Raw genomic sequence first — 131,585 nt, 5'->3', positions numbered from 1 at the left:
AAAAGAGATCCGCAACACAAGCCATACACACACACACACATACATCTCAAATTTCCAACCCCCTGCCCCCTGGCCACTGGTTCACCACCACTACCACTATTTTTGGCTTGGACTGCGTGGTTCTTCTGGTGGTGGACAGCACTGACGTTACACTGATCAGCTCCTAATTGGGCGTGAACGAACACTCGCCCCGAGAGAGACGGAAAGACACTGACAGATAGGAAGCAGATCCAGGTGTTAGACTCAGACCTGAGAGACTGCTGACCCTGGTTTACAGCCTGGAGGTGAGGTGTCTGGAACAGGCTCAGTCTCTGGATAGTGCAGCACACTTGAACTATCTTGCTGGCTTACTTTGCTTTTTTTTTTTTCTTTCTTAAAAAGCAGAGCTGCTCTTTCTTGTGTCCAAGTGTGCTGATGGACAATAGGATAATGGGACACATGCTGTCACTGTGTGGACCATCCTGTCACGCTTATACATTTTCCGGGTACGATTATTGTCAGAGAAATAATCACGGTGTTACGATTATCGCAATTATTATGCATTAATTAATGGTAACACTTTACTTGAATAGGTATTCATAAGATTGACATAAAACTGTCATAACCATGACATAACAGCTGTCATAAACATCAATGAATACTTATGACAGCTGTTGTTAAGTGTCATTCGGTAAGTTATGTCACTTTTGATGCAAAGTTGACATTATTTGAGATGTCCTTGTTATGAGAACTTGACATAATTTTTTAAAGTTTGGCAATTAGGTCTGCTATGACAGGTTAAATTGTCTTTATGTCAAGTTGTCAGAACAAAAACATCTCAAACAATGTCAACTTTGCATTAAAAGTGACATAACTTACCGATTCAATGTTACATTAGGTAAATGGATCAGTATCAGTGCATTTACCTTTATTTTTGCACACATCTGCCGATATGGTTTCGACATAATCTTTTTTGGAAAGTAACAGTATTTACTGTAGGAATCTTTATGATTAATTAATTGTGGCGTTTAATACCATGATTAATTGTGAAAACAAGTAATCGTGACATCCCTACTGTCAACTATCTACTATATACATTCCCCGAGCAGAAATTTGGAATTTTGATAGTGTTGCCTTGACTGCTGTTTGTGTTGTCCTCCTGTTTTCAATAAGAGTTAAATTGTCCAGCCACTAATGTCGTGCCTACTTCCTCTTTAGCCTCAGACTAATAGCTGGAATTCAATACTTTTCTATCCAGTGCATATAAAACTACTTAGTTGGATTTTCCTAAATGCATAATTAAAAGCGAGTAATGTTTTTCTACCAGCCGGTTAAGTATAATTTCTAAATTTGGTATTAACTGCAGTTTCACCTATTTAAATTAAAGTGTCTGGACCAAACTTGTAACTCTGCATGAGCAACATAGGACTTTAACTTTAACTGTCTTTTAGCCTTGAGTAAATACAAATTAGGCATCAGCACTGCGCCTAAGAGTAGTCACATTATCAAGCTACACTTTATGTGAAGAGATTGAGCAAAAACATTCACTTAAGTGTTTTATTGTAGCTTTGTGTTTAATAAAATTTCAAAGTTTGGCCGTGGAGTTTGTTTTACAATGCACAGGATGTGTGATTCTCCTCTCCAGAGTATAAACCCTAAATACGTTACAGATGGTGACTAAACTTCATGTGTGTTAACTATTAACTCTGAAAGTGTTGTGATATGTATAGAATAGGAAAGGACAGAAAAAAAATGTGTAAAAAATGTCATGGCAGCATTTCTTCAGTTAGAAGACGCTGCATGTGTCTCTGTTTTCTCTCCTGTGCAACCATTCTCCTGCTCCTACCGATTGTATACTGTACCATCAGCATTTTCCATTGTTTTACATTTCTCTGTACAATTCCCTTTAAGCCTGTATTTAAATATCGGCCTCACCGCGTCACTGAAATCCAGACTCATGTGCAGTGTGCAATGCATTCATGTGTTTTTTATCAATGACTCCTCCGGTCATAAACCAGTCATACTTCTACTTTGGGGAAATGTTCCCAAGCACTATGTAACCCGGTGTTGTAAGACTGGAAAAGCTATTTACATTAGGTAGCATTTAACCTTTCTGATGTCAGTTACTGTTACATCCTTGGGGCATAATTTAATAGTGAGCGGAAAAAAAGCATTTGAAACAACAAAGTGCTGACTATGCAGCTTACTGCCGTTTACAGAAATTAAATACAAATGTGAGGAACCTCATCACTGCAGTAAACACGGTCCTCCTGCTGGATTATATTGGTTTCACATTTGTGTATGATTTCTTTGCTCAGACAATCTCTCATTCAGTATTTAAAGGCAGACAGGAGTAGATTTCTTCCACAGTGGATTCATTTCCCTCCTTAACAGAGAGGAAGTGTCTAAATGGCTCCTCTCCTGACACGGTGAGAATGTACAACTGGCTCAATGAGACAAAGTTCCTGGCAGAAGATATTGGACAAGCACGACGTGGACAAATTCATTTCGTAACATCCAAGATTAAGCCAGACTGAGGGACCGGTCCCACATTTGACGAGTTAATCCCTTCAAGAGATTTTTTGATCAAAGAAAATGTGACTAAATATCAGCTCTCCTGCGTCACATGTTTTACTGAACTGGCGTTATTCAATTGTTTATACTCTCCTTTCTTTTTCCTCTTCCCAAATCACAACTCTCTGACTTTGTGGCTAAGTGGTGAGTGATGCTCTTCCCCCGGGGGGGTTAGGGAAGCTGAGCTGCTGTTCAATGGTGAGTGTGTTTAGTGACTCATGGGCCCTGTCCAAACCCACGGTGTTGGTGCAGTGATTAGTTCTCTTTCCATCTCTAATCCGCAGCAGGTGGAGGAGCACCAATCATAAAAATGTCAGGGGGAAAATGTTACTACCATATTGAAATGGTAACCAATCAATGGATTTTAAAGCTGCTCACGCCACATGGGAGAGATCATGGAAAGTGGGTTTATGTTGGAAATGTTTCACAGATGATTTTTTTTTTTTTTTTTTTTGTGGTGCTCAATGAATCAGCGTGTTGAGAGACTTGTGTGGTTGTTTACCAGGTCAATAGTCACATGCCAAGAGCAAACTGCTAATTAACAAACTGTATTAGTCATCCTCTTAGAGCGACTTAAAGGACAATTCCAGGCAAATTCTACTCTGGGCTGTATTTTCCTATCATTTTAGGTCTAAAAGAAAGAATCTGAAGATTTTCAGTTTAATTGCTCCTGTTTTGCGGTAGTTGTGTCTGTCCCCGCATCGCCACGGCACGATGAATATAGGAGTGGATTGAAGTTCCGCTGCTTAGGCTGTTTACATCCCTCAAAGCCGCAATTTTTTTCCACAGACAGCGTCAGATGGCTACTCAAACATTTATTTTTTTATTTAACCTTTATTTAGGTGAACATATTCTTATTTACAAATGAAGCCTGAACCAAAGAGCAAAGGCTGCAACATGCACCGAGCAGTTTATTTACTTCAAGCAAGTCAAGAGTTGATATTCCTGTGTTTATGACACAAATGGGATCTTCTGACTGCACGTAAACACACCGAGCGTCAACTTGGGTCTCGCGTGAGACTTTGAATTAGATCTAGTTTTACAAACATGTCGGCTTGCTTGAAGTAAATAAACTACTCGGTGCATGTTTGAGTAGTAGACTACCGCAAAACAGGAGCAATTAAACTGAACATCTTCAGATTCCTTCTTTTAGGCCTAAAATGTTAGGAAAATACAGCCCTGAGTTGAATTTGCCCGGAATTGTCCTTTAACAGGGGAGTTAACCAAAACAAGGTCACACAGATATGAGCAAGTGAAGAAAGAGTGGTGAGCTTGTGTCAAAGACGGTTCAGTACAGGATTTTAAATTCAACGTTTAAGTGTTTCAAATGTTGAAATGTGAAAAAAAGACCAATGAATCCTGCAAATCATAATCTGTCCTCATGTCCACGTTGTTCGTTATGACAGCTGTGGACAAACAAAGTGCTGCAGTGTCCTTCTGAGGAGGAAACACCACTGGGTGCAAAACAAATTTAACAGTTTGAGAAAATAGAGGCGCTGCAGAGTGACAGATACCAAAGTCTTTTTTTTTTCCATGACCTAATGTTTCGGCAACAATCTGCCTCTTTTTAAAGGCGAAAGGAAAAGCATGAAATCATAGTTTTTATCGCTTTTGAGCTGGATGCATGAAGTCTTCTGTATAAATCAAAAACAATTTTATAAAATATTTATGTTAAAGCAAGCCCATATTTTATATCCTTTAAATTTGCAAGGTGAACTTCTGGAATGAATTTTCAATGTGAACAACTTAAAGTTGGATTAACCACATACTGCATACTGAACTGCTGTGGAATAAATTTCACCCTCAGCAGCTTCAGAGCTGATCTAAACAGGTTTCACTTGAGTAGTGACTGATCACAGGTCCTAAAAACATATTTAGAGCAGATGTTTTGTCTCAGTAGAGTGAATAATAAGAAAGCCAGTATATTATGACTTGATTAACTGGTTTGGGGCACAGCTCTCTGTTGAGGACCCATTACCTTAATAACACACACAGTGCAGTACAGACAGCAGCGTTATTATGTTTCCCCAAGATAATAGAAACCAACCAGCACTCCTATATTAGGATATGCTGCACCACCCGACCTTTGATTCTCTCAGTACAGTAGGTTTGTGGTGATTTGATGAAACACAACTTCGAGTTAAGAAAAAGCTCCAAGTTTGACAATAATATTAGAATAACATTTTGACTAAGGGGCCCTCTAGAAGACTGGGTCACAAGACAATCAAAACACAAGACTCAACAATGTGCTTAATATTGTACTTTAGTGCGAATTCCCAAACAAATTTGCAGATGTGAAATGACCCTGGGGCCTACTCTGCTTGGTTAGGAATGCAGAAATGCTCCCACCTCTTTATAAGGGTAAGATTGCTTAGGGCAGTTATATTGGAGGCAAAATCTTTGATTTAAAATTATAATGCCCTGGGGTTTGAATAAAAATCATCTGTCATTAGTGTAGAGCTACCATTAAGGGAACAGTGACGGATGCTATTTTAATGACTTAAAATCATGAATGGACAGAGCACAGACTTGATTGTTTTCATAGGAAAATTGGATTTATTTCCTTTACTCCCTGACTGTTATTGAAAAAAAGAAAAGAAACTGCAGCTCCACAGGTGTCCAGTGTCAAATGTTTCTGGACTGGCAACATTTCTTAAAAAGCAAATACGCCAAAAAAAAAAAAAGCTGCTGCGTTAAGAGACACGGAGGCAGTCACTTCCAGCCGTGGTTGACATTGACACAAACATGTTGTCTCGCTGGCTGTACAGTTGAAAATGAAACAACCCAGATCCCATTAGTTCATAGTCCAGTATTGACTTTCAATTTGTGTTTGCAATATTTCAGTTAATCCCTGTATGTTTATTTGAATGAATGGGAGCAGGTCTAAAGGGGTTGTGTTTTGGCTGTCAGTGTATGTGTCTAATATGAGTGGCTTACTGTGTGAGGCCACCACTGCGACCTTTGTTTAAACACGGGTATGTTCAAGGCCAGCATGTCTCCCTGTCTGCCAGCCATGATGGATGGTTCTCTGGTGACCTGTGTCGACCCTGTCACCCCTGGCCTACTGTTTCCTCATGTTTGTTGTCCATGTTTGATTGACAGGCTTATTATAATAGCGATATTAGACCTTTTTGCCATGTTATGTCAGTGCGGCTACATTATGAATCAATTGGTACCGTAATAAATTTATCAGAATAGAAATATTAATACTTTCCTCTGTGATGTGGCATGGAAAGAGCGTGCTTAATTATTCCATGGCCGTTCTGTGTGGGACTCAGTGTGCCTGGTGGCTAGACCTACAAGGACTGTTCTGTTGGGAGGAAAATTTTGAGTTTTATGATCGGGGTGGAAAGAATGGGACTGGCTCAGGATTTTGTCAAGCTCACCCCAACTGTTGCAGAAACCACCAAATGAGACCAGTAAATATGGAATGTGTGAGAATTCAGACTAACAGGATTTCATTCAGACTTCATTAGTCGTATGTTGAAAGCATGAGCAACCTGTGTGGCCTTGGTCTGAAATCCACGCACCATAACTCGTGCGGTGATTTTGACAATACAAAGCTGAAGCTGGAAATAACAGCAGGCAGCAATGTGACCAACTTTTATTTGTGCGGGTTCAAATAGTTCCGAAGTTACCAAATTCCCATGTTGTTTACTCTTGTAGCGTGCTCCCTAACAAGCTTTAAACCCTGAACCGCCTCAGCATGCGCCGTATATTACTTTTGACATCATGCCTTGTAGCACGGAATTTAAAGATCAAGGTTTCAATACCTATTTGTCACGAGTTCTGGAGATTGAGCGTATGGTTTCCAGACACGTTTTACAGCAGGGCCGTCTTTACATCATTTGGAAAGAATCCAGATGAGCCCGCTCTGCAGATACAGACTCTTTTAACAGGTGCTGTGATTCTTGGATCCGTGGAAGCAGCAGAGAGCAACAAATAAAGTCCTGTGCCACGTCAGATCAACTCATAACTCGAATTAATTACGTGTGACCTAATGTGCTTTGGGAAGACAACACACACTTCTATGTGGTGGTAGAAGACATGGGTAGAGTTCAACCTGACGGCCCGTCAGAGACTCAGGAGGAAAGAGTTGTAACTTTGGAGAGCGGTGAGGTTTTCATGGTAAACACATACAGCTCTATCGTCAGGGGAGGCTGTCAGAGGTTGAGTTCAGGTTTCACAAAGCTCAGCTCTGTGAAGTTTGTGACTCTGCGTGGATTATGTCAGCAGCATAGTTGACCTACTTTCTTTTGGCCAGATGACCACTGCTCGCGCAAATACAACGGTCGTAGTGTAAAAGATACAGCATGATACAACAACAGATACTCTCCGCTAAGTCGCTGATGTTGTTGATGCACTTTACTGACAGGCATATACATACCGGTATGTAATTAACAGGTCGTGCTTTGCAGGGAGGGTTAGCATCTTGAAGTCGCACACGAATCTTGGATCTCAGTTATGTTGTTCTGGTCGTCCTGCATATTTAAGTGACAGTTTCTTTTATAGCAGGAGTGGTCACTCTTTAAATGTCATCTTCTTGGCTCTCTCGGATCTTATTGGACATTTATTAGCCAACAATTTCATCCTTTTGAACAAGCCAGCCTCCCAAGCCAGGTGACATGCGAGCACAGGAATTGTAGCACCGCTCCTCTTCGGGTCCGGCCTTGGCCTGTTAGTGGAGAACAAGGTGTAATCTCTAGCTGTGTATTTAGGTTCAGGTCTGCTAGTTTTAATCACCGATGTCCTGGGTAAAGAATGGCCAGGGGAATGATTGGAACGTCTTCCTGGCTCAAGGTAAACCATAACTCATTTCCCTACTGTTTATGGAATTACTGATGGCAGCAGGGACACCCACAAACCCCCGACTCTGCCTGACTTTAAACGATACCATACAGCTATCCTCCAGCGTCTGGCACTGAATGAAGAAGCAGTGAAGAAGCATTATGTGGAAGAAATCATGATTTCACCGAGATATGGATAACAGGCGCAAATGATTTCATGATTGAATGTGTGTTTGTTGTTCATCCAGCATGTTGGGCCTTATCACGTCCTGTGTGAGGAAACAAAAAGAAAGTAAATCGATGGCAAAATAATACTTACAATAATGATCCTTATGCCATGGACTGGTGAAGGACACATAGTGGACTTTGGTATCATCTTTTGTTAAGTTAAAGGTACATTGTGTAGGAATTACTCCCATCTAGCGTTGTGGTTGTATATCACAAGCAACTCAATCGTATTTTTCATGCTGCATTCACCTGAAATTGGGCAGACGGCAGACGGACGACAGCTGCTGCACGTAACGGCATAAACAAGCCTCTATGTAAACAAGTGGTCCGTCAGCACGAGGCAAAACAATACACGTGACAATAATGTTGTCATGGCGATGTGGTATTGTTTTACCGGCTTTCTCTGGACTTCTGTGACTAAAATAACATCTGGTTTGTTACCGACGGCCGTCTGCCCAACTGCAGGTGAATGCAGCATCAGTGTAACGCTCCATTCCGCCTCACTGCGTTACCGCGGTGACTTTCCACAGACGCCACCTCGACCTGAGCCGACAGCTCCGGTGTCTCCGCTGAGTTTCCGTGGTTTCCTACCGTCACGCTGCCACTGAACGTAAAAACATGGCGACACCACATGGCAGCCAGCACCGAGCTTACCCACTCCATGTAGATATGAGAATGATATGAACGGCTAATTCAGAGCTGAAAGGAACACTTCAGTTTGTTGATGGGGGGATTACTGATTAATGAAAAACATACTTTTGAACCAAATAATTGATTTTCGTGAATAGATAACAGGAGAGTTAGTATAGTTACACAATGTCCCTTTAAATAACATACATTCTTGATGAGCTTTACCTACATTAAAAAAAAAAACTCTACATGTGCCTCGATATGTTAAATCAGTGCATAGAGCAAATTTGATACTGAAACTCAGCTTTTTCTTAAACCTAACACAACTGTCAGGTTTTGTACACAAAATGCAGATGTTGGCATGATATGGCGATGAGGTTGTATGGGTCAGCACAATATGTCATGTTGTTGTGACCTCTGCCAAGGTTAATGTTTCAACCGTGTCCGTTTGTTTGGTTGTGTCTAAGCAGGATTATGCAAAGTACTGAACTGATTTGCACCAAACCAGATAGGTGGGGTGTGGACAGATCCGTGATTGTTCATATTTTTTATGACATATTGAATATTATGGGACAATGCATTTTTGACTATTTAGTCCTTGATGTTAAAATTCAACATCAATGACTGAGGAAGCTGTTCGACTTGGTGCAGATCCAGATAATGTCTATATCTATTTTATCAATGGCTATTTCTGGATAATAATCTGATCTGACAGACATGTGTAGCATTGTTTGGCCTTGGCAGCATACCTATACTGAGTGCCATTCTAGTCATTGGGGGAGTGCTTGATGTTTGACTGGAGAGTAGGTTTGGTAGCTCGGTCGATTGGAAGTTCCACAACATTGGTGAAAAGCATTTACAAGTAGTTTGGAAAATTACAGTCACTTGAAAATGAAGCATTGAAGTGCAGCCAAGCTTAAATTACATCTTACAACACAAAGTGTAAACCTTATTATATCTTATTACACCTTAATGCAATAAAAATACCCTGCAAATTGTAGGCAGTTGTGAGTATCCCCTACTAAAAATTGAATCAGTCTCACATCATATATTACAGGTCAGGACCCTGTTTTGACCTGAAATTTTCGCACCCCAGTCATTATGATTCTTAATGAACAGCATGGTGTGAGGAATCTTCTGTGTTGCCCTCACTAGACTCTGATTACTGACATCTTCGTGCATTTTACGTATTTAACAAGCAAAACATAAATCAAATCTGATTCATTAATTGCGTCTTTTGTTCTCAATTTTATCCATCTTTGCATTTTATTAAAAACAATTTCACTTAATGAGCAGGATTCCAAGTGAAAGCCATTGACCTGAAACTCCCAGGGAGTACTCGCTCCAGTTTATGTGACCAAATTCAGTCAAGTGTGGCCTTTTCCATCCCTGTGTTTCAAACAAAGCATGTGTGTTTGCTTCGCTCTGCTTTAAACACTCAACCTGCTGTGAATATTAAATTCTTTCCAATTTTGCCTAATAAGTTATTCTGCTAATGAGCTCCAAACCATGTGAAATCATTATTACAGCATACCCTTTTATGTTCCCTTTCATTCCCCGGCATTTTTAGTGTGTTGACATCAGGTGCCTAATTAAAGGGAAAATCCAGAAAAATGCTTTAGTAATGTTGTGCCACATCACACAGCTCATCTATTTCGCAAACTACACATATGCAAAGCCTTCAGAGAGGTGCAAACTATCACCTGAAGCACAAATAAAAAGGCCAACAAAGAATTTACCAGCAGCTTATTGTGTGTTCCTACCCCCTCAGAGACCAGGACCAGTGTTGCACTTAGTTTGCCTTGACAATCGTGAAATCAGAATTTCCCATACTGACCCTGGATAGTTTGCCTCAAACATCTGGTAGAATGCTAAATACCAGAGGTAACTGTGGGCAAATTCCATTATACCCAACTTAATATAATACTATGAAAACAGTAATTATATAAAAAGAAAAATAATGTAACTGCATGTTTGGTGATTAACACCATGTCCATGCTTTTAGTGGGTTTTATGCATGTCATCCATCATTTACACCTTGCCATGATCTTCTATCTGTTTAGCAGTGATGGCTGACCACCTGAATGCAAAGCCCTGGCACATACAACATGGCTACTTGATATTTCCAGGTTTAACAAGTCGAATAGGGTCACATAAACGCACCAGTAAAGAAGTAAAAGGCACACTGTGGTTTCTTTACAATAATACTTTTTTGGTAAGTTACGGTTTTCTCCGATTCCCATTCCCTGTGATCTCAGTAATGGCTGTAATATTAGTGTTCGGGCTCAGTGTCCCTGCAACAAGTTAGGGAAGCCAGAAAAGTTCAGTTCATCTCCTCCTACTGTAGCCACAGTGGAAAGATGTTGTGGAATCTATAGTGTAGTTGCAGCAGTAATAAGTGGCATGTTTGTTGACTTGCTGGCCTTTGTATGGAGTGTACAGTAGGAGCTTATATGAGAACATATAGCTGGAAATGGACCACACAGTCAGCAAAGCTATACTTTGAAGCTGTAGACTGTTTGTCTTGGATCAGTCCAGGTCAAATAAGCAGTGGATGTTGTGTTTTAGGCCTTTGCTGCCACCTTTCAGTGTATAGTAGCTTCTCATAACAGGGCTGCTTTAACCAAACCAAGCAGAATGTCAGCACTCCCTTCACATATCATCTCTGTCAAATAATGCTAAGTACAGTAGCACGTCCAAAAAATGTCCCAACTCAGTCATTCTATCTCAGGGCGTCAGGCAGAGTTTTTGTTTGGTTGTGAGTTATTTTATACTTCATCTTTTCTTTCTCTCAGTGGCCTTACCTTTTATGAGGTATTTTCCACAATTCATCCCAGCAGGAAGAAAATGTAGATTAGATTTTCCGTTTACTGTCCCTGTGGTGATTTTTTGTTAGACAACAGCTTACAAATCATTTGTTATGGTTTCCTCTGTGAAAACAGTAGTTAATCAGTCGCCGGAAGGCTTCGCCTGCCTCAATGTCAAAAACAGAAGGGAATCATTCTGCTTTGAAGGAAGACCTACTTGCTCCATTTGCCTCCATGTTTTGATTGCTTCTCCATGTGTGAAGAGGAAGAGTCCTTGACTGAACACAAGAAGCTCTCCACACAGGGTACCAAGACCTCATAACACACCCGGCTCATCTATTATAGCTCTCCTGGCAGGAGGATGGTACAGTACAGTCGCCTGAAAGCCCAAGGCCTGGATGAGCATTCGTCTTTTAAATGACCTAGAGCAATCAAAGCATGACTTATTGTCATGCAAACTAACTCTGTTACCTGAGGGATTTGTGCTCCTCCTGAGCTTCTCTCCAGCCATTCTGTCTTCACGGGCCAAGACAAAAGCCCACTTTAAAGGGAGGTGGAAAAAGAGTAGCGAAGGACAGGGGCCAAGCGGGTAGTTGTGGCGAGGAAAGCATATTTCCAAATCACGGAGCCCAGAGATGGAAGTGGAATCCTCCTTGTGTTATTGTTTCCCATGTTCTCCCAACCCCCCTGTAATATTTTCCAGATTAAAATATATGATCTTTGCCCTTAGTCTGAAGACAGACCCCAATTTCACAGGAGACAACCGAAGAAACCACAGAGCGGGGGGCTCGCTTTTTCCACTGTGGATGAGATAATGTGTTGCAAACTGTGTTGCTCCTGCGTTCTGCTGCCAGACGAGAGCATTGTTTTAACAGCTCGGTTATCAAAAGAAGCAATGTATATAAAAAAGAGACGTAAATAAAAGCACGGCATCATAAAGCTCACAGAAACGTGCAACTTATGGACAAATGCTTATACGCCTTCTGGCTCCAACTGTTACGTAATACAGTTTTACAGCTAATAATGTATAGGCCTACATGCAGACGGAAAGATTTTATAAGGGTTTTATACCATGAGTCTTATGGCATGAAGAAATCTGCCTACAAAATGTTTACTGCTCTAACCTAAACATGGCTTAAGCAGAGCAGCGAGGCATTTCCTGGACCACATCAGTAAGGAGACAGGCTTAATAACCCCACACTTCTGCACAAACACATGCATACACTTAGTATCGTCTGAGCGCAGGCTGCTTTCAGGGGCCAGTGTTGAGCTCATAATTTGGCTGAGCGTCTGCAGGCTCTTTGTACTGTACGGTCAGACTACAACACAAGACCAGGCCAGCGCTCCAACTTTGGACATCAGCAATCTTTGTGTGTTTGGTTTGGAAATTTACCTTGGAAACATTTCTCAACATGTACTGTAAGCCGGAGTCCATTTGGTTCCTCCAGCTCTTTGATTGCAGCTGTGATTATAAAGCAGATGACCCTCAGGGTTTATTTTGGTTTAGAGCTGTTGAGCTCAACAGACAGGATGCACGGGCAAAACTTTGTGTCATTCCTGTTTACTACAACAGTAACTAATCCCTGGGTTTACGGAAGCGTATAGCATTCACTGGAGTAATTTATTTTTTGGTTTGTTTTTCGGGGTAATTAGGCCTATTTCTGTTTTTCTGACTAATTTTTTCCTGTTTTTCTGATGTTTTTCTGTTTTCTGTTCCGCGAGAATCTCCCACCTGCAAGTAACGTTTAACCGCTGCAGTCAAGCCTCCATCACGGATCTATTACATCTTAGATCCATGAGATACATTGTTAAGGATTTTTATTCAAACTCCACTTTGGTTCAGGTTCCACCATTGCTTTATTTTCCAGACTGACGGTTCGAGCCTCGAACACAAGCATCAACAAACCTTTCCCGGGACAAGCTACACACGTCACATCAGGGAGCGTCTAACATACATCCTTCAAAATAGAAGTACTACTCATCACAATGAGTAAAGGCGCTTTCTTTTACATTGCTTAACATACATCCATGGATATGCTCCACATAAAATACAGACTTATTTTCACTGTGTTCCAAGTGAATTCAGATTTATACTGAAAAGAAACGGAAAGGTCACTCAGAACAGTCTGATGCAGCACCTTTATTTTGAAATTAGTCGTTACATTACTCGCAGGTGGGAGCTTCTCACGGGATTTTGAAATCTCGAAGCTAAGTCAGAAAAAAATTACCCCGGAAATAGAAAATAATTAAACAGGGGTAAGAATTAGTCAAAAAAAACAAACCAAAAAATAAATTACCCAGAAAAACAGACCAAAAAAATTAATTACTCAGAAAAACCAGACTTTTTTTTTAAATTCAAGTGTACTACCGGGTTACTTGAATCAACCCTTGGAAAACTTATCCTGATAGCCCCCCCCCCCACCTCCCACCCTCTTCCCCCTTCTGTATGGAGGCAACCACACATCCACAGAGCAGGACATAATGTGAAAGTCAGGGCATTTGTGAAGTGTGCTCTGTTCACTGGTGAAACGCTACCCCGGTGCCACCGGCTCCCTGCAGATTAATGTGTGCACTGCTACACTTTAGAGTGTCAAGTGTTTAATTTCCTCCAAGTGTCAGAGCACATAGTCACAATTATTGTCCTTTTGACAGATCGTTGCAAATGTCACATGTCGTTGCTGAGGACCTGACGTTACATTTGTCCGGCGAAAAGCAATCAAATGAAACCTTTTTATTAGTTTCCCATTTGCAAAACTGGCAGCCGGTTGCTCTTTGGAACAATAGGCTGCCTGTCGATTGAACTGTCTCATAAGTAAAACTTTCTAACATTAGCTGTTCAGAGCGGCCTCCAGAGCAATGCAGCAGATTTCTCCTCCAACAGCCCTGTTCCTGTGCCCCTGCCCGGATCATCTTAAGGTAGCAATTTGCCGCGCGTTCACTCAAAAGCTTTATTGTTCCACACAAGTTCAGAGTGTTGCTCTAGTCAGACACTTAATCAAACCTAAGCTCTCATTTGCACGGCTATTTATGGTAGATGCCATACTTGATTACAGTCCTATTTGTTGAAAAGAAGAATAAAGTATATTAATTAGTGCATTACTCAGTTTACAGAAAAAATAGCCAGTGACCTTTTGCCTTAAAGATTACTTTAAATGCTGAGCATTATGCTTGTATAATGTTACCTCTCCGTCTAAATACCTTAAATTGAAAGAGAAGAACCACAGTTACCTAATGTTTGTCAGTCATAGCTTCCATGTACTTGGAGCCAATATTTAGTCTTGAGAATTTTGCCAATATTTAGTTAGCTATTTCCACTGGCCAGGCAAAGCATTGCCATTAAAAGGCCAGACAGACATTATTACACTGGTCTGTCTGTCCAGACAACATGCCCAGATGATGTAAACGCTGTGTGTTACAGTTCTGAGTGTTGTGTCAACAGTGTAACCTTGAATGTTTACACCAGTTTTATCATCAGCGTGATTCGACTCGGGGTGAGTTTCCTACTGACTCTGGATGAAACCCAGTCTGCATCCCCTCTATATTACACACATCATTTTGGACACGTGCCATCAAACCTTGAGGTCCTACACTGACTCAGTATCCCTGCTGTGACATAAATAGGAATCACCATCATATTATCCACTGTGACTATTATAGCTGCTTCACAAAACCACGGTCATTGTAGTTACAGACATTTAAAGAAAACATTATTTCTAGCTCTCTGCAGAGACATGATTTATTTAATGTTCTACCACCCAGTTTCCCTTTTGTTTCCACTAAGGTAAGCACTCATACAAAACCGAGCCGACAGTCAAGCCTCACTTTGCAGACCAGCGTTTGTAGCTTTTGCAGTGTTTCAGAATGACCACTGTCACTGTTTAACCAATGCAGCATGTGGAGCTGGAGTCAGAGGGGGTCACAGAGGAAGCTGCGTGGAAGGCAGTTCAGCCAAGTTATTCTGTGATTTCACCCACGTACTGTAGCTGAAATTTTCCTTATTTCATGCCTATGGCTGTTCTCTTCTTCCTCCACAACCAGAACACAATGTGGTGACAACAACACCTGTGCAAAACAGAGTAAACCTCAGAGAGGAAGCTTTACAGAAACTGTGCAAAATGCTGCACAGACTAGGAAGAAAATAACTTTCCCCATGCTCTATGTTTAAAACAAACAAACAAAAAAACATTGATCATATGTATTAGCCTGTCTGACACCAGAACTCATCTCAATGTAGATTGAGATTCGGTCTGGGAACCACCCGTTCGTTGTTTCATATTTGAGGCATGGCTTACGAAAGCCCAGAGCTGTTTATTGGGCGCTACGAATGTCTATCAAATGTGTCTGTACGTAGCTTATAGCAAATCGTATCAATCATACCCGATGATGTATGTAGAGCGACAAAAATCCAATGAGGAAAAAAACACTAAACATATTTTTTCAAAATAAACTTGCGGTCTAAACTACTTAACGCTGCATCGAACGGTAAAGCGTCTACCGCCATGTTGGATCGATAAGCTATCAACAGTCATCCTCTTGCTGCCCCCTCCCCTGTTCTGTGATTGGCTCCCTCGTTGAGGGAAAAATTGGATCCATGGTTTCCAGGCTGACTTGCAGAGCGAATAAAATTGCGCGCAAGGTAGCATGGTTATACCAGGCTACATGGAAACACACTGATATTTATTAAAGCCCCAGTATGTAACTTATTTGGCTTTTTATTAGCAAAAATCAAATATGTCTTTCATAAATACGTATTTCACTGAAGTGGAATCACACCCGCATACAAATGAAAGCTTTCTACCTTAGAATGAGTTGTTACAAGTCGTTACAAATACATAAGTGGGCGACGCACCGAACTGAGGCGGCCATGTTGCATCACCATTTTTTACGTTGAGTGGCAGCGTGACCGTAGGTAACCACGGAAACTCAGCGGAGCTGTCGGCTCGGGGAGAAAGTTTTCCAGGTAGCGCCTGTTAAAACTGTCACCACTGTGTAGTGTGAGGAAGGACGGAGGCACTGATGTTGCATTCAGGTGCAGTCAGGCAGACGGCCATCGGCAAACCAACCAGATGTCAAAGACGGTAAAAAACAATACCACATCACCATGACAACATATTGTCTCGCCTGTATTGTTTTGCCTCGTGCTGGCGGACCACTTGTTTACATAGACGCTTGTTTATCTTGTTACATGCAGCGTCTGTTGTCTGTCTGACGTCTGCCCGATTTCACGTGAATGCAACATCAAGAATACGTTCCGATATGCAACCGCACCGCTAGATGGGGGGGAATTCCTACATATTATACCTTCAAGTTACAAATAAAATACAACAAAATACAGTTGCAGAGCTAATTTGTTTTAACCAACACTGTTGTTGTTATTATTGCACATTTTTACATATTAGATACATTTAAAATAATTGTATATAAATGTTGATGTTTTCCATGACAATAGTGAACTAAAAACTCAGTAGGTCATATGTGGTTGAATTGTTGTTGTTCAGCTCATGTACTTTTGACAGAGAAAAGCCTCCATCTGCTTATCTGCTCACTTTTGCTTTGCACCAAAAACGCTTGGCGTTCGGTAGCTAAGGTTTAGCCACCAAAGGTTGTAAAGTTAGCCCTTGGTGACTATAACGTTGTAAGGATGTAACTTATGAGAGTTTCTACCTGAATAGTACAAGTTGTTACAGTCTATTCCCCGTTTACTTCAGGTTGCCAGAGGGGGTCTCAGGCTGCAAGGTTGGATCTAGACCCTGAACAACGAAGGCGGGGAGCTGATGGAAAAGCCATCTCCACTGAGACAGAGTTTATTGCTTTCCAGGCCTGCTGTCCCCCATGAGGTCACTTTGCAGGAATGTCCCAAAGAGTAAAGTAAAAGTCAGGTCAGAGTACTTGACCTGTTTGTTTTGAGTCTTACACCTCAAACTTTCCATTTCTTTAAACATACAGAAAAGCAGCTTGGATTTCTTCACTCTCTGGAGCCGGGACTCAGCACTAACCAGCATGAAGCTTGTAAAAGAACAAGACTTGAGTCAGCACCCATGGTGTGTATTAAATGACTGTAGAAGACCCAGTTTCGGGGAGGCCCTCATCGCTAAACGTGAAAAGCAATAATGGTTATAAAATTGATTCACTGACTTGTAGGAGGATGTATCATGAGCCTTGGCTTCAACAGTTTTGTATCAGGTTTTACAGACTCATCTGAGTCTGAAGTTTGATGATTCTCTGTGATATATAACTTCGTGCTAAGCTTTGTGATAATGTGCTTGGCCTCTGATGCCATTTAGTTTATGATTTTGTTCTCAGCCATGAGTGAAATAGGGAAACATTGTTTCTAGGGGGCTTTAAACCTGCCCTCATAAGAGACATAAACTTTGCTGAACTGGCTGTGCAAAGAGAGGTTTGAATCAGAGTTTGAATCCGATTTTCAAAATGGGACGATAAGATGAAGAGAAAAGTTGTTCCAAGGTTTTTTTTTTTCTTCAGATCATTAGTTTGTTACAAACTCAGAAACACAAGACATTCACCAAGAGGATAATGTAAATGGAAGAGGTTATACATCAACAATCTGTTTAGCTCTCTCTAAATAGCAATAGTGAAGAGCAGATATAAATTAGTGCAATTAGTGAAGCCAGATGTGATAGTTTATTGTGGTATACCTACTAAAGAGAGCACACACATTATTAGTTTTTTTTTTTTTAATGTTTGTATTGTTGGACATTCACAGCTTGCCGATGGATGACATCATCGCCTGAGGGAGACACACAGCTTTAGCTGAGGAGCTCTCACCTCTTTTTACCTCTGGAGGCTGCACAGTCCACGTCGCCTGAGATCCTTCGCTGAGACTCTGTCCATGTTTGTTGTGGTAGAAGAACATATAGGCTTTCTCATAGGCGCTGTGTGGTTGTCAGCTGTTGGACCTCCTGTTGTCATTGGTCCAGTGTGTTGTGTATTTTCTGTTTACGCTCCTTCCTGAATGTCAAACAGTGAAAATCAGTGCAAGTTGTTGGAGATCGTGCTCTCTGCAGGTGTTAGCAGATCTTTGGGTTCTTCCCAAGCTTAAAGAGGAGTGGAGGACATGTGATTGTAAGATGATTAGTAATTATTTTCTCACAGCAGTATTTACTTTACTTTAATCCTGACCAGGAGTTTATAATATAAGCCTGATGTCCACACAATGAGGTTGAGGCTAAGTGTTATTGACGATGATCACCTGTCTGATGCAGATGTCGGCCAGGAGACGAGGGTTATACATCTCTGCACGGAAGAAACAGCTTCGTCAATGGCGCAGTACAATGTGCTGCAATATAATACATACAAGGTTTACTGCATGTGTGATTTATGATCCCAACATTATTTTGTGTCAATACTGTTACAGAGCCGGGAGCTAACAGTCTGAAAATCATCTCACTGACTTTGTAAAGTGAGGAAGAAGCTTCTAGGCACAGATGTGGGAGGATTTCATCCTGTGTCTGCTGTGTGATCTTGGTTTTACTGTGTTTCCGGTTTGACTGTGTTGGTTTAACGATGTCGCGTAACCCACCACTGTGTTACTGTCTCAATGACGGACTCAGTCCTAAAGCTGCATGCTGCTCATTTGCGTTAATTGCTGTTTTGGAAAGACGCCACTGAGGCAGATATTAAAGTTTACCCTTTATGGATACATATGAATTGTCTGGTAGATTGAACACAGTCGATGCCAAATGTTCAGATATTGTTGTAAAAGTAACTCACTGAAGTGATTGGTGACATTGGAGCACAAGAAGAGATATGGTAGTCATGTGTAGGAGGAGAAATGTGTTGTGAGTATGGAGGCACACTTTACTGAAGAGTATGATGAATAAAAAATGAGAGGAGGAATATTTTTTTCATTAGGCACTTTGAGAATAAAGTTAAAATGTTGAGAAAAAAGTTGAAATACAGTGTTGAGAATCAAGCTGAAAAGTTGAAAAATTAAAATTTGAAAACATGTGATATGATATCAATTAAGTATGCAGTTGCATAACTTCATTGCATACATGCAATGGGCTTTATGCACAGCCCCACTACTTCCTGAATTTAAAGGGACAACGAGGAGTTTCTGTTTGGTTATAAAAACGTCTCACGTTAATGTGGATGAATCTCCGCTACCCACACTTGTTAATGGGCCCATTTTAGATAAATATATCGTTTTGTCTCTATCGTTATTTTGTTATTATTAGTGGTGGCAGAAACGCTGGTCGAGCCGACCAGCGTTTCCTTACTTTCAGTTTCGCAACGAGTCATGAGAATAACGCCGCCGAATCGCCGCTTATGGTCGGAACTACGACGGTATGTGAACCTCTTAGAACCTCTGACTCTAATTATTGATGAATAAAAACATGAGTCCGTCTTGCGCCGGTCAAAGAAATTCACGGTGCGCGCGGAGGCTCATAAATGTAGGGTGAAAACGCTTCGCTCTTCCAAAACTCCTCGCTGTCCCTTTAAGTATGCAGTTGCATAACATCATTGCATACATGCAATGGGCTCTATACACAGCTCCACTACTTCCTGAATTTAAGGCAGCTCCTTTATTTCCTGTCTTACATTATTGGACAAACTGATTCATCCAGGTGTGTCTATAGTCACAATGATCAGTCACACCTGGATTAATCAGTTTGTCCAATAATGTAAGACAGGAAATAAAGGAGCTGCCTTAAATTCAGGAAGTAGTGGAGCTGTGCATAAAGCCTATTGTCACTCCACTCCTAATTTGATGGACCAGAGAGGAAATTTTCACTTCACTCTTGACATTGTATTTCAACTTTATTCTCGACATTTTGACTTTATTCTCTAAGTGCATAATGAAAAACAAATTCCCTCCTCCTCCTCCTCCATTTATTTTTTCATGAGTGGCCCTAATACTCTTCTGTAACACGTTGTGCACCAGAGCGCTCCTGTTTTTAGGAGATATTCTGGTGCTTGCCACTGGTGAGCAGAGCTGACCTTGAAATACGATAGAGTCGATGAAAGGTTGGAGACATGAGCTATATTAACTGGTTCTTTAATAGTATAAAATTGCAACATCATTACTCGAGTGTCTTGATTTACTGTACCCTCACAGCTGACTTTAAAGTACGACTCTTATTCATTTGTTCATCTCTGTGGTCACTGTGTTTTATGTGCAACAACAAAGAAACAGCAAAGCAGTTGTTGCTTGTTGCCATGGGCCGTAGTATTTCATACATCAACCACAAACTAATATTATGGGCATTTGTTGGCCCTGCCAGTGTTGTAAAAATGCAGGGAGGACAAGCTAAATATAAGTGTGTATTGGATTTCAAGAAGCATGAAATGGTCAGTGCTGAGAGGAAAGCCAGAGAGCACATGAGCCTTGCTCCACAGCGTGTCCCAGGGCACCGGCCGTGATGGATGGCTGTCAGCCCCTCCAGTACCACCCCATTTCCTGGGGTCACACCCGCTGGAGGTCACGTCTCTCTGGAAGTCAACCACCAGAACTCTCATTCCAGGAAGAAAAACTCTGATCCGATACATCCCAGTCTTTCATAAACTGTCAAACGGAGCCAAAGCAGAAAATGTGAATGTTGGACTTGCGATAACTAAAATGATGAATCTGCCAAGACAAACAGTGTGGAAGCGTGGGACGCTGTCTTCTGGTTTCCACAAAGCCCTCTCTGCTTAAGAACTACACCACAGTGACTCAGTCTCAGAAGTGGTAGGATGTGTCTTTATTGGACACACCAGTTTCACTATAAAGGCTCATTCTTTTCATGTGAGGTAATTCTGTGTTCACAGTTATAAAGGAGGCTGGGGGGGCTGAAGGGGAGGCTGGGGGGGCTGAAGGGGGGCTGGGGGGGCTGGGGTGTGCCCAGTGATGTCACCCTGCAATTTACTCTGTGTTCACTTCACAGATTTGTTGTATCTGCCTTATCAGAAACTGGAAATAACCAGTTACAGCTACAACTGTTTCTGCTTAAGCTGAGATCTTTCTTGACGATTTCTTGGATCCCTTTTTTTAAGTAGTTCAGTGCACAAGTTCAATTGTTGTTGCTTTGCATGGGTTGTAACTTTTGGGAATAAACTGTCATCCCATAATTGATTTAGAGGCTTTGTTTGTAACATTAAAAATGTAGTTGCCTCCTAATAATGACAGTTTATTTTTCCTCCGAGTCAAATCATTATGCAGGTCATTCAGAACACAGCTACTCCACGGCCAGCGTGTGGGAGGATCAAGACAGTTGCAGGGCTGCTTTTGGCTTTCCCCTTTACCTCCGCATTGCAAAGCTATTTATGACTATGATATTTCCATCTCATCCCATTCCAGGGCTGTGAATGAGGTGCTAGGAGTGTTGTGCTCAGCCAGTTGCGACTTGCTGGTATTGATGTACCGGAGAAGGTATTTGTGTATTAAAAGCTAATCTCGTAGTTGAGAAACTCTCGTCTGGCACATCTCTGCAGATCGGAGAACAGCTGTCGAAAACACTTAAAATGAACAACTTGAACTTTAAAAAGTAATTTTACAACTGTGTGATTACAGACGGGAGCTACTGGGGCATCTGGTTGAAAACAGGGAACACAAGTGTGGTTTGCCGTCCCTGTTTTCAAGTTCAGAAGTCTCGCTCTGGTCCTGGTCCCATGGTCTCCACATGGTCTGAGGCCGCTCCTTTTAAGCAGTGTGTGTGTGTGTGTGTGTGTGTGTGTGTGTGTGTGTGTGTGTGTGTGTAGGAGACTGAGTTACAGAACTAAGTTTTTGCAGATACTTTTTGCACAGATACCTGCCAAGTGGCTGCTCTGTTACCAGTTTACCTACTATTGAACACGCTTTTATTTAAACATGGGCTATAGCCAATGGCCAGTTGCCACAGTGGTATTTTTGTAGATGCCCTCGGGTTGTTACCTTGTGGTTACTGCCTCTACAGTAGCACTGGCGTGAGAAAGTACTTCTTTATCACTAGTCTAACACAGCATGGGTTGTGTCTGAGAGTAATCACTGGAGCAGGATTGACAATTACCTGTCCAACGGGGCAGTAAATCTCAGCAGAGTGATTAGTGAACAACTGTGGGCCTGGAAAATGGAGGCTTTGGCTGCTCTAATGAAGCAGACGCAAAATATCCTGAGGGGGCAGCAGACGTGCTCGCTAGTCTTCCAAATGTTTAGTGTGGTGCCGCGGAGGGGGCTGATGCAATAGTCTTATTATCAGGAGCTTATTCATTTACGTAAAGCTGCGGTAACTGACTCCGTTTGGACACGTGAGGACAGTGGAAAAAAGTCTGCAAAGCGCGTGCTGCTCGGCGGTTAAAAGAAGGCAGTCATTTTTTAGTACCAGGAGGCTGCTGGTGAATGTGCTGATAAGAGCAGTGAGAGTGAACCGAGTCAAGACAATGTGCTGAAAGATCTGTACTGTAGAGATGAGAAGAATATGCAGAGTTTTTATAAATGTCTGTGGGCTTATCATCATGAGTGGATTTAATTGAATTAATTAAAAAAAAACTGACTCTAGTAGTTTTACATTTCTATATGGCAACACAACTTGATGTAATTCTGACTTTGCGTAGTAGTTTCTGAATGATGCATTCTTAATTCGGTGTAATTCAGTATTTCCAGTCGGCTGCTGCTACCGGTAGCTGTGCTCTGGTAAGGTTGTCTTGTTTTAATTAGCTTGGAGCTTTCCTGTTAAAGCTTATATAAGAGTTGCCGGTCGTTTTGAGTCTGGAAAGTCATTGTGCTCGGGAAAAATGTGCATGAGAAGAGGAACAAGGAAATCTGGCGTCTGCAGTTGCGCTGTAATGCCTGGGCTGATGTGAATGATATTAACCGTAGAACCAAACCCAAAACAGTAGCTTTTGAGTCTCTGTATGGAAAGCTACCAAAGAACTGTGTGGGTTCCCTCTTCTTTTTTTTCAGCATGTGGTGGTCTTCCTACCTCTTTCCATCCCTAGCTTCAAAATGTTAGGATTTGATACGAGTCCCTTTTTCCCCTCATCTGCCGTCCCAGGGAGTAATGGTAGGAAGCAGGGCTTGGCTGAGGGATTGGGAAGCAGGATGGATGGAACTACTGTGGTAAGCGTTGTGGCGATGAAGTCAGCGTCTGGCCCACATAAAAACTCAACCAGGCACATGCACTCACACAACAGCTACATTCCAGCCAACATGTTTAGAGCAGTTGAAAAGTGTTGTCCTAGATTTCGACAAGCTGCTGTCTTTTGTGTGTGTGTGTTTCCTGTAAACGCAAATGCTAGAATGAAGGAGCTTTGTGGGTGGTTGGCAGAGCGCGTTTTGTCCTGGTGATATCATCACTGGCTGTGTATTATACGGACAGCCATATGCAGTCTTATACAAGGCTGTAAAAGGTAAACACCGGCCCAACGCTCATTGATGTTTTTGGCAAACCGTTCCCTTACGTGTGCAGGAAATATTGTCAAGCTGGCTGAAAAAGAATGATGTCAAGGCGTGCACCACACAGTGAGGTTGTTTTTTACTACCCCACTGAGAGGGATGATAGCTTTGAGGGCAGCGCTTCATTTGAGCCGTATTTCATGTTGGTACGCAGCGTTTCCTCCAGGTTCACTTGCTTTGGGATGGGCGGGTGGTCCGATAGATGACGGCAAAACGCGGTGGAGACTCGCCCTGAGCTGACATGAAAGAGCAGAGGAGGAGGAGGAGGAGGAGGGGATGCACTGGCTACAGATGTGTGTTCAGCATATCCACATAAGCTCTGATACTTCTGGCCCAGGCATTAGCCTCTGTCAATGTTCAGGCTTTTGGGGTATTGGAAAAAAAAACAAAAAAAAATACTTAAAGGTATAATGTGTAGGAATTCCCCCCATCTAGCGGTGCGGTTGCATATCGGAACGTATTCTTGATGTTGCATTCACGTGAAATCGGGCAGACGTCAGACAGACAACAGACGCTGCATGTAACAGGATAAACAAGCCTCTATGTAAACAAGTGGTCCGCCAGCACGAGGCAAAACAATACACGTGACAATATGTTGTCATGGTGATGTCGTATTGTTTACCTGACCCATGTTTTACCGTCTTTCCCTGGTCGAGTAAAATGACATCCGGTTGATTTGCCGACAGCCGTCTGCCTGACTGCACCTGAATGCAACATCAGTGCCTCCGTCCTTCCTCACACTACACAGTGGTGACAGTTTTAACAGGCGCTACCTGGAAAACTTTCTCCCCGAGCCGACAGCTCCGCTGAGTTTCCGTGGTTACCTACGGTCACGCTGCCACTCAACATAAAAAATGGCGATGCAACATGGCCGCCTCGGTTCGGTGCGTAGCCCACTTGTAACGACTTGTAACAACTCATTCTAAGGTACGAGAAAGCTTTCATTTGTATGCGGGTGTGATTCGACTTCAGTGAAATACGTATATGAAAGCAATATTTGATTTTTGCTAATAAAAAGCCAAATAAGTTACACACTGGGGCTTTAAATCGCACAAATTCAGTGGTGCAACACAAAGCACAAAGGTAAAACTTCAGTGCCTATGCATTTATAACAACCTAACAGCTCTTCAACGCACAAATTACCTTCAAATCATCATTTATGTGCCATGCCTGTGTTATTCCACTCTCACCTTTTTTTTTCCTATGGCCTACTTTTTAGAGATTTTTTTTTTTTTTACACATGTATGTTTCACCGCTGCTATGGCAACAAGTAAATATTACCATTGCATCCTTTTCATCTGTGCACAAGTCATTTCCAGCAGGGCATAGGGTAATGCTCTGGGTAAGAATATATTGCAGCCGTATGTTGATTATCACATTTATTGGCCGAACAACCAGATGAAGAGAGAAACTTAATATGTCATCTGGAAAATATGCTTTCATAAATTTGTCTCCCCGCTTGACTGTGATGTTGACAAAGTGTGTGTTAGCAAATTCTATTAATGGTTTTAAAGCATGCTTTCAGCATCTTTCTATTCTTACACAATAACTGCAGTGTGCAGCCTGATTACATTTGCATTTTTGGCATTAGACGACCCCTCATCCTGCGTGAATTAATAAGCAGGCGGTGCACACACAGAGGGGACATCGGGCTGTTGAAGGCATTGGACCAGTCTACCCATTACTCAAAGCTTCAGTTTATGCCTCGATGCCAGAGGATCTGCTCTGAACTGGACACAGACTTTTCTCAGAATCTGCCGGAGTGGAGCTCTGACAAACGCACAGATGCGAACACACTATTTTGTGCAACGCGGTGTCCAAAAGTAGTTATGAGCTCGCTGATCAAGTCTGGAAATGCTCTCCACACCATCCTCTGCTCTTTCACCATTAGTTGCCACATCATAGTATTACTCAATCTCCCCACACTTAGTTACAGACAGTAGAGTTATGACTGTCTGAAGCTGGGGCATTACTCATGTTCATGACTGGTGTTGGATTCCAGTTGAAACAAAAAAAGAAGCGTTTGTGGTGTTCCTTCTCAATGACAGCTCTTTGTGCAGTGAAAAACGTCTGGGGGAGTCTGAGCCAACTCCCCAGATGAGCAAAAACTGAATTTGTGTTACTTAAAAAAAAAAAAAGAAGTTATATTTGAATTAGAAGATGGTGAAGAAGTGAATGTGCTTTTTCACAGCTTTGCAGATGAGTAATATTTAAAACACGCTCTACATCATGCTACAGTATCACTCATAAGTAAGATCAGCACTACACAACAAAAATGAAAGCTACATGAATGAATTGTGTGGTCGTTTGTGGGCAGAGCCAGATGTAAAATCACAACATTGCCAAGACTTAAACCATTGATCTTCATAAGGTGATGATGTGCCAGACAGTTGTCTCTATACACATTGAGCAGTTTGCAGCCAACGTTAACTAGAAGTCACTTTTAAACCACCTAACAAATGTAAAGCCATGTTCAGACATAGATAGATCATAGCAGTTAAAAAAGATAACAAATAAATCATTCACAGAATAATACAGATACATGAATAAATAGTGAACAGGTATGGTGCAGTGTAATGTAAAGTAATGTCAATGCATCATCATCTGTCAATGCAACTGCTTTCATTCAGATGTAATCCATGTTGAGAGCAAAACAGAAAAGTTGTAATGTCCAATCAAGTAAGACTGTCTGCCACTATGACTTGTAATGGAAATATGTGCTTGTCAGTATTAGTGCAGAACTTATTCCCCTTTAACTGGACTGGACTCGGTTTGTTTTGTTCCTCCTGAGGTGAATATCAGGTTGAATCTCTTCATTTACCAGCTCATTGCTCACTGTTGGCCAGGTTAGTGCTTTGTCTGGAAACAAGAGCAGTGGGTTAGTAACACTGAACCAGAAAATAAGAGGTGATTACTGTTAAATGTAGCAAAGAGCTGAAGGGGAACCTTATGTCTGCTGTGGCTCCATCACTTTTCATGTTAACACTACAAAGTTTTTTGGCATCTGACTGATCAGATGTATAAATGGACTTTGAGTCTCAGGCCGAATCTAGAACAAAGTGAAATGTTTGACAAGACCGTGACTTGGATTCTTTTGTTTGCAGGTTTAATTTGTTAATGATTGTTATGCTCTGAGCTCCATTGCTTATACTTACTAATAGGCAGCAGTGTTGTGCTCATTAGTGAGTACAGAGCACAGCGAGTCCCCATTTCTCCTGACATCCTGACTGTGTAAAGCAGTAGGGGATGGTACTGGTATCCATCGCTCAGCCTTAAGCATTCATTCCCGTTAATACTTTGTGTTTTATAGAAAAGCGGGAGAATGCCTCCGGTCTGCCTCACAGTGTATTACACATGTTGCAGGCAATTTGTGAAGCTTTATTAAACCTTAATGAATGACCGGCTTCCAGTTTGGAGAGCAGCCCTGCTGTTTTCTCAGCTTGTTAATTTTTCCTTTCTTTCTATTTAGTCTTATTCTTAATTATTTGTTACCACTGGTAACTCTATTTGCATCTGTCTGTTAAAGTGCTAATGTTAGAGCCGCTTTAGTTAATCCCCATCGTGCAGAAGTTGTAAAGATGCAGCACAGATTGTTTTAATTAACATTGCATGTGCCGTAGTCAAAAAGAATTACGTTTAATGGCTGTGTGTTTAAACACAGTTATCAGGAAGTGGCTTCGCAATTCGTGCTTTGCATTTCTGTGTTAGTTACTTAAACATAATTAGACACTGTAGGTATCTTCACACAGAAAATCATATTTGGACATTGATTGTGTGATTATAAAGTGTTTTATGGTGGAGATTTATTTATACGTGGTGGAGAGCACGTGGAGACAGCAGCAGGTTAGATAACTACGTAGTAACACCCGGTGATACCAACTGCTCTTTCACAACCTCTAATTCCTAATGACCACATCACACAAACAGCAAAAAGCTAAACATCTCCCGGCAACCGCTCCCCCCGCCCACACATACACACCGCCGCAGCATCAACAAACCATAGGTCAGCTCGCCTTGACCTCCACTTATTACTCATCGCAGGGAAATAGGATGCCAAACATTTTAAGATCCTCTGCAGTCACATCATGGCATCTCTGTCAGAAATGAACAAATCTCATATAATGGTGTTTACGGTCATCCGAAGCTTTCCAGCAGGCAGGTGTCTCTTTAGAAATTGGACAGGATGTTGAAATTCCCTCCTGTAGAGACAAAACCATTCAATGTGTTTTTCTCCCCATTAACACCCAGCGGCCGAACACATGGCAGCGATGATAGCACAGGAGACACAGGACCTGATCCAACAGTTAAGTTTAAAACCTGCTCCATCTACTGAGCAGCCGCGGTATTACTTGAGCTTTTAGTTATATACAGTACTGTATGTACCACGGTGGCTTCAAGTGCTAGTCAAGAAGATTCATAATTAAAGAGAGATTATGACCAACAATTTAGTGCTGTAAAGATTATTGCATTTTACCTCCTAAAAATAATACATTTGGAAAAAAAAATGTGTTCATCACCACAGATTTTATAGTCAGGGAGGATCAGTCAACCACTTCAAGTCAAAGTAAATCAGGACATTCATTAAAGGGACATTGTGTAACTTCTCCTGTTATCTATTCAAGAAAATCGATTATTTCGTTCAAAAGTCTGTTTTTCATTAACCAGTAATCCCCCCCATCAACAAACTGAAGTGTTCCTTTCAGCTCTGAATTAGCCGTTCATATCATTCATATCTACATGGAGCGGGTAAGCTCGGTGCTGGCTGCCATGTCGTGTCGCCATGTTTTTACGTTCAGTGGCAGCGTGACGGTAGGAAACCACAGAAACTCAGCGGAGACACAGGAGCTGTCGGCTCAGGTCGAGGTGGCGTCTGTGAAAAGTCACCGCGGTAACGCAGTGAGGAGGAATGGAGCGTTACACTGATGCTGCATTCACCTGTAGTCGGGCAGACGGCCGTCGGTAACAAACCAGATGTCATTTTAGTCACAGAAGTCCAGAGAAAGCCGGTAAAATGTGGGTCATGTAAACAATACGACATCGCCATGACAACATATTGTCACGTGTATTGTTTTGCCTCGTGCTGACGGACCACTTGTTTACATAGACGCTTGTTTATGCCGTTACCTGCAGCGGCTGTCGTCCGTCTTCCCAATTTCAGGTGAATGCAGCATGAAAAATATGATTAAGTTACTTGCTTGTGATATACAACCGCAACGCTAGATGGGAGGAATTCCTACACATTGTACCTTTAATGCTGTTGTTGCCCAATGGCTTTACCTGAGTTGCTGTGTGTTTAGATGGTAAATAATGGTTGTGTGATAATGATACAGACGGTGACAAAAGGGTTCATTTTATTCCTACAAATATTTGACACTCATTTACAGCAACAGAGAAATATTAGTTCAATCTGCAATAGTACGGCAAACATTTTACTGCGAGTTCTTCATGGTTTTCAGATATCGTCCCTTATTCTCAGATTTGAACGGTCCGGTTCGATCGCTGAACAGCAGCTATTCCCAATAGTGTGCAATAGCATCATGAATGCAGAAAAGACACGCCACTTTGTAGCTAAGGCCACGCTGCAGAAACTGTTAAGTGCAGTCCAACTCTGTAGTGTTTGGTAACAACTGTTGTGTGTTTTCTTGGTAACACCAGCACCAATCCAAACTCTTGAGTACATTCAGAATAGCACCTTAAAACTTTCACATGATAAAAAAAAAAAAAAAAAAAGTTATAAAAGAGTACAAAAACACATACAATAGATGACACACTGTTGCTAGCCGGACAGTTTACAAGCCACTGAGGGTTTGTCGTTACAATGCCAGTAGATTCTTATGAGCTTAAACCCTCTGTGTCAGGAGGACGTTTAAACCAGTGATGTGTTCAAATGACTTAAATAAATTAAAATAAAAGGGGAAACATTGTACAATTTCATAGCTGTGGAAATACTTTTGGGCAGCAAACACGTCCTCACAAGAGAATACATCTGTCCCAGAATGAGACAACATTTGAAACTAACATACAAAATGAGAGAGAGCAGAATCCTGATGGATAAATAACTTCAGTGCTTGGTTGATTTTACATTTGTTTGTGTTTGTTTGTTTAATCTGTACCTTTTTCAGGTACAGATTAAAAATAGAGCACATGGTAGATGAATGAACAACATATTTTACTCATCCTGCTTGTTTCAGATATCTACAGTGGAGTATGATCTGCTCTATAATTTATTCAACAGATCCCACTCAAGGCAAAAAGAAAGGTCTTTCTCTAGGACTTTTTCCATTGTGACAGGGGGGTACACATCTTCATGAAATCCACTTACTAACCATGCCCACATTATCTTTTATGTTTTGTGCATGGCTTACTGTGTCCAAGGCACTGTTTTTTTTTGTTTTGTTTTTTTGTGGGGGGGGGTTGCCTTGTGGGTGAGAGGCTTCAAGGGGCCACAGGGAGCAGAGTCATCTGTAAAGCAGCACAGAGGCTCAGTAGGGGTACGTTGAGATGGAGATGTAGATGATGAAGATGCTCTGGTAGGTAATTCGGCCCTGCAGCGAGATGGTGGTGGCCTGCACCTTGAGCCGCACCAGCCCCGGTCTATCCAGAGCCCTCAGGGTGAAGATGATCCCCCTGCCGGACTCATCTCTGATGCCGAACACACGGCCCATCATCGCACCCGTCTGCGACTCTTGCTCAAGTATGGTGAAAGACGTGCGGTCTTGCAGGATGCCTGACTCTGAGAAGGCCGACAGCCGTACCACGTTGTGATTGGCTGGAATGCCTGAGGGGAGGGTGAGCAGCTTGTATTGCAGGAGCAGAGGAGAGCCTCCTGCAGCACAGTCACGAGAGCAGGGTCTGTAGCAGGTCCTTTAAAAGGCAACAGGAAAGAGTGTCATTACAATATCTCACAGCTACAAAAATAAATAAATATGTAGAATATAAAAAAATCATAATTATAATATTTAATACTGCAAATTACCCAGGGCTGCGTCCACTCTGATAGGATGCAGGGCAGGGTGTATCCAGGCACTGGTATCCTCCTCTGGTGTTAAAACACATCTGATTGTGTCCACACTTGATGCCTTGTTCTACACACTCATCGATGTCTAATAGTAGAGAAAGTGGGTTAGAAGTTGGTTCTGTTCGTTTACAGGAGGGTGAAAGTTAACAAAAGTACAGTATGTATTAGGGATGCACCAGTACATCGGCTGAACATCATTATCAGCCGATATTCGCCTCATTGACTGCCATCGGCCACCGGAAAATACTGATGGCAGTGCCAATTTATCTGTTAGGTGGCATTGTGCTGACACCAGTTAAAGGGACAGTTCAACACTTTGGCAAATTGGCCCACTGCCATAATTCCTATAGTCATAGCAGTAGGTTCGTTACCTTTAATTGTCGGTGCAAGCTATTTTTAGAACGGCGGAGCAGAGCCGCCGAGCTGCTTAGAGCTACACTACAGAGGCTAATGGGATTTCTTGGTTTCCCTCATCAAACTCATCAAATTGGATTTGACATTTGGAGTTGTTGGATTGTGTATTTGATGCGGGAAACCAAGAAATCCCATTAGCCTCCGTAGCATAGCTCTGAGCAGCTCACGGCTCCGCTCCGCCGTTCTAAAAATAGCTTGCACTGACAATTAAAGGTAACAAACCTACTGCTATGACTATAGGGATTATGGCAATGGGCCAATTTGCCAAAATCTTGAACTATCCCTTTAAGTGAGTGAAAATGTCATTTTGGGGGGGAGTAATGAAGATGTATTTGTTTCCTTTACACAAAGGAGGGATAAACAAAAGAGAAAAAACATTGATACCAGAATCGGCCATTGGCCAAGTTGTTATTTTAAACATCAGTATCAGTATCGGCCCAGAATTTCACAATCGGTACATGCCTATATGAATGTTAGAGACCATTACCTTTACAGGTCCTGCCATTAGGTAAGAGCTGGTAACCTGGTGGACATGTGCACTGGAAACTGCCAACGGTGTTTCGGCACTCGTGTTGGCATGGCTTCCTGAGCAGACACTCATCCACATCTGTACAGAGCAAAAAAATGTGAGGATGGAAGTGTGAGACTCAAAATGCTGACAACACAGTCTGTAGTGGTCCTTTTTCTCTCTGTTCCTTAATGTTTGAAGTGCACTCTCACCGACACATGCTCCGTCTCTGTTGGTGTACCCCACAGGACAGCTCTGCCTGGTGATGCGAGATGATCCGTGAGAACGGGAGAGGATCGGCCTGCCGAGAGATGAGACGAGCTGTGGGCGGAGTCGGGCCCTGACTCTGGTCCCGTTAGTGAAGGTCTGGCCCCTCTCCAGCCCTGCACAGGAGCGCCCGTCGCCAAGCAGCACAGTACCAGGAGGACACTGGCACCTGAAGCTGCCAGGCACATTGCGGCACTGGTAGGCACAAGGGTTTGGAGTCTGCAGGCATTCATCAATGTCTGAAAGGTAAAACAAGACGCACATTAACACAAGACTCACATTAAACTAATGTGCGCTCCTAATTAGAGCAATTTTAAAAAATAAATAAATAAATAAGCAGTCACAGCAGATTCGTACCCAGACATGGGAGGCCTACGCCCTGGGATCGGTAACCTCTGGGACACACACAGCCATAACCTCCGATGGTGTTCTGACAGATCTGAGTGTAGCGACACATGTGACTTCCATCCTGGCACTCATCAATATCTGAAAAATGTCCAGTATACAAAAATATATGAGCCAAGCATGCATAAAACACAGTGTTACGTTTGCATTTCTTATAGTTTTTCTCCTCAACCTAATCAAAGTGAAAGTTAAAAAAAAAAAAAAATCAAGATGTAACTGTAACTATAACCAATGAAAGCAAAAATAAAAACAGCAATTGAAGAATTTGTTGAGGAAACTGGTTGCTTCCATCTTCAAGATCTGTACTTTCTTATATCCTGTTCTGAAGTGGATCTGTTACTTTAGTCAAAGGTTTTTTTTCTCTTAGTGACAATAACAGACTTTTCTTTCTGTGCCTGTGAAGGACATGATGTGACCTCTTGCTGTTTCGTGCCTTGAAGCAGTCCTATGAAATGTGACCTGGTGTTACGTAACATTAAATGCAGTTTGAGGTCGGTAGAAGCTGCCAGTCTTATCACCAACAGCTCTGTAGACTTTTACTGATCGTGCTGATGCAGACAGAACAGGTAATGTCAGGGACCCAAATCTATGAGCTCTTCAGGCTCACAGGCTGACTAAGATACTAATGTCCCACAACCAGCGTACTAATGTTTTATTGTGCGGTAAAACATTACGTTTGCTTCTGGGAAAACAAAGTGGATAAGAACTAAAGCCACTAACCCACGCAGGCTCCACTCTCTGCTTTGGTCATGCCAGCTGGACAGCTGTCGAAACACTGGTATCCTCCCTCTGTGTTGCGGCACTGCTGGTGAGCCGGGCATACGTTTCTCATGCACTCATTGATATCTGTAAAAGTGAAGCCGTCACATCTTAAATCACAAGCCTTGATTTGAAAGTTTAAAGGGATAGTTCACCCAAAATTGAAATTTGGACTAAGGGCTGGGAGAAGTTTCAGAGTCCTCCGCGGCTTCTCTGAGTTACAGGGGTTCTCAGCGTAGCAGTGCATGTCCATATAGCGGTTGCAAATGGATACCAACTGTCTTCGTAACAAAAAGACACACCAAAAAACATCCAAATACCTCCATGCTGCTCGTATGTAATGTCCGTCTTGTATTGAAGCCCCGAAATGCGAAATTGTCCCAAAAAAAATTAAATAAGTCTATTTTTCAAGCTTGTTTGTAGCGGAAGCTCCTCTTCCCGGTTCGTCAAATTTGGACGAACCAGGGTCTGTCCTCGAAGAGGAGCTTCGAGAAGCTTCCGCTACAAACAAGCTTGCAATATAGACTTATTAAATTTTTTCGGGACAATTTTGCATTTCGGGGGCTTCAATACAAGAGGGACATTACATACGAGCAGCATTGAGGTATTTGGATGTTTTTTGGTGTGTCTTTTTGTTACGAAGACAGTTGGTATCCATTTGCAACCGTTATATGGACATGCACTGCTATGCCGAGACCCCCTGTAACTCAGAGAAGCCACGGAGGACTCTGAAACTTCTCCCAGCCCTTAGTCGACATGAGGGTGAGTAGACAATGAGTTTGAAATTTGAAATTTGGGTGAACTATCCCTTTAAATGACATTTCCATTACTTTTGTAAGCTTGGTATAATCTGTGGAGATAGTAGCAGACTGACCGATGCAGCGGTGACCTGACAGCTGGTACCCGGGGTGGCAGATACAACGGTAAGAGCCCAGAGTGTTGAGGCACTGGTGCTGGCACGGGGAGAGAGCAGACTCCTGGCACTCGTCCACATCTGAAACATACAGTTGGCGCATCCGGCTTAATGAATCATCTGAAGTACGGTATGGTTATGTCGTTAAGCCTCCAGATGAAGGCGCTTTAACGGTGATTAGCAGGGACTTGCCTTCGCAGCTGGTTCCTGAGATGCTGGGCTTAAATCCTGGTCCACACTTGGCCTGGCAGCGATACGTGCCCACAGTGTTGACACACTGCTGGTTGTAGTGGCACATGTGTGAGCCCTGAGAGCACTCATCGATATCTGCACAGTATAGGGTGACAGGGGAGAGGAAGGCCGAATGTTGAGGCAGAGGATTAGAGGAAGATTTATTGTTTTATTGTTGTTTTTTCACCTTGCAGTACGTCACAGAAGCTCCAGCAGGTGTTGTGCTTTTTGTCTCTTACCTTGGCATGTGTTGGTCTCTGTAGAGATGCTGAAGCCAGAGGGACAGGCGCAGGAGAAGCCTCCCATGATGTTGTTACAGGAATGAGAGCAGGGAGACTGGAGCGCACACTCATCCTCATCTAACAAGAACACATTGTGTCACCATAATAAAACTGGTACAGGGACAAATGTTGCCAAAAGATAAATGAGGCATAACAAAAAAAAAGAAAGCAGCATACCAGCACAGTAGGAGGCTGTGTCAAGAATGAAACCTTTAGGGCATGTGTCTCCATAACCGTCTGCAAACAGAGAGTTCAATCACTGTTAGATGTTTCAACATCATAGAACCAGAATTTCACGAGATGCAGTGACGATAACGTTTTAAATAGTTGTCATTTCATCTCCCTGACCTGGTACGAGAAGGCTGGCAGTGATGTGGAAGTCCAAAGTGAGAGTAAACATGTTGTAGACGCTGTTCATCCCAGAGACCTTGAGCAGCTGGAGCAGAGGGCCCTCGCGCTCCTCCTGGCCCTCGTAAATAATGCTGTGATTACAGCGTAGGATCATGGGGTTTCCTCCTCTCTGGTGAGTCTGCGATGACCACGAGTACAGCTGCCCCTGGCCCGTCTGCAAGTATGACTCATCAAACTCCTGTGGGACACAAATCAAATCAAGTTAGAGAAATTGAGGAGTTTAAGTGCCAATGAGCTCTGTAGTCAGATATGTTTTAGGTCTTAAACAGTGTAATAAGAGCAATGTACAAACCTGTAGGCTCAGATGAGATGATGATAATGAGGGGGGAACAAATCCATTAATTACAATGTCAATGAGTAAAACTCCCTCAGAATCTAGACCCCTGGCCACGTGGGTCAAACGAAGGATCTCCCCTGTTTGGAGAGATTAAAAAAACAGACATCACTCATTCAAGTAATATTGTGCAGGTCAGTGTAAGTCAGTGGTGCCATCTGCTGGTAGTTTAGAAAACTACAAACAGTAGAAAACTCACCAGTCTCAAACTCCAGCTGAGACTCCTGTCTGAATTGGCCCTGAGTCAAGGAGAAGCCGTTTCTGGCCTCTGCGTTCTGCAGCACAGTGGTCCAGTAGATGGGAGCAAACACAGACACCAGCACCCGCAGCAGGGGACCTGCAATACAATAGCACTGTTACAGCACTGGAGCTATACATCACAGTCTAAACAACATTTGGATCTTCAATATAAGCTGCAACTACTTTTGTAAAATCCAGTACCTACAGTAATATGTAAAAACAAATAACTTAAAGGACAATTCCGGGCGAATTCAACTCGGGGGTGTATTTTCCTAACATTTTAGGTCTAAAAGAAGCAATCTGAAGATTTTCAGTTTAATTGCTCCTGTTTTGCGGTAGTTGTGTCTGTCCCCCGCATCGCCACGGCAGAAATGAATGGGAGCGGATGGAAGTTCTGCTGCTTAGGCTGTTTACAGCCCTCAAAGCCGCAATGTTTTTCCACAGACAGCGTCAGATGGCTACTCAAACATGCACGAGAAGTTTATTTACTTCAAGCAAGCCGACATGTTTGTAAAACTAGATCTAATTCAAAGTCCCGCGAGTCTCGCACAAGACCCAGTTGCAGTCCACGGTGTGTTCACATGCAGTCGGAAGCTCCCGTTTGTGTCATAAACACAGGAATATCAACTCTTGACTTGCTTCAAGTAAAAAAAACTTCTCGGCGCATGTTTGAGTAGCCACCTGACGCTGTCTGTGGAAAGAAATGTACACTTGAAGCAAGTCAAGAGTTGATATTCCTGTGTTTATGACACAAACAGCAGCTTTCCCACTGCATGTGAACACACCGTGGACTGCAACTGGGTCTCGCGCAAGACTCTGGGAGACTTTGGTAAATCGTAAATGGTCTTGTATTTATATAGCGCTTTACTATACCTGAAACGATACCCAAAGCGCTTTACAGTACATCACATTCACCCATTCACACACACATTCACACACTGATGGCGGTAGCTGCCATGCAAGGCGCTGACCACGACCCATCAGGAGCAAGGTGGGTAAGGTGTCTTGCCCAAGGACACTACGGCAGCAACCGGGACAGAGCGGGATTTGAACCGCCAACCCTCTGATCATTGGACGCTCTACCACCTGAGCCACTGCCCCGCACTTTGAATTTGATCTAGTTTTACAAACATGTCGGCTTGCTTGAAGTAAATAAACTTCTCGGTGCATGTTTGAGTAGCCATCTGACGCTGTCTGTGGAAAAAAATTGCGGCTTTGAGGGATGTAAACAGCCTAAACAGCGGAACTTGCATCCGCTCCCATTCATTCTGCTGTGGTGATGCGAGGAGAGACACAACTACCGCAAAACAGGAGCAATTAAACTGAAAATCTTCAGATTCCTTCTTTTAGACCTAAAATGTTAGGAAAATACACCACCGAGTTGAATTTGCCTGGAATTGTCCTTTAAGCAAAAGCAGAAACACCAAAATGTAGTCTAGCTTTTACCAAATATAAAGTAAAGAGGCAAATAAGACATGAAGTGTTTGACCGTTCTCCGACTGAAACTTTACAATGAAGGATTTAATGTGGGATTACTGACCCACACTAGGAGGGATGTTGTCCAGGCGTGCCTGCAGAGTGCTGCTCCCATCGTCCTCATTGTCTGTGATGTTGGCCTCCAGGTAGGACACTCCAAACTCCCTCTCGTTCACCATGCCAATCAAGCTGCCTCTGGTCTTTCGAGGAGTCTCTCCTTTCATCAACAAACACACCAAGCAGAAAAGTACGGTAGTCAGTTTACCTGATCTGTAATCCTTTGTCCTTCTTCAATTGAAGATTCTAAATGATACATATATTAAAATCACATCTCGTTACTTTAGTAATAACCTAGCTCGCACAAAGTTCTTTTGAAGTGTGTATACTATACTGTATGTTATGCAACATAATATTCTCCATAGACATACAGTGTGATAATGCATAAGCACTAGGGATGTCACGATTATAGATTTTCTTGGTACAATTATTGTCAGAGAAATAATCACGGTGTTATGATTATCACGATTATTATGCATCAATAAATTTCACAACACTATGAATGTGTAAAATCAAATATATTCAAAATATAAATATTACTAATCTCTTAATATAGGACCATCTATACCAAATGTTTAAGTTTATTTTATTCATTTCTTTACAATACAAATGACACACTAACATTTAACTTCCTACCAATTCAGTGTTACACTAGATAAATGGACCAGTATCTGTGCATGTACCTTTACTTTGGCGCAAATCCGCCGACATGTTTCCAACATAATCTTTTTCGGAAAGTGACGGTATTTAGGAATCTTTACGATCAATTGTGGCGTTTAATACCGCGATTAATTGTGAAAACAAGTAATCGTTACATCCCTAATAAGCACTGATCTAGACTTGGGTAAAGACCATAGACTGCAGCAGCAATGGCAATAATATATGTATAGCATAGGAAATCAAAGTTGCATTTCATGTAACAAAAAATGATTCCACACCTGGGCAGAGACCAACATGACATTTCCTAGAGTCAATACTGGGTCCGCTGCATGATCTGCCGCCATTGGCTGGTTCTGGGTTGTCGCACAGTCTGATTCGTTCTTGGAAGCCTTGTCCACAGGTGATGCTACACGGACCCCACTCCTGCCAGTTAGAGTAGCCTCCATTGACTGTGTAAGAGGGAGGATGAGCAGACAGGAGAGTCAGACTCTGTGAAACCTACTGACATGTGTGTGTAATGTACTTTCCTAATTCATGCACATGTTCATATGTTTGCAATCATGAGCCCAGAACTCACTCTGAACCTTGAGAGTAATGGTCCGCTCAGCTGTTCCAGCTTCACTCTCAGCCACACACTGATATTCTCCTTCATCTGCAGCCTGTAGATCAGTCAGGTAAAGGAGAATTTGGTTTAATCTGCACTCAGAGGAACACTTACCTCTGATAGAGGCACAAAGCTTCAGGATAAAACTCCCTTAGATCACCTTTAGTCTTATGGTAAAAGAAAGATGACATTATAGCAAAAAAAAATCAGACATTTTCTACTGGGCAGTTGAGACTTGATTTCTGTGTGTTATAATAGATATTATTGGACTGGGGAGAGGAAATTTCACATTAGAGTGCTCTGTGGGAAGGACAGTCATCTGTCTGTGAGAAAGTCTCAGCTGCAGGCTGTACAATTACAGCAGCAGTTAGAGACCTAACAAGGTTATAGGCAAAGGCAAGAGGGGCCGAGTCTGGGAACATCAGGCTTTCTGTTCATCTCCTCCCCCTGTTGCTAATGCTGTTAGCCTCTGTGACTGAACTGAATCTGATTTAGGTGGAAGCAGGACGCTGCAGGACAGTCACACACTGTTCCTTGGCCCAAGGGGACTGCAGATGAAGCTAGGATACGCTGACTACTGCCCGATTGTTCTCCAAGACATGAAACATTTATTGACGGAAGCAGCATGCAAAGCAGGGGGGGGGTTAATTATTCATATCTGAGTGACTTGGTTTAACAAAACTTGTCTAAAAAGGTCTGCTGTTATATATAAAAAGTAAAGTTTGTATTTACAGTGATGCTGTAAATGACCAAGGATCCGTTGTGCAGTGCTTGCATTCGGAGGGAGCGGTGCAAGGGTTTTCCATCCCGGAGCCAGCGGAGGACGGGGCTGGGGTCTCCTTTGACTGGACAGTCCAGGACAGCCGAGCCACCTTGGATAACGGTCTGAGACATGTGGGCTTCACCCTTCAACACCGGAGGCTCTGCAGACACAGGACAAAGTTTATAGTATGACATTTAATAAGCTGATATTATCTTATGGAGTAATCCTTGAAACAAAGCTCACCTCTGATGCGGACAAATGAGAGAGCTCGGATGGAGCCCACGCTGTTCTCTGCTATGCACACGTACGTCCCAGCATCACTCACAGTCACATTCTCAATGATGATGGAGCTCCGGCCGGCCTCGTCCACTGTGGCTCCTGGAACAGTTTCAATCAGTAGAGTCAGATGGGTCTGGGCTTTGCTCGGCTGATGTTGACATTTGAAATACTACAGCTTCACCCCTTAGTGCTGAATTAGATTGAGTGTCAAAAAACCAAGCGGAGTGAATATAAGGCTACATTCACACTGCAGATCTTAATGCACAATTCCGATTTATTGCTCAAATCCGATTTTTTGTTTGGCTGTTCACATTACGTCTTTTAAAGGGATAGTTCACCCAAAATTGAAATTGCACTCATTATCTACTCACCCTCATGTCGACTAAGGGCTGGGAGAAGTTTCAGAGTTATCCGTGGCTTCTCTGAGTTACAGGGGGTCTCGGCGTAGCAGTGCATGTCCATATAACGGTTGCAAATCGATACCAACTGTCTTCGTTACAAAAAGACACACCAAAAAATATCCAAATACCTCCATGCTGCTCGTATGTAATGTCCGTCTTGTATTGAAGCCCCATACGAGCAGCATGGAGGGATTTGGATGTTTTTTGGTGTGTCTTTTTGTTACGAAGACACTTATCTTATGGATACTTGCGTATCCATTTGCAACCGTTATATGGACATGCACTGCTACGCCGAGACCCCCTGTAACTCAGAGAAGCCACGGAGGACTCTGAAACTTCTCCCAGCCCTTAGTCCACATGAGGGTGAGTAGATAATGAGTGAAATTTCAATTTTGGGTGTGGCCTGTCTACTGATTGCTGTGCACGCCACAACGGTGTTTACGGAAGCGAACATGGCAACCGGTATTGTAGGACTTTATGGCTTAAATGCTAAAAAAAAATCATGTTGGATTTGAACCCTGGTCTCCTGCTTGCTAGAGTAGCGTCTCCCCCCACTACGCTATCAACCTTGATCTGATCTCCATGTTTTGATTCTATTCCTGGCTCCCGCCTGTGGCACACTTTTTTCAACATTATTTGTCATTCATTTAAAAAACAGTGCAGCGCGGGTCAGAATGACGTCAAAGTCGCATTAAATGCGACCTGGCTGTTCAGATTGCGGTCGCATTAAAAAAAATCTGATATGTATCCGATTCAGTACCACATTTAAAAGTGACCTAATTAGAAAATGTCAGATTCAATGCAACTTGTGCTGTTCACTCTGTCAAAAGCAAATCAGATATGGGTCACATATGAGTGAAAAAATCGGATTCAGGTATAACTGCAGTGTGAACGTACAGTAGCCTAAAAGGGATTTTAATGTATATCGCAAAAGAAGTAGTGCAGACAGTGTTGTGTAGCATCTGACTGAAAAAAAGTTCAACATTACCCGAGAAGGGACTGTTGTTGACAGTCCAGGAGATGACTGGAGCAGGTGTTCCCTGGGCATGGCAGGACAAGGCCAGACTCTGTCCTTTGTTCAGAGTCACGTCACCCGGCAGCTCCTTGAATGCAGGCCTCATGTTGATGGACAGGCGGACGTCTCGTCTCTCAGAGCCTGCTACGTTGGTGGCCACACATGTGAACACGCCAGCATCCCCCGGCTGTGTGGAGAAACGAGTCAATACGGGATCTCATCTTAGACTCGGACAGAGTTGTAGTTTGTAATGCGGTGAAGGAGATAAATCGTACCTCAGCTCGCTCAATTATCAGCTCTCCTGATCGCAGCACAGTGAATTTTCCAGGATGGCTGGCCACGGCGGCACCGTCCTTCTCCCACGACACTCTGGGTTCCGGTGAGCCCTGAGCAGCACATGGCAGCAGCGCCTGGAAGCCCTGGATCACTGAGAGCTCTGTCTGCGCAGGAGGAATCTTGGGTGGGACTGAAATACAATAACATTGTTAGTTTATGAACAAAACTTTTAAACATGGTAAGTCCAAATAATCATAAAGCCTTCTTTCACCTTGAATAACCAGTCTCATGTCCTGGCTGGCTCTGCCGGCGAGGTTTTTGGCAGTACATGTGTAGATGCCTGCGTCACTGCGCTGGGTCGAAGTAACTGCCAGAGTTCCATTGGCAAAGGTGCGTATGTGAGCGCTTTCCACCACAGGCCTCCTGTCCTTGTGCCAGGTAACTTCAGGTTGAGGCTGCCCATCAGCTACACACTCCAGACTGACTGAGTGGCCCAGCACTGCAAAGTACTCCACACGAGGCACGCTCAGCACCGGTGGAACTGGAGAAACATGGGGTGAGTCATGGTTAAGTCTTTTATAAAACGGTACTGTAACTGTAAGATACTTGTTTTCACAATTAATTGCGGTATTAAACGCCACAATTAATTGAACCTAAAGATTCCTAAATACCGTCACTTTCCAAAAAAGATTGTCGGAACCGTACCAGTAGGGGTGCGCCAAAGTAACTTTGATTTGAATTTAAATGCTAGAGTCACAGTGTCATTTGTAATAATAAAAAAAGATTAAAATTAACTTAAACATTTGGTATAGATGACAATTAATGACCTGAATATTTCAAACACTTCCCCTGGGGGATTAATAATTGGTCATATTTTAATAGATACTTTAAATATTTTGTGTAAATAATTAGTAATGTAATTATATTTTGACTAGATTTGATTTTACACATTTATAGTGTTGTGAGATTAATTAATGTATAATAATCATGATAATCGCAATACCGTGATTATTTCTCTGACAATAATCGTACCAAGAAAATCTATAATCGTGATTGTGTGACTGTGAGAAAGAAACATGAAGAAACCATCACTTTACCTAGAAGGACTAGTTTGGTCCTGCCCACAGCTAAACCAGCGTCATTCTTTGCCAGGCACTGGTAGCTCCCCGCATCACCCAGCGTGGCACGAGAGAACTTCAGGGCTCCGTTTGACAGCACAGCCAGTCTGTGACCTGAGGTTAGATAGAAAATAACAGTCACCTGTGCAGGACAGACAGGATTTACAGTGTGTTCAAAACCATGCTAACATGTCACATATTGCTACCTGCTGCAATGGGAACTCCCTCTCGTTGCCAGGTGATGGATGGTCTTGGGAGGCCTTGAACCTCACAGGGTAAAACGGTCCCATGATGCAACACCACCTGTACTTCCTCTGCCATTGGCCTGATCTCAGGAGGCTCTAAGCGCATAGAAGAACAGATACATCGTCAAATGGGATTATATGTTTTTATTATAAGCTTTCCAGCTGAATTTACACAGTGGCCTGCAGCCTGAGAGAGCTAACCTTGCACTGTGAGAGAGATGTGTTTGTGAGCCACTCCGGCCGGGTTGCGGGCTGAGCATGTGTATCTGCCGGCGTGACTCGGCACAGCAGCAGTGATCTCCAACACTCCTGCGAGGGAAACGAGCAGAGATTAATAATTAAATGTCACATTTGAGGAGACAAAATGATGCGCTCCATGCTGGGTGGCCTTATTGTTTTGTCGCGAATACAATGACTGCATTTTGTCTTTACCAGTGGGAAGGACACGATAACTTCCTCCTCTGACACCCAGCTTGCCACCACCCTTCGTCCATGTGATGGTGGGCTGAGGACGTCCTTTTACGTGACAAGGCAACACCACAGGAGACATCTTCACAGCTGTAACTGTTGTGACATCGTCTTCAATCGACGGTGGGACTAAAAGAGAAAATACAAAACGTGTCAATTAGGGATGTCACGATTACAATGTTTTCACAATTAATCGTGGTGATAACGCCACAATTAATTAATCGTAAAGATTCCTAAATACCATCACTTTCCAGAAAAGATTTTATTGGGACCACATCGGCAGATGAGCACCAAAGCAAAGGTAAATGCACAGTAACTGGGTTAAATTACGTAAATGTGAATTTACCTAACGTAACATTGAATTTGATTTGTCATAAAAAAACAAAAAAACAATTAAAATAAGCTCAAACACTTGGTATAGATGACAGTTAATGACTTGAATATTTCAAACATTTCCCCTGGGGGATTAATAACTGGTGCTATATTAATAGATATTAAATATTTTGTGTGTATAATTATATATTTTGACTAGATTTGATTTTACACATGCATAGTGTTGTGAAATTTATTAATGCATAATAATCGTGATAATCGTTATACCGTGATTATTTCTCTGACAATAATCGTACCAAGAAAATCTATGATTGTGACATCCCTAGTGTCAATCCATTCATCTGAAATGCCTCTCTACAATTTGCTTATTGATAAAAATTCACTATAATATCAATACCTTGTACCATGACCTCAATGACCCTGCGCTCCTCTCCTACATCATTAACGGCAGTGCACTCAAAGTAACCTTCGTCCTCACTGGATGGTGACAGAAGAACCAGAGACCCTGAGGCTAGTGTCCTGTACGGAGAAAACAACAGTGCATCAGTTTTCACGTTACTACTGCACAGCCATGTGAGTTGTAATCATACATGTTGTGTATTCACACAGAGTGCAGTCATTAGTCTGTACCTGTATGCTCCAGGCAGCTGACTGATGTCAAGTGGAGTGCCATTCCTCTTCCAGGACACTTTGGGTGGGGGTATACCTGAACTCTCACAGCTCAGCACAGCTCTAATCCCCGTGGTCACTGTCACATTGAATGAACCTGGACTGATTGAAGGGCCCACTGATAAGAGACAGGACAGTTTAGGTCAACGGTTGTGTTGTCTCTGCCTGTGGAATACTGTAAAATTACATAGACATCAAATAACTTCTGGATTTTCCTATTCTACATTATTTACCAAACACCCGCAGATCCATTCCCCGGTGATCTGAGCCGGCCTGGTTGGACACGGTGCAGTAGTATCGACCAGCATCACTCAGCTGAACCCCATGTACGTGCAGGGAGCCCTCTGATAACGTGTATCTGAAACAAAGAGGTAATTAAAAGATGAATTAGTGGATAGAAACACCAAAGTGCACAGCCGTGTCTGTTTGAAGTCTAGAAGTACAGATGTCAGGTCGCCCTTGTTGTTATCTGACGACGTACTTATTGTTGTCCTGAGACACGGGGAAGCCATCTTTTCTCCACGTGACTGTAGGTGAAGAGTCGCCTTCAACTTCACAAGGTAAAACTGCCTCCTGGCCCACGTGAGCAGTCACCACTGAACTGCTCTCCTTTATCACCGGGGGCACTGGAGGGTAAAAAGTGACATGTTAGGGATGTCCGATTATATCGTCCGACCGATAATATCGGCCGATATTAGCTTACAAATGTAATATCTGTCCATATCTTTATCGGTTTTTCTGCCGATAATGAAAACTCGATAACGTAATGCCTGGATTTCATGGTGAGATAAGTAGCGGTGGACCGTCGCTACTTAATTCGCTACTTAACTATTGCCGTCACTGATTCAGACGCACAATAATAGTCCACGTGTTCTTACTACAGCTGTTCGGTTGTAAACAAACATACATGGCGATGGTGCTGCAACCAAGCTACACAGCTGTTACATGATTGGCTGTTCGCCTGTCACTCGTAGCATCCAGTGATGAGATATAGGCTGTTTCAATGAGCCAGACAGAGACAGAGAGCACACGTGTCTGTTCACGCGTCACTCCCAGATTTCCTCATAATCCGTCTCTGCTCCGATCGTCGCCATCGCGCACGTTGTAGCAATGCAGCACCCCCATTCAAGTCAATCAGCGTGCGCCGTGGTACAACGCACGTGTGCAGTGGCTGATGGTTTGGTCCGTCAGTTTGTGTCTTTTCACGGATAAAAATCACAAAGTGCTTCACAATAAAATAAAATACAACAGTAAAAACATAAAAATGTAATGAATAAAACAATTTAACGCATTAACTAAAAGCCTGCTTAAATAAATAAAAGTGTTTGTGTCTGTGTGTCTGTATAAACAATGTTAATTTGTGGAATGCATCCAGTGGGGCATCACAAAAGATGTAGTCATACAGTAATGTGTTAATTCCTGACAGTAGGTATGTTGTTAATTAGTTTTTTGGGAAAAAGCCTGCATATCGGTATCGGTTATTATCGGAATCGGAAATTCTACTTCTGGACAAAATCGGCTATCGGATATCGGCAAATTTCCAATATGGGACATCCCTAGTACTATGTAGGTTTGACTTGAATTTGTGAAATGATTTTAAAGTGACAGGTAGACTTACAGAGAATCTCCACTGTGAAGAAGAGACTGTTACTCCCAGCCATGTTGGTGACCACACAGCTGTACTGGCCGCTGTCCTCGGGCCTGACTTCCTGTATCTCCAGGTACTGACCCCCCGCCAGCCGCTGGATACGACCACTGGGCTGATAGAACGAGAGGAGGCAGGAAAAGAGGCAAAGTGTGAGAGTCAGGAGAGATGGCTTCTAGGTCAGTTTGTCATCTGTTGTGTTTTGTTTTCCTGACTCTTTACCTGCAGTTTGGCCTCATCCTTGTACCACTCTATATTGGGAGGGGGGTCACTGTCAGCCAGACACTCCAAGGTCAGATGTCCATTAACTGGCACTGTCAATGTCCTCACGTCACCTGAGCCGAGCAGGGTCGGGGGGACTGAAACATATCCACTTGTTATGAAGAGGGGAACCGGGAGGTGAATTACAAAAAGTTTCCAGTACTAACATGCACAAACAATTATAGCTGACTTTAAACAAAGAGCAGAGGTATGTGAAACAGATAAACTGCAGAAATCATGTTTGCCATAAAACAGCATATGCTCAGTGTCTGTGCTCCCACACAGACAATGCACACAATTTAAATGCTGCATGAAAACCAGAGCGGGTCTGTTTTTACTTTAGTGCAAACACAGACTTTATGTATAGTAAAAATACCCCAAGCCCCAGGTGCAGGTAGAGGAGGGGGATAAGGGAGAACAGCTTCTGTCACCTTGGACTCGGACCCAGTGGTTTTTTCCATCTTCTCCAGCTGGGCTGCTGGCCAAGCAGGTGTACAGACCCGCATCCTCGACCTTTGAGGAGACAACATTAATCAGTCTAAGTGTTACCGTGCTGCCTGGACTGATGCCATTCGAACTTCAGTCCTCCATCTGTTTGAATGCCGATGCTTTTTTGCATTTTCAGATATTGTCAGTTTGCAATTTACCTGAACTTTGCTAATCCTGACGAAGTGTCCGTCCTCTTGAACTATATCGGTGCCTTCTAATGGGCGACCGTCTTTGAGCCAGCTGAGGGTGGGAGGTGGGACACCCACAGCAGCACACTCCAGCTGCAGCGCACTGTCCACCGCTATCGTCAGCTCCTCCGGAGAGCTGGAGCTGGATATCTTTGGGGGCTCTGGATTAGAAAGTAGGACGTTTCAGATCAGCTGCACAAGGGAGTTGTCACTGTGGCTAAAGAATTGTGAAACACATTAAATCCAGAATTTAAATCGACCGTTTAAAACAGAGGAAGTTATGGGATTACCAAGCACGGTGAGGTTGAAGCTCTTGGTGCTGCTTCCAGCCTGGTTGCTGGCCACACAGCTGTACAGGCCTGCATCTGTAGGAGCCACGTCAGGCAGCTGCAGCCGCGTCTCCTGTCCGTCCAGCAGCAGGTTGCGGTGAAGGGACAGCGGCTGACCGTCCTTCAGCCATGTCAGCGTGGGAGGGGGCACGCCACGCGCCTCACAGGTTAATGTCACCAAGGATCCCTGGACCACTGTAACTGGCTCCACTGGTTCCACGTGATCCACACCAGGGGGCACTGGAGATATACACACAAAAACCCTTCAACTCGTGCAAAACCGAGCTGCACGTCTGGTCTTAGGTTGCCCTTTTAGAACCTCAAAGGTATGCACACCAAGCTCCAGTGGCTGACTGTGAACAATAGGCTGTACTGCAATCTTCTTTCTTTTTTCCCACAAAGTTTTTACTTTAAATAAGCCCATATGTTTTTTTTTCTAGAATCCGTCATATTCAAGATGTTCATAACCATCACACAAGACTGGTTGCAAAAGGCTTATTTGTTGTGCCTTTTGTTAAATCACGCTCAATGCAAAAAACAGTCTTAAATAGAGCCATATCTTGTTGGAACAAGCTACCTGATAATGCTAGAAGCATAGATTCGGTTACTGTTATTAAAAAATATCTTAAAAGACAATGCCTTGACAGGCAGACAGGAGAGATTTTTTTTACATCTGCTTGATTTCCGGTCTGTCTAGGGTTATTTTAAAGTTTATGTCTTGTCATAACTGATTTTGTCATTGTTAATATTGTTTGTTGTTGTTGTTGGTATGTTACTGTTTTATTGATTTGGTATTGTTTTGTTTGAATTGTTACTATTATTATTATTATCATCTTTATAATTATTGTTGTACTATGCAGCTTTTCATATTATTTGGAAGTTTAGTTTCATTTCATGTGTGTTTGATTATTTGATGTGGCTTTTAATGGAGCCCAGGAAGAGTAGCTGTTACCAGGTGTAGCAGCTAATGGGAATCTTAATAAAATCAAAAATCAAAACCATGAGATCTGAGATGTCACACACAGTGTGAGATCCAAGGTAAATCAGTAGGTAGTGTGTTTTGACTGTACCTTGAACCTGGACATCATAGCTGAGCTCAGCAAGACCAGCGCGACTGCGTGCCACACATGTGTAAACTCCAGAGTCCGACAGCTGCACCGGAGAAATCCTGTTTCATGAAGAAAGAGAAGGATTAACATTGAATTACCTGTTAACACGTGATCTCCTTGCAAAATAAGGACATTTATATTCAGCTTTCTCTCTCCACTGCAAAAACTCTTCTCAAGAATATTTATCTTTCCAAGAATGTTTGTCTTATTTCTTGTCAAAATGTCTAATTTCTAGTCAAAACTAATCTCTTTCCACTTAAATACCACCTAAAAATGAACTTGTTTTTAGATAATTTTCACTTGTTTCAAACAAATTTTCACTTGAAATAAGTAGAAAAATCTGCCAGTGAGTGCCAGTGAGTTTTTTGTGCTTGTAATAAGAAAGAAAAACTTGCTCCACTATCAGATTTTTCTACTTATTTCAAGTGAAAATATGCTTGAAAGAAGTAAAAAGTGTCTAAAAACAAGTTACTTTTTATGTGATGAGTCTTATTTTAAGTATAATGAGATTTGTTTTGACTAGAAATTACATTTTGACTAGAAATAAGACAAATATTCTTGGTAAGATATTGAGTTTTTGCGGTGTCTACACTGACCTCAGCACAGAGTCAGCAGAGAGGAGGCGAGCCCGAGGAGAGAGGAGCAGGGGACGTCCGTCCTTCAGCCAGCTGATCTGAGGCGGAGGGTTTCCTGCTGCGTGACACTCCAGAGTCACAGCGCTGTCCTGTGTCACCTGCACCTCCTGAGGGACACTGGTCTCACCAGAGATGGACGGCGGCACTGTGACAGGTCAAATTGGATTATTGCAAATCTCTGTGAAAGCTCATACCCTTCACTAACACACCTGCCACAGTTCAATGATCCAACTGACCGAGTACAAAGAGGGTGTAGAATTTGCTCTCCTGTCCCGCTGGGCTGACGGCCAAACAAGTGTATGTCCCAGAATCCTCAGGACTCAGCCTCAGTAATGTGAGCGTGCTGCCATCAGGGGTCACACTGCCAGGTCACAAAGACAGTTCATGTTTTCACATTAACACCACTGTATTACAATTTTTCCATCCTTTCTGTCTCAACCAGCGTCAATTATTTGTCTTCTCAGAATTACTTTCCCATCATTGCTATCATCGCCGTCCCACGATTTTCTCACACACACATACACACACACACACAGAGACATTTGTTTTCTCTGGCTGATGTGGTTGTGATGACGATATAAGCTGCGGAACAGCTGTAAAACAGCTGCTCTTGCTGTTCCCAAAAATGAAATTAGGCCAGGGACTATAAACGACTCCATTTGTCTGTCCACACATCCACATGTCATGCACATAATCATTCATGATGATGATTAATATCATTATTTTTATTATTTCCTGAACCTTTGGCGAAGGGTATTGATTGATTCTTGTACTGATTAGAACACTACACACACTAGAATGCAACAGCTTTGAATGAGCAAATGCGCCGCAGAAAAATTGTTATTACAATTTTTTATTCACATTAATTGTGGGTGCATGTAAATGTCTGGCAGTGACTATGAATGACTTACGCGATGTGACGGGTGTCTGATCCCTCTAAAGTCACTCCATCCTTCAGCCAGCTGAGGCGGGGTGTTGGGTTTCCAGTTGCTCGGCACTCCAGGGTCAGTTCCTCTCCCATGGGAGCGCTCACATCAGAAGGATGGTCAGAGTCCAGGATGGTGGGTGAAACTGAGTACAACAAGGATTACGTAATGCCAGTTTAGTGAGATGTAAGATTTCCAAGGATGAATGTATTTCATTTTGCTGAAATTGCAAACTCTTTTACCCTGCACTGTGAGGGAGTAGTCTTTCTGTGTTCGGCCCTCACTGTTCTTGGCAACACAGGTGTAAGTCCCAGCATGAGACAGAGTGAGGGGCCCCAGCTCCAGTCGGTTCCCGCGAATGGACCACTGCCACTGCAGACTGCTCTCTGCACACAGCAAACACATTCACATGTACACCAGCTGTCGCTCACGATGAGTCCATACCATCACAGTGACCACTATATTCGCCCTCCTCTTACCAATGGGGCTTCCATCTTTGAGCCAGGTGATGCTTGGGACGGGGACTCCTGTGGCCTCACACAGCAGACTCACACGGGAGCCCATGGTGTGGTTCAGGGACTCCCAGGGAGGCCCAGCAAGGTCAGGAGGAACTGTGGAAATATATTTGTGGAATAAAAACCACTCACTTCTTTTGGATGTTCATTTGAGAATTGAGCAGAGGTATGCTCACCATGAACCGTCAGTCTGAACGTCCTGTCCACCTGTCCAGCCACATTAGACACTTTGCAAGTGTAGGTGCCACCATCTGCCATCTAGAAACCAAAGAAGGTCATTGTGAAGAGGGAGGCTTTGCTTCTGAGCGCAGGCAAAGAAAGGACACAGCTTCCGTCGACTGTGCTCACTGGTGCATGTGTTCTAATTCTCGTTAATTAACTTCCTAGTCTTTGTATTTTCTGGAGGGAATGTGTGGAAGTTAGTCCTTGTGTGTGTGTGTGAGTTTACAAATTAGGAATTGCTTGAGATCCTATCTGTGCAAAGCATTAGGGGACCCCAACATCACCGCAACAGCTGTTGTCACAAAACTGGTTCAGGCTTGGGGCGATGACTCCTTCGTGTTTTCTACACATAACACGACTACAGGCATTTTATTCCTTTTTATGCCAAAAAGAAGCGAGCAGGGAATATGTTTGCGGCTCTCTTACTTTAGTTCAGTATACTCATTTATTTCACTTTTTACCATTGAAAAGATTGTTGTATCATTTCCAGGCTTGTGCACAGAAATGACTCCGGTACCAAGTGAAATATTTGTACTTGAACATGTTAGCGTGTAAAGACTGGAAATCAAATGTGACCCCTCTCAAGTTCTGCAGACATTTTCCTGACCTGAACTCCTATGATCTCCAGCTGCTGACGATCCATCTTCAGTCCATTCCCTGCAGCCAGCTGCAGCCCATTCTTGTACCATGTGACCTCGGGCTCGGGAACACCCCGGGCTTCACATCTCAGGGTGACCGAGGAGCCGACCTGAGGGGTGACTGAGTCCGACTCATCATCTAGACGGGGCTTCAGCTTGGGCGGGACTGTTGGTTTGTACACACACAGAGGACGTGATCTCTGAGGTTATTCAGATTATTGGCCTGATCCGCTCCTGAACTTTATTTGGTCACAGCTGGCTTGAGGTAAACACATCTTTTACCTAAACAATCTTGTGAGATTTGATCATCTGTATATGCATAAGTAAAGTGAATTATGGAGGATATGTCACCACATGTTTGTTTACCATGAACACTGAGGAGAATCGTCTTCTGGTCCTGGCCTGCTGAGTTGGTGGCTGTGCAGACATACTGCCCTGCATCCTCCAGCCTTGCCCGGGACAACTGTAGCATCTGACCACCTATGAAATATATACAGTATGAAAAGAATTGTAATTGTCAGAATTAGATTACACAAAGGAAATGCTCCCTGAATAAGATACAGCTCTGGAAAAAATTAAGAGACCACTCCCAAAATGATCAGTTTCTCTGGTTTTACTATTTATAGGTATGTGTTTGAGTAAAATTCAATTACATTTTTTTTGTTTTATTCAATCAACTACCGACAACATTTCTCCCAAAATTGGAAAAAAAAAAATTGTAATAGAGCTTTTATTGGCTAATGACTAAACAAGTCTAGATAACAAAAATATCAAGTCTTTTCAGACCTTGAATAATAATAATGCAAAGAAAACAAGTTCATATTTATTCCTAAAGAACACAGCAAGAATATTTTAACTCAGGAAAAGAAAAGAATGATCATACATGTAGAGATGTTTTTAAGAAACATTTTGTGAAAGTGGTCTCTTATTTTTTTTCAGAATAAATTAGGAGACCACTCTTACAAATGTTTCTTAAAAGCATCTCTATATGTGTGACAGTCATTCTTTTCTTTTCTTTTTTAAATACCAACACAAACACAACTCATTCTACTTAATGAGACACTGATGAGGTCGTCACCTGGACCACATCTGGTTTTATAGGAAGATTATAAAAACCACTGCTGGGATTCAACATCGACATTATCCCACAAAGACTGATTTATAAACTCTTCCTGAGTTAAAATATTCTTGCTGTGTTCTTTAGGAATAAATATGAACATGTTTTCTTTGTATTATTATTATTATTCAAGGTCTGAAAAGACTTGATATTTTTGTTATTTAGACTAGTTTAGTCATTAGCCAATAAAAGCTCTAAATTACTTTTTTTTTTCAATTTTGGGAGAAATGTTGTCGGTAGTAGATAGAATAAAACAAACAAAAAAGAATTTTATTTTACTCAAACACATACCTATAAATAGTAAAACCAGAGAAACTGATCATTTTGGGAGTGGTCTCCTCATTTTTTCCAGAGCTGTATATTTCAGGTTTTGCGTGTGGCAGAGAGCTGACCTGGCAGGATGCTGATGCCGGTGCCGAACAAGTGGACCTGGCCGTCTCTGGTCCAGGTGATGTCTGGAGGAGGGTACGCCTGGACGTCACACAGCAACGACACCATGTGGCCCTCGATCACGCTAACCTCCTCTTCCTTGCTGCCAATTATTCTAGGAGGCACTGAAAGAAATACAACAGTTGTGTTGAGTGACAGTTGAGTCACATGAGTGCATGAGTCTGCAGCGTGAAGGAACATCTAATTCTATGCGTAATAAAAGAACAAAAAGACATTTTGTATATTGCTACTTCTGATTCCATGCAGAGTTAAATGTACAGTGTTTTTAGTTGTGAACTTTCCTTACCTTGCACTGTGAGACTGAACAGTTTCTCTACTGTTCCAACCTTGTTCTCAGCCACACACAGATAGCCAGCCATGTCAGAAACCTGCACACTGAGGAGCTGAAAGATAGAAGTGTTATTCTTTCATATGACACAGAGTTTACACACGGGGATTTGTCTGTGAGCCAGTTAATGACTAACTTGGAGTTGAGTCCCATCCTCGGTGATGTGGTGCTGTGCGTCTGTGTGAACCGGCTGGCCGTCTTTGAGCCAGGAGATGACTGGAGCGGGGTGTCCGCTCACGTCACAGTGGAGGACCACAGTGCTGTTGACCACTGCTCCCATTTCCTCCATAAACTCCTCTGATGCTCCCATAATCACAGGAGGGACTGAGAAAGAAAACAGACTTCCTCAGAAATGATGTTCATTTCCACCTGTGTGCATTTTAATTAGAAAGAAAATGGTGTTGTTGTTGTTCCAGTTACCCAGGATCTCCAGTTCAAAGTGCATGTGGTCCTCTCCGGCCTCATTGACCGCCTGACATGTATACCTTCCAGCATCTTCTTTCTGTACTCTGGGGATCTGTAGCACCTGCCCACCTGAGAGGACAAAGCCAGATATAGAACAGCAGATTTACGTATGAATATGAAGCTTCTTTCGTGCATAACGGCGACACTGCAGGTGAGTAGAGTTCCCCCTGACCTGGAAGTAGCACCACTCCATCTGCAGATGTGAGTTTTCTTCCATCTTTGTGCCAGCTGAGCTTTGGTGGGGGGATGGCATTACTCTCACAGGACAGACTGATTGGATGGCCCAGGACCACCTCCCGCTTATCTACCATGTCCTCATTGTTATTGTCCCCCTCATGTCCCAGACCCCAGGCTGCTTCTCTGTTAGTCACCCTGTGGAAGATGGGAGGAACTGGAAAGACAATAATATGTCACTCTTACATTTATAAGTTGTAAAAAATACAGATCAACACCAGATTTCAAAGTAGCTTAAAGGTACATTGTGTAGGAATTACTCCCATCTAGCGTTGTGGTTGTATATCACAAGCAACTCAATCGTATTTTTCATGCTGCATTCACCTGAAATTGGGCAGACGGCAGACGGACGACAGCCGCTGCACGTAACGGCATAAACAAGCCTCTATGTAAACAAGTGGTCTGTCAGCACGAGGCAAAACAATATACATGACAATATGTTGTCATGGCGATGTCGTATTGTTTACGCGACCCACGTTTTACCGGCTTTCTCTGGACTTCTGTGACTAAAATGACATCTGGTTTGTTACCGACGGCCATCTGCCCGACTGCAGGTGAATGCAGCATCAGTGTAACGCTCCATTCCTCCTCACTGCGTTACCGCGGTAACTTTTCACAGGCGCCACCTCCACCTGAGCCGACAGCTCCGGTGTCTCCGCTGAGTTTCCGTGGTTTCCTACCGTCACGCTGCCACTGAACGTAAAAACATGGCGACACCACATGGCAGCCAGCACCGAGCTTACCCGCTCCATGGAGATATGAATGATATAAACGGCTAATTCAGAGCTGAAAGGAACACTTCAGTTTGTTGATGGGGGGATTACTGATGAATGAAAAACAGACTTTTGAACCAAATAATAGATTTTCGTGAATAGATAACAGGAGAAGTTACACAATGTCCCTTTAAAATCCATATGTCTGCAGTGAGGAAAATCTCATGGCGATAAAAATACAGATTTTTTTTATCAAACTCACCCTGAATGGTGACATGAAAGTCTCTCTTGTCCTCTCCTGCAGTGTTGGTGACTACGCAGGTGTACTGGCCCTCGTGGGACAGCATGGCATTTTCTATGTGAAGGAAGTAGCCGCTCTCTTGAATGCCAGCATGAGAGTTTCCACTCAGCAACTAAAGACAATGAAAACAATCAGTCGACACAATATTAGGTGACATATGGCCTGTAGCAAACTCTTGTTTCTTCAAGAGACATTAACATCCCCTGTCTTAGTTCAAACATCGGTAAAGATGTCAGTGATGGGGTTGACAGGTTAGATAATCACTGCTACTGTGTCAACAAAACCTCTGGCAGGTGCTTCAGTGTTTGACTTCTAAAACACACGATTCCCAGCCTGTAGTGTGTTTTATAAGAGAATTTAAACAATAAAATAATACCCCGAGGCTCATTTAGACAAAAATCTAATCTTACATGAATCCACCTCATCAGCATTTTCTACTGCTCATTATAGGAGGCCCTGCAGAAGATGCAGAAAAGGCACGCAGAGAAAAAAAATGAAGGTGTCTGGGCTAATACTGGAGCTGAAGCAAAAACAAGAAATAGGACAAAACTGTTTTTACATCGTGATATTTAATCACCGGGTTCTTCTTCTGTAGCTCTGCTATAATTAAGAGGCTTACTCATCACACACAATCTGGAGAGTGGAGGTGGTTGGAGCAGAAGGATGTTCTGTTCAGATTGTTGTAATTTTTTCTAGTCGCCAGTAGAGGCCGATAGAGGGTAGCACTTGCTCCACTGAAGTAACCTTTGAAAGCACAAATAGACGGATGTAGTTTGACAGATGCAGAGCCTGTAAGGACGACACACCAACCTGTCCATCTTTGAACCATTTAACCTTGGGCTCAGGGAAACCTTTGGCCAGACAGGAGAGAGTTAAACTCCCATTGATCCGTACTTTCTCCCCCTGACCGCCAAACGTCAAAGATGTAGAGTCACCCTCTATCTGTGGTGGGACTGGTGAGAAGGGAAAAAGACAGAAAACTCTTCAACATTCTGCCTCAGCCGCTTAAATTCATGAGTGGTGCAGATGTCTCTTACCCAGAACACTGAGAGAATAGTGTTTGGTGGCCGTGCCGGCTGGATTTGTGGCTCTGCATGTGTAGAGGCCGGTGCTGTCTCCCCGGGCCGAGCCCAGTCTTAGGGCTTGTCCGCCACGGGTATAAGTCATCTGGGAACTGGACACTATGGGCTGGTTGTCCTTTAGCCAGGTGATGCTGGGCGTGGGCGAACCCTCCACATCACAAGGAAGGACTGTGGGGAAACCCAGCACCACTGACACCTCGGAGGTCTCACTGGGGCCCTTGATGGTGGGGGGAGCTGGAGAGAAACACCAACAATACATTTATGTTCGACAGCCAGTGTGATTTTTACTGGCTCAAAGCACAGAATGAATAGATCCACAGAGAATTGACCCGTTTTGTGCAGGAAAAACCTCTAAAACAGAAGTGCAGTGTTCAGTAGTTTGGGGAATTAGAGCACATGCTCTTAAGCGATACAGAAATCTCTACAGCCCTGCACAGGGGGAATTCAGTATGTGCTCTAAGCCAGCAGTGTGGTGTAAGTCACATTAACATGCTGTAAAGGCTGGGTGTTTACGTGACATAAATATGCTCAGGCATTTCTTGGAAGAATATCGCTACCACAGCACTTTTGGAAAAGAAATCAACTCGGTACTCTGAGAACTCTGCATTTTCTTGTCTCTGTGTCTTCGATGTTGTGTGTGCGGAGAGAAAATAAAAGAGCGAATAAGCTGAATTCAGGTCAGAGTGGCTGAGAGTGTGTGGCACATGTGTCAGATAGAGTCAGGAGTAAAGCAGAGACCTTGAACTGTCAGTCTGAACTGGCGCATCTGAGTTCCTGCGTTGTTACTGGCCAGACACTGGTAAAGCCCCTGGTCCCTCAGTCGCACCGACTTCACCTTCAGCACCTGGCCTTCCTCCAGAAACTCTACATGGGGGTCTCCGTCACGGGACAGAACCCTGCGGAGAGGAAGGAATGGAAGGATCAAATCAATGCCATGGGTAGTGCAACATCAATAGTCTGCTGGAGCGATGCTTACTCTCCATCACGGCTCCATTCCACTCTGGGCGGAGGCTGTCCGCTCACTCTGCACTGAAACTCCACCTCCTGGCCCAGCACCACTGTTTGCTCCTGTAGTCGGGACGTTCCTGAAATCACTGGTGGAGCTGGGAAACACACCAGAAATAGTTTCCATTGAGAAATATCTGACTACTCACAACGCTGAACGAGATCATGATTCATTCAGATTCTATGTCACTGTTGTGAGAAAAAAAAAACATCTAGATCACAGAGAGATATTATTTAGGTTATTAATAATCACATTGGCATTAATCTTAGTAGATTGGGAGGAATAACAGCGATCAGGAAATATACTTCATTGAGTTTAACTAAAGAATGAAGTCCTCTGGAAGCTTTAGATGGAAGTTTCAGGATTGTAAATCCAGCGATGACAAGAAAAATATCCTTTTTAATTCTCTACTTAAAGCAGAAGTAAGCGGAATGTTTGTGTTAATATAAGTCTTAAATTCGTAGTTATATCTTCCGACAGCAATCACTTAAAGCAGAAGTGAGTGATCCGGTCGTTTTCGCTAATGCTGCGTTCCAGGCAGGCTTTTGAAATCGTAAATTACAGCTTCAAGTCACAACTTACGACTTTGTAGCGTTCCAGGCAACCCACTCGTGTTTTTCCGACCTGTTTTACCGGTGAAAGTCACTATAACGGCCACTCGTAACTTCCGACCGGTGAACTCGTACCAGATCGAACTGGTACGACTTCACGGTCGGAAAAATACGAGTTTCCTTGAACGCACCATAACAGTCCTCGTCCCTACGTCACCACATTCACGGCGTTCCTTGGCTGCACACACAGCCCTGCATGCCGTTCTCTCTCCTCATTGGATAAAAACTGTAGGATACGATAAATGTTTTCTCCTCGGCTCAGAGCAGAGCAGAGTGACTGACAGACCCGTGTTTCAGTCCAAACACTCTATGTAAGTGATTGCTGTCGGAAGATATAACTATTTAAGACTTATATTAACACAAATATATCACTTACTTCTGCTTTAAATAGAGTGTCTGGTCCGAAACACGGGTCTGTCAGTCACTCTGCTCTGCTGTAAGCCGAGGAGAAAACTTCTTGTATACTTCCTTGTATCCTACAACCTTTATCCAATGAGGAGAGAGAACGGCATGAAGGGCTGTGTGTGCAGCCAAGGGATGCGCGTGAATGTGGTGACGTAGGGACGAGGACCAATAGATCCATGACGAGGGTGGGGGCTGCTAACTCCATCGGCTGACAAAAAGTTAGCCAAAACGACCGGATCGCTTACTTCTGCTTTAATCTAGAAGGTATTACATCTGTCTTTTCTTCCACTCTCTTCTTACTTCACTTAAATACCAGTTTGAAAGCTGCTTTCTTGAACTCACCTTGCACCACTATGTTATATTCTCTCCTGGCCTCTCCAGCTGAGTTTTGAGCTGTGCAGGCAAACTGTCCTGCATGGTCAGGCTGAACTCTGTAGATCCTGAGCAGCCGGTTCCCGTTCTGCAGGTACACCCCCGGACTGTTCACCTGGACACACACACAACTGTTCAGTGCATCCTCTGTGTCATATTGTAATTAATAGGATAGCCACTTGGTGGCATTGTACGCCTGGGGACAATATCAACAAGCCACACAGTAAAGGGATTGGGGGTGACAAAACTCACAGGATGACCATCTTTAGTCCAGGTGATTGTCGGTGAGGGGATCCCAAAGGCGTCACAGCCCAGAGTGAGAGGCTGCTTCAAGGTGACAGTGAGGTTCAGTGGCTGGTTGTCATCTTGGATCTCTGGAGGAACTGAAGTACAGAAAGAAAGGGATGATTAGTGTTGCCGTTATGCACTCTGCATTTTGTTAACGTAACGGAAAATAAAATTAAACTCTCACCATTAACTTTCAGCCTGGTCTTCCTCTCCACAGAGCCCGCCTCATTAGTTGCCATGCACTTGAAGTCGCCACTGTGGCTGGCAGACGCTGTGCTAATTACGAGAGCTCCATCCCTCGACACAGAAAACTCGGACTGCTCAGGGTGTACCTCCAGGCCGTTTTTGAACCAGCGTACCTTGGGGCGAGGTGAGCCTGCAGGTGCCGGGGACAAGAAAAAGTTTCTTAGCGAGTATACGGGGAACTTTATTGATCACGTCTGACAAAAAGAAAAGATACTTCCACGCCTCTGCTTCCCTACAGGAGAAGTTAATGGGCAGGCCGCCCGGACTAGAAAAAGCCAGCTCTACATTTATCTGTTGGACAGCAGGACAGCGGGGGAGACCATGCCAGAATGGTTAGAGTCCTTGTAGGCTGCGAGCTTAAGATTTCAAGGTCAGGGACGCATAAAAATGTAATACACTGTATGCTGGAGAGATGTAAGACGTAAGATTTAAAATACTACAATGAAGATTTATTACCAACACTGAGGTAAGAGTCTCCAGCAGTGAGAATAGGAGTGGTTGAACTAGCAGTTCAAAGGCACTCAGGAGCCTGAAACAGATGTGTTCTGTGGATTACTGGGTGTAAAAGAGCTGGAAATGGTCACGGTGAGGAAGGTGGAATGGAGGGGAAAAGAGGAGGTGGAGGATTTTGCACTTAACGCAACAGATTCTCAGGACAAGGACAGAGCAGCAGGTTGCAATGACAGAGCGGTGCAGCTGAGTGATCCAAATGCCACGGCGCTGACTGTCTATTTCCAGAGGTGTTACATACACAAACACCAAAGATGAGCTCGAGAAATCAATATGATACAGAAAATACCAAGCAGGAGGAGGCAAGGTGATGTTATCATCTGTTGCCTTTCTGAACACATGTTTACAGTTAAAGAGCTCTGAAGTAAATTCATTATCTCATTGCTAGGAGGAGGAAATGCGTACAGATGTTCTGTTTTAGATGTTAACAGATCTCATTAGCAGACTTTGATTTTATTTTACTGGGGCTGACGAAGTTGGGGGATTATCTCTTCCATGTGTTTCTCAAATAATTACCTCCATCAAATGCAATGCTCGCGCTTGTTGGTGAATTAATAATATCCTTCTGGCAGAGACTGCGCTTTATCTCCCTCATACAGACAGATCTCAAGAGAACAATGAGGAGGATCCTTGTTTCCTACAGCCAGCTGCCTCTCTGGGGTGTCAAGAGCATCAGGCATTTCTGTGTGAGCTCCCTCTCTGGGGTGTCAAGAGCTTCAGGCACTTCTGTGTGAGCACCTCTGAGGCCCCGGTACAGTCTGTCTCCCTGCCGGTGTGTGACTCCTGTGGAAAGAGAGGGCTAGTGTGGCTTCATCTTCCTCTTCCTGTGCTTCATGGTGCACCTCAGACATCTCTGTCCTTTATCTGCCAGCAGCAGCCTGTAATTAGGATTCCTCTCCCAGCAGGCCTTGATGCTGAGGAAAGCAGATGTGGCTCACTGAGGCAGCAGGCAGACTGATGTTCCAGCTGTTGCTCCACACATTACACAAAGTCCTCACCTTCTCTCACCGAGCTTGTTACCATGGCACAGCTCCACACAAACAATACCTGTTTGCATGGGCTTGTCAGAGGGTTAAGTATCCATCAGCGCAGTGGCGGATATACAGTATACACCAACACTCAGTGAGTGTTTTGATAAAAGAACAAGTTCTCCACATTCTTGCCTCCTTGTTTGCACTGTAATGTTAAAATATATAGACAACAGCGTGTCTCTGGGTGCTGTGATAAAAAGAAGCTGTACCTTTTTGAGATGGAAAAGATGTTTTCCCCTTCTTTGACGAGTAAGAATCTACAGTGACAGTGAAACTTCCCTTTGATGGTGCACAAATCCACAGATCTGTCCTACATTTAAACCTGAATTTTATTTCTCTATTTCATAAAAACAAACCTTAAAAAAAGACATCCACTTGAAAAAAAAAGTCAGTAAATCTAACCTTTTTCTGAACGCCACATCTTTCATAACCCCATTCTTTTTATATTTTCAATGGCTGAATCATCTAAATCTTTTCATACCTTCAGCAGGGCAAGGGATGACGACCTTGCTGTTGGCTACTTTTTCCATGATGGCATCTCCAGGTTCTGCGAAGGAGGGGGGCTCTGTGAGGACAGAAAAAAAACATGTTTAGTGCTGGATCAGAGTACAGGGGCAGTTGATGCAGTGGGTAGTAAACTGAATATGTGAAGACTGTTGGTCATACACAGTAGTTTAGTGAGGAAAAGCCCTCAGGGGATCCAAGCCTGGGCTGAGCATCAGTAAAACAGATCATCTCTGTGATCACGGAAATTATTCTTATTTCTGCTCACAAGACAAGACTCTTGGTTTCTCACTTCTGTGTCCTAAACCTCTGATTAATATTACACTCAGGATTGCTACAACCACCTCCTTGACCAGGAGGCAAGAGAGGAACTGAATCAGCATCTAATACCCATAGTCGCCTGATGAGTAACTATATTTCATCAGTTACAGTAGAGTCTTTGAGATCACAATCTCTGTTTCAGGGGAGACCTGAAAACAAACAACATTTATAGCTGGACACACACACACACAATCACCAAACAAACAGCAACAACAACACGTGTTAAACCAAACAACCAACAGTTGAGACAAGAATAGAAATAACAGAAGTAGTTACAAGCGTCGTAAAGAACATCAGATGGTAAAGATTTAAAATCTTCAAGGGTTATAAAAACTAATCAACCTTGAGTGCAGTGTTCAGTTCAACCCATGCACGTGACGTTACTCACATTTTAAGTCTATAATTATGTTGGAACATCAGGAAGGAAGGAGGAGGACTGAAGAAGGTCTGGTTTAGACTGGAACTAGGGGCTTATTAATCATTTGCATTAAAGTGGATACTGACATTCTGATTAGGAAGAATGTTATTTAGGTTGTAACATAAACAGTAATGGACCCATGATAGAGCCCTGCAGCACACCTATAGCAAGAAGGTTTGACCTGCGGTGGCTGTAACAGTCTAAACTCTCAACTTAAACAAGTTGTTTAGGTTTCAGGGACTGTTTAAGGAGCCAGTCAGCTCTAACATGACAGTCAAATAGCTGTGGACACCAAGTCCCCCCACAACTCTCTGAAGTCAGATTGGTGAGGCTGTGGCCAGGCCATTTTTTAGCTTTCAAAAACTCACAATCTGACATTCACTCTGAGTTTCCACTGTGGTTGACCATCTCCACTCTCCAGCTCTCCTTTTACATTCATGACAAAACTGTTTCTGACACGTATTCACTAACTGTGAACAACCCAGTGCAACACAATGAATGTCTTCTAGTGGAGTTGTGTGCAAATGTACACAGATATATTTGTCTGCTTCCTTTGTGACAGTTGGGCGACACTCTGCATCAACCTGTTCTTTTCTAGTATAAGTGGGTCATTCTCCCAGCAGCATGAAGCCACTGTGCCTCAAAAGAATGCAAAACTGGGAAACTGTCAGTGTATATAAATCATCATATGGGCAGAGGTACAAAATGTTTTTTTTTTTTAAACTGATCTTAGAAAGCGTTATATATAGACTAGATTCAGAGAGTTATATGACAATATTGCAGAGATTTGTTATGAGCATGAACAATCAAGATGTAAAGAACTGATTCACCAAGAATTTCCAGCTTGATCTCTAAGGTCTCCTGTCCAGCGCTGTTCCTGGCCACACACTGGTAGGTGCCCTGGTCAGCAAGGCTGACCTGCTGGATCCTGAAGGGTGAAGTGTTCTTGACCCCAACAGGAAGTCCATTATGAAACCAGCTGACCTCGGGGGTTGGCTCTCCCTGGACCACACACGGCAGAGTCACTGTCTGGCCGATCAGGGCTTTCAGGAGGGAGGGTGCTGTCTGAATTCTGGGCTTAGCTGAGAACAACAAAAAAATACACTAAATACATCTGTTACACAACTATTCATTTACATATCTTACATGTTTCACATAATGGTAGAAGCGACATATTCACAGCATTTTGAAACTGGAGCTGTAAGACTTCTAATGAGCTCAACTTCCTGGCGAAGCCCCACAGAATTACCTTGGATGTGTAAATTGTAGCCTATGGACACGTTGCCTGCTGGGTTCTCTGCAGTGCAGGTGTACAGTTTACTATCAATCAGGCGCACATCAGTGATCTTCAGAGAGCCTGAAGGCAAAACAGTGAACCTGGGGAGTGGTTAGGGGTCAAGGGCAAAGGGATGGAGAAAACACAACACTTCATGAGTCACTGGAGATATACAGCCGCTGTGTTTTGGCAGGTGTCCCTGTTTTGAAGCAATATTTTCCTCTAGTGCCCTGCTTTCATTTTGAGGCATGCATCTATATGAGCATATAAATAGTAAGATGTTTACAAAGGCTGCTCAGTGTTAATAGTATTGGGCAGCCAGTATTGCTGTATGCATATCTCTAATGTACATTTTGATATAAACCTTGATAGTTGTGTGTCTGTGAAGGACAACTTTCAAGATGCAGTTTTACTTCTGTTGCTATTTTTAATAGAAGCAGAGTGGATGAAAACATTTCCTGTGAACAGCTTCAGACTGTATATTCCCAGTACAGTTACTACCTCAGGGTTATTAATATGTAAAATAATCAGATCATTTGTGCACTGTTTTGTACTTTATGCTCTTAAAAAGTGGTTTGCCGAACCCTAAATACAAAACAAGCACTAGAAAATACAGAAATACCCCACACGGAAAGAACCTATAGGATTTAATATAGGTTTGAATATATGTGACATACATAAAATATATGAAACCTATATGCAGTTTATCTGTGCATATATGCACCATATATATATGCGTAAATATGAAAACGGCCAATTTTATGTATGTCACATATATTCAAACCTATATTAAAACCTATAGGTTCTTTCCGTGTGGTACAACAGTTGAAATGTAATGTGAAGCTGTTGATGGTGTCCTTGTGTCTGTATCATTTAATTGCAATGAAGACAAACGGATCTGTCATAGATGGAAGTTATCTTAACAGGCGCGTGCTAAGTGGAGTTTGGGCTTCAGCCAGGGCCTTGTAATCTCCCCAGTGAGTTGTTACTTTCACAATTACCATTGTCCAGGGTAATTATAGAGTAAAAGTGTAGCCAAAGTTTGACCTGGTGATGTCAACATGGGAAAGGTCATAGGCTAAAAAAAAATCAATGGATTTCTTCCTGCTGGGAACAATAATCTTTGCAGCAACTGTGGGTTTACAGATCCTTTAAAATCAAAAGCTTGGCCTGATGGTGGTGCTGTGGGAAGCAGTTGATGCCAAACTAAACAGTTTTTTGGGTGACAAACACAAGTGGACGGATGGATGGATGGCTGTATCACACACTACCCTCGTCTCTAAAAATATGTTTTGCAGGAAAAACAACAGCAGAGGTTCAGTGTAGGTTAAAGTAGTTAAATGTAGGTCAGCCACTTGAAAGGACTGTGAGGTAACCTGAACAGCACCAGAAGCTATCCAGCTGTATAAATGCATCATATACACAGATGTAAACACACAGCTCTATGATTTATCTTGGATAAGAGTGTCTGCTAAGCAACTACATTATAACAATAACATGTTCATGTAAATGGAAATGGGCTGGAGGCACAAAGAGCTCTCTATTTTAGCTGCACATATGGTGTAACGTCGCTCCCCCACTTCCTCAAACGGTCGAAGGAGAAGCAGCAACATTTTGACTCTGCAGTGGTCAATCTGCGCTCAGACTGCAGCACGGCTTATTCTAAGGTCATGTTGCATAAATTCTATCCTTCTGTGTCCCCAACCTGTGACAAATGCAACGTAAACAATGGTACGTTGCTACATTTATTTTGGAGTTGTTCAGTCATCTGTACATTCTGGTATTCCACAGCTCATTTTTACCCGACAGAGACTTAGCCCTTTTTGGATGTTCAGTGGTCTCATTAACTCTTCCGTTCTACACCCAATCTGCACAATTAATGGGTACAGTGCTGGCCAAGAAACTCATACTTGCAGAATGGAAGACATCAAATCCACCATCTTTTCAAAACTGGCTGCATGAACTTGTCTCAGTTATACATAGGAGAAATTGCGATACAGTGGACAATCCAATCAAAGCAAATGGGAGGAGTCCTGGGGCCCTGTGATGAAATATCTTGGCTGCAAAAGTTGGTGAATGTATGAATTATCATTATTATTATTATCTAGTTTTTTGTTTTTTTGATTTAAATTTTCTTTTTTTGAGGGGATTTTTTTTACTTCATGTAAACTTCTCTCCATAGATGTGTGAATGTGTGTGTGAGTGTAGAATGTGAGGGGATTGTTTTTTGTTTTGTCTTGCTTTGTTTCTTGTTTGTTTGTTTTTTGTCTGTTTGTTTGGTTTTTTTCCTTTTTCCTTTGTTTGTCTTTGTCACATGTTTTGGTCGGTGTTATTTTTGAATGAAACTGCAGTGCCACGGTGACGACTGACTGACACAAGCTGGAGCACACAGGACATGAACCACCCCTCTCCCCATCCATCACTACACACATTGGTGTCAAGTCATCTGTGTACACAGTCCGACACAAAGACTTAACTGGGACAAATTGGTCTCCATTGAAAAGTCCACTGACCCTGTGTTGAACAGCCCCCCCCCCCCCCCCCCCCTCCCGCCCACTCTTCTGTATTTCTGCTACTGAGCTGAATTCATGTCTGTGGCAGAAATCTTACCGCCCACTGATTTAAGTTATTTCAACAATCGTGCCCCCTGGTCATTTCTTCTGACCCACAGAGTGTAGCTGGAGAGGATGAGTCTGTTTCCGCTGGTCCTGCATATGCAAAGCAATGGCTGCTGTGGGGGTAGTTCACAGAGATGTGTTATTCTCATCAGACAGGACTAGTAAAGAGTCAGCATGTTGTTTTACTGCTCAGGCACCCCAGGGAATCCCAACATCAGGCAGACAGGGCTTGTATCTCTTCCTCTGTCAGTTCGTTTTCCTCCCCTCTTCCTGGCACCCCCCCACTCCACCCCCACCGTTTCGCTCTCGCTGGCCCCACTCGGGTAATACTGTATCAGAGAGTCACCGCAGCTTTCAACCCCCTCCCTCCCTCCCGTCATCCTTCCAGCTACCCAAAACCATTCTGTCTGGTGTCTGGCCCGGAGAGTGTGTCTGTCATCTATCCAGTCTGTGTCCCGAGTCAGCCCGCCTTGTCTGCACCCATAGTGACCACACATGAAAGCTGGGGAGTCAGTGAACCATGAGGGGACCAGATGTTCCTCCTCAGTTTAGCCAACAAGTGAAGCCCTCACACAGCTCTTCAGTGCTGCCTAACTGCTCTTGAACAGGCATCACCAAATAAACTCCAAACATTAGCAGCAGCCCTGACTGGCAGCCAGCTCCGCTCATAATCCCCTGTAAAAGCTGAGTCAGATGTTAGCCGAGTCAGGGGGAAGGTATGGTGAGAATGTTTGTCTGTTGTTACACGATGTTTAACCGATTTTACTGCATCATTGCTAGACTGAGGTAAGACTTCCCCTCACCCAGCTGTGACCGGGGGGATGGGATGCCCGTTTCTGCTCCATGTGACAAGTGGGGACGGACTCCCCTGGGCTTCACATGGGAGGACGACCTCTGTTCCCACCTCTGCAGCCATCTTCACCGTGTTGTCATGGCCACTGACGCCCATTATCGTAGGCATGCCTGGAGGAGAGGGAGAGAATTTGTAAGAAAACCATACAGGCTCTTTTCTTTAATTTCTATGTTACAGGTCACAGAGTTTGTTACATTAAACCCCTCCTGTTGTCCACCTGGGTCAAGGAAGGAAGGAAGGATGGACAAAGGAAAAGTAGGAAGGAAGGAAGGAAGGAAGGAAGGAAGGAAGGACAAAGGGAAATATGGGAGTAAGAAGGAAAGATAGATGGAGGGAGGGAACAGATTGGGTCAAAAAGGAAGGAAGAAGGAAGGGAGGGAGGGATGGAGAGGGAGGGAGGGGAAGATTATTGTGGAAAGAAGGAAGGGGAAAAGGAAGGACAGAAAGATGGAGGGAGGGAACAGATTTGTTCAAGGAAGGAAGAAGGGAAAGGAGGAAGGGAAAGGGAAGGAAATAAAAATGGAGGGTCAATTGGATCAAAAGAGGAAGGAAGAAGAAGTAAGGACGAAGGGAAGGAAGGAAGGAAGGAAGGCAAGATAATTTTATTTGTATAGCCCGTTTTTACAAACAGTTTGTCTCAAAGGGCTTTACATGGCATCTACATAGGAAGGATGGAGGAAGGGAACAAATTGGGTCAATTTGACCCAGAAAGACAACAGGAGGGTTAAACACTGATAGGTTTGGGTGACTGACGCTGAATGCTGAATCTGTTTGCCTTACTGTTGACACTGAGCTGGATCTCCCGGCTGGCGTAGCCCACAGGACTGGTGGCAGTGCAGATGTAGATACCTGCGTCCTCAGCAGTGGGGTGTTGGATGTGGAGGAACCCATCGGGATCAGACTGAAGAGAGGAGCGGTCCCTTGGCAGAGGCTGCCTCCCCTGGAGGAAGAGCAGGCATGAGACCATAGAGAACTCACAGGAGAAAAGCTGTCTGCACAACGGTGGAGGTACACACAGCTTAGTTTCAGGTTAACAGCCCGACCTTTGATGTCTAATTAAATTACTGAGCGCCCCTTTAACTCACTCTGCATCCACATTACATGCACGCGAGAACGCAGTCTGCTGAACACGAACATGCTTTGAGCATAAAATAGCTTTTACAGATTCACTTTCATCTGACAAGGAAGGAAATTTACTTGACTCTGGAGCACTCTGAAAATGTTTGGGGAAAAAAGCAAGGAAAATAAAATCTGGCTCATTTCAACAAAATGTACGAAACAACAGCACGATGACTTCACTCAGTAATGTTGACTATGTAATGGTGTCATCTGTTTATTTCTTCATGGGAAAGGACAAATCACTGCCTGAATTCATCATGTTTACAATAACAACAGCTTGAAGAGAAATCATTTGATTGTGCTTTATATGATCACAATGTGGTCTCATACATTTTCCTTAAGTGTTGTGTTCGAAGGTTCTGTAAGAAAGGTTTTAAATAGATTTCTTAGGTACAATAAAATACTGTGTGGTCTCTCAGCCACGCAGCGGTATGGCAATGTTGCTATGGTTACATCCTTCCTTTTCAGATTAATCAAGTCGTGATTGCAGAGCAAAGTGTTATGGTGATGTTTTTCTAGTGCTCTGACAAATCAGAGAAAGATAAGACTAGAAAGAGAAACTGTGTTGTTACTCAGACTGATATGACAATAGGTACATTAGAATAAAGATATAAATAATTATATTTATGTAAATTCAATCAAAATAAGTAACCCTGTTCATTAATAGATTAGGTTAAGTTATAACCTAAGTTAAAGTAGTAAATCATAGGACAATGAATTATTAGATGAAGATGATGACTATTATCATCACCAATATCATCACTATCATTATTCTCATGCTGATTACATTAATAGCCCACAGATGAACGGTGAAATTAAACTCAGCAAAATATACAGCTACATCACCATAACAGGACTGCAACATGCATGATATAGTCATCGTTTTATTTACAAAGTCTTAATGATGATTCATTTTAAGCTGAACGGAGGCCAAATGTGATCCTCTCTAGATGATGTTGTGGGAATCAGATCTGCCCAATTAGTCACACATGAGTGTGCGGGACGCAGCCAAAAGCAATCATTAAAAATATGTGGATTGGGGCCACAAGTGTGACATCCTACCTTGGACCAGACAACACTTGGCTTGGGAACGCCGCTGGCCTCGCACGACAGTGTGACGTCTACGCCCTCGTTGGCTATGTAGTGGTACGGACCAGCGTTGATCTCAGGGGGCACTGTGGAAAGAAGTAGGTCACAAAACACAGCTGTCTGACTGGCCGTGGCCCGCGGCATTATCACCGGCCTTAGCCAACCAGCGGCATAAGAGCTGGAGGCATTTCTTCATTACAAACTGATGATGAACCGTAATCTAGCCCTGTCTGTCATTACATGCCTAGGAACAAAACAGCCCTTTCGTCAAAGCAGGCGGTAGATGAACCCTCTCACTATGATGACAGCAGGTGGTCAGCTCATTGAAATATTGTTGTTTTCCACACTGACTCAGCACATACTTGACCTAGACTGTCCAAACCTGCCAGTGTCTCAAGCATGGAGAAACCGTGTTCGAGACTCAGAGGGATTGTTTTTGACATTATGGGAAGGAGGTGAGAGAGTGAGAGGTGTGATGCCACTTTTATGTCAGCATGCTAAATATGAGGTGCATTCACATTACCACGTGCAAACAGCTTTTGCATGCGTCTTGTCATTATTGTGTGTGTCTGTGGTGGCGATGGAACAGCTGTGTGTGGATGCACCAAAAGTTCAAAGTCGTTGAACTTTGACCGATATCTGTGATGACCCTTGTGGGTACATACACTGACAACTGACCACTGCTTGAACTGAGGCATGGATAAAAATAACTGTTGTTTCTGAATAAGAGATGAGCCACATGCCAAGATGAGACAAAAGAAAGATGTTTGTTTCGGAAAATATCAACATGTAAATTGCAGTTACCAGGGTCTCCGCTGTGTTAATCAGCAGCTTTAGCTTTGTAGTTTGGTAGTTCTGGAGACTTAACACTAAGACAAACAGTCCAAAAATACATCCACCTGTCAGCACTGCTTAACTTCACTATGTTGTATATTTAAAGTCATACACAAACAAAACTGTATAGCATGGGGATTTGTGGTTTTACAGGGTGATATGCACTAAAATTATTTCTTGACCCAGGAGAATTAGTTAACCTTGGACAGACTAGCTGTTTCCACTGCTGTGTATCCTAAGCTAAGCTTATCATTGGCTGGCTCTAGCTTCATAGCATTAGTGAGGAATTGGTCTTCTCATCTGACACTGGGAAGGAAAGCATGTAAGTTTTATCTCTGACTATTCCTCATCTTACCATGGACCTCCAGGGTGACTGTGATGTTCGTGGAGCCTGCTACATTCACTGCGGTGCAGACGTACGTCCCAGCATCCTCTGGGGTGGCTCTTTCAAGGTATAAACTGCCATCACTCCTCAAGAACATCTTCCCATTCAGCTGAACCTGAGTAGAAGGAAAATGACTGCTGTCTCACAGGAACACAGAGTATATACTGTATATAAATATAAGGTTAAACACTAGCCAGCCTTACTGGTTTTCCATTGTGGGACCAGTGTCTCTCTGGAAGAGGTATTCCATCCAACAGCATGCAAGGAATGCTTAAGGACTGGCCGATGCCAGCGGTAATGGTGGGGGCACCGTGAGCCAAGACAGGGGGCTCTGCGGGGAAAAGGAAGTTGCAAAGACATAAATAACAAACAAGAGCCGGAAAATGTGAAAGTATTTTAAGGCTACAATTGGCTTTGGAGCTGCTGCCATTGCTGCCATTGTTTCAAAAAAAAGATAAGAGAGCCTCGTACCGAGTCCAGTGACGCTAACTCTGGCCTCGGTTTTGCTGGTTCCAAACTGGTTCTTGGCCTCACAGATGTAGATCCCTTCATCATCCAGCCAGACGCCTGTAGTCAAACACAGAGTCAAACAGAACTAATTTCACACTTCATACATCTGAATCAAGCAGCATCTCTTCACACAGAAAAGAAAAACTGTTTATCTTGAAAAATCCAAGCTAATAGCACTTAAGTCCTCTTCTCAATAATAAGAGGTATTATTGGTTTGACTGAGCTGTAATTAAGAGTTAAAAATAGAAAATAATGGGATTAATGGGTTTGGCTCAGCTGCCAGCCCGCTGACACACATGTTCCAGTCAGTAAAATCCCTGGAGATCACATGTTGGAAGATGTACATATGATTCAGTCCTTGTGTTTAGATAGTCGGGCTGATGTTTAAAGAGGTGATGACGAGAGGTAAAAAAAAAAAAAAGAAAAGAGAGGAGCATCCTGGTAAGAGATAGACAAGAGATGCTCTTTTAAACAAATGCAGGTAAAAAACAGAGCCATCTGCAACAGATTGTGCTAATTAGGTCAGAAGGCAGGCACAAGTGGAAACAGTGACAGAAGCAGCCCATGCAAATATGCCTGTTCCTCTCCAATACAATATTACACACACACTATAAACATTTAGTCCCAGGAGCACAAAGGATCACCTTCAGTGGGCAGGATTAGTCATATTGCCGGCTGAAAGGCCTCCAGAGTTCACAACTCATATCCCCCCTCGCTCTGATGAGATTACAATCTCGCAATCAAGGACACATGAATGGACAAAGGGACGCCTGCCTGCTCTTGCACAGGGATTAATATCATTAAAGTGATGCTGCACTTTTTAGGTGACTCAGAAGCAGTGCTTTTAGCAGGATGGATATTCAGTGTGTTGTGAGCCGTGTGCTGTGTACACTGTGACTTCATCAGTGGCGGTGACATCCTGTCGTCCCCCCTCCCCTCCCCTCTCTTAAGAAAATGTTAGCTGAATTCGATATGAAAGGCTACACCTTCTCTATATTTAATCACTCTGAAAATTTCAGTCATGCCAGTCAGTGCAGGGCGACCATGAAGCTTAATTAGGCTGCGCCGCAGAGCGAGCGAGGCTTTTAGCTGTCGGCTTTTAATGGATAACTCACTCTGGATAAGAAGGTGTCCGTTCTCCAGCTGCATTGTTCTACTGTGGCTGTCTGTCCTTGGAAGAACCTGTCTGCCGTCCTGTCTGCGCCAGGTCAGCGTCGGCTGCGGGAAACCTCGGGCGGCGCAGGGGAGGGTGATATTCTCCCCGACGTTAGCTGCCACGTCAACCGCTGCTTCGGAGAACAATGGGCCCGCTGTGGAGGGCAGAGTGGGGAGAAGATGAATTTTTCCTTTGTATAAAGTCGGAGAGAAAAATAAGCCTCATATGAAGAACAGTGAAGTGCGGTCTAACCTCCAACCTGCAGGGTAACAGTGCCAGCAGAGGTTCCAGCTGTGCTGCTGGCCACACAGCTGTACTGACCAGCGTCCACCTCCTGCACCCCTTGGATGTGCAGGGTCCCGCGGTGCACATCCTGCTGGACGAAAGGAGCAGAGCCCACCTCCAGCTCCCCTGGAAACACAGACTAAATAAGCCTGCTGCTCTCTTACCAGTCATTTTAATGTGTGTGCTATCTTTGACATTAACTTACCTTTGAACCAATGGACAAGAGGAGCAGGGAGGCCTGTGGCTTGACACTCTAGAGTCGCATCACCGCCAACCGACACCAGCACCACCTGCTGTGCCACTGTTATCTTCGGCACCTCTGGAGTGGAAAGAAAAAGGGGGAGCTTAACCCTTCTCTTGTGTTCGGGTACACAACAACGCTAGTCTGTACCACTACATAGCCAACAACATACATAGACGTCACACTGTCATGCGAGGCCAGCGGTGTACCACATAAATCTGTTTATAGCATCAAGGCTTTTTGACTTTGTCAGGAACCTCTAAACAAAATAAAACAAAAAAAAATTTTCACAAATTTCTAAAATGCTCTGGTTAAAATTATGACATTTGTGGTGTTAGGGTCAATTTTGACCCGATTATAAGGATAAGAACAATAATGACAGTTAAAACTGAAATCATAAGTGAAAAACCAACCTTTTCATGGATAAAGAAGCCTAACAATGTAACCAAGAGATCAGAAACAAATGGGATGATGAATAATTGTTTTTAGTGTGTTTTACAGCTGATTTAAGACTTGGGTCAAAACCGACCCTAACACCACAGATGGAAGCAGAAAGCTACAAGAGGAAGGTTCCATTGAAGCCAAGGGGTATACTGACAAAGGCCCAGGGGACCACACCAAAGAATATTAAAACCAAAATTTTCATGGATAAGGAAGCCTAACAATGTAACCAAGAGAAGAAAAACAGATTGGATGAAAAAAAAATGTGTTTAGTGTGTTTTACAGCTTCCTCAAAACACGGGTCAAAACTGACCCGAACGCCATGGATGGTAGCAGAAAGCTGACACAAGACGAAGGTTACAGTAACAAGCAGTTGAGCTTCACCCAGCAAAGGCTGCAAAAGCCTCCTGAGGTAAATGTAAAACTACACTTACATTACACAAACACTCTGGGATAGATGTTTTTGGAACAGGCAGACAGCTGAAGTGAAAATTTGAGCTGATCTATCTTACAGTACGAGGCTCGCACTGCCTTGACAGATCAGCGTTGTTAAAAATGACATTCAGAGACAAAAGTGTGTATAATACCAGCGCGCCTCAGGAAGGGGCTGCCATAGTCCATCAGTGTTGATGTTTCTGTCAACCGCTCACTGACAGCCATGACTGAAACTTCAAGCCTACAACTGTCAGTGCTCACAAAACAAGGAGAGAAATATCCTGATGTGTGAGGCGGGGTGGCGTGTGGCCACAGTCAGTCGTGCTCTACTCAAAGCCAGGGAACTGCTCACAGTGGGTTTTACTCAAAGGTTAACTCAAATCAAATGCTGCTGAGGAGCAGTCAGCACCACAGACTTACAAGTTTGAGAGTGAATGCCAAGAGAACGAGTTGTTCAGGAAATACATTTTAAAAATGAATGACACTCCAAGTAGGAAAAAAACCAAAACCTTTCTGTGGTCATACAGTATGTCCTACCTGCAAAAGTAAGTGACACAGATTGAGAGGCAGTCCCAGCCTCATTGGTTGCCAGACAAGAATAGTTCCCAGCATCCTCTGGGAGAGCCCCTCTGATGATCAGAAGTCCATCATGGTTTAGACTCACCCTGTTTCAAACGAACAACAGATTCCATGTTTGTTGGCTCCTCATGATTACATGTGCAGACACAAAAACAGAAATTCTTCTCTAAACCCTTCTGCTGTTCTTGAGTACCATGAGAGACATTTTTCTTTCAATATGTATTTTACACACGCATATGACATAGTTGTGGTTTGGAAAAAAACATTTCACATCATTAGATGTAAATCTCTGAAGCGATGCAAACAAGATGTGGCAATCGCGCATGTAGTCCAAGTGGAATGTAATGACTCTCCGAGTCCTCTGTGCCGGAGGTGTTGAGTGGGCTGAGAGTTCCCTTACCTCGGCCGATTAGTGAGGAACATGTTTCCATGGCTCCAGAAGAGCTTGGGAGGGGGGGAGCCGGACGCCGAGCAGACGAGGCGGATCTCGTCCCCGCGGGAGAAAGCCTGGCTCTGTGGGTGAACTGCCACAGAAGGAGCCTCTACGGTTGGGAGTGAAACAGAGGGGAAAAGGCTGACAATGACTCAGGGCCTCGTCACTGCCGCATGATGTCATTTATAACTTCCTCAAGCGTTTAACAACAGTAAAGTCCTGATGATGTGCGCTACAGCACAATTAGCAACAACTCCGTGCGTGACATCATGACCGGTGGATCGTAGGGAGGTTTCACATGGACTCTGGCTGTTTTTGAAACTCATTACAAACATCTGAGGCCATGATGTCCACACTTTTTTTCAACTGGCTGATGAGAAACACGAGGAAGTGGCTCAATCTGACTGAGACTAGGTTAAGCCAGTAATGGAAAACAGATGACAGGGGTCTGAAAGTAGCCGTGAGGCCCCCGGTGTGTGTGTGTGTGTGTTAAGTGTTTAAGCAGATGGCCCACGGCCGGGGGCATCGTCCTACCGTACCTGGGACCAGAAGCCACACGGTGATTCTGCTGTCTCCGTGGCTGTTGGTGGCCACACAGTGGTACTCCCCGGCATCCTGAGCCCGCACGCCGCTGATCTGCAGCGAGGAGTCGGACAGCAGCTTCACCCGCCCCGCTCGGGCCTGGATGGTGCGACCCGCCCGGCGCCAGGTGAGGTTGTGGCGCATGGAGCCTTCTATCTGGCAGGACAGCACGGCCACGCCTCCCACGGCCGAGGTCACGTTGACGGCCGGCCTCAGGACCGGAGAAGGCTCTGTTCCAGGGGGAAACACAAGCAAAACACGGAGCTTGTGTTATCAGCGGTGAATAAACAGTGCAGAAATAGTTTACTTTTATACAAATGTTTGTACTGGCGTGCTTTGTATCATGTTGATGTTGTAGCCATGAAATTGAGATGAAAAAAATTGTCTGGAACTTGTTTTAACCCTTTGGTGCACAACATATGCACACCCCTTCTACGTAATACAGACATGGGTCAAAAATGACCCACATTCATTTTCCATGTGAATTCATGCTGGATGAGTGTTTCTTTGCAGTATCTTTTAAAATCTAATTATTTTATGATTGAATCTTTTAAGTATTATTTGAATATCTTGTTTTTAATTATTACAGGGTATTATTCTTATTTTATGAACAAACAAACAAAATGTTTCAGAGAAACAATGGTCTGGTACGAAGCTGTTGGTATGGTGTGAGGTGAGGGAATGCTAAAATTTAAGTATTCTTGCTATGCTTGTTTGTTCAACTGGTCCACTCACTGAGACATTTTTGTTCACAAAATAAGAAAGGAAAAATGGAAATAATGACCTCACTAATAAAAAAAAACAAGATATTAAAATAATACTTGGAACATTCAATCATAAAATAGATAGATTTCAAAAGTTACAGCAAAGAAACTATCACTCAGCATGAAATCACATTGGAAATGAATGTGGGTCATTTTAGACCCATTTGTGCATTAGAGGGGCAGTAAAAAAAGTGAAAAATAAAATAAGGATGTATTATGATCAAAACAAGTTAATTGAGGAATACCTGGAATACTATGTGATGAAATACATTTTTTGCAAAGATAAGCACAAAAAAACTCACTCGGTTTACTTTAGACCCATGTTGTGTCTTTGTGCAAATCATTGAGGAAGTGTATGTGTGCGTGCTTGCATTACTGTATTTGTGAGTGACATACCTCTAACAGTCAACTGGGTCAAGGCTCGTCTCTGTCCTGCGCTGCTCTGCGCTACGCACTCATACGAGCCTTCATCCTCGGCCGATGCGTGGGCAATCTCCCATGATGCCGTGGCAGAATTCCTGATACAAAGACACGCTTGGTTTGGTTGGCTGGATTATGGCAATGGCAACGAGATCCCATTTTACGTCACATTCGATTAGTACCCCTGGCACGCACGCACGCTGGGAATAGTTTTCACCACGAGTCAGCTTCGTTTCATGAATTTAATTCAAAGCAGAGCGTCAACACCAAGGAAGAATGGGCGCTTTGTTAATTTTTCAAGATGACACAATCGAACATGTAATGTTCACAAAAATTGACTGCGGATACCTGTTTCCTGACAGATGAGCCAATAAAGCTTAAGAGTGGAGCAGCACTAATGCTCCACAGACGTGCTCGCCAGTGACCTAATTAATGTTTTTTTTTTGTTTTGTTTTAAAGCAGGTAATGGATGCATGAAGCTGCAGCATCTGAAGGAATCCGAAGTGAAGGCGAGCCAAATGTTACAGAGCGCTGAGCAAATAGAGGACAGACTCACTGAAAGATCTTCTCCTCTCCCAGCATAATCCCACTTCTGCTGAATCGGAGCCTGTAGGGAATGTCGCTCTTCACCGAGCAGCCAATGGCAGCGGGCTGCATGTAGAAGCCCCTCACCACATCAGGCATGCTCACAGCTGGGGGATCTACGCAAAGGAGGAAGCAAAGGTCAAAGGTCTTTGGAGAGATTGATGAGGTGTGAGAGACACTGTGGAGTGGCTTTGGTAAAACGTGTCAGCAGGAAGAAGGAGGGGGGTGTGGGGGGTGTGTGGGTCTTGTCTTGCCTGGAACGATGTTGGTGTAGGAGACAGTGGACAGCCTCTGGAAGCGGTAGCCCTCCTTGTCTTTGCCCGTCACCTTGATGAAGAAGCTCTGGGAGGGGGTGCGGAACTCCGGGAGATGCCACAGTCCCTGTTGGCCGTGGTCGGCGGGCAGAGGGACGGGGATCGTGCGCAAGGAGCGGCCGGAGCCTGACATCAGCTCCACATGGCTGAGCTGACCGGGAGGCTTCAGGCCGGTACACTTCAGCAAAACATGGGCTGGAAGTCCTGTGGGGGGGGGGACAAAGACAAAGACTGCCATGAGGTCATCTTGTACACGTGCTCTCTGTCAAATACAGGGTTCCCATGCACTCTTTTCTTGCAATCATTTTCCAGGACTTTTCCTAGACATTTTCAGCTGCTACAGTCTGACAGACATGCTATTAGGCCATACACATCGCCCCGTCCCATTCATGCTTTGGAGAAGTTGTAGTTCGACAGTTGTACTTTATTTTGCACATTCAACCAGTTTGTTCATACTCTTCATATACTGTTTCATCTCTTCAAGATTGGTTCAGCAATTTATTCACTTAATTCAGCTTCCAGCTTTCAGCATTCACCCGTATTTCCTTCAGGAAATGCATTCTCTAGTTATTTCATTTCTCTCACCCCCAGAAGTTTGATTTAAAGATGTGCAACATATGGCTCTAACTTATCTATGAAATAATATCTTACGTGCTCAGAAATTAAGACAAATTTATCATAGAACAACGCAAAAACATGTTGTTTTTGTTTTTAAACCACACCTAAAACAGCTCTCTTTTCTCGCTGGGCACATCTTTGGAAAATAAATCCTTAGTGGGGTCTGAAGAAGTCAAATAGAGCTCTGGTAGCTGATGTCACCATGTGATAAATAATTTTCCAGGACAACTCACACTTTTCCAGGACATTTTACCCTTTTTCTCAATTTCATTCCATTTTCCAGGTTTTCCAGGACGCGTGGGAACCCTGAAATAGAAGCTAACAGAAACATGTGTGGCACCTTTTATTGGTCTTTCCCTGGTGTGGTTGAACTCAGACACAGGTACGCTGGAGAAGCCGGCCCGGAAGTCCAGACTGCTGACTCCTGTGACTCTCAGAGTGTGGCGCCCGCTGCAGCTCACCTGTAGAAAAAAAGAAAAAGAAAAAAGCAATAGTATTCAATTAGGTTATGGTCATAACATAGTGAAAGAAAGATGAATGATTCAGCAGAGCAGTACCTTTAGTTTCCAGGCTCCAGGTCTGGGAAACTTCAGGTTGACAACACGAGCAGAGTTGGGAATGTTCAGAAGCTCTTTAAGGCCCTGCTCAACACCGACCACACGACCTGGGGCAACAACACAAGCACAGGGGTATTTATGTGTGAAATACATCTTCCTTTGATTGTGGGCACTGATAATATTACACACCTTCAAATCACTCCTAAAAACCCACCTTTTTAAACTGGCTTTTAATCTGTAAATTAAAGGGATAGTTCACCCAAAATTGAAATTTCACTCATTATCTATACTCACCCTCATGTCAACTAAGGGCTGGGAGAAGTTTCAGAGTCCTCCGTGCCTTCTCTGAGTTAAAGGGGGTCTCGGCGTAGCTAGTGCATGTCCATATAACGGTTGCAAATGGATACCAACTGTCTTCGTAACAAAAAGACACACCAAAAAGCATCCAAATACCTCCATGCTGTTCGTATGTAATGTCCATCTTGTATTGAAGCCCCAAAATGCGAAATTGTCCCGAAAAAAATTAAATAAGTCTATATTTCAAGCTTGTTTTGTAGCGGAAGCTCCTCTTCCCGGTTCGTCAAGCTTCCGCTACAAACAAGCTTGAAAAATAGACTTATTTAATTTTTTTCGGGACAACGGATAACTCTGAAACTTCTCCCAGCCCTTAGTCGACATGAGGGTAGATAATGAGTGCAATTTCAATTTTGGGTGAACTATCCCTTTAAATGTCTAATTTTCTGTTCTTTTATCCTATCTCATTTTATATCTCTTTTTGAACCCTCTACATTGTTTGTGTATCTTAATTGTGTTGATATTTTTATGTAAGCGTTTGAGCACTTGTAAAAGCACGTTATAAATTATTGTAAATTAAAGTGAAAAAAACAACAAAGGAGTATAAATGTGATGTGTACCAAAAGGATCAGTGAGCTCGATCTGTGGTGCTGGTCCACTCAGGGACACAGTGACCTCTCTGAGGCTGGGGTCAAAGGGCACTTCCCACTTGTTCTCCTGGGCGCTGTCATGGTTGGAGGACAGCAGGTGGACCTTCAGGGACTGGACCGTCTCCTCAACCCATTTTAAAACCTGCCAGAAACAGAGAAACACCGTCACAGTTCCGTAACACAGCCACCTATCATGCTGGCAGGAGCACATTTGTCAGTGGATGAAGCGGAGACGTGTCAAACACAAACTTTCAAGGATCCCACCCCCCCCTCACACCCCCCAACCTCCTCATCTTAGAAAGACAAGCTGAGGATCGGAAGGATGCAGCTCCCACCACCACGTTCCCTGCCCAGACAGCAGGCTGCTCTTTGTCTTCCGTCTATTCTTTCATCGCAAAACTATTCCTTAGAGTGATTTTGCCTAAACAAAGGAAAAGTGAAACAGCTCAACTGTCAAACTGATAACATACAGTTTTCTGCACTCTCAAGCATGTATTCCCTGAAGAGCGTCTCTCACGGTAGAAGTCTGTCAGGAAGCAGTCCCCCCCCCCCCCCCCCCCCCCCCTGCTGCAACGCAGCTTTCATGAATCATGAGGCTTGTTCCTCAGAATAGAAAGCAGTGGTGAACGTGGGGGGATGTGCCTTTTGTTTGAGAAATACACTTAAAGTCTGTGTATTCCACAGAATCAACCCGACTAATTGCTGGATAAGTATCAGGCAGAAAACGGCTCTGGCTGTTTCCCACTTTTCTGCAGAATCGGTTGAGCTTAAGAAGCAGGATGAGGTCAGATAGAGACACATTAGGAGGTTTACTTCTCAAATGAGTCATCTCACTCAGAGAGAAGAGTTACGCAAAGGCTGAAATTGTAGTGGACGGTTTGATGATATATAATGGCAAAAACAACTATAACTCAGACTAAAGTGTACCTTGGTGGCTCTCCAGAAAATTATCTGACACTATTTGTTTTGACAGGTGCTTGACCCACTGGGTATTATCATTATCATGCTATTGACTAAGAATACAGTTTTCCTTTTGTTTCCTCCAAAATGGAAACAGAAGCCGCAAAAGCCATCGACATTTCACAGTCTCATTTCAGTGGCCACAAAGGACCAAATGTCTTCCATCTTCCAAAAGCTTAACAAGCAACTGCTGTCTAGTATTTGTTTTGACCTCATATGAAGAGGCATTATGTCCGAGCTGTGTCTGCAACGAGACAAACTGAAAACATTTCTGCGGCGGCCCCTTGGAGACGGAGCCAACGGCAACACATTTTAAGACATTTACGCAAAAATGGAACAAGGAAAGCCTTTGATAATTTAATTATCAGGCCTCCGCTTTTTGTCTATCAGGTCCACTGGGTGCTGACAGCAGCTGGTTCCTCTCGCCGTTTTTACAACTGGAAACAGCTGTAATGTCTGCCACATGTGCAGCCATCACCAGCAGAGCAGGAAACTGCTCAGAAGTGACCTACATCTGCCCCAGGCTAGTGTCTACTTTTTTTATGCAAGAGAGCAGAGAGGAGTGGGCATTGCTTTGGCCTCAGACCTCAGATAAAAGGAGGCAGAGTGCAGCGATGGGGCGACTTAACCGTCCGGGGCCGCGGCGGGGCTCTGGGAGCACACTGCGTTCTGCAGCCACTCCCTGATTCAACCACGGGGAATGCAGAGGATCTTAAGTCCTGTGAAACCTCATCCGGTGTGTCTCAGTTGAACTGGGCTTACAGAGCTGTTGCAGGAAGGACCCCCCTCTGCTATTCATAGAAGCATGACAGATGGGTCAAGAGAAAAAAATAAAGGGTTAGCTGAGGCTGGGGTGATGCTGCTGCGTTCCCTTTTTTCACTGGTTCAGGTACATTACCTGAAGGAGAAATCTGTGTCCCAACTTTTAAGCTGAGCAGCTTGACTCCAACCCTCCTGGTGGGCAGGGGTCAGGCTAGTCCTTAGCCCGGTTTAAACACCACAAAACCACTTTTAGGAGGAAGATGTCCCGCTACAAATCAAGGTTATTAGAGCAAATCAGTCACAGATGGACCCCCTGCTCCTTCCCTGCTGGAGTTTGGACACACCTGTTGAAGCTTTGGCCTGTCACAACTGGAGTGTATTTGAGAGAGGCAGCTCCACCACACAAGGTGCCTTTTAATACACTCAGGAAGGCGCCTTAAGATAAATGTTACCTGGGCCTGACAGCCATTACCAGCCTCTTAACTCAATACTGCATCCATGTAATGAGGAAACCATAAGGGCAATGTTATAAATGACTCTTCAAGGCACTTGAGCTGAGTGCATATGCAGCATGCTTGGTGGAAACACACACAACAAGCGGCCAGATCCTACGAGGCATAACTGTATCTTCATTACATGTGTCTTCAAAAACATGTTTCGGTTTGGCATTGGCAAGCAGGCATCGCTGACGTGTTAAACAGCCCTTATGCTTGATCGGTGCCTCAGGCTGCTGATGACTAAGGATGGCATCATCACCATGAAGAGCGCACACACACACCACGGTCCAAGTATGACAGCACATTAGTATGGTTTTCTCGTCCACGCTCTTGTTAGCAGACTCCTTGGTTCATCATAACCAGTCAAATTTAAAGTCTGTAAAGAGTGCGATATGTGGAGCTGACAATGAGCTGTTGTGAGAGCCCTTGGAGCCAACACTGTTGGGCAGCTGTGTTGGAAGGAGGGAAGCCATGACAGATCATATCCTGGGATTAGAGAGTAAAATAAGCAGTCTGTTTTCTCTCCACTCTCCCCCCCCTGGAGACCACAAAAAGACTTTGTATATTTGATTTGGCCACACTTTATTAAACTGCTATTAAGAGGGAATATTTTGGTTAGATTTGTAGTACTTCTGAGGTTTTTAAGGATTAAAGGATTTGCATTAATTTGGTAAAAGCACGCCACCCAAGAGCTATAATCACACAGGTCCAAAAGACGGCTGACATACAGTAAAATCAATGTGGATCCAAGAAAAAATTTGTTTATAAGCGCGCACATGTTTGCAGTAACAGTACACTAAGAACATGTCAAAATACTCTAGCCTACTTTAGCACAAAGCCATCTGGGGTGGAGGTGTGAGGGCTAAAGTGGGATTTGGTCTCCTATTCCCTCAATACTGCAGCACAAAAATGACATTTTAACCTCCTTAAACAGCTGGAGGGATTATGGAGTGATAATGAATGGAGCTGCCCCACACAGGCATTGTATGTGTAGCTACATGCAAACATGACTTGACAGGAAACAGACCTGCACACACGCACACACACATATCTGAGTTCAGAGGTTCAGTGGGCCACCAGTGCACAGAGCTGTTGGCTCCAGCTCCGTGCTGCCCAGCCATCTCCTGTGTTGACATGCAGGATACCAGTGTCTCTTCCAGAGGAAACTCTGGCTTCTTTTACGTCTGCCTGGGAAGTGAGCCCCGCTGTCTTTGGCTTCTCAGACGGGGCTTCTGTTACACGCCGCTTCCGTTATAAAAGAGTCACTCGCCCCGTATCATATGACGAGGAAGTTAAATATCAGTTTTGGAACCGTTTGATTACACTAAATAAAATAGCTATTATTACATCAGTGGTTCAAACTGGGTTTGCTTCTTTCCTGCTCCTGCTGTTCTCCATTATTAGGTGATAATGCATACAGTGTACCCACTGCATTCTACTTAAAGGGATAGTTCACCCAAAATTCAAATTTCACTCATTATCTACTCACCCTCATGTCAACTAAGAGCTGTGAGAGTCCTCCGTTCCTTCTCTGAGTTACGGGGGGGAGGGGGGTCCACGCAGCAGTATTTGTCCATATAATGGTTGTCAATGGATACCAACTTTCTTCGTCCAAAAAGACACACCAAAAAACCATACTGCTCGTCTGTAATGTCCCTCTTGTATTGAAGCCCCGACATGAGAAATTGTTCCGAAAAAAATTAAATAAGTCTATATTTTAAGCTTGTTTGTAGCGGAAGCCCCCAGTGTCTCGGTTCACTGCTCTTCCTGTGTCAGTGCAAATCTCGCGTGATTTGCACTGACCGGCGGAACAATTTCTCACGTCGGGGCTTCAATACAAGAGGGACATTACAGACGAGCAGTATGGGGGTATTTTGATGTTTTTTGGTGTGTCTTTTTGGACGAAGAAAGTTGGTATCCATTGACAACCATTATATGGACAAATACTGCTGCGCGGCCCCCCCCCCCCCCCCCCGTAACTCAGAGAAGGGTCGGAGGACTCTGAAAATTCTCACAGCTCTTAGTCGACATGAGGGTGAGTAGATGATGAGTGAAATTTGAATTTTGAGTGAACTATCCCTTTAAGGGTTTAATAAAGATCTGGAGAGAGTAACTGTCATCTCTTACGCATTACAGTGCGCTCTGTTGTGCTCTCACCTCATTGACCTGCTGCTTGTCCAGGTGGAAGATTTGTCCGGAGGAGGTAGCAGCGATCTCCTCATAGGCCCTGTAGCCAGGCTGAGAGCGGTCCCCGCAGTCCCCAGTCAACACAAACACCACCTGGGAACCGGGAGGGCAGGAGGAGAGTTAAGAGGATTACTACTGTTTAGTGTTTGCTTTCCACCGACTCATTTTCAGTTGGCTCCAAAGTGACGCTAATGCTCATTGTCATGCTTTACGTAGAGGCTGAGACTGAGTGACTTTGAAGAAACTTTCCCCTGCTCAGCAGAACATCAGGGAACTTCATTGGAATGTAGATCTTTCCCAGTGTGCCATTGTATTCTTTCATCTGCAGCACGTGACAAATGCAAAGATACTGAAACTCTGTGGGCCGGGGCCCTTGTATTTAAAGGCTTCAGATCTAGCTTTTTTCTAACGTCAGACAAAAACAGTTAAAAACCAATAATGAAATGCTTGCAAATATGTTTTTCTACTATTTTCAAATAATTTGGCTATGGTTAAGGAGGAACTTCCATCAAGATGAATTATATATTTGCCATGGTCCAACATACAGTATGTCTCTAGCCCTGATTTGTGAGTAGGAGCTTACAGTACCTGAGACTGGCGGAGCTGCACCAGCTGCAGAACGTCTCTTTTCAGGCGGTAGTCTTTGGCTCTGGCATCAGTGAAGACATAGATGAAAGATCCAGGCAAGGAAACCTCCAAGGCTTTCTTTATGGCACCTATACTCATCTCAGGGCAGTCGCCCCCACCCTGGATGACAGAATCACAAATGATCAAACGCTGGAACTGGAACATCTTAAACCCCATTCAGACTGATATGATTTATGTTTAAACAATTCAGTCACAAATCACCCTGAATTAAGTTTCCCTTTTATGGATGACATGGGAAGCACTGTAAAGGAAATACTAAAAATGATGATACTCATTAAAGCCACCCTACGTAACTTTTGAAAAAAGAAACGTAAAAACAACAATAACAAAAAACCAGACCTTTTAAAACTTGTTCAATTCAGCACTCACCAGCAGCTATTACATGTAATGCAGTGTAACATTCTTGAGTCAGCTTGGCAACTTCATTATTCATCTCTACTGTTACACTACATTATAGTATTATCATGTAATTGAGCCATGTGGCCACAGTTCCTGAAGCAATAATTCAAACAGTAAAACTTTAAGCAGCAGCAGTTCACACAGCCATATTCTGAAATAATGTGGCGCACTGCATTGGTTTCTGTCTTATAGAAGAATCATCCCGTGTGTCTCGGTACCCACCTGGACAAACAGCTCCTGAAGATCCTGCTGGAATTTCTTTGGATCGGTGGTGATGGATACAGGGCCGATATCTGTGAGTTCAGAAATGCAAATCATCAAACAGAGACTCCTAAAGTCAACAAAATCAATAATATACAATAAGAGGTGTTCTGGTTAACTCTGAATTGCGTGTACCTAGAAATATTTATCACAGCTGGAAAAGGTTCAACCTGTGTGGGTTTTTCTTCAAACTCAACAAAATAAAAAACCCATATTGGAACAAGGGATTTAGTTGTTCCCTCTCATCAGTCCTGTATGCGGGAAAAAAAAAGAACACCCACGGCATAGCATCTGAATACCTAATAAGCCACAGCCTAATTTATCAGGACCAGAGTGATGTCCTGTTGCTTTTATGCAAGACGTGAATATCAATTCCACACAGCACACAGCACAAGGGAAGAGAGGCCACAGTGGTGCACTGATAAAATTACAATGTTATGGTTTTGTTTTACACAAATCGCTGAACACCAGCCAGAATTTGAATGATGACAGAATAATCTCTTGTTTTGCAGCTGCAGTCAGCATTTTCTATTTGGTGTCTCCGCCAGGTCTCGAGGTGCAGCAGCGGATCCAAACATGATGGATAAGAGCCTGTCAGAGACACTTTCTTGTCCCCTGGGGACGATCGATGGAACAGTAAACATTGGCCAATACTCAGAGGGTGCGTTGCTTTTGGTATAGAACAGTGCTGTCCATGAACACAAGCTTTTCATTATAGTTCTTACAGGAGGAGACTTTCATCAGGTATGGTGGAGCCTCATGATTTCCATGTCGGTGCTTGTTATTCTAAGCGTCAAATATTATTCTTAAGTATCTTTGTGTGACTAATGACACAGGGCTTGTGTCGGATGATGACATTTCTAACTCATTCCCAACCTGTTTCCCGAAAGCAGAGGCTTTCAAGTCCTTGTCCCCCCCCCCCCCCTCCACATGGGTGCCTGTAAAACACTGACAGCACTGTCACGCCTCTTTGTCAGACAACGCAGCTTCTTTGCAATCCTGGAAGTTTACAAGGTCCCCAAGGGCAGGGCACATTAAACACAAGACAAAATGTGTGGTGTTAGCGCAGCCCACCATCCCCCCCTGGCTGGCTAAAAACTGGGCTCTGTGAGGGTTTTCCGGAGGCTTGGATGGAGGAGAGGGAGGAGCAGGGTGGGGTGAGTGGTGGGGGGTTGGTTGGGGAGGGGGTGATTGGGGTAATTACACACAAGCAGACAGCATATGCTTCTCATCAGTGCTCAAACACCCTCCCCCCATTAGAGCACTCTTATTTTCAAGCTTATGTTTTCCTCATATATATGAGGTCAGGGGCATGGGGTGAGGACCCTTACCTGTTCCACTGACTGTCACTCCACTACTACATGGTCTGGTATCAGTCTGAGCTCAACTCAAGGAGCTGCTCTGTCTAAGTGGACTGTGGGTCACAACATGTGACACAGGTTCAGTTTCTTTTCCAGTAAAACTGACAGCTACAGAAAACTCGCATCAAAGCAGGGCTTTTTGGCCGGCATCACTGTCCCTGTTGAGTTTGTAATGATTTAAAAAACTAAGAGTACAGACTCTCCACAGGTCTGGCCACAAAGTCAGAGCCAACTCTGGCGTCTTAACTTGATAACTTCCCCAATAAATAAACAATTACGTGTAATAACTTACAAAAGAAAAGACACGAAAATGAAAAAAACTCTCTAAAATCTACTCTACCACAGTCACAAATGTGGAGGCGTTTCAAACGTTTGTGATTATTTTCAAATGCATTTGATTAAACAGTACCTGGGTCATGGAAGGGGACCAGGACAAAGTTTTTGATGGGTCTGGTCCTCCGGTTCAGGGTCTTCTCCAGGATCCGTGAGGCGCCCTCTATCACCTGCTTCAGGTCGTCGTACATGGAGCCGGTAACATCGAACACAAAGGCCAGGGTCGAGGCGCTGTCACCAGATCCATCATCCTCCTCAACCCGAGGGACTGCCAGCAGCCTGTGCGCGCTGATACAGAGCGCCAAGACTAGGCACTTAAATAAGACACCGGTCATTTTATTCAGATTTACTGCATCTGTCTGGCGGAATGAGGCTGATCACATAAAATTTTTAAGAGCAGAAGAAAGTTAAAAAAAAAAAAAAAAAAAAAAAAAAAAAAAAAGTTCAGATTGCAAAGATACTTAAACAAGTCTGGGACTGCTTCCAATCGGTAGAAAAGATATTTTGAACAATATGCCTGCGCTGAAACACATCAAAATCCAGTGTAGAATACTTCCACAGGAGAACATCCGTGCGTAAAGTTTGGAGAAGCGTGTGGACTGGCTGAGTGCTGGAGAGCCCCTGGAGAGCTGGTGCTCTGACGCTTCAAACGGGGGCGGAGATGGGTATTAAAAGGTTCCCGAGACCCAACCTGATTTTTTTTTGTATGTGTGTGTGTAACTCGACCCCACTGTGACTTCCAGGCTTTAACCCTATCCTACATTCCCCCCTTCAATCCGATGTTTTTTTTCCCTCCGCAATCGAGGTGGGCCCCTAGAGATGCGGTTTTTAACAGCTTTACGCGCATTACCGACGGAGTCTGAAGTCTGTATTTTGGACACGGCGAGAACATTGTCTCAGTAACAGCCTCGTTTTTATAAATAGCCATCGTTTATATTCAGCTGACACCAATCTAATTTTATACGTAGCCCACCCTGAGAAATATCCCCTTGGCATATGAATGGGTGGAATAGCTTGGCGTGCCACACAGAAATGTCACTGTCCCTTTTTTACTTTGTTGCTGTTGTGAACATAGATGTTTTATTGATCACTGAACATTATTCTAACACACTTGATGTCAATCTGTGACATACAGTAGCTTGTGTACGGAGATCAGACCTCACAAAGGAAGCCAGCCTAGATCACTGTAAATAATTTAGTGTTTTCTTCCAAAGTAAAAGTCTGGAACCCAGAATTTTTTTTTTGATCCTCTCCTCTTTTGCTGCACTTAGTCACAGATGCTATTTTAGAAGAGTCTGTGAAATACAAAGTGAATCAAAGATGTACCAAAAGGACAGAGGAGGCTCTCTCTGGCCAAAGCTCTGGACCCTCCTGACCTCCTCCTCCTCCTCCTCCTGCTGATATCACTTCCATCTGTCCTTGATGAGAAGAAAACAGAGAGCAGGTCTGAGCAGGCCCAGTGCTCAGACGGTCCCAGCAGCTCCTACACAAAAGCCACCGAGCCTTATTAATCCACCCATCAATGCCACGACATCACAATTTTATGCAGTTCATTTATCATTACACATCCACACTGCGGCATAACATGGTGAGTACCATTCTGTGTCTGAAAGCACAACAGGCACCCAAACTTGACTTGAAATTGTTCTGTATTAATGTTGTGGCTCTGTGATATTGGATTAGTGTTTGATATTTTTTAAATACCATGCAGGAAGTTTGCCATTTAGGACAATTTTCTTAAGAAGTGATTATCATTAGGTTCAAGTTTGACATTTAACAAAGACATTTAAAGCAACAGTCATTGCACAAAGCAGCTCCTTAAATGATAAAAAAACAACATTTTTTCAGACTGAAAATACAGTGATAGAAAAGTTAGCCACTTAAATGCATTTTATTCTGTGCTCTTATACTGTTAATCAACAGGTAAATGACACTTATCATTTTGTAAATTATCATTTGCATAAGGCATAAAATCAGTGAAGCCGATAAAACATCTTAATGCTCTAACTAAAATAATCCAAGAATGTAAAGAAGGCATCATCACATGCTCTGGCCTCACACGGGATAAATACAAAGTAGACAATTGCAACCACAGCGCTCGCAAAAGCTTTTACAACCAGAGTTGATGTCTGTTTGTGCCTCTCAATGGCTTTGTGTGTGTGCTGAGGGTGGTGTGCGATGCTCTCAAAAGAAATAATGAGCCTCAATTCAGATGTAAGCTGTGAGAATGTGGCGTGTTGCTTGGTCATGTCGTTCAGGATGTGGCTGTGCAACACTGCAGACACCAGACGCTCCTGCTTAACGGGGAGGTGAAAACACAATAGGATGCACAGACTGCAAACATAGTAAAATAATCTATAGAAAAGCCCCCCCCCCTCCCTCTTCAACACTCTTCTTTAAATAAAAACCCTGTTTTCTCAGGAAAAGGAAACTTCAGAATGTGAGAAAATAAACAATCCCACAATAATAATGAAAAATACAGTGCAATACGTTTCAACACTTTTGATAAAAAATAAAACTTCATTCCATATTTATGAGGAAATTCCCATAAATGCAGCAAAGCAGAAAATAAATTACCATTATATTTACATTATACAATGTACACTACACTGCTTTTAAGCTAGTGTTCACCTTCTAATACATTTTTCCAGGTTTTTTTTCCAGGGTTAGAGTCTCTCCATGTGGTGATTAAGTAGCAGCACAGTTCCTCTGAGCAGTTTGCCCTGGTTTACAGTTTGTGAACAAGACGCACACACTAACATCTCCGGGGGGATTTCGATTCCAGTCCGTGGGGGAAACCACAGTCCTGCGCTTGCATAAATGCTTGTACACAGTCCACAACACTCAAGGGTGTACGCGGTGCCACATAGCTGTAGAAGCACAGATAAATGACTGAGGGTTTTGCTGACATGTTTGAATTTCTCGGTCACATCAGAGGATATATTTTTCTTCGAGATCCTTTTAGTGGAAAATGTAGACAAACAGCTACTTGACACAGATGCCGTGAGGGGCGTGCGACAAAGGTTTGCAGTCCACGTCTGGGTAAGCGAGTTTAAATGTGGCCTCCTCCCCCGTTACAGGTGTGATGGTGCTGGATTGGCGTGTAACGAGCAGGAGGACGCTGAGTCGGATCCATCTGAGGAGGTTGTGAGAGTGATCACCAGTTGAACAGAAGACACTAAGAGGCGTCATAAACCTGGGATGTGCTCGGAGCATGCACGGCAACCACTGCACAGGACTAAAATACTCTATGTCTCTGTGAGCTCGCTTCGCAGCTGATAAAACGCTGAACAGGATGTCAGCAACAACTGGCAGCGGCTGATGCATTACAATAGGCACTGAGTGGAGAGGGCTGCCTCGCTCTTCACTCAGCACTGCAAGACTATTTGATTGCCAGCAAACAAGTGGGACATTTGAATTATTCATAAGAACAAACTGAGAGCAGAAAAGTGGCTTCCTCCTTTTTGGTTACAGCCAACAGAGTAAATTTACTTGCTTGTCCTTTTTCGCTTTGATGTAATAAGAATTTCACAGTGTTATCTTTGAGCTGAAGTATGACCTGGGATTGAAAAATCACCCAGGCGGAGAAGTATGCAGGAACTAGCTCATTAATATCCCACTCACCTTACATTCCTACACAAGTCCATCGTAGAGTGATAAAGCCTGAACAATAGAGGGGTCTGCCTTGGAGCCCTCCTGAAACTCCTGCAGAGTCAGCTTCCCATCTGCATTCTGAGGGGAACAATATGAGGCAAAATGAAGCTGGAGCCTGCTCATGTTTTAACACACAGTTACCAGAAGGGGGCAAAAGAGGCTCTTAAGCTAAATCATGCTACTCCCTGGTCTATGCTGTTGGACTGATCTTTGGTCCAATGCACTTGGATGGTAGCCACTCTGCCAATACAAATCATTAAATGCTGCTGCACTGCAAAAACTAGACCAATGGGCCGATCTTGGCAGTAACGTGCTCATGCAGGCTACATCTCATCTTTGAGAGTGAGAGATGAAAGTCTTGGGGCTGAGGGAGCGGGCAAATCGCCGAGGGCTACCGGTGGAGGACACTATATATGATGTTTATAGACTGCAGGCAGTGTTATTGACGCTGTGGTCGCTAAGACTAAAAGTTCTCAGCCTAACAGTCTCCATGTCAAAGCCCCCAGGGTGGCAAGAAAAGCAGATTAAGTGCACTGCAGCATCAGATACAGTTACTGTAGGTTTTACACTATAGAATGTAACATCCAGTTGTTGACTGATGCATGCATTACTATCTATTTTATCCCTTCCATTTTTTGACAGTACTTCTATATTGCAAATCTAACCTTGTCCATCATCGCAAAAATACGGTCCACTCGCTTCTCTGGCGTGTTCTCCTCCTCAGGAAGCTCCACAGTGTTCCCCTAAGACATCACATTATCACACGTTGTACTATTAAATAAAAATACAGGTTTAAACTTTTAAAGTTTCATAAAACTTACCACCATCTGGTATATGGCATCTACGATGTTCAACATCTCATCACGGGTAATGTAGCCGTCGTTATCAAGGTCATATAATTTAAAAGCCCCTGTGTAGAGAGAGATGTTAAACTATATGGGTTTTACTGCGGCAAAGAGGAGATTCACAACCTTTTATTTTTTGGAAGGTGAGCTCATACTGAGATCAGAAGGCTACTGTCGCCTCAAAATGTAAAATAAAAGATTATATTAAATACACGGTTCATGTTTCATGGATTACAGAGCACATAAGTGTTCCATGTCTGGAAAATGGTGAAAACTGAGAAGAGACAGCCTCTCATGGTGGCTTCCCAGTTCAAAAGGCTGTCGTGGTAATTCTGCATATACAGTAAATAACATTCATACTTTGTTACAGATTTAAAAATTAATGTTTACAGTTAAAGTTTAGGTTGTTCTAGGCTGATCTGATTTCAAGAGGTTTGGTCATGACCTGCAGCTTGCATCTCCATCTTTTTCATATGCAATCCGCGGCAGTCAAGCTTAAATCCTGCTATTTGAATGTCAACAAGAGGGGAGGAGGGTACTTCATCTTACATCTCAGCTTTTCATCCAGAGTCCCCCGAGAGGTCACTGACAAGGCCTGGATGAACTCAGAGAACTCGATGCGTCCATCCTACGGAGCGACAACCGGGAAACAGGGAGAGAAGGAAAGAGAGAGAGAGAGAGAGACCAGGAGACAAGATGAGCATTTTACTTCATTTGCTGTGGCTGTACTTTCATGAACTCCTTGCTGTTCTTTCATGATGTCCTTGCTGTATTCTCCTGAAAACGGGGCCAGACGTTTGCTCCAAGTCAGCTGCTATTTTTTGCCCTGCACCTGGCTCTCTCCTGAGGCAGAAATATGTCACCGCTGGTCATTAGTAAGATGGATGCTACCGGCTCCAAGTCTAAAAGTTACAGCACACAAGCATACAGCCTGTTGTATATTTGGGACAAAGTTGTTTCATATTTTTTGCCAATGATTTCACATCGTGAATGGGCTTGGCAGATAAATATGTCTAACAAGGTAGAACATAATCCACTGTGACATTTCCGTCCTCTTAGCTTTGTTAGAGTCCCATGCATTGAATCTAACCACAGAGGCAAAATTCCAATTAACCTCCCAAAGCTGTGGCCTTCGGCGGTCCGCTGTGAGACCACACTTAGTGCAGCGGAGAGAAACATCTGCTAACATGGATGGTCATCAAATATAAAACGAAAGCTGGGAGAGGCTCAAACCGAAGTGATTCAGACCAGCTCAACAAGTTATGACCTCCAGCCTGAAGCAATGGCACAAGACTCAAATCAAATTGCAGCGCTGGATGAAAGAAATACTGTTCAGATTCCGAGTAAAAACAGCAACTTGTAGACAACAAGCAATGCATATAAATCAGCTGGTAGTGCAGCCTTAAGGCTTTGGTCAATTCATATTCTCACGAGCTACCGCTGTGTTGCATCACAGTCTGCTACAGCAGCAGCCCACCTGTAACCACTCTGAGTCCAGCCACGGCAGAAGAAAAGCCAAGCATTCCTTATGGCCCTGGGGTCAACTGACTTTATCTCTACCAGACATCTGACCAGCCAGACAATGCTGAAGTCGTGGCATTGCTGATGACATAAGTCATAAAACCTGTTAAGATCAATGCATTCTCTAACTATGGGGTGTCCAACGCTAATGAAGGTCGTAGATTAACATTAGACACAGGGGTTTCTTGATCTTCCCTGACACAAAGCTTCTTAACTGAAGTCAATAAACCCTCAGGGGTTCCCCGACATCCCAGGAGCTGCTCATCCACAGTTTGTCTCCGTAAACACATATTGAATAATCTTCTGCATCTGCAATGAGGTGGATTATTCCAGACAAAGCTTACTGAAAAACTTGCTTTATCATCCTATCCTAAAATCCTTAGAGGATGATTCCTCATAACAAGGACGGTAATAATAACATCAATAAAAATGCACAGCACAGCTCAACCTTGACAAAAGATTTCCAACACAAAACTAAGGCTGATATTTTTATGTTACTATTGATGATCAACTGATCTTCATTTCTTTACTAAGTAAATGTTTTAGAAGACAGAATAATGAGTTGTTGACATATTGACTGATAATGCCCAATGTGATTTCAAAAGGTGAATGTAGTGTTTTGCTATCAAGGTCATCCAATATGTTAAAAAGAAATTAAAATTGTGTGTGTTGTGTGTGTATATATACACACTGTATATCAGAACTCTATTTGTAGAAGGATTAGAAAGAAGAATGAAAATACAAAGAACATAAGCAGGGCCCTCATTCCACATGATAAAAAAGGTACAGTGAACATGAAATTTCCAACTGCAAATAACGACATTCTTACTGTACTCTATATTTTCAGTAGCTTTGGGCTGGAATTTTAATCAATTTCACCATCCAAAACGAATGGCATCCATTCAAAAGGAGTTTGAATAACCTTCTAAAATGGCCCTGGAATAAGAAGCAGCTCAATGAATAGGATTTCTACACTATATTGCCATTTTAATTCAGGGAAACCTCTGGCTGGTCAGAAAGAATGAACTGCTGTCACAAACTGACTTGACCCGAACTAACACCCTGTAGATGAGCTTTCACCTCAAACACTATTCCTTACAATATAACTTCACATAACTTAACATAACTTCACTTGTGGTGTGGCAATACCAGACACAAAGCCAGTCCAAAACTATTTCTCTGCCATTGTAAAATAACAAAGGACACTGACTGAACATACATAATCTAAATACAAACCTTATTTTCATCAAAAACATTGAAGACAAACGATGCGAACTTCGTGGGATCTCCAAAAGGAAAGAACTGCTTATATATCTTCTGGAAACCAATGGCGTCGAGCTGCCCACTTGGACAATCTTTAATGAAGCCTTTGTACCTAGAAAATAAAGAGACATTGAGGGTTAAAATATTGCAGTTCATAATACAATGAGAATACATTATTAAATATGGTAGACAGAAACTTCATTCTCACTTACAGAAATGGCACTACTGACTCATTTGACTGTGCTAGATCAAAAAAAGGTAGAGCGCAAAGCCATTTGTCTCATTCACAGATAAGACGATCACCTTAATCCAATAGCAAGCCCAGAGTGGTTAACTCTAATCAAATTACTCTCTAGTCCTCTTTGATAATATGCGTAGCTGATAGATAAGTCTAAGAGCTTCCTCTCGCCCCCTGGAAATGACATATCTAGAGAGCGACTTAACATCTCTATTAGAACTATATATAGAAACATTTCATGAGCAATTTCAAGCGCAGTCACTCAAAGGTAGGTAGTTTCCTTGTACATCTTCATAAAGGAACACAGCAGCCTCAGTGTATTGAAACAATAACAGGTCAGGGATTAAGGAAGACAGCGTTAGCCTTTACAAAAATAAATTCTACATGAAAAGTAAGTGGAGGAAATAATAACCCACTCTAGTTATGAAAAGCATCGGGAAAAAAAGCTCTTGCTCTTGATCAACAGCAAAAATGACGCAAGTTCACACGAGGGAGCTCTGCATGTTCGTCTGTGATTCAGTTAAATCTGTTCAAAATAAGCCAAGGCTGTAATTAAGGCCACAGAGAGTGTTCTGATGAAGAATGAAGGTCAGGAAAGATCTTTTCCACTAACACTCTCTGGCTCCTCACTTCTCTTAAACTCTTTACTTTTAATCTGCCTGGGAGATAATGAAGCCAGCTCCATATAGTCAAAGAGATGGAGAGACGCTTTGAGGAGCAGCTGGGAAAAAGTTCAGCGAGAAGAGAAACAAGAAGAGAGCAGAACCATGTAATTCTCACATTTGAATTATCTGGAGATATGCAGGAAAATGAAAGCCTGGCTCTCCATAATGCAGAATACAACCTAATTGGTATTCAAAGTACAGAACACACAAAGCATATCATAATCCAGAGCCGACCCATTTCACCTGAATTCTTTAGTCATTTTCATAGTGCAACTATGGAATATTGTATATCTGGAATGGGAAACCAGTATAAAAGTCTGAATGATACTGCAACATACTGTATAAATTATATATGTACTGTATACAGTTTACAATTTCAATGCATCTCAAACAAACTACAAAGGTTCTGGGTTTGAACTTGCTGACTAGCCTGTGTCTCTCTTTGTGGGGTCTACATGTTCTCCCTGTGTTTGAGCGGGTTTGCTCTGGCTTCCTTTCACAGCTCAACGATATGTGGGTCAGTTTAACTGGCGACTTCAAACTACCCATCGCTTGTCTCTATATGTATATATCAACCCTGTGATCAGTGCACCACCTAACCTCCAGCTGTGTAACATACTTATAGAATCAGTAATCCAGCTAATGGGTGAATGGACAAATTGAATTAAATTGGTACTCCTTTACTGATGTCTGCTTACTGCATTACAGATACACTGATATTAGAGTTTATGTAAAGCAGGCATTGCAGTATGACATTACATTTTTGATTGGAGTTTGCATAAATATTGACTAGTTTAATTAACAAAACAGACCACATACAAAATGTGGTCCACACACCCTGATGCAGACGCAGTGAGGCTGAGGCCTGTATCTATTTTTAACTACAGTTCTACACTGAGGAAATACATCTTTCCTAAGTCTGAAAAAAAGGCCTGTGTTACACATTGGAGTTTTGGAGATTGAAATGAGTGGGTATTTAGGAGGCAGCACAGTCTAATTAAAGGCACTCTGTGTTGCATTATGGGAAAGGTAGAGGCCAAAATGTTAAAAAGGATATCTCAGCCTCTGCTGCTTTGATTTGGACCACTTATTTAAATCTGTTGCTCATGAGTCACTCAACTTAATGAAAGTGCAATACTGGCTCACTTTAGGTGCCCCTGCCCCCCCTGGTCCCCAGCCTGAGGACGGCTGAAGAGAGGTTTCTTTTCTGTAACTAGCTGTTACATTGCCCAGGGCACCTGATAGACTGGCATAACCAAAAGAGACAGAGAGAAAGAGCTTCCAAAGCAAGAGTGTCTTTGTTGCTCTCTCTCTGATGACAGTAGGATGACAAATCATTTCATGGTTATGTTAATTGTCATCAAGACACATTTATTATATACATTTGACAGTTGTGTTAGAGGATTGGGTGTGTCATGCTAACAGCAGCTGTAGCCTCAAACCGCCTGCCCCAAGCACAGATTAGCGGTGCGTTTAAGAGGGTTTGGTAAAATCAATTCTTTACTCTACTCTGTGCCTCCAGATTTTTTTTTCTTTTTCTTCAGCCTGAAGTGACACTGATTCAGTTGACATTGCTTAAGGCAGTTTATCAGATTTCAAACAGCTCCCTCTGGTGCCACAACAGTTTTTTTTTCACACACATACGCAAGATCTGTGAACGAGCCATCATGTATGAAATCCTAAAGTTTTGGTGATAGGCTAGTATTAGCGGTTTGTTTTAGTTTTTTCAATTTTACACTGTAAAATGTTCCCTGGATGTCTTCGTTAGAAATCTTAAAAAAAACAAAAAAAAGTGGTTCATATAAATAAATAAAAAACCTTTTTATATTATTATGATTAAGAACAACTAATGTTAGCTGCTATGTTTAAGCTCTCAAATATTAACTTCAAAAATTCTGGATGGTCGGACTTGTAAGAATGTTCAATATACACTTTGAGTTTTGAGATGTCTTGCCTAAAATACTGTTGCTGTTATATTCCCCCTCCTGATCAAATTAATTAGCTTGAAAGAGCATGGACTGTCCATATTTGGCTCCCTACTACATTTAACATATTAGCAGTGCAGTTACATAAGCAGTACGCGCGCACACTCACACACACACTTGCAAAATAGACACAGTAAGCAATGTACCAGTGCGTATACATGTTTCCTCAGTGTCAGCTATTCATCACTCATCGAGACAATCACCTTCATTTACAAGGAGCACATCATGTACAAGAAATCTGACATGGTGACGCTGGTGCTAAGACACATACACAGACAGACTGGATGTGAAGTAGTGTAACAATGCAACTAGACGCTGTAACTTGCAGGGACACAGCAGACATGACATTTTGCATCAGACCCCACCGGGGAGCCAGCATAAAGATAAAGTATTTATTACTGGCACTGGCTCCTGCTCCTTGGCATCTACCATGGTGGCTCGCTAAAGAGTTGTGCAGGATGATTCTCTTGCTCCTGCCTAGCTGGCAGGAACATTACTGCACTATGGCATTTTGTTATTGATTTCAGGTGAGCCTCAGGCATACTAATGATGTTCCCTTTGAGGGGAATTAGAAAGGGGAACAAATTTAATGCACAACACAGGCATTTATCTAACCCTGCTAATTCTTCTGTGTCTGTGCCTGTGCTCTAATTACACGCCATCTGGCATTTCCCCTGGTAAAATTCCCTCTCATCCCTCACACTCAGCCGTGTTGATTGCTGCTGATCTCCAAGTGAGGACTCATGCAAACTTTCCTGTGAAAGACAGCGAGAGTGATGGTGAGCTAGCTGGCTGCACAGCCGAGGGGTGGAGGTTTAAGCGCGGTGGTGGGGGGGGATTCCGCCCCAGTGCACTCAGGCAGCCCGAGAGACAGGCCAGCTTGGAGGCTTTGGACCTGCCAATGCCCATTGATAGCTAATGCTGCTGCTTCTGCTACTGCTGCTGCTGCTACTGTGTGTGGCTGTGACTGCACTGCACTGTGGCTCCTTCCCCCCCATAAACTCCCTAACGGGGGACATGAACGGCATCGAGCTCTTGAGGCAGATCTCTTTTCATGCATGCCGAATTAGGTCGTGAAATGCAAAACCAAAAGCAGGAGAACTGAAGTGTGAACATGGAAGAGTGATCACTTTATTACAGTGCTCCCTCTTCTGATGTACACTATTCTTTGTTTTTCATATCCAGAGAAACAATAGCCCAACAGCAGCACGCAGCAAACAAAAGCGATGACTGTGCTCATGCTTGAATCATCTCTATAATGAAGATGCATTGTCTATCAATCCCCCTTCAGAGAGAGAAGTTCAGGAAAATCACACCTCAACAGCAATGACCACTCTCAACAGAGTAATGAGACTCATCCTGGCCTAAGGTGTCTCCTGTTTCACAGATACCTTCATTTGGACATACGTAAGTACATGTTACAACACTGTGAGCACAGGCTGAGACAGATAAAGGCTGGTGCAGGTCACACTGACTAGGTAGAGAGGCAGAGGATCTGACAGGGAGAGGATTACTAATCTGCAACCTTGTGGAGGCTTTGCGGCCATGTAGTCATTAAGTGCCTGCGAGTGAATAACCTTGTGCCCCCGCCACTCTCCTGTTATCAGACATCCCTTTTTGCAAACAGAGCAAAAAGGTTGTTGGGGAACGCATCATGGAAATGTTCAGTGTTATCAGCCTCCAAAGTCACTCAGTCTCACTAAGACTTCAAAGTCATTCTATTTTCAGATCGTGTCTGTCTTCAGGGTAGTGTGAGGAAGATGGCTTCAAATCAACTGTAAATACAATTGGTGGACTCAAGAAAAATATGAATATCAATTTGGCTTTTGCAAGAGCATCAAGATAAGATCTGACTCCTGTGAGATCTGCTCAAAAAGACACAACTGCAAATATATGACCATCCTCACATTAGGAATACAAAATTTTCATTAAAAATGAATGCAAACACTTACCACTGCTGTACCTCTTTCTCCGTAACTGAAAGAGAAATAAAGAGTAACATTAGTTTGGAAAAAGAACTTTGGTTGTCCTAGAAAAAAAAAGTATCTGGCTGTTAGATACGACAAAGCAGCCAAGTAGTAGCATCATTAATCATCTTGGCCCAATCCCTTCTTACACAAATCTTCTGACTTAACCAAAAATATTCAACAGTGTCAACATGCACTTATTGGAAAATAGCCATGTTTAGTGGAGTGTAGAGCTCATCAGTTCCAGTATACTATATCAGAGGAGATGAATAATCACTTCTCCTGGCCGGCAGAGTAAAGGACAAGTGGGAGTGAACCCCAGGGAGCCACGGAAAAGACAAACAAGGCTGAAGGAATGAAGGTCAGCCGCAGATTTAAGAAAGACAAGAGTTTAGGAGGTGGGACGTGTTATCATGCCCACACAACACCATTATCTGCCAGTATCTAATCAACCAATCCCTCATGGCTTTCCCTTGTCTCTTCTTTCTCTCAAGTAACTCAGGCAATTTTAGGCCTCTTGGCCCCCGAGGTTACTAATGAAAACAAGGTCTGAAAACCAATAGCATTAGTTTAAACAGGCTTTCCTTTGAGAGAGATTCTGAATTCATGTCGCTGGAGGTCTGATGATAGATGTTGTCTGTTACGTCTTGTGCTAGGCAGGAGGCAAAGCAAACGGCTTAAAAACAGAACAAATAGCTACTTAGTTAATCGATAATTTTCTCTACAGCAATGTTTAACCTTGAAAAACTCAGACCAGAATAAGTAATACAAGCGGTATACAACCTGGGAAATCAAAATAAACAATGATTTCCAGGCATAGACATCCACTTGCCACAAATAACATTGCAACATTTCTGGCAGTTCAAATCATCATCACTCAACACCCTCACATTGTAGGAGACTGGTTGTACCCAAAATATACTTAAATCAAGGGTTAGTGTAACTTTTTGTAATCTCTTTACCTTGAGACTTACTGAAGGCATTCCATAATGAGACTAGTGCAGCACTGGAGCAGAATAACACAGAGGCTATCAATAAGGAGGCCAGGTCAAGTAGCTTTCGCCTGCACATATCTCAACCTCAATTTGTTCTGCTCAGCATTTCACCAAGAAAACTCATCATGTGACCCTTTCCTGGGCAATAAATGTCAGGGTCAATCTCGCGACTGTCAGCCAAGCCAAGCTACCATTAAATTGGCCTCAAAAGTCAATGTAGTCAAAAATTCAGGCAATTTACCATGGCTATGACTTAATAATTTCTTTTTATTATTACATAACTCAGTCAGAGGCAATGGGCAATAATGCAATCAGCCAATTGCAGGAGAGTGCAGGGCCCACTCAGCCAGTTGGCCCTTGAGGGTCTGCTAAGAACACGTCCAGCTTGCAGTCTGTCACTGTGTGCCTCTTCATGGCTTTGACAACTTATAAAATCATCATGTTATTATTACATGGGCCTAGCTTACATCCTGCGGACATTTTCTCAGGACTGCTGGTCTTTCTGTGTGATGCCAGAGCAGTCATTAGGAAGAGAATTAAGCTCTCTAATGCACAGGTGGAGCTGCAACCGTTTGCCTAAAGGTTTCCCTAAACACTGCACACACCAGAGGTTTTTCATGGCTGCATGTTGTCTTTGTCCATTAATGTGTTTTTGAAAAGATAAGGCCATAATAATTTTCTCATGAAGCATTTTCATACTCACAACTCACAACAAAGCAGAAGACAGATAACAGATACAGATATTCTTTTGAACTAAACAGGCCTTAGATCCTGCCTTGCCTTGTTGGGTTCTTGTCAACACATGAGGCATTATCAGCAGGGAAAAACTCCCTTCTTCTTCTACCACTGAAACAAAAAGACACATAGGCCCAGAGAAATTTACTAAGTCCCCAATCTGTCAAGGACCAAAGGAAAACGTCGACTAAAATGGCAGACAAAGCTTCTCATGGGAGAGCAGGAGAAAGAGGCTCAAGTCGAGCAACAAGAGAACAAGGGAGAATGATCACGCTGGGAGAGAAAGCTTGGTGCCCCTCTCAGCGATGTTAACCAGATAAGATCCTAATTATACTATTCCATTCCCTGCTCAAAGAGGGCAATTAGGGGATACAGCAAGAGAGACAGGGTAAAAGGGTAAGAGGGAGAGAGAGAGAGGCAGAGGGAGAAAGAGAAAGAGGGAGTGAGTAAAGGACAAGCAGCAAGCAGCCCAGCCCAGCACGAAGCCCAATCTTCCTCCACAGCAATTTCCTGCCTTCCTTGGTTCTGCTGTGGAGAGACTCACCACACAAATAACACTGTCATTAAGCAGCCAATGGATGTCAACTCCCACCCACACCTGCACAGTGTACTGCTCAAATAATAATAATAATAATAACAACAACACTGTGCTCCAAAAATAACACACAAATGATTAATATAGTGTCTTCAGAGCAGATGATGTGGTAATTATAATCGTGATCTCTGCTCAAATTTGATTGAAAACTGCCAACAAAGAAGTTATGAGGCTCTAGCAAGGTGAGAAAAGCAAACACTGTCAGTCTGCAGTGTCCTGATAAGTCCAGGCAAACAACAAGAATCTGTGTACTTGCAATGTTGCGGACTGGCTTGAGGTTTGGCTCATGCCCTCCTCTGATCCCACCCTGTCAATGAATCTCTATATGTATAAACTATTTATATGCGTGGAGCATCCATGAAATGCAAATAAAACCCCGTCCTCATCACTAAAACCCTCAACTTGTTAGCTGACACAAACTCAGAATCTCCATATTCATAAATCCCTACAGCGTGACTTAAGGACGCTGATTACAACTTTTGCTAGACCTGAACCAATTACAGTTTGCTAGAAAACATTTAAATGCAAATTTAAATCAAACAGGAGCATATTCCCTGCTAACATGTAGTTGTAGCTCTTTTCTTTTGTTAATGAGAAACTGGTGTAGAATCCCAATACATCTCGACAGACAGGGCTATTTACTGTAAAGCCTGCATGGAAAACAGTGGGTGGAAAATATGATTTCAAAACAGCGGCAATAAAATCAGTGTTAGGTATTTCCTACCACATACTATATGGCATCTTACCTGTGGACAGAATATTCTGAAATACAGTCTAGCTGAGAAGAGTTCGTGCAGGATTTGCTTTCTAATCACAAGCCAAAAATAAATAAATAAATGAGGTACTCACAGTAGGTTTTTCTTGTCAACTCCTCCACCACCTCTGGCTTGAGCTTGCTGTTTGATTTACCCATGATCTTCAGCTCCCCTCCACACCTCCAAATCCACCGTGGCACGCAGCACCTGTTACTACCTCCTCTCCAATCTGCTCCTCTGCCAAAAACATACAACAAATGTGTGTGCCAGTTTAGGTGCAATGCCACCAGTGCGGCAAGAGAAAGATGCTTTTGCTTTTTTTTTGTTTATATCGTTAAAAAAAGAAAGAAAAAAGGAAGAAAACAAAAACAAAAACAAATCCCATTCAAGTAAAACGAGCCTATCGTTCTGTGTGGTTCATTCTAGCTGTGGTCATGATCTGCTCAGTCATCAGCCCCGGCACTCCAGACAAGACGAGTCAAAACCCCAGGGGCCCTAAGAGGAGGGGCCGGCAGGTTGTGGAGTCTATAGAAGTGCTGCTGAGTGCCTATGTGTCCACCTCATTTCTTCACAGCAGTCCGTGGGCGAAGAGTGGCGTTTGGATGCGTTGCTACCTTCGTCCTTGGATACAAGAGTCACTCAGAGGCTGGGTTAAGCACGCTCACTCCCTCACAGTCATTCTCTGTTCTTCTCACTCCTCCCACCCCTCCTTTTCCCACCACTATCTCTATTGCTCTGGGTAAGTTACTGTAGAAAAGAATCCTCCCTCTTGACAGCTGAGATAAGGAGGTGTGTAAACTAAAATACAATGAACAGAGCTTGCCTTGGATGCACCCCACTGCACTTTGCTCTCACTCAAAGCATTAACTCTAATCGGTGGAATGTATACAGACATAACAGTTTTGGGAAAAGTAAAAGGTTTCAGTAATAATTTATGAAAAGAAAGAAGAGGCCAGGTCTCTACGTAGTTCTGTCGTTTTAGATGCCGGCTGAACAGCAAAAGAGGGTTCTGGTCTTGCTCTTAAAATAAGCATGTGCGCTGTCTACCACGCTTATAGGCGGATTTGAAGAGTGACAGTTTTCTTTTCTCCTCCATTCTGAGTCATAACACTCCCTCCTTCCTAGCCTCACGACAGCATGGTATGGTGATTTCCTCCTCTCTGTCACAGCAGACAGGAGATGAGAGATAATGGAATTTCTTTGTATCACGGGCCTGGCATTGGCATGCACTGATGCCCACAGCAGCTGGCTGAGGAACAGAATAGAAAACTAAGCACCTTCACTGCAAACATCTGTTCTTCATGTCCATGGCCAGCAATGTCCTTCTGAAGGATGGCATGCTGGTAATCACCATCTTGTGTTTGCTCAAGCCTTGTGGTCCTGGGTATTATTTAGACACTATGGGAATAAACACAGGGAGAGCAGTTACAAAAGGGAAAGACAAAGGGAACACTGTCACCTAAAGCTACAGACGCATGAGCACTTGACTGGAAAAACACTCAAAACAGACAACGACCTTTCTACTGTCTGTAAAAACTGCTGAATGTAGCCAACAGGCGATGCAGAGCGTGGAGCGAGAGGGGTGTTTATGGTTCAAGTGCAGCGGCGTGTATATTTAAGTTCCAGGCTGTAAATTAGCACAATTAAAAGAAAATTAAATTAAGTGCAGCGTTAACTCTATCCAAGTCTTACGAAAACAGGTGGCTAAGACGAAGCAACACAACGAATACGCACGCACACACACATATTCATGATAAACACAAGGCTGAATTAACACAAGTAAAAGTGCGTTTTGGTTCCGTGTATTCATTTTTTTGTTGACACGAGACATGTATTTAGTCGCAACAGCAGTGTTGGATGTTGCCAGGCAATACCATAGCAACACACAGTTTATGGCTACAGTACAACCGCTACCGTGCGGGAAGCTTGCTAGTCATTGTACTTCCAACGTCTGGTACCCACGCTGTTTCTTGTGGCTAACTAGTTGACTAAAAAAATAAAAAAAAATAAAAACATAGAAAAAACACCTTGAAACGCATAAGAGCTTTTCCATGTAAAGCGACTTCAGGGTGTACCTGAGCAACAGAGGCAGAAAGTCGGCGTCCAGGGAGGAGAGTCGGTCCCAAAAGCAAAAGAAGCCGCTGCCCAACAGTCGGAGCGAGTTCCGGAGCGAGCGACTTGCTGCTGCGCGGATGGCCGTCTGCTCTGCTCTGATGCCGCCGACCGACCGACCGTCAGGGAGTGACGTCGCTCCTGGCCCCGACCAGCTCCGCTCCGTGCCCGCGAGACACTGACGTCGCGGTACCATTGGTCATACACTAGCTCTTTGTATGCTTTAAGAGCATTTACACGTGTCATTTCGTATAAAGTGAAGGAGCTAGGTCAGCCAGGCTCACTTTTTGACCCACATTTTAGGGACAGGGGGAGACAGACACAGACAGGAGTGGCACTTTTAGCTAGCATGTATGCCCAATTTACTGCAAGTTAACACGGCAACTCGGCAAGTAAATAAAAAGGATAACGTTTCTGAGGGAGTTTTAAAAGCTCATCAATAGCTAGTGTTCTGTTTTAAATAATTGAATCACAAGATGTGTTTTACCTTTTATTGGCTCACTGCAACAGTAGCCTATATTGAATAGTTGTATCAATTTAAAGCCTTGCATGTTGTGCAATTATATTAGGCTATTTAGGCTGTGAGCAAGGGCTGTATTAACGAGCCTAATGTTGAATTCTGGCAGTTAATTGCTCTCCATAGGACTGTTTACCTCCTTAATGGTCGAACATAAGTTGTGCAATTATTTACTGTATGACATGGGCTAATAATTACTCTACATTGATTGTTGTAAGTATTTAAGGACAATTTAGTATAATTAAGTTAAGGATCTAACAAGAGACAGAGACACAAAGAACACAGTAAGAATGGATGATGCACACATCCTGAGGGGAAGCTCCACAAACACCACCATTCCCATAACTCCATAGTCTTTGGTTTGACTTTGACTTCCTATGTTTTTTAAACATCGTCCCCACAGTTTCTATGAATAATCTTTAGTCTCAAATTACATCACAAGGGTTATTTTCTCTCCAGGGCTTAATTCAGAACCACGAAAGACTCACAGCTGTTTTTATAGGCAGGGTGGACTACATAAAAAGTAAACTGATCTTCATGTGTAAAATGTGAGAGCGCCCCTTTCAAATATTCCAAAAGAGTTCAAATATAGCTGCAATATTTATTTCTGTTGCCAGTATATAAAAATTACCAGATACCGTGCTAGCTGACACCAGAAAATATGAATAAAAGCGTGAGAGTGGGATGGCAAATTGAGAGAGCAAACCAGCAAAATTCAGGTTAAGTCTATCCAAACATAGCCAACTATAATTACTGATTTAGAGAGCACAAGGCCAGCCGAGGAACCGTGCAAATATAGGAATGAGAAGCACAGATTTCTAAACTGGCATGTTTGTGAAGAAGTACAGATATTCAAATCGGTCTAAAGTGAAAGATTAATGTTCTGAAGTGTTCTCGTATCGATTGCTTATTAAGCTACATGAAAAATGCAAGCACGAGTCGTTTTCCCACGAGTCTAATTTGTTGCTCATGCTTGTTGCTCATGTTACCAGTGCCTTAGTCCAAACTTTGGAGTCAGATCTTTCCACGTGCAGCTTATTAAAATTCAGCTCCCATAGCAGCATGCCAACAGATGTTCAGTTATAGGATTTGTCCATTAACAACACTTTATATCCCGATAGGAAATTTCAATCCTTTTATGGGAGGGTTGGAGCTAAATGTAGGCAGTCTAACTCGGCCAGCTTAGTATTCAGTGCCCTTTCCTGCAGTCCCTTGTTGCAATCAGCTGCAGCTACAGTAGTCCCAGAGGAATAGAGGGGGCACGGCACAGGAGAAAGGTCATAGGAAAATGGGATAAATCAATGGATTTTTCATCTTTTTTATGCTGTAGTTTTGATGAATCTTGAGCAAAGACTTGATTCTTTTAGAAACATAATTTGTCTTGTGTGTTGCAGTCAAAGACAGAGGGCAAACTGACCTAAACTCAGACTACTGATTTTATTTGCAGAGCACAGTTTTCAACCACCCATTTAGTCCAACAAAGAATGTTTGTTCCGTAAATTCTGAATACATCAGTGTTGTCAAACGGGGTGGGGGTGTTTTGAAAGAAAGAACATATTGAAGCTGTTTGCTGATATAATTTACTAGTATAATAATATTTTATTATTATCAGACTTCATTTCTATTCCTTTTTGTTTATAAGTATATATCACTGATAGAAATCACAGGGGAGACATTTTTAGATTATCCCACTTTATCATGTATGTATCACAAAACAAAGATACAGACTATACAGAAATATCACAATTGCATCTAACTCCCGTTCTTCTTATACAAGTCATTTACAATAGAAAGTGTGGCAGTTCAATTGCAGAGTAATGCAGAGCATCAAGCTCTACCTATCACTCAAATGCACTCTACAAAAGCTCTTCCCCTGAAAACAATTCTGTGTAATTACTTGAAGATCTTTGTCCATTTATCAGAGACCACACACCACGATCATTAAATCATCATCATCGGTGCAGGCAGGGGCATCATTAAATGCCCCTGCAGCGTGCTCACAGATATGCTGACATATGCTAAAACAGCTGGGGGACTATCAGAAAGAAAACACTGCCTGGAAAAGAACAATTGGTATTGCATTACATGCTGGAAAGTCATCATCTGAGAGCTGACATTATACCATCAAAACAATATTAGAAGGAAGAACTCCATCAGCAGGAGGAAATATTCTTGCGTTTACGAATTTTCTTGCATTACAACTTGAAGACAGAGTGGCTCATAAACACAGCACATAACGATTGAGAGAAATATCAGTTTATTTGAAAAGTGGATCTTATGAGGCCATTTGTTGGTGATATTTTTATATATGGCTGTAACTTTGATTCAACGTCTGATCCATCACTCTGGCAGTTTTATAAATAGCCACACAACAAACTTTGAACAGAAACACAGCTTCAGTGAGTCAGACATCAAAGGTGTGCTAGATTTAACCAAGGCCCTCTGGTTATAATAGCAATTGATAGGTTGCACGATAAAAATGAAGTCACGGTCAAGCGAAGAGTTTCAATTATTTTATCGCCCAGTCTGTCAAGCATGTGCTTTCTGAGCAAGGTTCCCATGTCTGCTCCAGAGATTAACATCCCTAATCATTTCCTGTCAAACAGTAAAAGTGTAGCACTGATACTTATCCTCTGTGCAGCATACACACATTACGGTTTAGGTGATGAGCCGCCATAAACAGTCAGGTGAACATTTATAGTTTTTGCACACATTAATCTTTTACAACAGCGCGACAGATGGATGGAATGAAAAGCAGATGAACGGGAAACCTTTTATGTACCAGCCAGAGCCACTCTACATAAATGCATCTCAAAATGAAATGCTAAGAGGTTGGGATCACAACACAAAATCTCATTACAGTAAATACATGTCTGTGCAAAGGGATGTAAGAAGTTAACATACCATTTGAAAGGTTCTCACCCAGTGTTACTCATGATACATTTTGACAATAAAGTTTGAGGACACCGGGGAGCAAAACTGTCACTGTATGAAGTTAACAGGATACCAGAGATTATGGGTTTTCTGTATTTAGCTTGGTTCCTCGAAAAACTTCCTCCCTCTTCACTTACTGCAACCAACCAACATTTTCCTGAGGCATCATCTGTTGTTGCCCACTTGCGCATCCCATATGGCTAGATATATATAATTTAGGACATCATAAATATACAATCCCTACCATCTTCTGCACAGACATGGGCATGAGGATCCAACGACACTTATCACAGTCTGTTGTGCTTGGTAAATCCAGCAGGGCATTGAGGTTTTAGTAGCAGCAATACCGAGTAGCAACGCTGGTGTAATGCCTGTGACACCCAGCTGTTAATTCAGACTGACAACGGGCAGATATCTGGCAGACTAATGGCAGATGGGTTTGAATCCTTGCTTTATGGAGATAAACTATACCCCCTCAGGAAGGAAGGGGGGGAGGGAGGAGGGGAGTTAAAGGCTTTCTGCAGTTTAGTTTCTGCATTTCAGAGTTTATCTGAAGGGTGGAATACATTCTTGTTATAGCTGGACATTTGTGTCATTATCAAAGCAAGAAAAAAAAATGGTTGCCCTAGTTTTACTGTATTTGTACCATCAGCATGAGGACATATTCAAAATTACTCCCGAGCTATCAAATTATATAAAAGGAATCCCTATTAGACGCTGAAGCTTAGACCGAAAATTATCTGGCCCAGTTTAAAGTAGTAAAAGAACAATAGTTTTAGCGAGGATCCACGGGAAGAAGCTTGTCCACTCGAGCTTTGCTTTTGTTGTTGTTGTCGTTGCGTTGTTTCCACTGTGAATCTCCTGTGTTTTAGCGTTAGATAATGTTTTACATCTGTCACAGACACAGAGGATGTTATTTTGTTACACACTTGTGGAGGAATGTGTGTGTATGTGTGCCTCTGCTCCCTCTTTTTTCTTCCAGGGTTGTGACTGCCCTCTATTGGCCTCATCAAGCAACAACTGCTTACCATTATTTTATGATAATTAGGATTAATTCAGCAGTGATTGCAGCTCGAGAAAGGCCTAAATAGAAATATGGGTACAATCCCAACAGGGGAGATTTTGGTTGCTAAATAAAGCATGCAGCTGCCAACACTGATTCTCTCTCATCATTAAAGAAGTCTTTATTTCTCGGTGACGAAAGGCAGGCAATGACACAAATTAGTCATAGCATACAAAAAAAGAGAAGACGAAAAAAAAAAAGCCAGCCAATGAAAGCTCTTCCCTTGCTCCCACAGTTAAAAAAAAAAAAGCAAATGACGTGTGTCAGTCATCAACTTTGTCCCTACTCTTTACATAAACACATGTTACTCATACCCTGTTGGCTGGGCTCTGTCCTGCCTGAGTAGGAGGATCACGCATCGTCCTAGTACTAAAGCAGAGCAGGTAGACGCACAGGAAGAGGGGAAACATGTTTTTTATGACTCTGCTCTGTCTGCTGTTACCGCGGCCTGGCTTCACCGCTCTAATGAGATCTCCATTGGACGAGGTAGGTGGAAAGCCGCGGGTGAACAGGAGCACAGCGGTTAGTGATTCCACAGCTCGGGAACTTCTGCAAAGTACATTGAACTCTTCAACTTTAAGCTGTTTATCATCCTGTGAAATCCCATGACCTGTGGAGAGCCGTAACCATGTTTTACTGGATTTACATGTTGGGCCACTAAAAAACAAAAACCTCATAGTATCTTTGTATTTTCATCCAGTATTTTTGGGCCAGAGATCTAAATTTAGTCACAAAGCATCTGTTTCTAAAGGAACTCAAATCTGTGTTGCTCTTTATTTCCTCCAAAAGCTATCTCCTGCCTTCTCCAGTCATAGAGACTTAGTTTCCTCTCCTGATTCTTCTCCTGATGCATCCGGTATGTGTTCCTATGGCATACAATATGATTTATATTATGCATGTTACAAGGTTAGCAGATATATGCATTGAAAAAACAATACCTGTACATATAAGCACCTTTAGTAACTCACCGGTGTATGTTTTGACTGTATCTTCTTTTTGTTCACAGAGAGTGGTAGGCAGCGTCGATCAGCCCTGATGCCCGATATCACACACCTTGAACTGCTGGTGGTGGTGGGACCTGACGTGCAGCAGGTTCACAAGCAGGATACAGAAAGATACATCCTCACCAACCTCAGAATTGTAAGTGTGATCACAAACACTGAGTAAAATCACAGTTTCCCAAGCAGACTGTGATGTTGTGAGCTCGTATAAGAGAAGGCAATAATGAAAAATGAATTTAAATGTTATGTTGGAAAGTAACCAAGTCTAAAGAGTGAATTGCAATACTATAGTCCCATTAGACTCCTGGAATATGTTAAACTGACTTATAGTATATATCAATTTCCACCTAGGCCTCAGAGCTGCTGAGAGACATGACTCTGGGGGCCAACATGCGTGTGCATCTGGTCCGCACCATCATCCTATCAGAGCCAGAGGTAAAGGGCTCTTTGTTTTACCTGTGGTATGTTAGTTCTATAATCCTAAAGCTCAATAGCTGTACATGAAATGTTTGGTATTCAGCCAATTCTGTTATCCAGCAAGACTGTGAGTGTGTGCACCAGTTGAAGAAGATTACACTGCTGCTCCTGTGCTATATAAAGTTATTCTAGAGAAAGTATAAACGTTTCGGACAGGAGATGAATCCAAAATAGAGGGAGAGAAAACCATTACGTATTATTTGGTTTTCTTAGAAGTCTTTGTCCTTTCTTGTTACTATCATCCTTCCTCCAGCCAGAGATACAAATGTCTACCAACATCACCTCATCACTTAGAAGTGTGTGTGACTGGGGCAGGAGGATAAATCCCCCCAACGACACAGACCCACTACATGCTGATCTTCTGTTGTATGTTACAAGGTATGTTGCTGTTGCTGTTGCTAGCTGTCTGTTGCTATGTAACTAGCTATATTATAAATAGATGTCTGATACATGGATGAACAAACCACATTTCTATAATTACATCCTCCACCCATCACAAACAGGTATGACCTGGTGTTGCCTGATGGGAACAAGCAGGTCAGGGGAGTAGCACAGCTGGGCGGGGCTTGTTCCAGTGACTGGAGCTGTGTGATCACAGAGGACACAGGCTTTGACCTGGGGATCACAATCGGTCATGAAATTGGCCACAGGTGAAAAACACACTCAAGGAAGTGACATTGCACCAACATCTGTTTTAAAATTCACATATAAAACTCCAACTGTGATTGTATATTTCCTTTCCTGTCCTTCAGTTTTGGAATCAACCATGATGGAGTAGGAAACACCTGCAGCAGGAGTGGGTTCATGATGGCCTCTGATGGAGGCTACAACAGTGTTGATCTGACCTGGTCCCCCTGCAGCAGACAGCAGCTGCTCACATTCTTCAGGTGGGCCAACCTGTGCAGAGCAGCTGTGCATGAAAATGCCTCTCATTCATCATGCAGATCTGGCACTGTTGAAAGGGGCAATTCATCTATGAGTTATATCAAAAAGTTTTCTCCTTGGGTTGGTGGATGGATTTGTTCTTCATATTGAAATTCTTTAAAAGCAACTTAAAGGTACATTGTGTAGGATAGCGTTGCGGTTGTATATCGCAAACTCAATCGTATTTTTCATGCTGCATTCACGTGAAATTGGGCAGACGGCAGACGGACGACAGCTGCTGCACGTAACGGCATAAACGGCAAGGCTCTATGGGGTCCGTCAGCACGAGGCAAAACAACACACGTGACAATATGTTGTCATGGCGATGTCGTATTGTTTACCTGAGCCACGTTTTACCAGCTTTCTCTCGACTTCTGTGACTAAAATGACATCTGGTTTGTTACCGACGGCCGTCTGCCCGACTGCACATGAATGCAGCATCAGTGTAACGCTCCATTCCTCCTCGAGCTTACCCGCTCCATGTATATATGAATGATATGAACGGCAAATTCAGAGCTTACTGGAACACTTCAGTTTGTTGATGGGGGTGAAAAACATACTTTTGAACAAAATAATCAATTTTCATGAATAGATAACAGAAGTTACACAATGTCCCTTTAAACATAGAGAAGCAGATTAAGTCTTTTGGTGTGATGTAGGCTACTGTGTGAGGTTTGGGAATGAGATGTAACATGCTTTGGTGTTTCCAGTGAAGGGAAGGCTGAGTGTGTGAATGACCTGCCTGCACTGGAAGGCTCTCTACAGGACTGGAAGCCCGGTCTGTACTATGGGGTCGATGATCAGTGTCGTATAGCTTTTGGTCCCACTGCAAAAGCCTGCTCCTTCAGTAATCCAGACCTGGTAAGTCTACTGCAATAGCAGCCTGGCACCACCAGGTGGCATTTAACTTCACAAATATATATTAATATCACATTTCTGGCCTTGTTTATAACATTGGTTTTCTTTCTAATCAGCCAGTTTGTCGTGTTCTGTCCTGTCAAATTAACCCTGATGACGACAGCTCCTGCAAACGCCTCCTGGTTCCACTGCTGGACGGGACAGAGTGTGCACCAAATCAGGTACTGCTCCGAGTGAGTCATTTTGTATCCCCCCCCCCCTTAAGTGTCATTATTTACATACGGAAAGCACAAGCATATTTGTTATGAGGTAAAATCCTCTCTTGCAGTGGTGTCTGAAGGGGCGTTGTGTGTCCCCATACGAGCTCAGCTCCTCTGTGGTGGTGGTGGACGGCTCCTGGTCCAGCTGGTCTGAGTTCTCCCCCTGTTCAAGGACCTGCGGTGGGGGAGTCACACACCGCACACGACAATGCAACAACCCAAGGTAACAAATGAAATGCAAGCGACCAGTGAATAATGGTGCTCAACATCCTCAAAATAAAATATCTGTTTTGGCTCATTCTCAGACCTGCTTTCGGAGGGAATGAGTGTCAAGGTCCTGATATTGGTGCTGAACTTTGTCACCAGCAAGTAAGTTCAGACTGGTTATGTTAACATTGGGCCGCCATACAGTAAGTCAATACTGTTTACTTAGTGCATGACTGTACCAAGAACTGTCCCTCGTTTTAATGATTTTTTGTGTTAGTGATTCGCAGCATGCGCTCCCACAAGAGGCCCCCAGAAATACAAGTATGACTCAGATAATTGGAGGCAGAGAAGTCCTTTAAAAGTGAGACTATGAGCTTGGGGCAAAGTGAGCTGTCTTTCCAATCAATTTTAGATGAAGAGAATAGTACTATGAATGCCTCAGTTGTGCTTTTGGGTGCTGGTTACAAACGCTGTCATCAGACTGGAAAAGTTAAAAATTCCTTTTTTTGTTGTTGTTGTTGCAATAGCCATGTGAGCGCACGCAGCTTGATTTCATGGCTGAGCAGTGTTCACAGACAAACCTCCAGCCCCTCTACCTGCTGCCAAACACTGCCTCCTTCTACACATGGATCCCCGCTGTAGGCTTTGCAAAAGGTGGGCCTCAAGAAAACTTTTTTTTTCTTTTCCCCGTATGTAAAATGAGTAAAGAGACTGTAGTAGTAGTAGTAGTAGTAGTAGTTAATTCGATCTTTTACACAAAATTGTTTACAGTTGAGCATCAATCACAGTCAGTCAACCTTCCATAATACCATCATTTGTTCAACTAGGCTGAAGCTATCTAGCTTATAAATGCCTACCCTTTAATTCAATATTCCATTAAATCCATTAGAGCTCTTCATGGTTTCAGAGTCATAGAAAGAAACAAGTATCTAATCAATAATTAACAAATTAAGCCAAAAAATAAAATAAATAAATAATTTAACAGCATTACAGTTGCAATCAGCACCCAATTAATCAATCCTGTTTTATAGCTTTCTATCATGCTATGTTTTAATCTATTTTTAAATTGTGTTATGTTGAGCATTGTTTGAGATCCTCTGTCAAGCTATTCCACAGTTTTACTTCCACCACAGAGACACACATGCTTTAGTATTTATTCTTGGTTGTTTTAAAGCAGATATCAGTGGAATGTTTTTGTTAATATAAGTCCTAAATAGTCCTATTTTCCGTCAGCAATCACTTACATGAAGTATTTCAGCCTAAACACGAGTCTCTCCGTCACTCTGCTCTGCTGTAACCCGAGGAGAAAATTTTCCTTGTGGGATACAAGTGTTATCCAATGAGGAGAGAGAACGGCATGAAGGGCTGTGTGTGCAGCCAAGGGATGCGCGTGAATGTGGTGACGTAGCACGAGGACCAATTGATGCCTGACAAGGGCGGGGGCTGCTAACTCATGGTGCGTTCAAAGAAACTCGTACTTTGTGTTTTTCCTTCCTGTGAAGTCATACCAGTTCGATCTGGTAGCCTACGAGTTCACGGGTCGGAAGTTACGAGTGGCCGTTATAGGGAACTTTCACAGACAACAGGATGGTAAAAACACGAGCTACGGGTTACCTGGAACGCTACCAAGTCGTAGTTGTGACTTGAAGCTGTAACTTACGGTTTCAAAAGCCTGCCTTGAACGCAGCATTAGCCGAAACGGCCGTGAAGCTGATATCTGCTTTAAGTTAGGTTTCCCTCTTAGCTCATATCTCCCCTCTCTTTCCTTGAACATGTTTTGAATATTATTAGGGAGTACATTTTTCTTGGCTTTGTATATTATCTGTGCAGTTTTAATTTTTACTAAGTCAGCAAACTTTAATACTCTCCATTTGATAAACAGATTATTGGTGTGGTGGTTGTATACTGCATATCCAATATTTTTTTTCTGTCAACTGTCCAGGGGATGAGCAGTGCAGATACATGTGCCAGTCAGACGGAGAAAGCTTCATAGTGAGTCGTGGCTCCCAGTTTGTGGATGGGACTCGCTGTGAGTCAGACAACGGTCCGCCTGCCTTCGGCTCCACTGCTGCTTGTCTAAGAGGGAGATGTCAGGTAGAGAAGACTCAGCAAGACCAAACATGTTAGAGAGCAGATGCTTTCTTACTTCCTCACACTTTTTTTTTCTTTTCGCACTCAGTCTCTCACACACACCTTTTTAATTGTACTGTTTCTCTCTGATCAGCTGTTTGGCTGTGATGGCGTGCTGCACTCTGGGAAAGTTAGAGATGTGTGTGGAGTGTGTGGTGGAGATGGATCGAACTGCACTTTGACCTCTGACTCCTATACTGGTGGTCAGGCCCGAGGTAACAAGCCACAGTGCATAATTATTGAACAAATTCAGTGAAATTGAACTATTTTGATAGTCAATTAATCTTTTAATCATTAACTAAGAAAAAGTATCACATTTTCTGATTCCTGCTGTGATGCCTTGCTGCTTTTCGTTGTTTCATATGGCTGTAAATTGAACACCTTTAAGGTTTAGACTGCTTGGTAGACCAAATAAGTTGCTGTGATTAAGGAACATACTGTATTATAGGCACTTTTTACTATTTTATCATATTGCATTAATGCTCAATTACAATAAATTAATAATGACAGTTAAAGTGCAGCTCTAATGCCTTTATCATTCCTGTATTGTCCACCAAACCATTCTGTTTCAGAGTACACCACCTTCCTTACTCTGCCATCGAATACCACACAGGTTCATATTGTGAACAGGGCACCTCTCTTCACTCACATGGGTTAGTGCCATAACTTAGCAAAATGTTTATGTCTCTACACAAAACCGAAACTTATATTTTTGGCATTTGTGTCTGCAGCTGTAATGTCTGGGGATCGGTATATTGTGTCTGGAACTGGCATCATGGCACTGAGTATGACCCACCCCTCCCCACTGGATGATAACCATCTAGAGTACCGCCTCCACCTGACCCCTGACCTTTTGCCTGAGACGGAGGAGCTGCTGCTGCCTGGACCACTGGGACAGGACATAAGCATACAGGTCAAGAGAGACAATCTGACAAACAGCTTTTGGAATATTAACAGATGGCAGATGGTTTCACACATACAAATGCAGCATGCACTAATCTCACTCACTGTTTTTCTCTTTGCAGGTCTATCGCAAATATGGAAAAGAATATGGTGAGAAGACGAATCCAAACATTAGTTACCGGTTCTATGTGCCAACCAGAAACAGTGACTCGACAGACATCACACCTAAAGGCAAATGGATTGTCTTTACAACACCCTGCTCTGTCACCTGTGGATCAGGTATGTAACTGTTAATCACAACTCATATTGAAAAGCACAAAAAAGGACACCCATCTTTGTACGAAGCTTTCTGTGGCTGATGCTTTACACGTTCACAGACTTGGCAGCACATTATAGTCTGAATTTTCTTATTCTAGGAGCCAGCGGCTTTCACAAATGAGTTCCCAGCAAGGAAGCTGTTGTGTGCAACAATAATGACCTTTTTGAGCAGGCTTTTATCTCATGCTAAGCGTCTCTCTGTTATAAGGATTCTGAAGTGTTGAATGTGCCAAATTCATTTCGTCATTGTTCTTATCTCAGATGGTTTCAGGTGGAAAATGCCACAAACTGTCCACTGACCTGATTTACTGAAGCATCACATACAGCACAATAGACGCAACAATATGAACCTTTTTAATATACAGTGACATTTTTTTGATTTTCCTCATCCCCGTTATCCCAACTAAAACTTGTTTTTTAAATATTGAAATTAAATCATGGATAATTGAGTTAAAAGGTGTTCTTAAAGGTGTGCAGAAGCATGTGTACATCTGTGCTGATGAAGATACAAACAACCACCTGGAAGAACACAACTGTCAAACACCTCCACCACCTGTGCCACTCCAAACAACCTGTCAGCTCTCACCCTGCCCCCCCAGGTTAGGTTCAGTCTTTATCTCTGTATTAGTCCTTTCTGACTGACACACATTCACAGATCAGCACATATGGGCGCATATGAATAATTGACTGTTTTGAAGGTGGGATACGGGGACATTCGGGCCTTGTAGTGCCTCTTGTGGCGGAGGAGAGAGGGTGCGTCCTGTAAGATGTGTTCAGAAACAAGGAGCTGTGGAGGTGAAGGTTCCAGATTCTGAATGTCCACCCGATACAGCTCCCAGCACTGCTGAAAGATGCAACCTGCAACACTGCCCTGCCAGGTATAAAGTCTGCACTGTACTGTTCAGCTCATGATGTGTATTTATTAAGTGCATGAATCAAATACTGTCATCAGACCACAGGATATGAATGTTTTAGGTGTTATCCCACCGCCTCAGTTTTAAGCAAATTAGTATTTGCGCCATAAGTAGTGGTTTTACGTGAAAACCATCTTTGTGTGTTGACAGATGGCATGTGGCAGAGCCGGGGGAATGCTCGGCAGTGTGCGGGCCGGGAGAAGCCAAACGTGTCGTGTCATGTGTTCGCCCAGAAGCTGGTCAGGATGTTGAAGTGGATCAAAATTTTTGCTCGAAGCAGATCAAACCACCTGATTCTGTACCCTGCGTGGTTGACGTCTGTCCCATAGGGTGGGAATCTAAGGGAGAGGTAAAGTCATGAGGCGAGACACTACAGGCAAAAACACTGTTTTCATGCACCGATCAATTTTGAGATTTTGGGCTATTTTTCTTCCTTAACATGTGTTCTTTCAGAAAAGTTGAAAGAAATGGTAGAAAATTGTGTCTCTTTCATCAGTAGATTCCTCCTAAATTCACCAAAAGTTAACAGCTACTGTGACATACTGTGCTGTACTTGTTGTCTGACCCATGTCATGTCAGGTATCATTGTGTCCTGAACAATGATGTAGGCTCTAAAAATTGTCATTTCCTTTTTATCAGCAACCAATCGTAAAAGTATGATTTACATTAACAATCTGTGGAATTTTACAGTACAACTCTTTAAAGGCCGTTTTCTCAAAATGAGTTTTTCCTCAGACTCTGAGCCTGAAATCTCCACTTCAGCAGCACTTAGAGACACCAAACCTTCCAGTTTGATTCCTGTCTATATTCTGAAGGTTTTTACAGAGTGGTTTGTTGATATATCATTCACAGCCTGATTTATACAACAATTTTATTCCTAAAAAACAGGGTGAAATTTGATTTTTTTTTTTTTTTAGGGCTGGTGACAGTATTTTCTCATTTACAGTGATAAAAAGAGATATCCAAAAAGTAGCTTTATCCATTGTTCAGATTTTGGTTCTGGAAATGTATGCAAAATAGTGCATATTTCATCAGATATTGCCTCATTTACATATTTAAACATAAAATTTGACAAAACTTGTAATACAAAAGATATTTGTCTTAATGTAAGTGATAACTTGGGAAGTTTCATGGTGATGTCTGTTAGTTAAAATTTTTACCCTATTTACCTGTAGTGTCTCTCCTTAAAAAAAAAAAACACAAAAAAAAACGCCTTAACATTATTTTTTCTCATCTAGGACCAGCCCTTAGTCAAGTCTGGTTTGATGCCCCGCTCTAGACAAGATCCTGTGTATGTGTGGAGTCCTGTTATCAGCCAGTGCTCAAAGACCTGTGGCAATGGTGAGTGAAAAAAATATTCACCTTCTCTTCGAAAACAACAGGTCCTCATTAGACACGCTCATCCAATGCCTGATGCTTATGTAGGAACCCTGCAGGTGTGGTTTTCCTGTGTGGACCACCAGACCAGACTGGGGGTGCCGGACTTCCACTGTGATGCTTCCACCAAACCTTCTCCTACCTCTGAGATCTGCAGCACATCTCCCTGCCCTCCAATGTGAGATCCCACAGTCTGGTATTTGCCTGTAGCTATATGTGCTGCTATACTATCCAGCAAATAACAGCTGTAAGATATTTTTAACAACCAGGTGGCGCTCTAAGCAAGGAGTCTGCAGTGTAACGTGTGGAGGAGGGGTGGCCAACAGGGTGCTGTACTGCGCTGCTGAAGCAGAGGGGGAGGAGGAGGTTGTGGAGGATTCCGAGTGCAGTGCCTCTCTCAAACCCACAGCAGTGGTTTCATGTAACACTCACAGCTGCCCAGCAAAGTAAATCACACACACACACACACATCTGAAATCAATTTCTGCAAAGGCAAAGAGAGGAGCTTACCACCACTCTTACTTGTGCAGGTGGAAGGTGTTCAGCACATCGCCCTGCTCTGTGTCCTGTGACTTGGGTGTTTCTCAGAGGGTTGTGTCTTGCGTCCAATTTGTCCACGGCAAAGAGAGTGTGGTACCAGAGGAAAACTGCCATGCAAGCGTCAAACCGGCCACCACAGTGCCCTGCCTGGTGCAAGTCTGCACCTTCAGGTGGGAGGTGAAGCCATGGAGCCAGGTACATTTCACAGGAGACAGAAAGGACTAGACTAGATTAGGCTTCATTATATCAGATTAGATTAAATTGGATTAGTTAAATTAGATTTGTTAGATGTTAATCTGTTAATCCTTTAAAAATGACTCCTTTAAAATCACTCTTAAGTGAATACCTTTGGGTTTTGGCCCATTGGTCACACAAAACAAAACACAAGATGCTTTTTTTTCTTTCTTTTTTTTGTGTATATTTTGTCATCTTGTTTCCAGAAAGATAAATTATTTCCTCAAGCAGAAAAATTATAATCGGATTAATAAACAATTAAATCATCATTGGTCACACACCCATATAATGTTAAGAATTGCACAACAAAACTTGCAGTAAAAATACAAACAGAATAAACAATATTTCTAGTGGTAGAAATAGTTTTATATCGTTTTTTGCTATCATTCAATCCCTGTGTTTTAGTACATATCAACATTAATCATTCTGTTATTGTTTTATTGCTGATGCTTGTTGGTGTGGCCCTTCAGTTTCCCACCTGTCCACTGTTTACCAGAATACTGTTTATTACTGTTTGTCTTTGGACGTGACTGTTTATTAGTAGTAAACTTTATTATTTTAGACTTCAGGTCCATTTAAAAGAAAGAAAGAAAAAAAAAGTCACATGTAATGTTCATGTTTATTGTATGACGTTGCTGACACTGAGACTTGAGCTTACCTATCTGTGCTTTGTTTCTATCTAGTGTTCAGTCCCCTGTGGATATGGGATCCAGTCCAGGGCTGTGTCCTGTTTGGGCCCCTCAAAGCCTGAGCCCCTCAGCCCTCTGCTTTGCATGCACATGCCCAAACCCATCACCATCCAGGGCTGTTCCACCAGCAGCTGCGAAGATGTGGTGCCCACACCATCTGACGCTGCCACTGCGACACAAGCTATCATGACGGTTGACCTCACAGAGGGACCTCTCCTGCCTCCTCCTGAGAGCCACACAGATACAACACTACTGCACCACATGGGACATCCTCCTCCGAGTCCAACAGAGGCAATCACGATCCCACAGACCACTACAACCACCCCAACCCCTAAAGGCATAAACACTTTGACTCCTTTACCTGTTCACAGTAAGAGCTGGACGCAGATGCAGGATCATGGTAACAGTGTGTGCTCTTTTCCAGGTGCATGTGGACAGCTACTTCTGGACGAATCAGGCACAGTGGATTTGAAGGATGTCCCCAGGCGCTGCACAGTGTCCATAGGTCGACCCTTAGATGAGGTCATTCACATTAAAGTGGAATCCAGCTCCTTGGATTGCAGAAAAAGTGTGTGTGTTTTTTTAATATCTCAACAATGTTACTTACACTTACACTATCCCAGATATTCCATAAAAAATGAATGCCGATTTCTGTGCATGTGTTCTTGCAGAGGAGTACGTGGCATTTTACGACCGACTGGCATTTGTGAGGAAGTGTGCGCAGGCAGCAGGTAGTGAAGTGACCACTAGAACTAATATCCTGCTGGTTCGTCAAAACCTGCTCACTCCAGGGAATGGGATCGTCTTCACCTACAAGTCACAGAAAAACACAAAGAGGAGCCATCATCACAGTAAGACAATGTGCATGATCATTGTGTTCATAGCTGGGCTGTATTCAGTATGTTGTCTCTAAAGATATTTATATTACATTAAGATTTTGGTAACACTTTACTTGACGCCTATCTCTATAACGCATTATAACCATACTTATAATAAGTTACAATGCAGTTGTAGCACTGTATAACTATAACACAATTACCATAAGGATTAATAACAATAAGCATAACACATCATAAATTATAATACTTACCGACCTTATAAGCCATTATAAAATGCTCTATAATGTGTTATGCTTATTGTTATAAAGCCTTATGATAATTTGTGAGTGTTTATAATGATAGTTATACACGTCTATAAGCCAATTATAACACTTTATAACTATAATGTATTATCGATGTAGGCATTGTCAGCGAGTTACCATAACGTATTATAATATGTGACCTTATAAGTCATGATAAAATGCTTTATAGTGTATTATGCTACAAAGCCTTATGGTAATTTATGAGTGCTTATAACTATAGTTATACAGTGCTATAACTGTATTATAACTCATTATAAGTATGGTTATAATGTGTTATAGACATAGGCATCAAGTAAAGTGTTACCAAGATTTTTAAACAATGAAAATTGATGTATTGATGTACCTACATAAAAAAAGCCCATGTTGGAGGATAATGCAGCAAAAAGATTCAAAACTTGCACTCTAATGCAACCCAATACAAAAGCCCTGCAATTAAGTAAAAATGCAAAAAAATTCTATATATCATTGTTTGTGTATGTATTATTAAAAAATATTAATAATTTGGCCTTATTCGCATTGCATTGGATTGCATTTGACTGTACAGGCATTCATGTGTTTTATTTGCCACCACATATTAAATACATCCTGTCTTTGACCCAACAGATTGTGACATTCAGCTGTTTTCCCCCAGTGGTCACTTTGAGAACCCAACAACCTCCAGTACTAACCACACCTGTCGAGTGCTCATCAATGCCCCTCCCTCGGTGAAAATCAGAATCCAAGCGCTAGACATAGGATTAGTATTCAACGCCACCAACTCCCAGTCGACGTATATTATGGTGCGGGCAGGCTCTTTAACTTGTGTTGCTTCATTCTGCTGTGTGTTTCAGAGGAAAGATGTGGAAGAATAATAACTACTGCAATATTTTATCTTATGTTTCTATTTCAGGTCCGGGACATGGATGTGTTAAAGACCAATGTATTTAAGGGACAACAGCTGTTTCAGTGGCACTCCTCTGGAAATATGGCAGAGATTGAATTTCATGGAGACTACCTGCGTACCAAAGGAAGCTTCAGAGCTGAATATTCCTTTGTGAGGCTTTGATACTTAATGTGGTTTACACAAGAGGTTTCCATTCTTATGTTTAAAGGGACAACGAGGAGTTTTGGAAAAGCGAAGCGTTTTCACACTACATTTATGAGCCTCCGCGCGCACCGTGAAATTCTTTGACCGGCGCAAGACAGACTCATGTTTTCATTCATCAAGAATTAAAGTCAGAGGTTCGAAGACGATCACATACCGTCGTAGTTCCGACCATAAACGGCGATTCGGCGGCGTTATTCTCATGACTCGCCACACAACCGAAAGTAAAGAAACACTGGTCGGCTCGACCAGCATTTCCGCCACCACTAATAATAACAAAATAACGATAGAGACAAAACGATATATTTATCGAAAATGGGCCCATTAACAAGAGTGGGTAACGTAGATTCATCCACATTAACGTGAGACTTTTTTTATAACCAAATAGAAACTCCTCGTTGTCCCTTTAAGTTTGTTTAAAACACCCCATGTTTTTTTAACAGCCATTAAATTAATTTCTGATGAGTTTAAAGATGGTGATGTTTGTACTTCTGTACTAATTATTTTGATCTGAAATAAATAATAAACAAAGTCAAGCACTCAAAACCTTTAAGTCAAGTGAGAACAAAGTCATATTGCACCAGGAACTTGTTAAGTATAAACAAGGAAAAAATAGTTAAACTATTACAATTAGCAAATTGTTATTTTAAAGTTTTTGCATATATATTTAACACAATATATTAAAATATAGAATTTCCATCGTAGAGAATCGCTTCTCATCTCAAAGGCAGTGCATTAACCATCACCAACACCAACATTCCCACTTCCCACAATCCTTTGACAGCAGCTTTTCCACTCAGCTCCAACACACTCAGTACATTGTGTGTCTATGCCGGCGTGGCGCTCTGCCAGCGACTCCAGCACCAGTTCAGTTGCAGCTCCCATACGGCCCCAGTGGGACAGAAACGCCATGCCAGGCTCCTGAGCGGGATCACTGCTTGGCGGTGGCTGTGTCTTCCAGGAGAGCTCTCATGTCCAACAGAGCATCCTCTACAGCCCGGGCAAACTTGGCAGCGTTCGTCTCCTCACAGCTGTTGAAGGCCGTGATGGCGATGTTGATGTGCTCATCCATGGGATTGTAACACACTCCGTAGCCATCTGGCACCATTGGACCAAAGCACATCACACAGTCTGTCTTGGAGCCAACCTGGACACGGAGACGAAGTGAGACGAGGGCAAACACTCAAACAAACAAATACTAAAAAAAAACCAAATAATCATGCGTTCAGTAACTGCTTAGATGCAATATACCTGGCTGGTGGAGAGATTATAATGCTGACACACAGCGTAAGAGGTATCCATGAATATCTCAGGCATGGATGTCAGGTCTTCAATTCCCTGAATCCTCAACCCGAGCAGATGTCTGTCTATACCTTGTCCATGAATGGCCTAAAAAAGAAGAGTTGAATGTGTGGTACTGACTTTAATGAGATAGTTTCAGGAAAAACACCATGAAATGTATATTAATGAAGTCCAGCGCTTACACCGTATGTGTTTTCCTGATGTGTCTGCACGGCCCTCTGCAGCAGTGTCAGCCTCTCTGTGTTCTGTGGATAGGGTTTACTGTTCAGACAACTTGATCTCTAAAATTGTACATTATTGTGAAACTCTAGTTGTTGTACCCGTACCTGTTTAGCTGAATCTCCCATTGCCTGGACAAATTTAAAGGAGTCTACAGTCGTCACATTGATGGCGTCTGTCCGCCCATATTTAAACATCCGTAACGAAGCACTTTCATATGTAGAGCAGCAATCATTATACATCCTGGAAATCAAAAATAAACACAAAAAAATGTATCAGATTATTTCAACCACAGAAAGGAAAAAGGAGAGTTAGAAGTCAGTTTGCTGTACAAAAGGTAGCAGACACCCCCCCTTGTTTCTCTTTTGATATGTATTCACATATTTACTTATTCTGTATCAAGAGGTAGTTTCGGTAACACTTTACAATAAGGGTCCCTTAATTAACGTTAGTTAGTACATTATTAAGCATTAATTAACTGTTTACAGATATATTAACAATCATTATTATGTATTACTTATAATTAGGAAACACATTATTTAATGTAGCCTTTTAGTAAGCAGTTAATTAATGTTTACTACTCAAAGTTAGTTATTACATTTTTAAAAGTTGAATAATGTAATTAGTTATCATTATGTATGCATTACTCAGCATTAATTAACACATTAGTTTATATATTAATGCTTAATATTGTACTAACTAACGTGAATTAAGGGACCCTTATTGTTACTGTAGTTTCAGCCCCCCAAGTGACTTTGTTCTTCTTTTTGTTCTTTTTCTCCATATTCATTTATCTGTACTTATTTTTGCGTGCGTTGAACGTTGTTGAGAAGAAAAAAGTTAAGTATGATCACTTGTGTAAATGCACCCCCCCATCCTCCTTCTTCTAACTAGTTAAATAAAAGGAGGGCCCTCAGATACAGAGGGAGCTCACTGGATTCCCTCATCAGCCATGAGCTGCAAATAGCTTTGAGTTACTTTAAGGAAAAAGTGCCACATTTTTAAAGACCCCCAGAATCCATGAGATTCATCATCATACAGGGAAACAAATCTACTGATGGCATGTGGTTGCACTAATGGAGGTCAGGGTGAGGGTTTTTTTCTTCCCTCCTCTTCTTTTTTTCTTCGTTGTTTGAGCTGGTCCCCAGAAAGTGAAATAACAGGATTTGGTTTAGAGAGATAGTCAGAAGGAAAGTTAGTAACTAGCTAATGATGACAGATTTATAAGTAACCTCACTTAATGCAGAGGGGGTGGTATAAGAAACCCACTGATCAAAAGAGGAACCCTTACAACTATTAGAGAACTTGCTGCTGCTCAAGCTTTTTCCTCATCTTATTGCTTTGCAAAACATCTAGAAAACACAACTTGTAATATGTTGAGAGGACTGTTGCAGATAAGAACCTACATTTTTTTTAGACAGTGGTAAAATATGGGACATAGAAATAACATCGGTAAACAGGAGGGAGTCTTATCAATGCCTAAAATGATAATATTGATGAGTTCAGAGGCAATGGGGATTAACAGTAATTGGTTGAGCGTTGAAGTTCAAGTCAAAGTCCAAGTCTAACTGTCAACATTAAAACATGGATCATAGAAGATCATAGCTAATGGATGGGATGAAGTTTAGAGACTTAACAACCCAATGACATGATACCAGATTTAAAGATAAAAAGCAACAATGATAAAACATTAACATAGTGACAACAAGTCTCTCCTTTCAAAGCGACCTCTTACCTAAAGTAGGCGAGTTGAAAAGCCATCTGCACAAAACCATCTGGACTCAGCTTATGTTGCTTTGGCACATTTTTTCCAAAATGGGAAAACATCAGCACCTTCACATCTAAGTCATGCACCATTCTAGTGAGACAAAGAGAAAGAAGAGTAAGTTTCTATAACATCAAAGCTAAGACGATGATACTGATGATCATGACTGCACTTCACATACATGTTCATATTCTGTTTGGCCTTCTCAATGTCTCTCTTGACCTCAGGCGTAATGTTAAAACGCAACTTCTGAGGTGCAGCCAGGGGAACCATGGGTGAACGGACTATTTCGGTTTTCCGCCTGTTGAGAAAACGTGAAATAGTGAGTGAATCTGAATTCATTTAAAACTGGACACAACACTAACCTAACAACTGAATGAAACTTACATGTATTTAACAACATAATCAATGAGAAACACGATGGGTGGGCCTTCGGCAGGCGCATGTTCATACACCAGTCCACACGTACCGTCTTCCCCAACGATAAACTGAGGATGATTTACAGATGCATTCAAATTCCAAACCAGTGTCAACAGTCCTGTGTATCGTCTTACATGTTAGGTCATTTGTCTCAAACTGACCTGCAATGTCTTGTCGAACCAGCGGTTGCCGCTGTTCCAGCGAGCTCCTCCTCCGTGGAGCATCTGTGCAGCAACACGGCTCTGGTACAGGTCATCTGACACGCGTGGCATCGGAGCATCCAAACAAACTGAGAAGATACTTTTCTGGATGGCACGGACTGATTCCTTATTTGTCTTATCTGAGAATGGATAAAAAAACCTTCAGGATCTAAAATATAGTTCATACCAAATATACTCTCTTATTAGAAAATAAATCAAGATATGTTTGTGCTCCTCCTCACCCTTGATCAGGTTGTTGTAGGCTTTTCCCCACGTGTTGCGGTGCTGGGATGTCAGGATCCCAATCGGCTCCTTGTTAGTCTGCAAAGAGGTGTTCCAGATCTTCTCCAGCTGCATGTAAATCTGGTCTACTGTCAGTGGGCTGCCATCACTGTTGTACACATCTAAGACAAAGAACTGGGGGGAAAAGACACAGAGACAATATTTATTTCGCCACTGCACTGAAGATAATGGTATTTCAAAATTAGCTTATGTTGAAACGTCATGCTGAAATGTTGAAGATACAAAGAGAAGGACAGCAGTGCCACCTAGAGTACCTGGAAGTTGTGGACCACAGTGATGTGAGTGGGAGCCGTCTTCCCGATGGCGTGGTTTACAACAGTATCTCTCTTTGGACCAGGGATACGACAGGAGGACAAGATCTGGTAATACTGATCCATACACAGCGGCTTCCCACTTAGGTACTCTACAGGCAGGGTCTCACTGTGACACAGTATATCCACAACCCATTATCCACTTGTATTTTAGTAAAGATGACAATGAGATTTCTGTCACAACATTATGATATCTGTAGCAATTTCAGACAGACTCACGTATCAATCATTTTCTTGAAGTCCAACACTCCTGCGATCAATCTGGCAGCAAATCTGCAGACAGGATACAATTATGTTACTGCCAACTACATCATGTTCTCTTGTTTAATTTGCCTAAACATCAACAAGCTACTATGCATATAAGGTACACAACACTCAATTGTTGGTTATGAACATATCTAATTGTGCAACTTGATAACAAATGATGAGCCTCCTGTATCCAGCATGCCTAAACCACTGGCTTAACTGCTGTATTTGTCTACCGGGACACCATGTGTGCTGCATATCCAATGGGTCACAGCGGACAGAAACAGCTGAGCAATGCTATGGACAGCCAGAGCGCTTTAAATAGTCAGCATGCGAAGGGAAGGGAAGCCTGTGCAAAGGTCGGCTTGAAATACCAGCTTCATCTGAGCTTGTTTATACTGTACTTCAACACAAAGTAAATCACTTTCAGGAACAACCTCTTCAGTGTGCATTTAATTAGCCATTGAAGAATTATAACTGGCTTTTTTATTTTATTTTATAGAGATTTATTAGTAAGAGTTTTGCAACTGTAGCTGCTCCTGCATGTGGATCCAACTTTCTCACCTCATCTGTCCTTGGCGATCGGTGAAGTGCATGCGCGGAAGGACAACCCCGGGACTGGTATAGACTGCCACAGGCATACGGCAGTCCAGATAGGCTGACTGCATCCACCATTCTGTCAGCTACATAAACACAGCAGCAGTCAGACAGCAAGATATAATACGTTTGCATATATTGTTACATGTAAACATAGTGATATCTGATACTAAAACAGGTCCACATATACAGTTCTTCCATAAAATACCTTACATCAACTTGTCATTCAAGAATTTCAAATTGTAAAGTAAGCATGAGTTTGCAGACTCAGACTGATACTCCCATGTCTCCCCCCACTGGCCGACCATTTACACCTCACTACAAAATTAAAAGTGCAGCTAATGACAAAGGACATAGAGTCAGTCTCTGAAATAAGTTAGGCTTTAGCTTATTTAGTCGACACACTCCACCACACGCCACCCTTCTACATAAAAATTCTAAAACCAAATATCTACCCAGTTTTCCGTCTTGCGTGCTCGTCGCTCCAGGCCTTTCTGCAGCCTTTCCCCAACACCACCCTTGAGAAACTCCTCCACTAGCTCCCGGGTGTGCTCCAGCTCCTCCTGGCTGACAATGGGCTCCAGAGAGGCCAGGTAGCGCTCACATGTCTGCTTCAAAGGCGGCACAGGCAGCTTAGGTAAACCCTCCTGGTGCATCAGGGACCTTTCTGGAATCTGTATTACTGGTCTGACCAGGCGACATGGCTTCACCACCCCTGGCCGCAGCTACAAGACATGAAATTAATTAGCACAAACTCTCTCCTGCCGTTAAAGATTTCACTGGAAAAATATTACACAACTACTCTTAGTTCAAATGTTGTAATACAGGACTCGATTGCATTGCGTTGATGTCTTACTGATAATCTCACAAGTTGAGCCACAGAGACATCTGACCTACAGAGGTCAATGATGCTGCCTCACAAATCCAGGTGTCAACACATGTTGTTAAATATGAAGTGTATGCAATCAAACCCTCATACATGAAACTAAAGTGTAAGTGACAAACAAGTACACAAGTAAGAAATGGCTTCTTGATCGTGTACAAAAGCATATTTTTACAGTAAAATGATCTGAAAATCAACACCAAAACAACAGGGTGAGGCAGTCATAGGCTACTGTTGGAGTGACTGGTGTAGACTCTGCCAGCTTATAAATAGAAGGTTGACACAGTTGGACCTTTGGAATGGTTACTAAAACAAACAGACATGAAAGCAAGAAATCTATCTGGGCCTTCATGTCCACTGCTGATTATCAATTTCATTAGGTGATCTAATGATGATAAGGATTTATAGTAAATTTGAAGGGTGTCCTAAAGAATTTGTTCATTAAGTAACAGGGGCAAGGCAGATTCATTTCGAAATGGTCAGAGATACAACAATAATAAAAGTAATAATAAAATAAAAATCACTAATAATAATTTTCATTTTGGTCAAGTTTCTGGGCCTACAATACAGAACTTCCGGTAGAGGTTTTCAAAATAAAAACATTATGACGACCGAGTATTGCAGCGTTATTATCATGTCTTAAACAACACGTCATAACAGCGAATATAAAAGTAAAGGTAGGAGTAAGGACGACCTCTGCGGTGGATGTAACTACAACTACAGTGGTGTTTCCGATGTCCTTTTTCCAGCGTGCACCTTTAGCTAATGTTGTGCTAATGGCTATGCTAGGCTAACGTTATGCAAAAACATCGCGACGAGAGGCGGTGGAAACGCTTTAAAATGATACTTCGTCCTCACATTATGCAGTACTGCACATTATGACAGCATGCAGTGGCGAAACACTAGTTACATTTTAACCTAATATCGTCACGTTGTTGTTGTCCCGCAGAGCGCCCCACCCCCTTCACCCAGCCTGATGCCGTAAAACTACACGTAAGGCCACTGCGTTTGTTACAACGCACTTAAAATACATATAAAGAATAACAACAGCACACTCACCGCGGCTCTGACAAAAACACCCAACATGTTGTCAGACAGATGCGCTAAAGTCTCTCGACTCTCCCGGTAATATAGATGGGAAACCCTCGGGCAGTCATGTCTCAAGGACAAGCAGACTGTCTATTCCTAGCTGCTCGCCCCCCCTCGGACCCACAGAGCTAAGACAACCGAGCTCCCACTGAAACTCCTGTTTATCCATTTGGAGTTTGGAGGGTGCCTACATACCTGACTGCCTTTAAACTACTGTAGCCTACACATCATTAGCAATAAAAGCTGCCTCATCTCGCTGTCTTATTTATTTTACAAGGAGAATTAATGGATAGGCCTAGTGATCCATAAGAGTCATAAAGTATTCATCAGTTTTGATTAGGGCAGAGCCACTCTGGCCTAGATGGGTGACATATTATAGTAACTAACAGAAATTGGAAAAGACTACATAAAATAGTCTACAAGGTCACTATAGACCCTATAGACCCTATAGATGCATGGCCTATCTATGATAGAGCCATTTTTGTGCACGAGCAGGGCCGTTGCTAGGAATTCTGGGCCCCCTGAAAGAATACTAAAGTGGGCCCCTGACTTTGCCACTGTTTTTCTTAGACTACGTATATGTAGCCTATTATTTTTTTTTATTTAGCCTACTTTGTTTTAATGCAGCATTACTATGAGTATTAGTCAGGGTCTTATGCAGAATAATTCAGTCATACAAAGATTATAGACTAGGCTACTGGGGTTTTTTGTGGGCCCTGGGTGCTGGGCCCCTAGAATCACCCTATAGCCTACTCCCCTATACAATGGCCCTGTGCACGAGTAGCAATAACCTACAGTGATGTAATTTATTAAGAGCAGAAGCTGTAATTTAAAGCCAACACATTTTTATTTTTAAATAATGTTAGTTTTATTGATGAATAAAGGCAGGCCCTGATATAGGCTAGTTGAAATAATACATTTACAGAATGATACTCTGCGTTGGTCTGGTGCATGAGGCTGCACATATCTCTACTGGCCACATGGTGGAGCTCGTCAAACATCTTTCCAGAGGAACAGCGTTAACTCATTTCTTCAGGAAATACAAACCAAAGACAGACTCCAGTGCAGTACAACGAATCACCAGAAAATAAGGTTTTAAATGAAAGGTACAGTTCATTTATACTGTGTAGAACTGTTAGATTAATTGGCACTAGAAACGTCACTGTGCAAAAGTGAACCAAAACGGATGAGCTTGCTCTATATAGTCACATTTCATCAACATTTTTCAATAACAGAGGAGAGAGAGAATTGCAGTCGTGTCATGGTTTATTTAAAAGCAATAAAATAAAGCGATACAAAGAAAAAACAATCATACAAATCAAAATGCCTCAATTGCTCTAGTCCAGCCGCTGCCTGTCAACAGTGTATGTTTTAAACAAATTGTTTGAGCGGCGAATATTTGCTCAAGGTCCGTCTGCTGCCAACTCACAAACTCAGATAGTCCACCTGAGCCCAACACTGAGATCAGGTTGGAGATGTTCGTGCTGTCCAACTGGTCCGAGTCTGAATATGAATCATCATCAGTCCTCATTCTCTTACACGGCACCGGCCCAAAGTCTGGCAAATAAAACTCTGGATCAACAATATAATAACTTGTGTCCATCTTTCGCTTTTTAGCGTAGCACTGCGCGCCCTGCGGCTGTTTTGGCTGCGCGCAACAGTCTGAGTGGAAGTATCCATTTGTGACAGTAGTCACCACATGCGTGTCCAAGTCCAGGACGGTCTTTTGGTTGGCTTGTGTGTTTGGGATAGGTAACTCCCAGGAGGATTTGTCTGCACAACTCCAACAGGCTTCCGAAACCATGAGGTCAGAGTCGTTTGGTGAAACCATTGCGCAGGCAGATGCGTCTTGGTGCGCCACCTCTGCAGGCTGGCCGTTGGGCTGGTGCGCTCCGCAGTGCCAAGTGTCCGACTCAACCCCAGTAAAGTTGCAGTAGAAGTCATCGGCCAACTCCGTAAAGCTCCCGGTCAATTCGAGGTATTCTTGCCTTTCGCGGGCTGCAGCTACGTCCTCATACTGATGCGTCCTCTGCGTTTGCGACAAGTTTTTGCTCATGTAAAACTGCCTGGCGTTTCTCAGTACGTACGTTACCAGTAAGTTCTTGTGGAGCTTGATGCCTCCTCTCTGCGTCCTGGAGCTTTGGATTTTCCTCAAAGAAATGGAGATCAGATTCTGTGCGTCAAATGCACACTCCATCCTCAATCGGACCAACCTTTCTTTCCTCTCAGTCTCTCAAAACGTTTCTTTCTTGACTGGAGAAATATGTATGTCTTTAGTTGAGATTCCTACTTGATTCGTGTAGACTGTGTCCATAGCGCTCCATGTCTTCCCAGTAAGGGCATGGATTTGCAACTCTCATCTTTCCTTGCCACGCCCTCACGTAGACATTGTCCAATGGGAGGGAGGCGGTGCTTCTGTTATACGCAAATATCACTACTAGCCTCATTCAGAATGCACGTAGGAACGGGCATGCTGCATTTCACTAAATGTGCTCTGAGCTTTTTAAATCTCAGTGCGGACAAAATCACTAGACTTTACTGTCCATGTAGAGTAGAATAAGACACTGTAAAACTGAATAAAGTGAAGAGAAACAGAGAGAAGAGAGCAGTATGGAACAGATTGTAGAAGACATTAACACAATAGAGCAGAACATAGTGTTGGCTAGAGGAGAGAGAGGGAGACGACACTATAGCAAAGAGTTATAGAATAGAATTGGGTAGAATAGAAGAGAAGATAATACATGGTCAGAATAGGATCGAATATGGTGTAGTGTGATAGAATAGAGCAGAATAATGCCACAGAAGAATTAAATAGAATAGAGAGTGATAGAGCTGAACAGAAGAGAAGTAGAACAGTACAACAGAGCAGAATAGAACAGATGGTTAAAAGAATTGAGAGAACACCACGGAGTGTAACAGAATAAGAGAGTAGAATATATAAGAGTAATATGATAGAATAGAATAGAATGGAAAGTAAATGAATAAAGTAGAACAGAATTAAGTATACAGTATATGAGACGTATAGAATAGAATAGAATAGAATAGAATAGAATAGAGAGTTACTGAATAGAATATATCAAGGCAATAGAATAGAAAAGTACATAACAGAGCAAATAGAATAGAATAGAGAGTAACTGAGTAACTTACAGTAATAGAATGGAACAGTGTAATACGACAGAATAGAATAGAATAGAATAGAATAGAATAGAGTAAATGGATAGAATGGAACAGAGTAATAGGCCAGAATAGAATGTAGCATAGAGTAAATGAATAGAATGGAACCGAGTAATAGAACAGAATAGATCATGACAGAGGAATAGAATAGAATAGAAAGTAAATGAATGGAGTGGAACAGAATAGTATAATAATAGTATATATGGGAGGTATAGAATAGAACAGAACAGAATAGAATAGAGAGTGACTGAATAGAATATATCAAGGCAATAGAATAGAAAAGTATATAACAGAGTAAATAGAATATAGAGTAACTGAGTAACATAATAGAATGGAACAGAGTAATATGGCAGAATAGAATAGAATAGAATACAGTAAATGGATGGAATGGAACAGAGTAATAGGGCAGAATAGAATGTAGCATAGAGTAAATGAATAGAATGGAACCAAGTAATAGAACAGAATAGATCATAACAGAGGAATAGAATAGAATAGAATAGAATAGAATAGAATAGAATAGAATAGAATAGAATAGAATAGAATAGAATAGAAAGTAAATGAATGGAGTGGAACAGAATAGTATAATACAGTAATAGTATATGTGAGAGGTATAGAAGAGAAGAGAAGAGAAGAGAAGAGAAGAGAAGAGAAGAGAAGAGAAGAGAAGAGAAGAGAAGAGAAGAGAAGAGAAGAGAAGAGATAAATACAGAGTAACAGAAAAAAAACAGAGTATTAGGTTGGTAGTAGAATATAGCAGAAGTAGAAGAGAGTAGAATAGGACAGAACAGTGTTATGGAAAAGATTGAACTGACATAGAAAGTAACAGAACAGAATAGAACAGAGGGCT

The 131,585-nt window shown here is 42.7% G+C and overlaps 5 protein-coding genes across 5 annotated transcripts; 1 reads left to right on the top strand and 4 right to left on the bottom strand.

Moving 5' to 3' along the window:
- Positions 1-29,860: 29,860 nt before the first annotated feature.
- hmcn2 (hemicentin 2) lies at positions 29,861-85,663 on the bottom strand (the record flags this gene model as incomplete). The annotated part of the gene is made up of 81 exons (XM_083978473.1): positions 29,861-30,242; positions 30,355-30,481; positions 31,298-31,417; positions 31,531-31,824; positions 31,943-32,071; positions 32,711-32,836; positions 33,624-33,743; positions 33,855-33,989; positions 34,133-34,252; positions 34,352-34,411; positions 34,523-34,763; positions 34,878-34,999; positions 35,119-35,256; positions 36,700-36,852; positions 37,631-37,801; positions 37,930-38,011; positions 38,689-38,879; positions 38,963-39,097; positions 40,388-40,601; positions 40,690-40,880; positions 40,962-41,231; positions 41,788-41,922; positions 42,015-42,149; positions 42,255-42,362; positions 42,486-42,650; positions 43,252-43,373; positions 43,485-43,641; positions 43,757-43,881; positions 44,005-44,149; positions 45,142-45,283; positions 45,391-45,527; positions 45,861-45,942; positions 46,077-46,267; positions 46,397-46,675; positions 47,506-47,603; positions 48,141-48,324; positions 48,416-48,540; positions 49,091-49,250; positions 49,348-49,491; positions 49,585-49,716; positions 49,797-49,878; positions 50,450-50,646; positions 50,847-50,960; positions 51,990-52,151; positions 52,334-52,430; positions 52,512-52,699; positions 52,796-52,909; positions 53,013-53,231; positions 54,050-54,200; positions 54,899-55,041; positions 55,126-55,404; positions 55,909-56,066; positions 56,147-56,273; positions 57,535-57,679; positions 57,817-57,947; positions 58,037-58,228; positions 60,121-60,204; positions 61,713-61,964; positions 62,132-62,259; positions 65,580-65,739; positions 66,410-66,569; positions 67,811-67,923; positions 69,027-69,171; positions 69,260-69,387; positions 69,528-69,623; positions 70,682-70,876; positions 70,975-71,133; positions 71,213-71,326; positions 72,662-72,789; positions 73,104-73,245; positions 73,676-73,948; positions 74,879-75,000; positions 75,459-75,603; positions 75,742-76,005; positions 76,760-76,880; positions 76,977-77,083; positions 77,891-78,062; positions 82,297-82,419; positions 82,915-83,073; positions 83,596-83,666; positions 85,405-85,663. 81 exons carry the CDS (start codon positions 85,661-85,663, stop codon positions 29,861-29,863), a joined length of 12,606 nt encoding a protein of 4,201 aa, XP_083834599.1.
- A 3,166-nt stretch (positions 85,664-88,829) lies between these two features.
- LOC310991310 (neuronal calcium sensor 1) lies at positions 88,830-102,750 on the bottom strand. Its single transcript, XM_083978964.1, has 9 exons — positions 102,622-102,750; positions 101,824-101,944; positions 100,641-100,783; positions 97,452-97,476; positions 92,585-92,723; positions 90,377-90,455; positions 89,804-89,892; positions 89,648-89,725; positions 88,830-89,060 (listed from the first exon to the last, which is right to left on the bottom strand). Exons 3-9 carry the CDS (start codon positions 100,702-100,704, stop codon positions 88,962-88,964), a joined length of 573 nt encoding a protein of 190 aa, XP_083835090.1. The 5' UTR covers positions 100,705-100,783; positions 101,824-101,944; positions 102,622-102,750; the 3' UTR covers positions 88,830-88,961.
- Positions 102,751-107,485: 4,735 nt separating this feature from the next.
- On the top strand, positions 107,486-120,664 carry adamts13 (ADAM metallopeptidase with thrombospondin type 1 motif, 13). The gene is made up of 29 exons (XM_083979620.1): positions 107,486-107,658; positions 107,962-108,028; positions 108,179-108,312; positions 108,525-108,608; positions 108,904-109,028; positions 109,154-109,300; positions 109,403-109,537; positions 110,285-110,435; positions 110,549-110,653; positions 110,761-110,915; positions 110,998-111,061; positions 111,427-111,553; positions 112,842-112,993; positions 113,124-113,244; positions 113,602-113,682; positions 113,761-113,942; positions 114,055-114,211; positions 114,720-114,849; positions 114,949-115,128; positions 115,315-115,513; positions 116,403-116,505; positions 116,590-116,719; positions 116,811-116,987; positions 117,072-117,276; positions 117,999-118,341; positions 118,429-118,572; positions 118,676-118,855; positions 119,749-119,924; positions 120,035-120,664. Exons 1-29 carry the CDS (start codon positions 107,581-107,583, stop codon positions 120,188-120,190), a joined length of 4,188 nt encoding a protein of 1,395 aa, XP_083835746.1. The 5' UTR covers positions 107,486-107,580; the 3' UTR covers positions 120,191-120,664.
- A 140-nt stretch (positions 120,665-120,804) lies between these two features.
- Positions 120,805-127,704, bottom strand: LOC310991736 (carnitine O-acetyltransferase-like). The gene is made up of 14 exons (XM_083979622.1): positions 127,535-127,704; positions 126,048-126,317; positions 125,560-125,678; positions 124,969-125,022; positions 124,693-124,858; positions 124,378-124,552; positions 124,097-124,275; positions 123,903-124,003; positions 123,697-123,816; positions 123,486-123,608; positions 121,858-121,993; positions 121,714-121,776; positions 121,481-121,618; positions 120,805-121,376 (listed from the first exon to the last, which is right to left on the bottom strand). The coding sequence occupies exons 1-14, from the start codon at positions 127,559-127,561 to the stop codon at positions 121,161-121,163; spliced, it is 1,887 nt and encodes a 628-aa protein (XP_083835748.1). The 5' UTR covers positions 127,562-127,704; the 3' UTR covers positions 120,805-121,160.
- A 1,158-nt stretch (positions 127,705-128,862) lies between these two features.
- On the bottom strand, positions 128,863-129,886 carry LOC310992037 (immediate early response gene 5-like protein). The gene has a single exon (XM_083980001.1). The coding sequence runs from the start codon at positions 129,759-129,761 to the stop codon at positions 128,883-128,885; it is 879 nt and encodes a 292-aa protein (XP_083836127.1). The 5' UTR covers positions 129,762-129,886; the 3' UTR covers positions 128,863-128,882.
- Between the last annotated feature and the right edge of the window lie 1,699 nt (positions 129,887-131,585).

The sequence above is a fragment of the Trachurus trachurus genome (genome assembly GCF_905171665.1).
Source record: "Trachurus trachurus genome assembly, chromosome: 9".
Taxonomy (NCBI): Eukaryota; Metazoa; Chordata; class Actinopteri; order Carangiformes; family Carangidae; genus Trachurus; species Trachurus trachurus.
The sequence above is the reverse complement of the archived record's forward strand: the minus strand, read 5'-3'. Positions and strand labels throughout refer to the sequence as shown.

Bases quoted from the DNA above. Each gene is read 5' to 3' on its own strand.
- LOC310991310 (XM_083978964.1), bottom strand. From the start codon at position 100,704: ATGGGTAAATCAAACAGCAAGCTCAAGCCAGAGGTGGTGGAGGAGTTG. The intron at 92,724-97,451 runs GTAAGTGTTTGC...TTTATTTTCTAG, and splicing joins GAGAAAGAGGTACAGCAGTG to GTACAAAGGCTTCATTAAAG. The intron at 90,456-92,584 runs GTTTGTATTTAG...GTCGCTCCGTAG, and splicing joins ATGTTTTTGATGAAAATAAG to GATGGACGCATCGAGTTCTC.
- adamts13 (XM_083979620.1), top strand. From the start codon at position 107,581: ATGTTTTTTATGACTCTGCTCTGTCTGCTGTTACCGCGGCCTGGCTTC. The intron at 110,654-110,760 runs GTACTGCTCCGA...CCTCTCTTGCAG, and splicing joins CAGAGTGTGCACCAAATCAG to TGGTGTCTGAAGGGGCGTTG. The intron at 116,506-116,589 runs GTGAGTGAAAAA...ATGCTTATGTAG, and splicing joins CTCAAAGACCTGTGGCAATG to GAACCCTGCAGGTGTGGTTT.
- LOC310992037 (XM_083980001.1), bottom strand. From the start codon at position 129,761: ATGGAGTGTGCATTTGACGCACAGAATCTGATCTCCATTTCTTTGAGG.
- LOC310991736 (XM_083979622.1), bottom strand. From the start codon at position 127,561: ATGTTGGGTGTTTTTGTCAGAGCCGCG. The intron at 124,553-124,692 runs GTACTCTAGGTG...TTTTCCCCCCAG, and splicing joins CTGTGGTCCACAACTTCCAG to TTCTTTGTCTTAGATGTGTA. The intron at 121,777-121,857 runs GTACGGGTACAA...CCCTATCCACAG, and splicing joins TGGGAGATTCAGCTAAACAG to AACACAGAGAGGCTGACACT.